This window comes from Phodopus roborovskii, unplaced genomic scaffold (genome assembly GCF_943737965.1).
Source record: "Phodopus roborovskii unplaced genomic scaffold, PHOROB, whole genome shotgun sequence".
NCBI lineage: Eukaryota > Metazoa > Chordata > Mammalia > Rodentia > Cricetidae > Phodopus > Phodopus roborovskii.
Genome location: NW_026126416.1, coordinates 497843 through 642021, shown reverse-complemented (window position 1 = coordinate 642021; position 144179 = coordinate 497843). Strand labels below are relative to the sequence as shown.

Here is a 144179-nt window from a genome sequence, read left to right as displayed (position 1 = left end):
CTGTGCTGAGTAAAATAATTCAGTCACAAAGGGACAAATACTACATTAATCCACTTACATTTGGTATCTGCTTACAGAAGGAGACAAAAGAGGCTGAATGCACATAAAGTTTAAGACATACAAGTTAAAAAAAAAAACCTGGATATGAATTAATTAATACTACTTAGCTGCTTAACCATGGACAAGGTTTTGCCACACTTTCACATGTTCAAAATTAAACATACTGCTTCTATTTCAAACTCTTCAGTAGCATTCTATCATTTCTCAGCCTAAACCCTTCCACAGTCAAAGAAAAGTCTCTCACAATCTAGGCAGTGCTTTTAATTTGCTCAGCTTCCATCACTTTGGTTATACAGCCCATACAAGGAAAGCCCTCCATTAACCCCTTCTCTCACGCTTTCTTGTCTTTACAAGCAAAGCACTCTGTTCCTGGATTGAGGAAGAAGCCACACACAAATCATCCAAATCAGTAGATTTATTGCCAATGTCTATAAATGGTGATGATATTCTTCAGAATGGGAAAATGCATATTCATTATATCTAGATCTCTATACACTGGCACAATACCTTGTGCACAAGAGCGAGTCATAAAGTACCTATTGAGTGAATAAGTCAATTCATAATCAAGCTAACTCAAGAGGAGGAATCATCTTTTTCCCCTTCTCAAGAATCTTAACAATTCATATTTGTGAACCCATCATAAAGTACTTTTAAATTAAACACTGAGTATTATTTTTGTAAAGGTTCCTGTAACTATTCTTCATAGATTAATTGTGGTTCTTTTTTTAAAGGGAGTAGCACACCCTCCATAAATAGAGTCTGGTGCAGATGACAAGGCAATAAAGTTTCATCTTCTTGCCAATGTATGAGCACATGACAAAGTTGAGCCAAATTATCTTTTTATTTAAAGCATTTGAGTTCTGAGAATAACGATAAGAGAACTGAAAATAGCTTTGCCTAAAATAGGTGTCCATCAACTCCTCCTATGTAATGTTTGCTTTTGTATCACATTTTTAATCAGCTGCTCTTGAAAGACCTAAAAAGTAATGTTAATGATGGACTAACCTGGAAACCAATATCTGTTCCTTGGTATTTGCTAGCTTCCTCTCACAAGGCCCTGAGAGAAGAATTCACACTGCCCCTCCTTTCCTGTGAGTCAACAGGTGGTAAATAGGGTCCTTAGGAAACAAAGAGATAGCTGTAACTCTGGTTTGCCCAGACAAGATTACTTAGCACATCCTGAGACACTAAGGTCTGCTGACCCTAATAGCAGACCATCCAGCCTCCAAGGGTCAGGTACTCAATGGACAGAGGGTCCCACCCCCTCCCTAAGCTTGTGGGTTTGCCTTTAAAAACACCTGGGCCCAGGGGAGGGGGCTTCTCTCTAGCCTGCGTGCTGGAGGAGCCTGTTTGCACAAACTTTTCCGGTTCATTAAAGCCTCTTGCGTTTTGCAGCAACTGGACTGGACATTGAGTTCTTGGGGTATCGACCGAACCTGGAAGACTCCTCATTCTGAGGGTCTTACACTCTAAAACTCAGAACCTCGAGAACACAAGTCTCATGTTGTGTGTTACACTGGGCTTCACAGAGAGGTTCTTCTGTTTTGGTGAGGTAGAACCGACCTGTCTGTTTATGGCAGTGGCAGGAAAGATGGGACAAGTGGGTGATTTAGTCACCAATGGGTGAGCCTGGCACTCCTTCATAGCAGAATAATAAAAGTAACTAAGTGCTATTGTGAAAACATTTTGAGCTTAGCTGTGTTACCTACTCATAACCATTGACTTCCCTGTGATTAAAAGTCCTGTGAGTCTAGAGTGCAGCAGGAAAACCAAGTAGAGATCAGACCACTGAACCTATGACCAGACCCCAGAAGTGGGCATGAGAAGGGATTCTGTGCCACAGTGCAAGCTGAATGACACACACAACCAAACCGAGCAGCTCTGCCCATCCTCACCTCCCATTCTAGCTTTTACTTGCTTTCTTTACTTTTTTTTGGGGGGGGGGATTATTTATTTATTTATTATTTATTTATTTGTTTGTTTGTTTGTTTGTTTATTATGTATACATTGTTGTGTCTTATATATGCGTGCAGGCCAGAAGAGGGCACCAGATCTCATTACAGATGGTTGTGAGTCACCACGTGGTTGCTGGGAATTGAATCCAGGACCTCTGGAAGAGCAGCCAGTGCTGTTAACCTGAGCCGTCTCTCCAGTCCCGATTGTTTTTTTTTTTTTTTAATTATAATTATTAAAAATATTCTTTCCTCATACAATACACCCTGACTATAGTTTCCAGTACCTCTAATTTTCTCAGTTTTGCCCCACTTCCCCTCACCTCCCTTTCTGCCTTTCATTAGAAAAAAGCCAGGCTCCTAACAACCAACCATGACAAAATAAAATATAATAAGGCGAAACAAAAAATTACCATTATCGGTGTTGGGCCTGGCACCCCAACAGACGGAAGAGTCCTCACAGCCAGGAGGCCCATGAAAACAATAAGCTAACAGCTACAATACACACGCAGAGGGCCTGCTGCAGACCCACGTAGGCGCTGAGGTGTTTGCTCTGAGGTGTTTGCTGCTTGCGTGGCTGAACTCATAGGCCCTCGCTCTGGTGCTCCGAGCAGTTTCCGCCGGCCTCGTCAGTCCCAAAATTACATGACGAGGCACTGTATTATGAAGCTGTTGGCCAATGGCTAGAGCTTCTTATTGCCTAGCTCTGTCTTAGCTATTAACTCATTTCTATCAATCTGTTTCCACGTGGTCTTACCAGAGAGAGAGAGAGAGACAGAGAGTCGGGACTCCTATCGCCTTATCTTGACTACGTTCTACTACAACTCCCAGAATCCTTCTGGTCTCCTAGTCCTGCCTATCTTGCTTTCCTATTGGCCAACAGGGCTTTATTCATTAACCAATAAGAGAAACGTATCTACAGAATGGCATCTCCCGTCTCTCCGGCTCTTTACAATCTTTCTGCCTCCTCTTCTGAGCTCGGGGAGTAGGAGTGGATTTAATTGAGAACCCCAGTTCAGACGCTCTTTGTACACGTGTGGCTGTGGATCTCTGCATCTGTTTCCAAATGCTGCCGGAGGAAGCATTTCTTATGATGACTGGATAAGGCACTGATCAATGAGGACAGCAGGATATCATTAACAGGCACTTTATTAATGTTTTTTTAGATCAGAAGTGTTGGTTTTCCACAGAGACTACTGACCTGAACAAGGCAGAGCTCATGGACCCCAGACTGATAACTGGGAAGCCAGTGTTATACGGACTCAGACGCCCTGAACGTGGGTCTCAGTTAGGAGGCCTGGACAGTCTAAGGGACCTCAGACAGTGGAACCAGGATGTATCCCTGCTGCACAAAAGGACTTTGGGAGCACATTCCCCATGGAGGGATACTCCCTTAGCCTAGAGGCAGGAGGGAGGGCCTAGACCCTACCCCAAATGACTTGACAGATTTTGATGATTCCTCCTGGAAGGCCTCACCCTCCCTGTGGAGTGGGGAGGGGATGGAATGGGAGGGGCAGTTGGCAAGCATGGGAAGGGGAGGGAACTGGGATCAATTTATTTCCAGCCAGGTGCTAATGGCATACGCCTTTAATCCCAGCACTTGGAAGGCAGAGGCAGGTGGATCTCTATGAGTTGGAGGCCAGCCTGATCTACAGAGAGAGTTCCAGGACAGGCTCCAAAACTACAGAGAAACCCTGTGTCAGAATAAAAAAAAAAAAAAAAAAAATAGTATTGATTTCCTGTGTTTTCGTGGGTGTAACCAACCACCTTAGGCTTAGGTTGGAGTTTTCCTTCTAGCACCTTCTTTATGGCTGAATTTGTAGATAGATGTTGTTTAAATTGGCTTTGTCATAGAATCTTGTTTTTTTTCCATATATGTTGATTGAGTATAGTAGTCTGGGCTGACATCTGTGGTCCATTACAGCACATATCTGTCCAGGCCCTTCTGGCTTTTAGTGTTTCCATTGAGAAACCAGGTGTATTCTAATAGGTCTGCCTTTGTGTGTTACTTGATCTTTTTTCCCTTGCAACTTTTATTATTCTTTGTTCTGTATGTTTTGTGTTTTATGGTATTCTGACTGAACTTTATTTTCTGGTCCAAGCTATTTGGTCCGTTTTTTGTACCTTTATAGGTATCCTCTTCTTTAGGCTAGGAAAATTTTCTTCTATGATTTTGTTGAAAATATCTTCAGGGACTTAGAGTTGGGATTCTTCTCCTTTACTCCTATTATTCTTAGTTTTGGTCTTTTTATATTGTCCCAGATTTTGAAGTCCATGATTTTATGAATCTGGATTTGGCTACAGGCTTTGTTTTATCACTGGACTACCAGCTTTCATGTTTCAGACGCTTCCAACCTGCAACCCATAGGTTGCTGCATACTTGGATAGCTATGGACATGGCCAAACACATTTTGAGATAACATCAGACTGCAATTTCGAAAGTTCTCTCTCTCTCTCCCTCTCCCTCTCTCCCTCTCCCTCTCTCTCTCTCTCTCTCTCTCTCCTCTCTCCTCTCTCTCTCTCTCTCTCTCTCTCTCTCTCTCTCTCTCTCTCTCTGTGTGTGTGTGTGTGTGTAATATATTCTTATCTTGTTTTTCTCCAAACCTATGCCCAGAATCCTAAGAAATCTAAGGCTGGTGACAACCTGCTCAAAGATGGAACACCATAATCAACAGAGACTAGTTGTCCCAACTGAGTCAAGTCCCATCACCCACAGACATACCCTCTGCCCAACACCAGTCAAAACATAGTATTCATATGAATGATGTCCTCACACTTTTCAGCCAAGGCCAAGCAAGCTCAGAAGGTACAGTCAAGCTAACACAGAATCATGAAAAAAAAATGTACATGCATATATGTGTGAAGTTCTGAGACTGATGTTGAATATTTTCCTCAATCACTCTCCATTTTTCTTTTTTATTTTATACATGAGCAGTGCAGTGCATCTTAGGCTCTTAGAAGCTTTCCATGCCCTCTTCTGTGATTTTTTTTCCTGAGCCATATGTGTAGGTGCTACATTGCAGGTCTATCAGTTGCCATCCCACAGTCACTTCCTACATTTTGACCTGTTAAGAGTCTCTATAATAGTCTGTTTCAAAATGAGGGTTCTTTGGTGAAGGGAAAAGCTGCAATTACCTACCTATAAATATTTAGGAGAGTTAGAAATTATATAGGACTAGGAACCTGGCAGTAGTAGGCTCTCCCCTCAGGTCTACCATGTCTTCAGCCACTGGCAAAATTTACAGTACCAGGCACTAATTCCTTCCTGGTTCTCCAGCCTTAAGTCCAGTGAAACAGCTGTTGGCTAATCCAAAGATAAAAGCATTGCTATTGCACCTTTGGGGATATCTTATCTTGCTGATCTGGTTATTGTTATTGTTGTAGTTCATAGGCTTTCCAGGTAGGTAGGACACTGATTGCTTCCTCCCTTGGCAACACACAGCACCTTCTGTTACTAGTAGAGCTACTTCCCAGGGAAAAGGATTCCAGATCAGTTCCAGTTTGATTCCTCCAGGTCCTGGGTCCAAAGTGTGTTGTGTCTTCAGTAACAGGGAGACAACAAAAGCAACAGAAAAAGCCTGGATTATTTGGGGAGAGTCTTTTGGATTCCCCTGACCAACAAGTCAAGCAGAAATTTCTCATGCCAAATACTGGGGGGTTTTGGTAGACAGTCTATGGTTCTTGGAGGGGGCATTATCACCCCAAGTGGTGAAACTTTTGCCTTGAGGCTTTTTTACCTTTCATTCTGGTGTGTCTGCTTTCTCCATGGCTGGCTGGCTGGCAGCTGCCTGCAGGCTGGACCCTGGTGTCTCCCTCTTTCTTTCTCTCTTGAGCTTAGTTTCCTCCTCCTTCTTATGCTATGTGCTACACAGCCCCGCCCATCCCTCTACTACCTAGCTATTGGCCATTCAGTTTTTTATTAGGCAAGATGAAACTAATGTAATACATCTTTGCATAGTTAAAATAGAATTCCACAACACTAGCCCCTATCTTGGTTTAAACCATTCAATTATGGTTATGATTTGTTGCATGATAGAAGCTACTATTGCTTAGCTAGTAGCTATGTATCACCAATAATCTTTTATGTTGGATTTAGAAATAACTAGAAAATTACAGCTGTACATTGGAGAAAATATGGCTAAATTTTAATTTTAAATTCTAAGGTTTCAATTTCTGTACGGCTAATCAAAATACATTTTTTAAAAACTTAAGCATATTTTAATGGAAAAATATGTTTGTACATAAAAGGCAAAAACTGCTAAACTCCACACTTCTAAACTTATCATTATTATCATATTGTTTAGAGGTTAAAAAAAACAACTTTGTTTCAAATAATAAAAATGCCTTTGTAAAAGTGGTATTAGGGCCAGCGAGATGGCTCAATATAAGGTGCTTGCAATGCAAGCCTGGCAAGCCTAGTTCAATACCCAGAGTCCAGGAAAGGGATGCTGTTATGAGCTAAAAGACAAAAAATTTCCACTACTGCTACAGGACAAATAATAAATTTCAAGTAACTTTTCAATCCTTTCACACAGGACATTAGCATGACTGTGGGAAAGGAAATAAAAAGGGGCTTCCTGGAATTTTCAGGAAAAAGAGCCTATTCTCTCACTTGTAACCCAAGAGATTGAATCAGATGCCTTTCTTTCTGTAGCCATACTATGGACAGAAGATGAAAGCCTATTGCCCACAGATACATATAGAAATTCTGCTGTCAAATCAGGAAGACTGATAATAAAGAGATGTACCAAGATGTTAAAACTTTGAGAAAGAATATATATGTATATGTATTTAAGATCAAATTACCATCTACACTGCATCTAGTAATAATAACAATAATAATAATAATTAATAATAATAATAATACTTTTTTTAAAAAAAACTGTAGAGAGGAGATATTTTTCAGATGACCAGCTTTGGAGATAGCAAGCTGCAATTCTGTGAGTGGAGCTCTGTAAGAACAGTGGGAAGAGTATGCTCACTTACTTCCTTTACTCGAACACAATGAGCATACTTCCAGGAATTATAGGGGAAACTAAAGAGCCTCTAACCAGACCACAGAGAGAGCAGCCAAAGCCACAGCTGTGTAGATGTTTGTGGGTTATTCAAAGCTTCCTTAAGAAGGAAGTGACCTTGGGAGATGGGCAGCTAGGGACGAAGTTTGCCTGGCAGTGGAGGAAGTTGATTCAGGAGGAGACCAGAAATAGAGATGAGTTCCCAGAGTGTATGAACTGCAAAAGAGAGGCACCCTTCAGGAAACCTCCCGTCAATCAAAGACGTCCACAAGAAACATCAACTGCCTTAAATCTTCAAGGAGTATTTAGTCAGCTCTCAAGGGTAACTTGTCCTCATAAGAGTTCCTACTTTATCATTTCTGCCTCTTAGCTCAAGCATGCAAAGGGAGGAGGAGGACAGAGAAGAAGCCAACCACTGCCAATGTGTGCTGCCACCCAGCAGGAAAAGGTTTGGGAATATGACACAAAATACAGCTTGGATATTTATTTAGCTGTACATTTTAATATCTGAATTAAGACTGCTTCGTAACTTAAATTTAGTATCGTTTAGAGAAAGCAAAAACAGGTCTGCTGAATTTTCATCTGGAGAAAAAGTACATATAAAAATTGTAACTTGGCAGGGCAGTGGTGGCACACACCTCTGATCTCAGCACTCAGGGAGATGTCTATGAGTTCAAGGCCAGCCTGATGTACAGAGCTAGCTAGATCCAGGACAGCTAGGGCTTTACACAAAGAAACTCTGCCTTGGGGGCCGGGGTAGGAGGATGAATTGGAACTTGCATCACAAACAGGGCTTCCATAACACATTGATAATGCTAATCACTTTCAGTTTATAGAGTGCTACTACGTAAATGCAATTTTTAGAAATTTACATCTGAAGAGTTCCTAAGGGACTCTACTAAGCAGTTTTCACTAGTCAGCACTTCTTAGGGACTTCCCCAAATTCAATATATTGAATTCTTTACATCTCAATGTATCAGAATATAACTGTGAAGAGAATGTTTTTTTAACTGTAATTAAAGTAAGGCCATAATGGTAGACTTCACTTCACTCTGACTAGTGTCCATATAAGAGGAGATGAGAAACAGAAGAAAAGCCCCGTGAAAATAGGGAGAAGATGAACATCTATAAGACAAAAGAGAAGGTCACTTTAAAAACCAATACTGTAGACACCCTGATCTCAGAATTCTAGTCTGCAGATAGAGAAAAAAAAAATGCATTTTCACTGCATAAACACAAGGAGGGCTATATCAAGTCAACACCATAAGATATACAAGGGAGAGGATATAAAGTGCATACAGAAAGTCTACATACATCTGAACAGCATTTTTGACACTTTGCTTTAATCAAAGGCAATCTCTCTTTCCCTCTTTTTATTTAGTATAAAGCATGGGCTTAGGCACAGTAATTCTGGTTAGCACTGCTGAGAAAATACTTAAAGGTATCCAGAGCTTTTGTCAGAAAAAAAAAAAAAAAGTTGCAATTTTTATACATACCTTTTCTCCAGATGAAAAGCTCACCAGACCCTTTTCTGCTTTCTCTTAACTATACTGAATTCTAGAGTCTCAGAAGAGAGCTATAACAATTGTAAATGTTGCTCTCCAGAGTCAATGAGGACCCCCTATAGATGCCATATTAGACACTGCATTCCTGCCAACTATGAGAGATTAAGGGAAACATTGTGCAGGATTGGGACTGCATTTTCATTAACCATCTTCCTACTTTGGTTTCAGATAACATTGTGTATTAGAAGCAAATCCAACTAGGATAGCAAAGCTTATATCATTATACTGACAACAGGGTTTATAAGCACTCTTAGATGCAAACAACTTTTGCTGGCTGTGAGAGGTATAACTTGAAACCGGTTTAACAGACTGTCTTCAGCTCCTTCAGCAGGCCAGTTAGCTCACTAAGTTGGGAGTACTTTTTTCATTTTTATTATTCAGGAATTTCTACAAAAAGTTTTAGTGAACTCATAGTCTACATGTTGAAACTTGTATAAGGGGGAAAATTAGCTGTAAGTGTTTCCCTTTGCTGGCTTAAGTAATTCTAATAAATTTCTTTCCAAGATGTGGATTAATCAAGAATTTACGACTTCTTTTTGAAGGAAATAGATAACTTGGTGGCACCTTTACAGACACCAAAAATGCAAGGTGATATGGAACAAATTACTTGTCAAGTTAAGCTCCCATGTTTTCCAAGATAGAATGGCAATCCCTTCAAGTACAATGGCATCTATTAACGAAATATAATTATTACCATTAAGGCAATAACACTCAGATATGATGCTGTGCACAATGCCTGGGAAACCAGCAGTTCTCGGAAATTTTGGTGCCATATTTTCTTATCTCTTTAGGCTAATTGGGTAAGTAAACATGCATAAATACATGCTACATGCAGAAGACATTTTGCCAAGCAGGGAAGAGATAAAAGCATAAGGCCTATCTCTGCAGGTCCACTTGGAGTTCCCCCCGCCACCCCCCCCCCCCCCCCCCCCCCCCCCCCCCCCCCCCCCACCCCCGCCCCCCCCCCCCCGCGCCCCCCCCCCCCCCCCCCCCCCCCCCCCCCCCCCCCCCCCCCCCCCCCCCCCCCCCCCCCCCCCCCCCCCCCCCCCTTGGCCCCGGGGGGGCCCCCCCGAGAGCTTGGACCCCACAGAGATACAGACATTGAATCTTTGATCCACATAAGCCCATCTGGGAAGGACCATAGAGAGAGGGAAGAGACACCACCAACACCTACAGGAAGAAACTATGGGAAGAAGGCAATACAAGAGAACACCTAACAACAGAAAGACAAACATGACACCACCAGAATCTAGGGAATCTACACCAACTAGAATGGAACACAACAACAAAGCAGAGGAAGCAGAAGGGTACGACTTAAAAATCACCATCATAAAAATGATAGAGGCCCTCAAAGAAGATATGAGAAAATCCCTTAAAGAAATAGAGGAAAAAACAAACAAAAAAGTGGAAGAAATGAACAAATTCCTTAAGGAAAGTACAGAAAGCCAAGAAAAAACAATTAACCAGGTGAAGGAAACGGTTCAAGATTTGAAAACCGAAATTGAGAAAATAAAGGCAACACAAATGGAAGGAAAGCTGGAAATTGAAAAGCTGGGCAAAAAATCGGAAACCCCACAGAAACAAAAAAAAAAAAAAAAATTCAAGGGGTGGGAGAGAGAATTTCAGGCGCAGAAGATAAACTAGAAGAAATAGATTCATCGACCAAAGAAAACCATAAATCCAACAAATCCTTAACACACAATATCCAGGAAATGTGGGACACCATGAAAAGGCCAAACCTAAGAATAATAGGCATAGAGGAAGGTGAGGAAGCCCAGCTCCAAGGTGCTGAAAACATATTCAACAAAATCATCGAGGAAAACTTTCCAAATCTGAAGAAGGACATGCCCATGAAAGTACAAGAAGCATACCGAACCCCAAATAGGCTGGACCAAAGAAAAAAGACCCCTCGACATATAATAATCAAAACACCTAGCATACAGAATAAAGAAAAAATATTAAGAGCAGCGAAGGAAAAAGGACAGGTAACATATAAAGGCAGACCTATCAAAATTACACCTGACTTCTCCATGGAAACCCTCAAGGCCAGAAGGTCCTGGATAGATGTTCTAAAAGTATTAAGAGAACACGGATGCCAGCCTAGGCTACTATATCCAGCAAAACTCTCAGTCAATATAGATGGAGAGAACAAGATATTCAATGACAAAACCAGATTTTCCCAATATGTATCTACAAATCCAGCCCTACAGAAAGTATTGGAAGGAAAATTCCAACCCAAGGAAGGTAACTACGCCCACAAAAAGGTAGGCAACAGATAATCCAACTACACCAGAAACCTAGGGTGAAGCAGAACAAATATATTCACAATACCACTGCCAACAACAAACCTAAATCAAACAACCATCAACAATCAATGGTCCTTACTCACCCTCAACATTAATGGTCTTAACTCACCTATAAAAAGACACAGATTAACAGAATGGATACGAAGACAGAATCCATCCTTCTGCTGCATACAAGAAACACATCTTAGCTCCAAAGATAGACATTACCTCAGGGTAAAGGGTTGGGAAAAGATTTTCCAATCAAATGGAACCAAGAAGCAAGCAGGCGTAGCTATCCTAATATCTAACAAGCTAGACTTCAAACCAAAACTAGTCAAAAGAGATGAAGACGGTCATTTCATATTCATCTCAGGAGAAATCCATCAACACAAAGTCTCAATTCTGAACATCTATGCCCCTAATACAAAGCCACCCACATTCGTAAAAGAAACACTACTAAAACTCAAAGCTCATATAAAACCTCACACACTTATAGTGGGAGACTTCAATACACCACTCTCAACACTAGACAGGACCACAAATCAGAAACTCAACAAAGAAACAAAAGAATTAACAGAAGTTATGTCTCAACTGGGGCTAACAGACATCTATAGAACATTCCATCCAAAGACAAAAGAATATACCTTCTTCTCTGCTCCACATGGAACCTTCTCTAAAATCGACCACATACTAGGAGACATAACAAACCTCAACAGATACAAGAGAATAGAAATAGTCCCCTGTATCTTATCGGACCACCATGCTTTAAAATTGGAATTCAACAACAATACAAATAGCAGAAAACCTGCAAACTCATGGAAACTGAACAATGTGCAATTGCACCACTCCTGGGTCAAAGAAGAAATAAAGAAAGAAATTAAAGACTTTCTAATATTCAACGAGAATGAGGATACAACATACCCGAACTTATGGGACACCTTGAAAGCAGTGCTACGAGGGAAGTTCATTGCACTAAGTGCCCATATGAAGAAAACAGAGGATAGTCACATAAATGAATTAACAGCGCAACTGAAAACCTTAGAACAGAGAGAAGCGAATTCACCCCGCAGGAGCAGACGCCAGGAAATAATCAACTTGAGGGCTGAAATCAACAAAATAGAAACCAGGAAAACAATACAAAAAATCAATGCAACAAAGAGTTGGTTTTTTGAGAAAATCAACAAGATTGATAAACCTTTATCCAAATTAACGAAAAAGCAGAGACAGAACATGCAAATTAACAAAATCAGAAACGAAATGGGGAACATAACAACAGACACAGAGGAAATCCAGACAATTTTCAGGTCATACTTCGAAAATCTGTATTCCACAAAAATTGAAAATTCAAAGGAAATGGACAAGTTTCTGGATAACTATCACTTACCAAAATTAAATCAAGAACAGACAAACAACTTAAATAGACCTATAACCCGAAATGAAATAGAAGTAGTCATCGAAAGCCTTCCAACGAAAAAAAGTCCAGGGCCAGATGGATTCAGTGCAGAATTCTACCAGACATTCAAGGAAGAACTAATACCACTACTCCTCAAACTGTTCCACAAGATAGAAACAGAAGGTTTATTGCCAATCTCTTTTTATGAGGCCACAATAACTTTGGTACCCAAACCTCACAAAGACACAACTAAGAAAGAAAACTACAGACCAATATCCCTGATGAACATCGATGCAAAAATACTCAATAAAATAATGGCAAACCGAATTCAAAAATACATCAGAGAAATCATCCACCATGATCAAGTAGGCTTCATACCTGGATTGCAGGGATGGTTTAACATACGAAAATCTATCAACGTGATCCACCATATAAACAAACTGAAAAAGAAAAACCATATGATTATCTCCCTAGATGCAGAAAAAGCCTTCGATAAAATTCAACACCCTTTCATGATAAAGGTATTAGAGAGGTCAGGGATAACAGGAACATACCTAAACATAATAAGATACAGCAAACCAACTGCCAACATCAAACTGAATGGAGAGAAACTTAAGCCAATTCCTCTAAAATCAGGAACAAGACAAGGCTGTCCTCTCTCTCCATATCTCTTCAATATCATACTAGAAGTTCTAGCTAATGCTATAAGACAACAAAAGGAGATCAAGGGCATCCAAATTGGAAAGGAAGAAGTCAAACTGTCTCTATTTGCAGATGATATGATAGTTTACATAAGCGACCCAATAAACTCTACCAGGGAACTCCTACAGCTGATAAACACCTTCAGCAAACAAGCAGGATACAAGATAAACTCAAAAAAATCAGTAGCCCTATTTTTTTCAGACGACAAAGAGGCAGAGAAAGAAATCAGAGAAACATCACCCTTTACAATAGCCACAAGCAACATAAAGTATCTTGGTGTAACGCTTACCAAACAAGTAAAAGATCTATATAATAAGAACTTTGTGACTCTAAAGAAAGAAATTAAAGAAGATACCAGAAAATGGAAAGACCTCCCATGCTCTTGGATAGGTAGGATAAACATAGTAAAAATGGCAATCTTACCAAAAGCAATCTACAGATTCAATGCAATCCCCATTAAAATCCCACCACAATTCTTCACCGACCTTGAAAGGATAATAATCAACTTTATATGGAAAAACAAAAGACCCAGGATAGCCAAAACAACCCTATACAATAAAAGAACATCAGGAGGCATCACCATTCCTGACTTTAAGCTCTACTACAGAGCTATAGTTCTGAAAACAGCCTGGTATTGGCATAAAAATAGACAGGTAGACCAATGGAATCGAATTGAAAATCCTGATATTAATCCACGCACCTATGAACACCTGATTTTCGACAAAACAGCTAAAATGATACAATGGGGCAAAGACAGCATCTTCAACAAATGGTGCTGGCACAATTGGATGAGGGTGTGTAGAAGACTGCAGATAGACCCATGTCTGTCGCCATGCACAAAACTCAAGTCCAAATGGATCAAAGACCTCAACATCAATCTAGCCACATTGAACCTCTTAGAAGAGAAAGTAGGAGGTACCCTTGAACAAATTGGTATAGGAGACCGCTTCTTGAACATAACTCCAGGGGCACAGACACTGAAAGAAACAATTAATAAATGGGACCTCTTCAAACTTAGAAGCTTCTGTAAGGCAAAGGACACAGTTGACAAGACCAAACGGCAGCCCACTGACTGGGAAAAGATTTTCACTAATCCTATATCCGACAAAGGGCTGATCTCCAAAATATACAAAGAACTCAAGAAACTAGTCAACAAAACACCAAATAACCCTATTAAAAAATGGGGTACAGAACTGAAGAAAGAATTCTCAATGGAGGAAATCAAAAAGGCTGAAAGACACTTAAGAAAATGCTCCACATCCTTAGCTATCAGGGGAAATGCAAATCAAAACAACTTTGAGATACCATCTTACCCCTGCCAGAATGGCTAAAATTAGAAACACCAGTGATGACTTATGTTGGAGAGGATGTGGAGAAAGTGGAACACTCCTCCACTGCTGGTGGGAGTGCAAACTCATACAGCCACTTTGGAGATCAGTATGGCGGTTCCTCAGGAAAATGGGAATTAGTTTACCACAGGACCCGGCAATCCCCCTCTTAGGCATATACCCAAAGGATTCACATCAATGCAACAAAGACATCTGTTCAACTATGTTCATAGCAGCACTATTTGTAATAGCAAGAACCTGGAAGCAACCTAGATGCCCTTCAATTGAAGAATGGTTAATGAAGATGTGGCACATCTACACAATGGAATACTACTCTGCAGAAAAAAATAATGGTATCTTGAAATTCGCAGGCAAGTGGATGGCACTTGAAGAAACCATCCTGAATGAGGTAACCCAGTCACAAAAAGAGGAACACAGTATGTACTCACTCATATATGGATTTTAGACCTAGATCAAATGATCACCAGCCTATAATTCACATCACCAGAGGAACTAGGATACAAGTTGTATTCTAAGAGATTCATATAAAGTCCCTCACAGAACTGGGAAGGGACAAGTCCCCCAGACCTCAGGTATAGTGGGGGAGGACAGCTAATGGAGAGAGAAGTAGGAGAAAATGAGAGGGAGGAGAGGAAGGCATGTGCGACCAGGAGGATTGAGCCTGGTTAGGAATGGAAAATAGGAAAGAGAGAGAGAGACAGAGACAGAGAGAGAGAACATAAAAGAGGGAGCCAATATTGGTTTGAAGATAAAGTTGAACACAAAGAAAGGTCGAGGGAACTACAAGACTGCTCCCAACTAACAATCTCAGCTTCCGTGGAAAGGCTATCATAAATACCCTTCCCGGAGAGTGAGATCAACAACTAACTTCTCCATGGAGTCCTCAAATAATGCCTGAGGAACCCCCCCCCCACCCCCCCCCCCCCCCCCCCCCCCCCCCCCCCCCCCCGCCGCGCCCCCCCCCCCCCCCCCCGCCCCCCCCCCCCCCCCCCCCCCCCACCCCCCCCCCCCCCCCCCCCCCCCCCCCCCCCCCCCCCCCCCCCCCCCCCCCCCCCCCCCCCCCCCCCCCCCCCCCCCCCCCCCCCCCCCCCCCCCCCCCCCCCCCCCCCCCCACCCCCCCCCCCCCGCCCCCCCCCCCCCCCCCCCCCCCCCCCCCCCCCCCCCCCCCCCGCCCCCCCCCCCCCCCCCCCCCCAAGGGGCGGGCCCCCCCCCCCCCCCCCCCCCCCCCCCCCCCCCCCCCCCCCCCCCCCCCCCCCCCCCCCCCCCCCCCCCCTTATATTGTGGTGGGGGGGGGGGGGGAGGGTGTTTAGAGTGCATGGGAGAGGGCAAAAGGGAGGGAAGGAGGGAGGGAAGGCTTGGGGGGAGGGAGGGAGGGAGGGAGAGGGAACTGGGATCGACATGTAAAATAATAATAATAAAAAAAAAAAAAAAAAAAAAAAACGCTTTGACTCCAAAATTTAAGTTGAAGAACAAGTTACTGGGGAAAAGTATTTCTATTTTTGTTTCCACAGAAAATGAAAAGATGTGGATTCCTTCCAGACTAATGTGGTTTGATCACACCAGACCGCCTGAAACAGAGTACAAGCTGATCCTACATTCCAAACAGCTGGACAAAACAGCCCTACAGACTACAGCTAGGATATCTGAATCTTCTTCGAATCCCCCATGACAGCGCCCCTTACCAGCAGGAAGTAGTTTGGAAAGAACGACGCCCAAATTCCCAAATATTGTGTATAAATGTTTGTTTTCATTTAATTGGACTTTGTTATATAAAATTAAATAAAAAATACTCTATATGCATAAAAAAAATTAAATTAAAAGCATAAGATGTCTAACCTTAAGGACCCTGTGCATTTACAGTAGAATTACACAAATGGCCCAAATAAGTGGGACATAAAGAACCTACATTAGTTTTCACAGTTTGTAGACATGGAAGTTTTCTTTTAATGCAACCCATTATAAAACTAGATATAAATGGATATGTTTAATCAATTCTGCTTTAAGACACATTTTGGTGGTACATGCATGCCTATAACCCTAGCAATTAGAAGGATAAGACAGAAAGGTCACAAGATCAAGCTGAAAGCCCACTTCCTACACAGAAGAGATCTTATTTCAAAACCAAAAATGCTTTTGGCTAACCGGTGGACAGTATTTTAAAATATTTTTATGTGGACATCTTTAGGATGTGCATACTTTAAGTATACTACATTACTTTGTTAACTTTAACTTTTTACTTATGTATACGTATGAGTGTGTGCATTTATATGTTACATGTGTGTGGGTTATCATTGGAGATCAGAGGAGGGGACCAGATACTCTGGAGCTGGAGTTATAGGTTACTGTGAAATAGCTGAGGTGGGTGCTAGAAATGAAACTTGGGTACTCTGAAATGGTAGTATGTGCTCATAACCACTGAGTTTTCTCTCCAGCCCTGTCAATTTTTATTATTTTAGCTGGTCCACTTTGGAGACATGTAACTTCTCTGAGCCTTTGAATCTTTTACTTACAATTCCTCGTACAGATATAGATTAAAAAGTGGTGAGTGAGGGTTATTGTTAATTCAACATAATAGAAACTTTAACCAGTAAGGCAAGAAAAAAAAAAGCAGATTAAAGGAAAAAAGAAAATAAAGCCTGGCATGACAGAAGAAGACAATGAGCTCACAAAAAATACTAAGAAATCAATACAGTGCCAGGCGTTGGTAGTGCACGCCTTTAATCCCTGCACTCAGAGGAGGCAGAGGCAGGCAGATCCCTGTGAATTCAAAAGAACTAGTTCCAGGACAGGCTCCAAAGCAATACAGAGTAATCCTGTCTCAAAAAAAAAAAAAAAAATAGAAAGAAAGAAATCAATACAGGAAAGCTTTCAGGATAAAAACATATATTTCTACATATGTAGGCAGTAAATATATAAATTGAAATAGTATAACTTACAATTGCACAAAAATAGTTATAAATCTATAAAGCATAAAATACTAAAGGAAAGAAATACAAATTAATAAGAGATAGAGATATGTATAGTCATGGATTAGAAGATTCAACACTGTCAAGATGCCAATTCTCAAATTCATTTATACATGTCTCACAATTTCTATAATAACTGCAGTATATATTTTCATAAGCATGAACACATTTAGGGGATTGGCAGATATGTATGCCCAAGTGTGTGTACAAGAGCTCCCAGGTATGCACGCAAAGGCTGGAGCAGTATGTGGGGTGCCCTGCCCTACTGCTTGCCACTTTATTCTCGAGACAGGGTCAATGTGAATCAAACCAACAGTGTGTGCTACCATAGAACTAATCAAGACAATGTGGGTGGAGGGATAAAGAGACAAACATAAATTGAAGAGTAGATCCACAAATAGATACATAGCTGATTTTTAATAAAACCACAAAGGAGGAATTATGCATACAGAAAGGCTTAGCCTTTTAACAAGTGCTATTAAAGCAATTAGACATTTAAAGGCCAGAGAGAGAGAGAGAGAGAGAGAGAGAGAGAGAGAGAGAGAGAAAACCTCACAAAAGTTACACAAAAAATAAATAAAAATAAATTGTAGATTTAAATATAGAACACAAGACTATTTAAAGAGAAAATCTTGAAGATCCAAAACTAGGTAAGACCAATCCTTAGAAGGACAATCTATAAAATAAGATTGTTTTTAAATAAAAAGAATAAAATAAAAAAGGACAATCTATATAAAAAATTTTTAAATTAGACTGCAATAAAAACTTTTTTTAAATGAAGAAAAATAAACGATACGTATTATCATGTTAAGGCAAACAAACAGGAATCTGAAAAGTATAGCATGGTTGATGACAAAAACAGAATTTAGGGGTGGATGTGTGTCCATGGAAGCTGGACTTAGTATAAAGAAGTGTTAGGACAGTGGTTCTCACACGGGGAGGGCCTAGGCCCTGCTCCAAATGATATGACATTCTTTAAAGATCCCCCATGGAAGGCCTCATCCTCCCTGGGGAGCAGAAAGAGAATGGGATGAGGGTTGGGGGCAGGGACAGGGGAAGAGAGGAGGGAGAGGGGACTGGGATTGACTGTAAAACAAGCTTGTTTCAAATTTAAATTACAAACAAACAAAAACAGAAACAAAAAACAGAAAAAGACAAAAAAAAACAAAAAACAAAAAACAGTGGTTCTCAACATATGTAAGGGTCATGACCCCTTTGGGATTGACTGATCCTTTCATAGGAGTTGCCTATGATCATTACATTATGATTACTAACAGTAGCAAAATTACAGTTATGAAGTAGCAACAAAAAGTTTTATGGTAGGGAGTCACTACATCATGAGGAATTGTATTAAAGAGTCACAGCATTAAGAAGGTTCAGAACCGCTGCCTTAAGGTAACAAAGTCATACATACATACAATCAATCAATATGCCTGCTTACCCATATATCTATCTACATACCCATCCATCCATCCATCCATCCATCCATCCATCCATCCATGCTCTATCTGACATGAAAACAGAAGCTACTATTTGGAAGAAGAGGACCAGAAGAGGAAAATGGAGAAAGTAATAGAAGAGTGAACATGAGCAAAGTACAATGACATCCATGTACAAATATGTCATAAATACACAAATAAACTCATTTTGTATGAAAACTTAGTAACTGAAAAAGAGCAACAATGCAAACAAAAAGACAAGCAAAAATATGTGTAAACTGAAAGTGTGACAAAAGATGGACATGTAGAAAACACAAGCAATCCTTGATCTACACAGTAGTAAGGGACCATAAAATAAACTTGTAAGCTGAAAATACACAAAACCTAATAAGCACCAAAAAGTTTTGTAATTGTTGACTTTTAAATCGTCAAAGTTTCCGATTTTATATGTGTGTGTAGTACATTTATACACATACACAAATTTTAAAAGTACTAAAACTTAGCACAGTATACTTTAAGACATTAGGAAGTTTGAGAATAGTGCCTTATCATGACATAACTTAAAATATAGAGGTCATGCCTTTCCTAAATGGTCACCCTGAGTAAAGTTCGTACTATTGTCGATGTCGAATCAGCTTCTAACATTTTATGTTGCACTTTAAAGTTGTAAGGTGTCTCTGGGTTCCTTTAGTGAAGACTTTTACCCCTGCTGTAGGATTTCACCTTTTCCCCAGTTACCACCACCAAATTCCACTAGCTGAGCAGCTACTGTCCTGAATGCACCAACGTTAGCATTCTTATCAGAACCCCATTTGTACCTCATTAGAATTTTATTTCATCTTATAAATTTTGTTTATGTGCTATACTTTCATCTTTGTTGGACAAGTCCATTTTTAAGTGATTTGTTTTTATAAAGTGTCATGGGGATTTATTTCCCAAGACTCAGAGGCCATACAAACATGCACTTTGATTTCTACCTTAATAGAAAATCTGTAATGTTTACCAAAGTTTTTTGTTTTTTTTTAAACATACAAACTCCAGTTTCCCCTCCCTCCCCTTCTTCCATCCCCCACCTCCCCCATTCCCAACCCCCATCCACTCCTCAGAGGGTTTAAGGCCTTCTTTGGGGAGTCAGCAACATTTTGCACACCAAGTTGAGGCAGGACCAAGTCCTTCCCCCTGTATCAAAGCTGAGCAAGGCTTCCCACAATAGGGAATGGGTTCCAAAAAGCCAGAGCATGTACCAGGGATAAGTCCTGGTCCCACTGCCAGGCCCCTCCCAACAGATCAAGCCACATAAACTGTGCCCCACATTCAGAGGGCCTAGTTAGGTCCCATGAAGGTTCCCCAGTCCATAATCTACGAGCTCCTACTAGTTCAGGTCAGCTGTCTGTGGTTTTCCTCATCATGCTCTTGACTCCTTGTTCATGTGATCCCTCTCTTCAGCTGAACTCCAGAAGCTCAGCCAGTGCTTGGCTTTGGAGTCACTGCATCTGTTTCCACTAGTTACTGGATGTAGGTTCTATGATGACAATTAGGGTAGTCACTAATCTTATTAAAGGAGAAGGAGAGCTAAACAGAGAATTCTCAATAGAAGAAACTCAAATGGCCAAAAGACATTTAAGGAGTTGCTCAACATCCTTAGCCATCAGGGAAATGCAAATTAAAACTACTCTGAGATACCATCTTAACACCTATCAGATCAAAAACACAGATGACTACTTATGCTAGAGAGCATGTGGAGTAAGGGGGGAGATCACTCCATTGTTGGTGGGAGTGCACACTTGTACAGGCAGTTTGGAAATCAGTACAGTGGTTTCTCAGAAAATGGGGACTCAATCTACCTCAAGACCCAGCAATACTACTCTTGGGCATATACCCAAAGGATGCACAATCATACCACAAGGACATCTTTTCAACTATGTTCATAGCAGCACCATTTGTAATAGCCAGAATCAGGAAACAACCTAGATGTCCCTCAACCAAAAGTTTTGAAAGAAGCAACTAGTAACTGATCATGACACCCACCTGTTGCTTACGTTGAACACTATGGACTGGAGAGCATTTGTACTTTATGCAACCACAACTAATAGGCCATGAAATTTGAGTTATGTGGTTTACATAGGGAAGGAAAGGGTATGCAAAGCCAGTGCTGTTTACACAAAGAAGTCTTAGAACTCTGTGGCTGAAATAAGTCAAAGTAAAAATGGAGCAGACATGATGACAAAAAGAATATACAGATAAAAAAATAGTTTCTAGAGATATGTTCAACAATAACAACTTGCATCTACTAAAACATCAAAAAAAGTATTCATGACAATATCAAAGGCTGGCAAGAAACTGGAAATATTCCACCCCTGAGGGAGAAATAGTGAGAATTTAGAGGTGCAGTCACTTTGCAAAATAGTTTCACAGCTAAAAAAAAAAAAAAAAAAAAAAAAAAAAAAAACCCACACACCACACTCAAGGGCCTGGCAGAGTAAACGTATGTCCACACATTCATATGCAGATGACTGCTCTATGAACTCTACTTGGCCCCAGACAGCAACAGCTCATGCTCTTTAATAGACGAATATCTGAACAGACTGTGCATTCCCACCATGAAATGCTACTTAAGGAAACCTGTTGGTATAGCAGTTGGTGAATCTCCAGATTATGGATTTATAAAGCTCATCACATAGGCAAACAGATTAGCTGACTGCAGGTATTGTGACAGGAGTATTAGTTAATAGTGAGGTAACACAAAGGACTGCTGTGCTGATGTAACATTTCTATGTCCTGACTATGATACTTACATCATAAATCTACTCATGATGAAAAGATAAAAAACTACACAGAACTACATACGCTCAAAATGAGGATACAGACTAAACAGGAGTGGTGGCGTACATTGTTTATCTCAGTACTCAAGGGGAGATGACATAGAAAACTAGCCAGATCAGAAACTATGTGGATCTTAACCTACATATGCATGTTTTTTTTTTTAATTTCCTTCCTTAAGACAGTGTTTTATATCATCTACCATAGCCCCAGCTAGCAACAGGTTCCTGGTGACATTCCCATTTCAGCCTCCTGAGTTCTGGGATTACAGGCTTTAACCACAACAGCTCTATTCTAAAGTAAAACATGTTTTTAAATGACCTCTGCTCTGATGCAATTTTGGGGCATTTATCCATGATATACTCATACATACAGCTACATCTATTTCATATACAGATATATGCATATTTGGGGATGTCACTGTAGCAGTGATTAACAGCAAACAACTGTACTACTCATCTGCACTGTTTGTATGGTGTTCACATAGCCATAGTGGAAAACAATATGTAGCCAATTAAAAGTTTAGGACAGGAGCTAAAGAATACGAATTTTAACAATTGCACAACCACACTATCACTACAAACTAATGTTTCTAACAAACACAACTCTATTTTTATTTAGTGGTTGTGACAGTTACTCTTCATTGCCAACTAAGAATTAGGATGAATTTAGAATTAAAGAGCAACCCCAGTGAGGACTATTGGAGAGGAAGACCCACCCTGAATGTGGGTGGCACCAGCCCACGGGCTGGAAGCATGGAATACAAAATCACACAAGAAATAGGGAATGCCAGTGCAGTGTTAACCTCCTCCTCTGTTGTGCCTCTCGTCCTTCAGACATGAAGAATGGGATCCATCCAGTGTTCCTTCAGCACATGCACAAGACAACCGCCACAGAATGATCCCTCTGAAATGGTGAACTCAAGTAATTCCTTTTTATTTCATATATTTTGTCACATTGACAAGAAAGTAATCAATACAGTGTTACAGGTCTCCAAATTTGAGCAACATACTTCAGGGAGCATGCAAGATGGCTTACTTAAGTACTGGTGTGGGAGGAGACAGCAAGATAACTATTTGTATTTAAATTAAGGTTTATTAATAGATGACAGACATACTGATTACTTGATCTGGATACTAGGTGAATTAAGAACGGCCCCAGACAGTGGTGCCCTGACTCTCTCATTCACCAACAATTTACAGACAGCTCACAAAACAGTAAAGTAGCACAAAAGGATCATGGGGGAATGACAGACGACCACAGCAATTCTCCTAAATTTGCTCTTCGCTAAATTACAAGGTTAAAAGTTAGGAAAACAAATAAGCAAAAAGTCCATGAATGTGTTTTAGGGTGGAAAAAAAAGTGCTACCTGAAGAATATTTCGAAAAAGCTTACTAAAATACTTTGGGTTTGTGCTTTTGTGGCTGAAAACCTAGCTTATTGCCTAGAAAAAATTCAAGCTTCACAATACAGTAAGTTGGAAGGAAATAACTTCTAGACCTACCTTAAAATCTCTAAAACATCAACACAAGTTATTTTTTAAAAACATTCCAAGGTGCTTCTATAAGCTTTAGAAAGCTTTTTCTAAAAACAAACAAAAAACAAAACAACAACAACAAAAAAAAAAACACAGTAACTTAGATTAGGTGCTAAAACCAATGTTAATATTCCAAGAAGCCAAGACTTTGTTCTCAGGGGCTGCAAAGGCTAGAATGTTTACTCTCTTCATTCCTGCTTAGGCCAAAACAGCTCAGTACTTACAGTGTGACGTGTTCCCATAGAGCAGAGCTTATTAACTTGAACATGTCACATTCATATTACAGATTCCCAGTTACTCTCTACTACAGGATACTTATTTTGATTAACTTGTTATTTTAAAACTTTTAGGCCCATGTTCCTCTGATAAAACTACTGGGGATCGCCTACGACCTCCAAGAGTAACCTTGTGACAAGATAACCCTTATCTGAAGTGAAGTCTAGAAACGTGCTTTTCTTTTTCCTCTGTACATTTCTCTTTAGCCTAAAACACAAAAGACCTAACTCTTTTTCCCATAGTTAACTGGCATTTCAAATATTTCAAAAGAAAACTGACCCTCTCAGCTGCTACCACTCCCAAACTTCATACATGTACAATCATGTCCACTCTAGTCAACAGGAATATTTTTTCAGTTCCTCTAGCAAAAAGAAAACAAAAAATATTGGACTGTTGCTGAGTCTACTGTCTTACACAATCTCTGTACGTTTCCGATTTAATTACCTGTCTAAATTACTGCCGTAACTAAAAATCTGGTCTTCCTGGGGTTTTTCCCCTTTTAACTAAACACGGTCCATTCTTTAACCACTCAGTGATTCTTAAATAACATAAATGTCATTCCTCTCAAAAACTCTACAACAGCTTCTGCATTAAACAAAGAAGAGCCACAGCCAAGGTCTCTTTTGGTCCCTAAGCACTACAGAATCTTGGCCTTGTCAATTCTCAAAATAGGAACTATGATCCTAGCTTATGGCTTTGGAACTCTACCTGGAGTGCTTTCTTCCCAAACATTCACAAGGCTAACTTCTTCAACTACTGCACAAATGTCATTTTATTTGCCTCTGGCCATCCATATAAAACGGTAAATTTGGGCCAAGGAATGTAGCTCAGTAGCAAAACACTTGCCTAGAGTGTAGGAGGTCCTGAGTTTGGTTCTTAGTACTGTAAAATGATAAACTCTTCCACCATTTATTCCAAAACTTTTGTTTCCTCGGTTTTGTATTTTTCTTGTATCATTATGTGACCACATAAAAGTTTATTATCTATTTCTTCAATCCCAGTAGGATGATGACTAGTGTTTTTGTTCATTAACACAGTGCTTGTCACTGGCACAAATTAAACAATAAATATCCAAATGAAATACCCACCTAGAACTGTATTTTCCTTCAGTGTTGCCTAGAACCAAAGTTCTTTCAACTGCTGGAATGTTCCTTTAGTATTTACTAAATGTACCCAATATAACTTTGTGCTTTTATTGGCTTTTCTTAGCCACACTCAATATTCTGTATTTGTCTCTCAGAAGTTCGGACCTTCATATCTTTAGAGTTTTGACTTCTAGAAAATTATTAATCTGGTACCAGTTTTGGTCACACCTTTCTTTGCTAATACTTTCAGGGGCTTTATAGGAAGTGTAGTCTATAAATTCTCAAATAACATTTGAAAATTCAAATTGTCCTCCATCTCAACCAACAAGGCCTGTTCATTACTCCTGAGTGTTCTCACTATAGAAGATATTTCTTATAGCTTGTATACTTTCCTTTATCTACTGGTCCCAACATCAGCACAAGTCATAATACGATGAAATATTCTAATCAGCAATGATCTCAGGCAAGCACCCAATTACCTCTATTTCTGTGGGCTGGTGACATGTTAATCAGCAAGTTTTCAATTCAAACATAAGGAAATCTCCACTTTCCCCACTGAAGACTTGCCTTTTCCAAGCTTAGTGAAACTGAGTTCACCATGAGACCCACTAAAAACACTTAAAGGTAGTCTCTTTGGCAGCACAAGTGTGGACAACACCACTTTACCTCTAACTCCACGATCTTGTTTAGAGTCAAGCCCATAATCTGGTAGACACAACAGGCTGTAATCATTACTTGTGGTGTCTTAGTGCTACAATCACTTATCTAGTGATTAAGAAAGATCACTGGTAAAGAGTAAAGTGGATTACAAGTAACCAAGCCTTCTTTTAGAACACCACTGGCATTTAAGACAAAAAAAAAAAAAAAATAACAAATATGTATCACAAGATGTAACTATAGGGTGACAAAATGAATACACAAGTAAAAGAAAAGGATGGCAAATCCTGCAACAGAGAAGTTATGGAGAAGTACAGGTCTCTAGTGAGCAACAGGACACTAATAGGAAGATATTCAAATTTATGTTCAAAGCTTAAGTCATACAGTATCATGAAGTCATGGCTTCTTTTTCCTCTATCAAGAAAAGTAAGGTCACTTCCAGGTGAAGACAATAGAATAATACTGGGTTGCAGCTGTATATAATCAAGGAATTGGTTGGAAAGTGGGGGAGGAAGGCTTGGAAGAAAAAAACTTAGTCAGCAAAAACATATAGCATACCATCTCATGCTAATAAGGAATGAGACACAGAAAGAAAAGAGTGAGAATCAGAATAGGATTTAACTAACCTAGTTGTAGGAAAAGCTGGTAATATCATAACAATTCTTACTCCAAGTCTACAACAAATTAAGGAAACAGGCAGTACAGAGAAGTCAAAGAAAACCTCTCCATAACAAAGTCCTTTCCTATGACCATCAGTATATTCAGGGATGCCTTTTTTCTAGCACCCAGCAGTCAGCTTACAGCTCTTGGTACTGGCACTTTATGAAAAGCATGAATTTACAAATCCCACTTAATTAATCTCCCTTCTCAACTGTCAAGCTCTATAGGAAGCTTCTCTTCTCCACCAGCTCTTCTCCATGACTTCTTTGTAGAACCTGGATTCCACCTTCTGTCAACACACAACATCACGTAGCAAAAGCCTCCAACTCCCTAGCTGGATTCTACTTCTACCCGAAAACACTAAAATAAGCAAATAAAATGAATCTAAGTCCTAATTCTCTACATTACACTTGCAGTTCAATGTTTCTGGGGAAAACTCACATCAGAGGTCTATCTAGCTCCCAAATTCATATTATACCGTATTTCCTTTTTATGTTAAGATTCCAAATAATTTCTTTCTCTTCAAAGTCCAACATCAACTTGCTTTATCCTTAAACTGCTTTAAAGCTCAATTATTTTATCCATAGCTCTACATTTGTTTCTGTAATGAGCTATTCATTACAAAATAGCAATACATTTCGCAATAATAACACAAAATATTTTCAAACTGTTTTATAGTCAAAACCACCATAAATACTAATGATGCTAAAATTGTGCTCAAATGACTTCATGAGCCATGATGAGATTCACTTTTACATCTTTGGTGATAACAGAGTCCTGATAAAAACTTTCAAACCACCCCATTTCAATGAACATTTATATTACCTGCCAATCTAAAAAATAAAAAACAGATGCCATCTTCACATTTAGTCTTAACACTGTTGAGTCTAGGAGGGCAGTTCTGTAAGAATACATAAACTTGTTTTACCACAGTGAATGACCTAGTGTGTTCTCTCCTAGGAATTTGTTAGCAAAGGAAGCAGAGTCCAATAAATTATCAAAATGTAGTAAGAGAATCTCTCAGATGTTTTCGGCTTCAGTATAACCTCAGCTCTATTTACATTATAGTTCAATATTCATGGATAAGGATGAAATATAAACTATACATTCTGTGACAAATTATAAAATATAGAGCTACTTGATTAGGCTTTTCTATGGTCATGATCATTTTAAAAATAGCTATAAACCTTCCAATTCAAACTAAATGTGATCATCATGCAACTAAATAAAAAAGGAACTTGTTTTGGAAAATGAGAAAGAAAAAGGCACACCTGGCAATGTGCTTTTAGCATGCACACCTCTGAGCCTTAAAAAAAAAAACCCAACAGCGCACTCATTGTTTTAGTTCACAGCCATGGATCTCAGAGCAAATGACTGAAGGGAATAAAATAAATTCATATTTATTGAGCACTTGTGAAAAGAATGAAAATTAAATTTGGATATGACCCATTAAATCTGTCGTTAAAAAACTGTCACACCAGATTCATGTATTATTACTAGCATTGCCAATATGATAATATTGTTCATGATTTGATTGTATTTGACTATATGGGAGTGTGGTTGATTTTGAAATTTGTAAAAAGTTAAAGTCAGGATATTTATATGGAAAATATTGGGATATACTTTTAATACTATTACAATAACAAGAAACTTGACATACTTCAATGTAATTTTAAGTTCAGTAGGTTATGAAGCCCGCTGACTTTACCAAGAACTCTAAGTCTAGAAGTTATTTAACTTATTAACAGAGAAAAGGTAAATGGATTTAACTCAGTAATTCCAAAAAGCAGCATCTTTATTTCCTGAACAGAAATCCTATGCCTGACAAAACTCATGAATCATTTTACATAAAGGCAACATCCCAAGGTCACAATATTTTCTGCGTTTATGGAAGGTATTCATTATGTACACACACACACACACACACACACACACACACACACACACACACCTTACTTACTTTTGTTGTATTTTGTTTGTTTGGGGCCTTTTCTGGTAATTAAGGGAAGGTAGATATATACCTAAGATTTTTATCAGGACATGTTTTGTGTAAAATAAAGCGCACAATTAAAAGCTGTCGGACTGGAATGAGAACATTTCATCTGGTAACAGAGGTTTCAAACGAAACTCTATTAGGAATTACTCTGCTTCACAAACACCACTAATTGATGATTAAACAACCAAGTGACAGTGGCCACTACAATGGTAAGGACTAAGTTTAGCTATTAAGAACTGTAACCAAAGTTGGAGGTTAAGTAGCTTTACTTATGTTTAAAATAGAAACAAAATCCAACAGCACACAAAATATTTAGAAAGATCATTTGCTTAATTTTGACATACTATAATCCCATCCTTTAAATTTTGGCACAAATCTGGTCGCAGTTCACAAACTTTATTCATATAAAAATGCTTACTGCATTTCAGTATATGGCAGCTTATAACTTCCAACATACTCTTATGAACAGTTCCTAAAATGATACACACAATCCCAAACACATCAATGACCCGAAAGCATTATTAACCTATTGTGTATTTACTAAAAAGAATTCTTTATACATTTATTATACATTTTCACTTTACCTTAGTTGTTCTGCCAACATGTTAGCACAGAAACTATGTTAGGGTCAAAACATACTTCTAAACATGGCCAAGAATGTGTCAAAAACTTTAGGATCTAATTTAAAGTCCCTAATCAAATTTTCTAAGTCAAAGTTAATCAATTCCCATTTTACTATAAATTAATGTAAACTACCACATGAAGATTAAACCCAAATAGATAATGAAAATTCAGTCCAGTAATTTCAAAGTGAATGCAATTAAATTTAAATTTCATTTATTGGAAAAACAGCAGCCACCAGCTTTTCAGTTAAAAACAAATTCCTATAGATTTTATCTTATAATTTTCTCAACATTCTACATGATTTTAAATTAGACAGAATAACAAATCTTTTGGCGTGTGTGTGTGTGTGAGTGTGTGTGTGTGTGCGCGCGCGCGCACATTCACACACATGCTTTAATAAATTTCCGGGAGCATGAAAATAAAACTTCTCAAGTTTAGCTATAATCTTGCATTTAAACAATTTCACAATTTATGGTTTGGAGTGTACCTCAGTGGTAGAAGCACTTGCCTGAAATGTGCATGGCTCTGGGTTTATTCTCAAGCTGACAAACAAACAACAATATAACAAACAAAAACCCACAAAATGTAAAGCCAGCTTCAGTAAGTACTGTATTTATAACATTGTAAGATACTGAAAAGTGTCAAACAATTTTGCATAGCTCATCAGTGCAATACATAATCCCTTCCCACCTTCCAAAAACAAAAAACAAAAAGAACACTGTCATCATTTTGAGTTAAGAAGTCACAGAAATTTTTATTTAAAAAATGTTTAAGTATTTATTAGATACTGAATTTTCATTTAGGTGAGAACTTTTCTACTTTTTGTGTAAACTAACTCAAACTATACCTTTCTTTCCATAATTAAATTGTATCATACTCTGCATAGCAAAGAAATTAATAGTTCTTTCAAATTAAAAGACTTGAGATTTTCGTCATGAATTAGTTCATCCTGTATAAACTGCTGTCCTGCTGCAGCTGAAGAATACTTAGTAAAGTAATATGCAAACAGGAAACAAACTATAAGCTATAATACTAATTAATAATGAAATATATTAAGAGATGTTTAAATATTAAACAGCAAAATACTCCTTGGATATTAAATAAATAAGATTTGAATTTGTCATTTGGGGGCATAGGCCAATATCACCAATGAGAGATGGTCTAGTGCAAAGAGTGGCCTCACCACGTACACACACACACACACCATACACACACACACACACACACCATACACAGACTTCGGGGGGGGGCGCACAACATGTAATACTGGTATTACTTCCAATAACACTTTAAAAGGGTGAATCTCACTCATCACACACATACACAAATTATCTGGGAAACTTTTTAAAATTAGTGACAAGTGGAATTATCCCAGAAAATAAAAATAAGGATTTCGATATATTTTTCAAATCTCTTCAAATGATGAGCTTCTGATTAAAAACTACATACTTTTTCTTACTGTTACTTAGAAGAATCCAAATGACAGAGAACTTTCCTTTACAAGTAAAGCTGGCAAGAGTACCCTCCAGTTTGCAACTTAATAGGTAAACTGAACTTACTAATGTGTATTCATTAAACTATCTACTCATTTCTTCTCATTGCTTAGAATTCTTTATCCTTAAATGCTAAGATAAAATAAGGTCAAAACTATTTTCATGGACTGAATCACCTATGCTGAAAATACACCATCTACTTACACATAAAAATAACTACTGAATGCCTACATGTGCAAGGCACTGTATTGGGTGCTGCTGTAGAGCTGAGTCACAGAGAATAATGAATGATTGATTGGCTGAGCATAGTGAATTTCCATAATTTGCTTTTTCCCTTTATTTTTATAATTAGTTACTAAAAAATTTCATAAACTTACCCAGGAGACCAAAATTTTGAGGTTAAAAAAAAAATCTAAAATGTATGTGCATGTTTATGTGTAGATAATGAAAGAAAGGAGACTATGACACAGAAGAAAGAAGAGTTCTTAGAGAAGCGTGAGGAAGAAAAAGAGAAGTAGAATGTATATAATAGGAAAGCAAAGGGGGAAAAGGGTCAAGAGGGCCAAGGAGGACAGTGGGAAAGGGAAAGAACAAGTAAAATGACATGTATATACCAAATGCCATCATGAAACTCATTACATTTTCACCTGGATTTTTTTTTTTTTTTTTAAATCTTAACAAGAAATCCCAGTGTACACAAAGGATCTGATTTCAAGATACATTAAAGCATAGTTCTAGGTTTACTAAGTTACAGAGTATACCCAGACATCTTTGACTACACACAAAGCAAATTTAAAATAGAAAAATAAACCATGTTCAAAGTCGGTATTAATTTTAACCATACTTTGTTATCAAGTAAATTTTAGATAGTAAGAATAAATACCAAACATCTTTATGGGAAGGCAGTAGTAGTTCATGTCCACTTTGTAGTAGTCCTAACAAGTAATTTTACATTAAAGTATTACAGGTTCAACTCAATGACTATTTCATTGTGGAGAAAGTTTATTCAAAACATAATTTAAGAAGAGATTTGTATGCTGAGAAATTCTGTGAACAAAGTGAGTTTTCTTTTACCATAAAGGGGATGCAGGGAGAATGGGAAATTGTGGGCAGAACCTACTAAACTTGTGCTAAAGCCATTTAAAACATTAGCTGCTTCTCTTCTGGAGAGCCCACTGAATTTCATCTGAATAAATTTCTTTTCCATTTTTACTGATAATGGACTTTTGTAGTAAATTAGTAAAATATATAATAGTTATTTTTCATCTTTATGATAGCATTAAATTCTAAAGAGGCTAAGAATCCTCACCAGAATAAAAGAAAAGTTAAATATTTTACTGCCCCCCCCAATTCCCCAATTTGATAACCTAAGAGATAGCCACTGGGGAAATCAATATACAAGGTGGGATGGTCAACAACAGCTCTAAAGGGAGGGGGGAAAAACCCAAAACCCCCACTGTTTCATGGAATAAACATTCCTTTTAAGTAGTAAAAGATAAAACCAGGACTCAAGGAGCATGGTCATTCAATGCAGCTTGGATGCAACACTCTGTTTAAAGTAGAGAAATAGTAAAATATTTTACTACGTTAAAATATAGGTTTTATATTTTATACCACACTGAACACACATAAAAATACCAGTGTTTTTATCTTGTTTCTGTTCAGACACGTAAGGAAATGTGTTCTTTGGTGCCTGGGAATTTATCAATATTTAGGAATAATTGAAGATATGAAGTTCCAAGGTGACATGTGTACAAATAGAAGACTCAAAATCCTATAGCATATAAGAATCAAAACCAAACTTAGAAGTTCAAGTTACACTGTAACTAGGCTTATAAGTACTCACATCCCCAAAATCATACTTTAGCTCCCCAAGTAAAAATCACCAACAGCCTATTACACTTTAATCTGCTTTTTGAGATTTCTTTTCAAGTGGAAACATATCCCAGATAGAAATATATCACTTTAAGTTTAAAATCATCAAAGTCAACAAAGAGAATGTACATTCATTAAATGTATTCATTTACAAAAGAAATCTTGAAAAGGCTGAATTCAACTGAAACTGAAGACTTCTTGATTTTTCATTATTCCTTTTTAAACATGACTTAGTATAGACATAGTATACACACAGGCCAACTTTCAACTGATTTAATAGTTACTTCCCTTTGATGGGGTTTTGAAGTTCTAGAGTCTAAAATTTCAAACCATTCATGACAGTATTTTCCAGTAAAAGGAATCATAGAGCAATGAAAAATCAGAAGCAAGATGGCTTAGAGAGCCTAATAACTTCTAAATATACACACATTTATAACCTGTATTTATTTCTAAAGAAACAAATTTTAAGTAATGCTAATTTAACCAATAGAGAAAAAGCTTCTATCAAAATATACAATTTCCATTACAGACTAGAAGGCTAATATTAAAAAAATAGTTGTAAGCCAAAAAAGTTTGCTTGTATGGATGGGAGGCAATGCCCCTTTGAAGCACACAGCATCAAACAAGGTCTTAAAAAAAGACTGCTCTGTGGCCTTCTTCATTTGCAAGTTCTTGATGAATTCATAAAGCTTGGGTCTCAGTCTGTAGATCAAGCTATATCCATGCTTCTTAAACCAAGTTTTCAGAAAAGTAGGAATCAAAAGATTCAGAATCTCAAGTGAGATTTATGCTTTACCATGTACCTGGGGGGGGAAGAAATAGAATAATGGGTTATGATTACAATACAAATTTTAAGAATATTACATGTAAAAAGAGGTGACTTCTTTTTTTATAACTTAAAATCATTAAAGGACAAAACACTGAAAAAAGAAAACATTTTTTTCTCATTAAATTCTATAACCTAAGAGCTTAGTTATAACCATAGAGTTACCTCATGACTTTCAGAAAGCAGATACAATGTGAGATATACCAAACAAGATAAAATTTTCAGGGAACACAACAAATGACAACAACTCAAAGTATTGATTATGATAATTTGCTCTTCTTATATTTATAAATTACAGCAGTTATTTTAAAGGATTTAACAACTCTATTTTAGTAATTCAAATAAATGTAAGAACTAAATTCTTTCACAAACTTTCAGGGGGAAGCTTAGGGGTTACCTGACTCCAGGCTCCCTGAACAGATATGGAAGTGAAGTTCAGACCAGTTCATTAGAGCTAGACCAGAAAATTTTTGTCTTCTCAGAGTTTAATGTGCCTTCTATCAGACTCTAGACGCTACATATTAAGTCAATAAATCAAACTATTTGTCAATCAATCAATCAATCAATCATGTTGGCATCAAATCAGACAATATTCAAAGCAAATATATCATAACTTTAAATATTTTAAATTCCGATAAAACTCACTAAAATAATTTATGTATATTTTAGAATCACAATTACCTATCCAATGTTTCCCAGAAACGTAAGAAAACTGGTCTGTCCAAATGACGCTTATGATAGCTGAGTTCTAATACTGTTACATCCCATTTTTGAACATTTGGATCTAGACGAACTTCATCATACTTGAGATGGAAGGCTTTAACTACATGGGAAACAGGGAAGAAAAAAAAATAACATTTTTATTAAAACTGAGGCCAAAATTGTGGAAACACTTTCTGGAAAGAAAGTATATATAAACACAAATACTAAAACAAACAAAATTCCTATCTTTCTACTATCAACTGAAGCCACATTAACATTATAACCAGTGATCTCCGAAACAACTGTTAAACATGTGGTACCATCAGAAACACTCAGGGTCAACAGTGAGGGTGTTAGCTACAAGTTAGCTACTGGAGATTGAAATACTAAATAAGGTAAAATAGAATTCATGACTCAAGTGAAGAATAGGAAGATAAAGACAGCTCAATAACAGTACAGTAAGGGCAGTACAATATCACAGAGACATAAAAGAATACCTTTTCATTAGACAAATTAAAAGGATTACATAGGCAATAAAAAAAAAAGCAAGTGATAAAGTGACACAGTGATCAAGAGAATGCCCAAAGAAAAAATGATTTTGTTTTAGAAATGAAAATGTAAAAGAAATGGAATATGTAAAGTAACAAAGAAAAAGGACAAGAGATTAAGATCATAAACGTCTAGAATTTGAGTGACATGGAAAATCATTACAAAAAGTTTACTATATCAAGGACAGTTCTTCAGCTGAGTAGGAGGAACACAGCCAGAACAACAAATGCGTGTGAAATTACTAGGGGAGTGAGAACTAAGAGGATTCAAATGCTGGCAGATTTTAATTTTAGGACAGAATGGTGTTAACAATAAAAATGGGTTGCTAAAATAATATCTGGACTGTATAATAGTATAATTTATATTCAAAATAAGTTGTCACTAATTAAGTCCCTGTTTCATGAGATAGTTTTTAGTTAATTTTACTAACATCAGTATTTTAATGAGTGTGCCAACTAAGTAATAGTTGGACCATCCCTTCCACCTAGTAGACTAGTCTACTGTATCAATTTATACGAATGTATGTTCAACAGGTGATTTAACATTCATTCATAGGGTGTTTATTGAAAGTCTTCATGTATCTGGCATTCTTTTGTTAAGAACACAAAGATAAACGAATGAATAAAGGAGAAAAGGGCTGCTCCTACTGTGGTATTTGCATTCTTGCCAGGGAAGACTTCTGGTAAAGATTAAAATTAAAAGTTGCCAAGAAGGACTCTCCAAAGAAAGAACACTTGAGCTGAGAGAACTGAATAAAGAAGGCCAATCATACAATAACCATTTGAGATGAGGTAGCTGATATATGTCCTAGACATTTATTATGCTGCTATACAGCAAAAGTCAACCTATATAAAACTTAGTTACTGTGAAAAGTCATTAATTTATACCATGTACATTATATAAAGGTAGTTACCACTCTTACTAAATAGTTACAGGCATATTGAAATACTAATAATATAAATAACCTAAATATTTAGCAAGATAACGTATAGGCAACACACATATTTTTTATATATGACCACAGAAAATATTAATGTATAAAAGACTTTAAAAGCACCTCATAGTTCGTTAAAGATCAGTATTGTATGTTACTTAATGGCAATCCTTTAATACACTCATATACAGGATGACTTCCATGTGGCTCTTCTTTTAAAAACTAATTCTATATTGAATAAGAAGTAAACATATAGAGAATCTTACTTTTAGCAAATATGTCAACTGGTGATCCATCAGGCAGAAGCCATGGCCATCCTTTGAATTGCCAAGCAGGACCTTGAACAAAAACAGCTACAACCCGATCCCTAAAAGCAGAAAAGAGGAAGTGGAAGAGAGCAGAATACCTCAAACTTGAGCTTTAAGTACTGCAAACCCTTAAAAGCACCCTCATAATTACTGAGGTGGCAGTCTTCCCAGCTGTCCTCTTGGTGAGGCAAACATAGCAGACTTGACATTTTAGTATGCTGGTAGAATATAAACCTCAATGGCCCCAATCCCTACCTAAGTCTTCTGGAGATGGTTGCAAACAATAGTTTCAGGTCATCTTTATAATCCTTTTTTTCTTCCCTTAAGTAGAGTCTACTCACAGACTGGAATACAGTAGCTGATTTATTAACTGAACAAAGTGGTTTTAAATGGAAGTTATTGGAAATGCAAATACATATTAAATATTTAAATTTAATTAAAATATTAAATTATAGGAATTTTCCAGGCACTTTATAAGACTCCAAGACTTCAAATGCTCTGGTTCCTTAGGAAGAAATAATCTGAGTATGAGAACACCTCAACTTTTCTAATTTACCAAGCTCCAGACAACTATTTTATTTACCCTAAAAGTTAGTCTGGTTTTAAAGCAACTCATCTTTTCAGCTGTACAAACTAGTTTTCCAAGAAAGAACAAATTTCTTTCGAGGTACTCATATTTCATTATTTTGCATGATATTTAGTTAAAAATTCTATCAAGTAATGCCATAAGCAGTTTAAGCATACATCTGTCAAGAACAAAATAACAATAGTTACTTACCATTAGTAACATTGACTAAGTATTTACTAAGTGACAGCGTTGTTTTAAGCACATTATAAATTAACCATGTTAATACATTTCATATCTTCAAAACACTCTGGTGAGGTGAATACTACTGTACCCCATTTTCAGATGAGACAAATACATGGCTATGTTAAAGAACAGTCCACTAAACAGAAGCAAAGAGAGAGGGGAAGGGAGGGAATGAAGGAAGGAGAATAATGATTAATCTTGGGAACTGAATAAAAAAGTTCCATTAAAGAACTGGTCTATCAAGAGAATAATCACCCGAGTATTACTATGGAATTAGGTTGTTCTTTAAAAGGTCTTCATAATGCCCAGAGATCTTCCTACCATACATTAATAATCACTGCTTTAGCTAAGAATTCTATACATCCATCAAAACAATTAACCAGTACTCTGTTCAAGACTACAGTAAGCCAGGTATGGAATTAATGCCAATAATCAGTTTTTAGGATGCTAAAGAAAAAGGACTACTGTGGCCGGGTGTTGGTGGCACACACCTTTAATCCTAGCACTCAGGAGGCAGAGACAGGAAGATCTCTGTGAGTTCAAGGCCAGCCTGATCTACAGAGCTAAGGACAGGGTCCAAACAGAAACCTTGTCTCAAAAAAAAAAAAGAAAGAAAGAAAGGAAGGAAGGAAGGAAGGAAGGAAGGAAGGAAGGAAGGAAGGAAGGAAGAAAAAGAAAAGAAAAAGGACTACTGTGAGTTCAAGCCCAAACTACAGTGAATGAGGCCTTGATTCAACAGACATATACACATACTCCCCACACACTATGACAACTAACTAGCAAAGTCACTGAGATCAACAGCAACCTTAAAATTCCTATTCATTTCAAAGGCTAAAATTAAATCATAAGCAAAAACATTTCCTTCTGTGCAATATATGCCCCAAACTTTCAAAAGCATCTTCAAAAGTATAGCACACTACTAGATAAATTAGATGTAATTTAGACCACATAACAGTTGTGACAATAAGATAGTACTAGGATGTCTGTATTATTGGCAGAGATCTTCATATATGCACTAATACATTTTCCAAGACAATTTCTATTTAGATTCCATTATACAGTATGATACTTATTCATATCATTTAAAATATGGGCAGGCAAGATAGCTCAGCAGGTAAACGTGCTACAACTACAGGACATGCATGGTAGAAAGAGAAAAACCAACTCCTACAAGTTGTCCTCTGACCCCTGCATTCATACCACAGCATACTCATATATACAAAATAAATATTTTAAAAAATACCTTTAGATGCAAACAAAACATTAATGCAGAGAGAACGGGGGGGGGGGGGGGAATCTTACCAGTCCTGAGGCATAAGTTTCAGGGGCTGGTCTACTACTCTATAAGGTACTGTGACACTAATTGCTGTGCCCCCTGGTTGCATCTGATCTTTTCTTCTCTGTATTAGCGTTTCATTTTCTCGTTGACAACCTTGTTTCTTCTTTTCATCTGATGGGACAAACCTTTGAAAAAGTAGGAAAAAAGTACACAATATGGTGAAACTAGGAAAATATATTTTCAAATATTTTTTGAAATGCTAGTATTGCAAACTAAAATGTTTGCCTTTATGTGTGAATCTTAAAGAGTCTTTCCTTTTTGTTTTGTTTTTTGAGACAGGGTTGCCCATCCTGGAACTAGCTATGTAGAGCAGGCTGGCCTCAAACTCAGAGAACTACTTATCTCCACATCCGTAGTGCTGGAATTAGAGGCATGTGCCACCACTGTTGGCTGGTCTTTACTTTGTACACTAAAAAGAAGCAGTATTTCACTTGTGTACTATGTCCACATATAAATAATGTGCATTCATTAATGAGTACTCAGTAGTTGTAACACTAATTTTATTTCTCAGATGCTATTAATTACAGGAAAGCATGACTACAAATCAAAAAGCCATTTAAAAGGAAGATGCTTCTGTGGTTGGACAGAATTATTCACTGGGAGATTCAACTTATGCAAATTTTACAAGATACTTTAAAAAAAACTTCTACACTTTTATATTTCAGAAAAGTTAGAAAAGTGACAAATTTTAGTGTTACTTTTAAAATTCTACAGTAGAAAAATCAGCATATATCAATAATCTGTTCTAATACACACACCTAACACTATCATACAGCAGTATGTGTATGATAAAACTCTATGTGGCTCAATTTTCTACTGTATCCTTCCCATAGAAGATATACTATAAAATAACCTAACATTGTGAAGAGATACTATAGTCTAGAACCGGGTAGTGTTTTCCAGGCTATAATGGCTAGCATGACAACTGTTGACTATATTTAGAATGGTAGGAAAACACACTTTTGGGTGTGTCTCTGAGAATCCAGAAAGGGTTAATTGAAGAAGGAAGATGAACCTTGACTATAGACACCACTATTGCAAATGATGGGGCCTGTGGCTGAATAAAAGGAAACTAATGTAACCTCAGCATTTATTTCTCTCTGCTTCATAAATCAGGTAACAGTGTGACAACCTGTCTTACTCTCCTGTTGCCAGGCCTTTTTACCACACCCTCAGATTGTGAGTCAAAAGGAACCCAAGTTGCTTTTGTCAAGTATTCAGTCAGCACTGAAAAAGTACCTGAAACTTAAGCATTTATAAACACTCTAATTTTTAAGATAAATAAATCCAAACACGTGGTCCATTAGTCATGGTTTAGCCCTTCCAATTAGATCAGGAAATACAATTACTGCACTTCCAAAGGGTAGAGAAAAAGAAGGCAAGCACTAAGGGATGGAATACTTGGGAGGGCTCCTTAAAATTTTTCATAAAGTAATGTTAATTTTGTCATCATGAAAGGTTTTAGTGCTTAATAATAACAGTACAGAACTGTCTGAGATAACCTGACTTCACATTTATTTTATAGCTGCTAATCATTTACTCTTGTATGAATTTTGCTTACTTTTAATTAATTAACCTTATATATAAAATTTAATAGCAACACATTGAATAAAGCATTTTAACGTAATGTTTATAATGTTGAAAACAATTCTAAATGAAAAAGGACAATGAACAAAGGTATTCAGTAAACTGGCACACACAACTGGAACACATTCAGGGTTAGAACATATAAACACAGTTGAGTTCTGTGCTCTTCAACTCATAATCAGATGTGCCAGAGTTCTTAACACCAAAACGAAAGTTGGTTTTCTTTGCCTCAGTTTATACCTAGCTGAGGTTAAATTGTTCAAATTTTTAAATACCACATATTTCTTTTTGAATTCTGAAATGTTATAAAGTACTTCGATAATGAATTATCGAATAAAAAATAGTATTACACAATTAGTAAAAATTACTACATACTAATTCAACCTATTTCCTAGTAAATAAGAGTTATGTAGCACCTGCATGTTTCCACACTGGTTGTTTCAATTTTATTAAAGTTCAGAACTCACATGGACTGGAGTTTTAAAAATAACTAATTTTTTTTAACATGTTCTAGTATCTTAATGTTTGCTTGTGTCAAGGTATTTCTTATTTTAAGAACAGCAGTCCCATGCTGGATTCCCAGCTATCAGCCTGGGAAGCCGTTAGCTCCTTCTTGTTCAGGTCAGCTGTCTCTGTGTGTTTCTGCAGCCTGGTCTTGTTCTCTCCCTCTGCATCTGGATTCTATTCGACTCAATGTTTAGTTATGGGTGTTTGCTTCTGTTTCCAACAGGTACTAGATGAGGGCTCTATGATGGTGGGTAAGTTAGTTGTTGATCTCACTATGGGGGGGGGGGCATTTATGGTAGCCTTTCCACGGTTGTTCAAATTGTTAGTTGGCAGCAGTCTTGTAGGTCTCTAGACCTTTCTTTAGGTTTAGTTTTCTCCTCAAATCAATAATGCCTCCCTCTTTTATGTTCTCTCTCTCTCTCTCCACCCCCCCCCCCGTCTTCTATTCCTACCCTGACTCAATCTTCCTAGTCACACGTGCTTTCCTCTCCTCCCCTTCTCTTTCTCCTAGTTCTCTCTCCATTCATTGCCCCCCCCCAACTTCCCATGTGCTCTGGGGGACTTGTCCCTTGCCCCTTCTGTGAGGGACCTTATATGAATCTCTTAGAATACACCTTGTACCCTAGTTCCTCTGGTGGTGTGAATTATAGGCTGACTCAGGCCCCCCTGAATATGGGTCTCAGCTAGAAGGACGGAGCAGTCTAAGGAACCTCAGACAGTGGAGCCAGGATGTATCCCTGGTGCACAAAAGGACCTTGCGGACTCATCCCCCATGGAGGGATAACTGCCTTAATCTAGAGACAGGAGAAGAAGTCCTAGTCTCTCCTTCAAATGACTTGACAAGATTTACATGACCCCACCTGGATGGCATTGCCCTACATGTGGAATTGGGGTGGGGGGATGGGAGGGTGGTCAGGGTGCAGGTGAGGGGGCAGAGAGGGTGAGAGGGAGGGAGAGGGAACTGGGATCAATATGTAAAATAAAAAATAAATAAAAAAAAAAAAAAGAACAGCAGAGCTCATCTGTTAACAATAAGAAGCAGCTCTATTTTAAACTACTTTGGGCCTTTGGTCAGTTGATAACATAATAAACTTTATGACCACGTCTGAAGTTCATTGAGATTAATATGCCACCTGTTCATCTTACTGAAGGTCATCAAGCCTAAGGGACACTAAGGGCTATGATACACACTCTAACATACCACAAAGGGAAGCAAAAATAGTAACTGCCAACTAAACCCCAGTACTTTAATGATACTGCACACAACTCAGAGCTACTATCCCTCTACTGGAAGTGACTACTTCTCCTAACAGACTATAATGTTTGAGGTTATGACAGAAAAATTTTCATTTACACCTCAAGAACAAAAAGCAGCAGAGCTTTATCTACACTACAGGTTCTCTTAGATACCATCTAAATGTTCTATATAGAGCCTTCAAGATAATTACAACAACATAAGTTAGCAATCATTCCTCTCACAAAGTGGAATTTACTTTAACCTATTTTTGCACATACAACAATGATATAAAATTAACACACAATTACATTTGAAAAGTTTTAATTTGTACCCAGAACATGCCCATAAAAAAATATGATAATCCATTAAGATGCCTTGTGTACTATGAATCAGTCAATTCCCATCACTCTTCTCTTAATCACTTTATATTCCCATCATCATATAATGGTTTTGCCATATTCGTATACATGAAGTCATATAGAACATAAATCTTTATAGCCGACTTCTTAAATCAAGTATTTCTAACAATCATCCATACTGTGAGAACACAATTAGTAGTTTGTTCTCTTTTACTACTGAGTGGTATCTATCATTACACAGTATTGAAAATGATTTGTTCTTGCTAATGGTATGTGAATGAGTGTCATAGTTCATTTGAGGTGGTATAATAAAAACATGACAGACTTATAAGACTTACAGTCACTTATAAGACAACTTTTATTTCTAGAAGATAAGATCAAACATCAAGAAAAACCAGGGAGATTCAGCCTGCCACCAGCACCCTATATTCTCACAGTAAAGAGAGCAAGAGGTTTGAACTATAATGGCATTAATCCTATCCCTGAGGGCAGAGTTGTCATCTTTTTTGTTTGTTTGTTTTTGTTTTTTTTGAGACAGGGTATCTCTGTGGCTTTGGAAGCTGGCCTCGAACTCACAGACATCTGCCTGTCTCTGCCTCCCAAATGCTGGGATTAAAGGTGTGCACCACCACTGCTAGGCCCAGAGTTCTCATCTTAATTAGCCCCAGTCTTACTTTTTCTAGTTGCTGTCACACACACACACACACACACACACACACACACACACACACACACACACACACAAACTTGACAATAAAATTTAAGGAAAGAAGAGCTTATTATATCTCCATAGTTCAAGGGTCCAGTCAGCCAGTCCCTCATGGCTGGGAAGTTTTGGCAGCAGAGCCTGAAGAAGCTGCTCACATTCCAACTACAGTCAGGAAGCAGAGAGCAATGAATGCCCTCACAGTTCACTTTCTTCATGTATTCACTCTAGGACCCCAGCCTGTAGAACAGTACTGTTCAAAGATTCACTGGTCGTCCCATCCCAACTAACCTATGTAGTCAATCCCTCACAGGCATGTCCAGAGGCCTATTTCCTAGGAGATTCTAGATGTTGTCATGCTGATAATTTCAACCAACACATCTCCTAAAGTTCCCTCTTTTTTTTTTATACCACTATATGAAATTCATACAGGGGGAACATACATTCAATTCTCACCAGAGAGGTTCTAAAACATGGGTTAGTACAAAAAAAACTAGCATAGGAGTCACATTAGTGATTTATGAACATATACTTCAGTCTTTTATATAAATACCTTGGAGTAGAATTTTTGAATCATGGAATACATTTAACTTTGTAAGAAATTGCAAATAAAAGTTTAATAGTTGCTATTTTTGTATTTTCACCAAAACTTCCTGAGAACTAGATTTTTAATTCTGTCCTTCTAATGGGAGTGAAATACTATCTACTCATGTGTTTACTAAATGTTGTATTCTTTACTATAGTCTTTTTTAAATATCAGTATGTAGGAGTTTCTTATATACTGCAAACATGTCTCTTGTTAGAAATGTTTAATAAGAAAGATAAAAAATGTGTCAGGGTTGCCACCAAGCCCTGACAACTGTAAGATGTCCATCATCAATTATAGGATATATTCCAACTGCTGCACCAACATAAAGTCATGACAAATAAGTTTACAACTGATCAATAAAGTATGCAATGATTTTCTTAATTAAACAAATATGACCAACGTGCTACAATACTAGTTTGGCTACTCTAGATCAATTATCAATTAACAACCTATCATATTCTATTACAATTCCCCTTATGCCTTAGAAGTATCAGTTAATGATAGCAATGGCTAGATAGAAGATAATTTAGGCTTTCAAAGAAAATGCAACTTGGTTATAACCAAGTCTTAACAGAACAAACAATCATGTTTTATTTCTAAGCCTCTCCTTGCCTAGTACTTTAGCTACATGGCGGCATCTGGAGGGACAGTACATCAGACAGCTAAATATGAGAAAAAAAAATTATTTTTTTGTCTAGCAAGCCTTAAATGTGTTCCCAGAAAGGAAGTATTTAATACTAAATCTAACTATGTTTACTTCACTATATTAATAATTTTACAACTGATTTTTTTTTAAGAAATAGCAATTTATCAACTCTCAACTGTCACTCAGACATGATGCTTATCTCAACTAGTGTGCTGCTCTGCAGCATATCTGTGAATATTGGATAAAGTGAAAAAACAATCTGAAAAATTATTTAGATAAAACCATGTTATTTGAGATTTGTCATGGTTAATGCTGACTGTTAAATGAACAGATCTAGAATGACCTAAAAGATATAGCCACCCAGCAAGTTGGCTAGATTGGTTTATCTTCTACTTAACTTCAGTTTTCAGCTGTTCACAACCCTGAGTTATCTGAGGGAGTCTCAACTGATTACTGCCTGATCAGACTGGCCTGTTTGCATACCTGACTTGCTAACTGATGTAATAGGGCAATACATTATCTAGACAGAAGATCCTGGGCTATATAAGAAAACTAGCTCAGCAGAAGCTGGGGAGGAAGTCACTAACAGCATTCTTCTATGATCTCTGCTGCCACAGTTCCTGCCCTGCCTGCGTTTCTACCCCCGAGTTCTCTCAAGGATGGACTATAACTTTTAAGATAAAATAAATCCTTCCTTCTTGAAGCTGGTTTTGGTCATGGTGTGTAACACTGCAACAGAAAGAAAACAAGGTCAAGTTAAATTAAGGTAGGAAGGTCCACACTAACTGTGGGATACCACCATCCCATGGGCTGAGACCCAAGTGAATGAAAAGGAAAGTATAAACTGTTAGCATCTCCATCTCCCCCTCTCTCTCCCCCTCCCTCTTTTTTTCTCTCTCTCCCCTTCTCCCCCCCCCCTTGTCTTCTCCACTCATGTTCCTGAGGCCAAGATTTCTCTGCTAGTTAAGTTTTTGTTTGCTTTGCTGTTCGTTTGTTTGTTCAATTTGACTAAGCTAGAGTCATCCAGAAAGAAACCTCAACTGTGAAAATCCCTCTATCATACAGTCTGTGGGCAAGCCTTTTCTTGGTTAATGATTGGTGTGGAAGGTCCAGCCTGATGGGGATGGTTCCTGTGCAGGTGGTCCTGGGCCACATAAAAAGCTAGAAGAGCTGCAGAGAACAAGCCTGAAGGCAGCACTCTCCCTGACTCTGCTTCAGGATCTGCCTCCATATCTGCCAGTTTGTGTTCCTACCCTCATTTCCCTTCCCAGTGGAATATGATTAGGACATGTAGAACAAATAAACCCTTTCTTTATGTAAGTCAGGTTTGGACAGTTTTATCATAGCAATAGAAAGCAAAGTAGAACAACCTTCCCCATCATGATAGACTAAATCCTCAAATTTGTGAGACAATATAAATATAAACCTTATTCTACTAGAGTATTTGTCACAGCCATAAGAAAAGTATAAAGTATAACATTCCTGTTGTGTTCTCATTTCCAGTCAAGAATTAAGACAATTATATTTTATACGCATTTTTACATTTAAGGAACAGTGATATGAGCTAAAAATTATTACTTTTAAAAACATTTTTTCCTGTTTCTAGTATAATATGTCAAAATCCTTGAGTAAGTGGAAGTGTTTCCAAACAAAGAAACGCTAAAAAGTATTAATAAAATTTACAAGGGGAAAAAAAAAAAATCTTTAAGTCAGCTCTGTCCTGGAGAGCAAAGGTAGAGAAATTTTAGGCAAAGACTAAGTAAAAAGGGAAACTCAAAAGTAGGACAAGCTCAAAGTAGTCTATTGTCAGGGAAAGAATCTTCAAACCAATTAAGTATAAGCTTTGCTTTCACATTTATTGAGCTTCTACAATAACAACCAAAGCCCAAATCCTGCTCAAAGTAGGGATTCTAATAAGCACATCTTTCCTCATACACTGGGACTCTCTACAGTTATACTCATTGGAAGAGTAAGTTAGAAGCAAACCCGTTCTCCTAAATTTCCCTGCCCCAAGCCTTTACCCCTATCCTGACAACCAAAATATCTCAAACCAGTACTGACATTTAGAACAACATCATGTGTATGTTAAAAACCTCAAATTGAGAATTTAAAGTCATATAGACTGGAAAGGCTCTAGGTGCTGACTTAGCTAATTTTTCCTGACATACTCCTTTGTTCACGAGAAGATCAAAGCTCGACAGGGAAAAAAATTCTTTGAGAAATAAAGAATAACCCATAGGCTTAATCTAAGTAGCATAGAGCAAACAAGATCTCCGCATACAATACAGCAGATAAATATCAACGACCTTTAAAATAATCACAGAAGATTTTCTTCAGACGACTATCTCACTAGTATCTGAGTGAGGTAAGGAACAGCGAGACTTCACCTTCAATGAAGGAAAAGAAATGTGCTTTGTTTTCCAATGCAAATGTACCACCACACTTTGCACTAACTGTGGTTGTTGAGAACAGGAACCATCATTAGTTTAGTGTATGTTTCAACGGTTTGCCCTGCCTGTTTTCATTTCCAGCAGTTACTGCCCTGGCCGGCCCAAGTAATTTCCTTAAGATATGTATGTGGGAGAATATACCATGACTGCAAGGGTGCCCTCTGCATATTTATCTTGTGAGTGTTACCTTGGGCAAGCTCTCCTCTTGGAACTAACTCTGCCTTCTGAGAATTCCATCATGGCCAGAACAACACTTTCCATAAAGAACACTCCACTCTTTATTAAATAATGGTGTCGTTCTACCAACCTTCTCTCAATTAGTTTACACAAGTAAGACTTTTTTGACACTTCTATAATATTAGCTTCATTTTGTTTGGAGAAATGTTAAAAGTTAGAATGTTAAATGCTGAGTTCTAGTTTCTGTTTCATTTATCAGTGATGGGCACAAGAAAGAAGAATTCTTAATTTTAAATAAAATGAAACAATCTATGCCAATTTGAACTATGGGCTTCAGGCAGTACCATAATTGTGTCAAGGATGTTTCAATTATTCATTAATTGCATGGTGAAGCCTCCAGCCGACTCAACCAGTAGGGGTGACATCAACTGCAATGAGTCATTAAACAATGAGGGAAATGTTTTGAATTGGAAGAAAAAAATAGGTCCCATCTATCCTTTAAAAAAAAAAAAAAAAAAAAAAAAGTGTGGGCCATTTAACAGGCTTCTGTTGTGAGGCTAGTAAGAAAAAGAAAAAAGTTTAAACTATAAATACTAGACTTAACAGCATATTAAGATAAATACCATGTAAAACAAGTTAGAAGGAACTTAAAATAAAATCACTACATTCAAAAATACAAAGAGTAATTAAGAAGTTCCAAGATCAAGTACAAGGCAGCCTCATAGGAAATACAATCTAAACATGTATCTTAAACAAGAGATTGAGAAACTGAGATAAATACACATTACTCTTGAACTCATAAAACACAGCACTCCCATGCGCACACACACAGCTGAATTTTAGGTCAAGTCTCTATTTTCGTATCCCCCATTCTTTTTCTTCATTTACAATACCAAATGTTTAGATTAAAACAGTATATCCACAGTAGTAGCTGCAAATTATAACAAATCCAAGTCTCTCAAGAGTATAAAACTAGAACTCTAGAAATACAAAAACTAAAAGAAAACAGCAACTCTGTGGTATTTCAGGCTATCAATGATGGAAAGACTATATTTACATAGTAATTAGAAGGTGGAAAGGAGATAGATTCCCCCCACAGGCTCCTTTTCTCATGATCTCCTGAGCCCTGGGAATGAGGCCGAGCATCTATGGACTAAACTTTCCTAAACAATAGACAAAGCAATCTCTCTTCCTTCAAGTTGTTTATTTTAGATTATTTTTTTTCACAGTGGTGCAATGGTGAAAAACTAACTAACATAGAAAACTAATCTGTATAAACCTTTTACAATTTTAATTATAATATCAACCCTACTCAAAGCTGGGTCAAAGTGGTGTTTATAGCACTGCCTTTGTACAGGAGTTAGTTTTTTTTCTTGATGGTCATTGTCCAACTACAAGGGCCAGACTGAAACTCAAAACCTTCCTTTTAAACCGAGGTTTTAAAACACTGTGTTTATTGTGTGTTGGTGTGTGGGTACATGAGTTCAAGTGTACCTGGAGATGAGAAGAGCAGCTGGATTCCCAGAGCTGTGAACCAACTTAGATACTCAGTAAGCACAGTACACTCTTTAGCCACAGAATCAGCTCCCAAAACCCAACTTCTAAACGTTAGGTGTCTAAACTGGTATGAAGACCTCATTTTATTTTGTATTCTCTAAAATTAGCACTTTTAGACTTTATAGATGTTATGTATCTCTGTAGTCTCACTCAGGAAAAAGAGTGGACCAAACTAGATATATCCTACATCCTTTCTAGGTAGCAAAATTGTAGAAAACAAATTTCAGCAATTTTTATTTAAAAAGCATTAAGAAAACCTACATTCTCACTTATACCACACAATATATGAGAAGTGATAGGCAAAGTACTTAGTGGTTGATAACAAATGGGTCTAATTGGATTCTGAATCTATCAAGACAACGTTCATGTTTGTAAAATATAAAAGGACTGTGTTTTCCACTATACTAAAAATACAGAATAACTAGGAAACTGAAACGGACTTTTTAAATTAATTGCTAGAAGAAATTTTATCAGTTGCAAATAATGACTTCTGATAAATTACTGTCACTATCATATGAGCTTCCAGAGAAGGTTGGACTTTTGACTTAGCTACATAAACACTAATGTGTTTTAGCTGACTCTTGAATTAACAAACTCAATAAACACAGCAACCTCTCCAAAAAGTTATCATTAAATTTTAACCTCTTAATTTAAGCTCCAAATAGTACTTACTGGTCAGATAATGATTGATATCTTCTATTGTTGATATATCCCAAAAAGAAGAATCTATTCATAAACTGGAAAATATTTAATGACATAGTATTCACTCCTTCCTCAAGCACAGTTCAAATATAGCTTCTTTTTAACTGATTAATGTACACCTAGAAGACTAATAACAATATGTATGTATGTGTACACACATATATAAATAATTTGAAATATAAAATTAATGCTATAAATGGTATTATATATACTACAGTATACAATCCTCCTCCTGTCAGAAGCTAGAAATGGTAGATAAAAATACAAACAAACAAAAAATGACAACCAATTAAGTATATGGATGTTGCCAAGAAAGAGTACATAATTTTGTGGTTGCATTTTATAATTTACATAATGGAGAACAATCAGAATCTCAGGAGAAATAAACAATGAGATGACGACTTAGGAAAAAAAGATGTTTTCATTCAAATGGCAAGGAAATTTATCCATCTTAATCTGACTCAATAGTCAGGGTGAAGAGAAGATTTAAAATTTATTAGCCATCACTATGAATTTAAAATTATATTACATTAATGAACCAGAAATCCTTAAGTGGAGAAATGAACTCAATAATTAACTTAAGGCTTTAGGTACTTTCAGAAATATATACTAAAAATGAAAAAGGAGAGAAAAGAGACACACACAATCACTTTGGAATGACATACATTCAATCTAAAATTTCTTAGAGCCATTTTGAGATCATGAGACTTTTGTCTGTTTTAAAGACTGGAACTTCTGGGTAAAAGAGTAAACTAGAACTTTAGAAAATTTGCCTGCACGTGATACATAAGACTCAGACTCAATAGGCCCCCCCCCCAGAGAAGGAGAGAGAGAGAGAGAGATGAGAGAGAGAGAGAGAGACAGAGACAGAGAGATGAGAGAGAGAGAGAGAGAGAGAGAGAGAGAGAGAGAGAGAGAGAGAATTCTGTAAGTAGTCCAGCCTAAAAGTGCCTTAAAAAGATGGGCAGCATGCTGAAAAGCTAAACCACATCACTCCAACAGAGAGAGGGAAAACAGAAACCCCATCTTCAAGAGAAGCTGAATGGAGGGAATGAAAATAACCTGGCAGTCCGAACAAGTTTCAAAGAAACAGTTGTGAAGACAGTGATTCCTCTTCATATAAATCAACAAGAAGAGGAATACCATTTTGCTATTCTACAAAATTCTGGGGAGTAGTTGGGCAGCAACTAAAGAGGAATCAAAACTGAGCCAATGCTGGGGATAAGCAGTACTGCGGACATGGAAAAATCAGGAATCAGGGAACCGAAATATAACACGCTACAACAGAGTGAGAACCAGCCCTAAGACTGAAAAGGGAAGGATAGAGTCTCACAAGCTAAAGGGCACAGAAAGAGAAGACTTGCCTCGGGCCTGACTCCTCCTTTGCAGGCTGGGAACCAAACTTATCAACTGAGAATCACACTGTAGACTGCATTCTATGCCTATCACCCTGATCCACCTTGAGAACAGCAATAGGTCAACCTCTAAGTCACCTACTTATTTATGAGTCACTGCTACAAAGCCCAGGATCATTGAAGTACACACCTTCATTGGGCTGATTAATACTCAGGAAATTGTAAAGTGTAGAATCAGATCCTCTGCCTGTACACACAGTCTCTTGGAGGAGAGGGTGCTTCCCACTATTCCAACCTATTGAGGCATCCTCCACTTAGAATATTAGCAAGCCCAGGGAGTATGATGTGGGGAGTCTCCTAGAGGGCGAAACAACTGACCCAGCCACAGATGCAAAGATAAGTATGGCTAACATATGGTCCTGGTACACAAAGAAGGTAAGCTACTCAAATAAAGGCAGACTTAGCAGATACTAGACACATGAGCAATACAGGTTTTATAGCATCATAAACCAAAGGAAAGTGTGGGGGTTTCTTTTTTCCATTTTTAACTTACTACTGTACTTTCAAAACTCATGGTTTTATTCAGTATTCCCCTTTCTACGTTTATCTGATATTGCATTTGAACATTCTCATGAGGAAATTTTTTGTGTTTTTTGTTTTCGTCTTTCCCTCTTTCTCTCTCCCTAAGAGTACCCTCCTCACCAGGGCTACAGCTAAAAGTTTCTGTAACTGTCTCTAAAGTAATGGTTCTCATCCATCCTAATGCTGCGAACCCTTTAATACAGTTCCTCATGTTGTCCTGAACCCAACCATAGAACTATTTTTGTTGCTACTTTTATAACTGTAACTTTGCTACTGTTATAAATAATAAATATAAATACCTATGGTTTTCTGATGGTTTTAGACGACCCCTGTGAAAAGGTCATTCGACCCCCCAAAGGGGTTGTAACCCTCAGGTTGAAAACCACTGTTCGGGAACCTGCATAGGAAAAACCAGGCCCTGTGGTTGTGCATGTGGGTGACAGTTTTGTAACCTGGTCTGTTTGTGGGACCTACTCTTTCTGTTGAGAAATATTATTTTAAGGTGTATTACATTTGTTTATGCTGTAGAACATTTGTTTCAATGATGCAAAGATGTGCTACATTTTCTTACAGAAAGGATATTAAAGCTGCATGGCAAAAAGACTGAGTACCACACAAACAGAGTGGCACCTGACTTCCCAAAGGAGGCTCTAAACATCCTGCATCTTATTTGACCATCATCAATTAAGGCTGAGTATCAACAACAACAAAAGATACACAAATTCATAGAAACTGAACTCACTATGGAAAGAAAAATGAGTTAAGACAGAAATCAAGAAGGAAATTAAAAACTTTTTAGAATTGGATGAATATTAAAACATCATAACAAAACTTATTGGACACAATGAAGGTCGTTCCAAGAGGCAAGTTCATGGCACTAAGTGCTTACATTACAAAGTAGAGAGATCTCATATTAATAACTTAATGTTACATCAGAAAGTTCTAGAACAAGAAGAAATAACACTCACCAAAAAAAAAAAAAAAAAAAAAAAAAAAAAACAGTGACAAGAAATAATCCAACTCAGGGCTGAACAGTCATATAAACAAAAAAACCAACGAGGAACTAATGAAAGCAAGCACTGTTCTTGGGGAAATCATTAACATTGATAAATTCTGGAATCTCACTGGGTATATTAACCACACATCAGGGAAGGCCCCATGCTTACAAGTAGAATGTATTTTTGTACACATTTTAGCTCCTTCTGCTTTATTTAGGCATTCTATCTTACTGGTCTTTTGCTTGTGTGTTCTAGTTCCCATCTTTAAATTTTCTTTTCTTTTTTTTTTTTTTTTTTTTTGGTCTGTTGGAGACAGACAGACAGACAGGCAGACCTACCTACCCACCCACCCATCCACCATGGAATTGGTGGATAAAGTGATGGGTAGAACCTGAGAAGAGTTTGGGGAGAGGAAAAGCATGATTAGAATACAGTGTATGAAGCAAATTTTTTACAATAAAGAAAATGTAGTATCATGGGAAGATCTAGAGGGAAGAATGATATAATTATATTATAATCTCAAAAAAAGTAAAACTACACAGTGACACCAGCAGTATCTTATAAAGAACAAGTTTAACAAATCATTTAAAAAGTCTAAACATTAGTGGTGGTGCCACACACCTATTAATCCCAGCACTCGAGAGGCATAGGCAGGTGGACCTCTTTGCTCAAGGGTAGCCTAGTCTATAGAGTTCCAGAACAGCTAGAACCACATAGAAAAACACTGTCTCAAAAAGCAAAACAAAACAACAAAATCAGCATTTAAAAAAAAGAAAGGGAAAAAGAAATCCAACAATAACAAAACCACTATAAATTACTTACTTCAGATCCTGTAGAAGGTCTTTTGCATTAAGCATAGTTATTAAAGAAGTGGTAGCTGCAGGGATAATAATAATGGGTGTTCGAGATCCTATAAAGACAAAAAAAATTAACGGTTTAAAAAAAAATCAAAATCATTACTATTGAAAGAATTACTTTCTGTATTAAAATAATTTTTAAACTTATAACTTTAATTCTTTCATGCTAAAATATTTTAAAATAAATTTAAAATATAAATTTGTAATAATGGCAAAAATATTTAATAATTCATGTGGCTTATTTCTCACCAAGTAAAAATACCAAGCAGATATACTCAATATTGGTACACAAGCATATTAGCCATGGTTTTGAAAACTAGTTCACCTACATTTAGCTCCTAGAGTAAATCAAAGATACAATCATACCTTTCTTCTGATTTGGAGGTGGTCTTGCTTGAGAAACTATAAACAGGAAAAAAATAAAATCACCACTGTTATAAAAAAAATATTTCCAACTAACAAAGGAAGCTTAAACATTATTGATATTCACATGACTGGTGGTAAAACATAAACATTCCACATTTTATGCCTCTGTTTTTTACAAATATTGAAATACTGTAGCATTACTGGACAATTAAGTATAAGAAATGAACAATAGAAGAGTAAGTACATTTATAAAAAAGAAACAAATATAACAGTTTGATTAGTTCATGGATGTCTAGAGCTCATAAACAAAGAAAATGGTTTTATAATTCACTGATTGTTATAAATGTAAAAGCAGAGTACTAGATTCAAGATAGGGAAACTGAGGAAAGAAAAAGAAGTTATTGGGGATTAAGGCCTGAAATAGTTTTAAATTCTTTTCTCTTTAAAAATCTTTAAATGATTTTTTTGTCAGAGAAAGACCATTAAAAGCAGTGAGTCAACTATCTCTGAAAAATCTACTAATCTATACTGTCTATAAATGACCTCATTAGTAGTAATTATGGCTGCATTATTATTCTATCTGTAGCAGCAAATAAGTATTTGTTAGCATATGGCATTAACCTAATTCATGATCTATACAAGAATGCTTAATGTTTAGTTTTACCATTTACCTATATAACATCTTCTGAAATATTTCTTGTGTGGCACCTAATTGGTTTAATTTTAAAATTTATTCTGCATGATACTACGATGAAGAATACAAGACAGTGACTAATTAACAAGACCATGAACCATGGAACTTCATAGGAAAAGAAAAAAGCAACATTTTAAACAGCAACATTTAAAAAATCATTTAGGAGAATAGGAAGACCTCAGGACAGACTAAGGAATGTGGTAACAGAACCTCAATACACTGCAATTACACGAGAACAACCAGAAAAGGGGAGAGAAAAGAGGTGCTAACACAAGTAATCTGAAAGTAAGTGGGGTCTCTAAGACTAAATGGAAAAGAAACTACCTGAAAAGTTTATCTAGCCAATAGTTAACCATTACTTATGTGTAACAGAATTAAACTAGTGAGGGGGCTAGAGAGATGGCTCAGAAGTTGGGAGTGCTGGCTGCTCTTCCAGAGGTCCTGAGATCAGTTCGCAGCACCCACAAGTTGGCTCAGCCATCTGTGGTGAGATCTGTTGCCCCCTTCTGGACTACCTGTATACATGCATGGAGAATACTGCATACATAATTAATAAATAAATAAATAAATCTTTAAAAAAAAAAAAAAGAATTAAACTAGTGAATGGTGGACGGTAAAGAAAAAAATTCAAATTCAATGCCATTTTTCAGAAACAGTTGCAACCTGTACGTGAATCACAAGACTATACACATTTTTTGGAATGCACTCCACGCTTCAGGGAGCAAGATGCTACATCCTAATGAATGCTTTATACTCTGAACAGTTATTTTGTTGTTACTATGAAGTACACTGAATGATCTTTCCATCATTACAGAGATTGGCTCACACATACACATTTGTAATCATTTCATTTTTCTTCTTCCTAAGGAAATATACAAGCTAGATCATATTATTTGGTATATAACACAGTCCTAGGAAATAGTATTTGGTAGAAGATAAGCTAATGATATTTTGAACAGAAACATGGGCACAAAAGAGAGAAAACATGCTATGAGAGGGAGATGAGAGAGGAAATCTGTATCAATGTTATTCAGATTTTTTTTTTTCTTTTCTGAGGAAATCTATACAGAGATCCAGAAAAATAAAGCAACATTTGCTAAAAAATAAAGGCTCAGAAGACCAACTACAAGGGAAAAAAAAATTTAAGAGCTCACACATGTAAAGTTCCAAAGTTTAGATAAAATGACTACAAAAAAATGTAGTAACAGGCTCCCTAGAAGTACCACAGCAGGGACATAGTGAGACTCATGTTGATAAACTTGATTAAACAAAAACTGGAGTGGGCACAATAAGAAGTCTGTGTGGTATGCTCATAGATTACAGAATTAATACTGTGAAAATGGCTACACAATCTAAAGGAACCTAGTTTCAACACAATTCTTACCAAAAATAACTAAATTTCACATGGAAACATTAAAACTCTTGACTAGCAAGAGAAATTAGGACCAAAAACAACAATTACCTGTAACAGCAACTGTATGGTACCCACACAAAAACAGACATGTAGAGAAAAGGAATGGAATGGAGGACTCAGAAATAAACCCACACAACTATATCCACCTAATTTGACAAAAGTATTAAAAAACATAACTTGGAGAAAACAAGTCTCTTCTAAAAAAGAAGAAACAATGGTGCTGGGAAATATCCCCATGCAAAATAATGAAACCAGTTTCCTTCCTTTCATCCTATACCAAAATCAGCTCAAAATGAACTGTAGACCTTAAAGGAAGATGTAAAACTCTCAAAGTGCTACATGAGAATAAGGAAAATGTTATGGGCTCAGGAACAAGGAGCATTTCTAAGGACCCCAGGCTCAGCAAATGATCCCAGCACAGGTAAATGAACTACATAAAATGAAAGGCTTCTGCATAGTAATGAGGACAGCAAAGAAAATGGCCTCTAAGATTGGGAAACCTTTGTCAGCTGCACAATGGACAAAGGATTACTATCTCAAACCTATAAAGAGACCAAGAAACTAAATACACACACACACACACACACAAAAAAAAAACATACATTAATCAATTAAGTGAATATAAGGAATGAAGCTATTTCTCAAAGGTCTTAGTACACATAACAAATTAATAAATAACAGAAAAAATATTCAATACCCTTAGTCATCAGGGGAATGTAAATAAAAACTATATTGTGATCTCTATCACCTGTGAGAAAACATTAATAAAAAACAGATTGAGGGAAATCAACTGAGGTAAAGGCATTTACTAACAAGTGTGACAATTGAGTTCAGTCCCAAGACACACATGGTAGGAAGAGATCATACATGTGCCATGGCACACAGGGCTCTCTCCTCCTCCCTGTCTCTGTCCCCCCTTCTCCTTAGTATAATTTTTTTTTTAAAGAAAAATATAAATATTAGCAAAGATTCGATGGGGAAAAGGGACACTGACACAGTAATGGCAAGAATTTAAGGAAGCCACTAAGGAATTCCACATGGTCGTTCCTCACAAACATACAAAAAGCAGAAACCCTGCTAGGTGAACCTATATTTGGATATCAACAACCTACATAAAAAGTCAGGCACAGTGATGTGTATCTAGAACAACCCTGTGGTCTTTAACTTACTTACTTGCCTACTTACTTGTTTGTTTGTTTGTTTATTTGTGGGGGCGAAGGAGACTATGTTGTCCAGACTACTTTTGAACTAAATGTCTAGATTCACCTCGCCTTACCAATTCTAAGCAGCAGGGACTACAGACATGTGCTACCAATCATTCTGACAACATGCTATTAGAACACTGGTGACACAGAATCTCAATTAAGTTTTCATTTGCAAAGGACGCTGAACGTCTGGTTTTTCTTCCCAAGTATTTAAGTGCCATCACAAAGTCCAATAACTTTTAAGCCAGAAAATAACATGATCTGATTTTCATCTAATATCTTTTACAAAAGGAAATTAGGAGATTTAGACAGGAATTAAAAGGAGGACTTTAAGATGTGGTGGTACACACCTTTAATCCAGAGTAGTGTGGGGGGGGGGGGGTGGCAGCCCTAACTCTGGTTTGGGGTTCTGCCTGACATACAGAGTGAGCTTCAGATCAGCAAGCGCTAAAAAAGCTCAATTAGGATTATTACAAAAGCCCCTCTCAAAATTTTTCCTCCCTTATTGCCTTACTCCAAATTAAGGCTGAGTAGAAAAGGGTAGTAACAATTATTATTAAATTGATTGAATTAATTGGATTTTCAAAAAGATGCCTGTTACAGTTTCTGCCATGTATCTTTTGGAGGACAAAACAGAAACAGAAAGTTAGCAGACTGATACACTGTGGTCTGCTGACTACAAAATACCATGTTAATTTAAGGAAATGGTGGATCTTACATTGTGGGTAGAGACAATGAAGTGAACAGTGAAGGTTAAGGAGGATTGCAGGAAAAGAAAATCTGACAACTCCCTCAAATCTATGAAAGGTTAAACGAGATATGAAGAATGCCTACAAAGGTTCTGTCTACTAATGGGCAGGGAATGTCTGAGATATTATATTTTGAGTAGACTTAATTCCTTCTATTATTTAAACCTTCAGTGTACTTGGGTAGGGTACATGAAAAAGAAGCATAGGATATTAAAAGTTGAAATTTTCAGCACCTCATATTTCACATATGATTGTCATGGTAAACAGAACACAATCCTCTTCTTTTCTTAATTAATCTGTTGCTCTGAAAACATACCTTGGACAAGGACAAACGGGATGGCTCAATAGAACAACCTAAGTTTGATTCCCCAGAACTCACATAGTACAAGGAGAAAACCAACTCCCCTAAATTGTTCTTTGACTTATGTGTGCTCCATGGAATGCACACAGTGTGCACACACACATACGCATAATCACTGGGGAGAAAAAAAGCTAACAAAGGGCATCTAAGGGAGAACTCGTCTATTTTGGCTTGCGGTTCCAAAGAGTGTGTCTTCCCATTATGGCAGGGAAGACAGGGTAGCAGACAAGGGAGACATGGTGAAGCAGGAGGTCAGCTGATCACGTAGCATCCACTCTCTGTAGGTACACAGTGAACACGAAATAGGGCCAGGACATTAAGCCTCAGTCAGGGCCCAGCCCCCCAAACCCCCAGTGCCTTTCCTCAACTTTCCCAGTATTCAGATACATGAGACTATCAGGACATTTCACATTCAAACACCAACACCCTTAACGCATTCTAGACACACCACATTTGGGTAAAGTGACATTACATCAGCAACTTCTTTCTACTTCATTGTTTAGTATACTCATTTTGAGAAACTGTGAGTTTATATTAATTCACAGACTAAAAAACTGGATGAGAATCCTCAAGGTGGTTGTTTTGCTATTGTTTTACCTCTTTTCTAATTTCTGACTCTTATGTGATCTTCATTAGACTGACAAACCACAACTTCATATCCTTCCCTTCCAAAGAAACTGCACATCTGCTTCTATGGACACTATTCTTTGGACCCAGAGTCATCTGTCACTCCTACTTACTTTACCTTTTTCTTCTTCCTACAATGTGTTCTTATCTTATTAGCTTATCCTAACTCTAGCAAAGATTACATAGAAATTATGTGTATACTATTGGAGTTTACATGGATCAGTAAAAATTGAAGAGATAGACTCTAAAACAACTTAAATAGTACCCTTGCTTACCAACTATTTTAAAAAGTGATTGTGGAAGTTCTAAGTGCTCACCAACACATGCTGAACTTCTGTAGGAAAAAATAATCCATATTTGCAGAAAATATCATGAACCCGGGCTGGAAAGATGGCTCAGCCATTAAAGACTAGGCTCACACCAAAAATGTCATGAATCTAAAACAAAGAATTTTTGAATAAAGGAATACATGTAACAAATCTTAACCAAAATAAAAATAATCATCTTAAAAATGTTCTTTAACTCTTCAACGAAAATTATAGGAACAAATGTCTTCATGGTATAAGTTTACATGTTACTTTTATGCATGTCCCATAACTTATTTTACTGATGTTTTCTGTGATGGTTGATCTCAAATCACCTAAAAGACAGACATCCAGTTATGTCTGAGACACTGTTTAGATCATGTTAACCTTTGTAAATGTCTGTAAGGGATTATCTAAATCACAGTAATTGAGGTGAGAAGATTCACTCTGAAAGTAGGTGGCACCATTGCAGGAATTAGGATCCCATACTGCATGAAAACGAGAAAGCTAACCCAGCACACTATTCACCTCCCTCTGCTTCCCGACCATGGATGATGCAATGTGACCATCTTCCTCAAGGTCCTGCCACAAAAATTTCTGATAATGAACTATACCTCCTTCCTTCCTTAAGTTACTTTTGCAAGATAGCTCATAGCAAAAATAAGTAATAAAATGTTAACTCAAATTGAAGAAAAATAGTACAGTAAGTAATATTAAAAATCTAGATGTCAAAGATTCTGCAACTATTCATTTTAACTTCTTTATGGCTTTCTGCTAAGAATATAAAGATTAATGATGCTGCAAAGTTTAATAAGCATTTTGTATAGATTACCACAGTTTAAAACCTACTTAAGGGATACTGATGATTAATTTGAAGAAAAATGGCCTTTCAGTGTATTTTAAGTGAAACAATGATTTCTTAAGATTATTACACATCAAAAACATTCATTGTTTTTATGACCACCTAGAAAAAAATCAAAATTTTATATTTTTACCTGGTCTAGGTACAGGTTGGGCTGCAGGAGTTTGAGTCTTACGGGCAGATGCACCTTCCTTTAAAAGATAAAAATTGATGCATGACATCAAAGTTCGTTTACATAACAATTAAACACTTTAAAGAGATCTGATGTTGCTCTCCCATTCAGTCAGTCATTTGGCCAAGGCCTAAAAGTTTAAAAGCAAAACATTTAAGAGGCTGAGACAGGAAGGCTGCTGTGTTTGAGTACAACCTGAACTACATAGTGAGTTCTAGGCTATTCTGAGCTACATGAGATTCTGTTTCAAAAAGACCCCTGACCCTAAAATTATCTACCACTACCACAGCCAGAGCCACTCTTAGAGCCATGCCTTGTTACCCATGATGAACTAGATCCTAAAACCATGAGGCAAAATAAACAAGTAAACAAAAGTCCTACATAGCTTTTACACTATTTTTAACAAGGTATACTAATGGAGGTATGTAATGGAAATATGCTTAATTGTAAAAAATGTTAATATTTTCAGAAATGGTGCTACATGACTACTTTTCGTAACTTTTGAAATTTATTTTTAAAGAAGTGCTAGAGATCGAGCTTAAAGCCATGTATACACCAGATTATCTGTCTATGACTGGATGCATTCCAGTCTACCTATTTTAAAGTTAACTCAAACCTTTTTCCTTTAAAAGGCAAAATTTGTGACACATAATCTCATGTTAAAAACATATAACACTTTTTGGTGCATCTTAAAAGCAGGTAACTATTTCAAATAATTAACTGCCTTTAAAAATATCCAGGAAAAATGGGTCACTATGTTGGCTTGGCAGGTAGGAGTGGCTTACTACTAAATCTGACAACCTGAGTTCATTCCCCTTAACCCACTCTGCAGGAGGAGCGATCCCTGGAGTGTTTTCAGTTCCACATGCATTGCCTACACACACAGATAATGAATGAAAAAAATTAATATTCAGGGAAAACATATTTACAAAAAATCTTTTAAAAAGAGTAAATACTAAATATATCTCAATTACTGAGATGTACTAGTAGTAAGAAAATATACTAAAAGTTGAAGTATACTAAGGAAGATACATATGAAATATTTTAGTTAATAAGAAAAAAGACAACAGCTACAGTATTAGCAAAATGCTCCTTGAGGTCCAAAGCACTGAGAGAAACCAAGCGATCTTTTAGAAATATACTCTCTTCTATGCAATCAGTGGACATACTATATCTAGTACTTATTCTAAGTGCTGATGTCACTCATGTATTCATTTTATGAAGACCTGTGAAGCTTATTTACTGTGAGATCATCTTTTAAATAAATTATATCCAAATTAAAACTTAAATGTAAAATAATATGAGCAATCACTAAAGTGAAATGTTTAATACCATAAGCTAGGAAATGTTCTGATTATATTTATCTCTAAGTTCATCTTCAAAGACTTGTTTCATTCTTGTTTGTAATTCCACTGCTTAGAACACAGTAGGCACCAATCATTGATTGACTCAATGTAATGGTGTTTTGCTTTTTTTTTTTTTTTTTTTTTTTTTTTTTTTTAAATCAAAATAGACCAGGCAAAAGACTAGAACTTGGAAGCAACACCAACAAAACAAATCAAAATTCCTTTTTTCCATTGAAAATAATATACAGGAATTTTTGTCTGCTTTCAATAAGCTCAAACCTTGACCCCTTTAAATACTAATAATGCTTTCTGTTTGTACAATGAACAATCCTTGCTTAATGAAGTAATCATTCCCTAGTCACAGGAAAAAAATCCCATTCCTTAATCAAGAAAAAGGCACACATTCTAAACTAGGACAACAAAAGTCCTCTCCTGGGATTACACTTACAAATAAGAGCTAGCTGGTAAGAATTCTAACCATAAGGTTGAACTACTAAGTATGCCTAGAATACTGATACCATATCCTTTGATACCATATCCTTTGACTCAAGAAGATAACTTACTGGCATAAAAGACAAAGTAAGTATAAAAAATACATATGAAAAGAATACAGTTCCTTTTGCTAACATTTACTACCTTGTCCTGCTGGCATTCAAATTCTACTTTTCCTCTAATAATTCTTCCTGACATAAATAAATTCCCTCATCTCACTGCACACTGCACACACATCTTTTAGCCTCAATTTGTTGTATCAAATTTCTTTGATTTACACAAGATTTATCTATGTTATCTTTTCAGTTTATGCAACTGAGTTGTCTGAATCACCACAGTATAGTTTTTGTTATTTCAAATCCATACACAGTTATAGAATGTGACACAATAGCACTTGGGGAACAAGACCAAAACTAGGACGATCCTTATGTCACATTAATTTATAGCAATTTTCAATTTATAGCAATTAAACAAATGTTTAAAGAGCACATTATACTCTTTTGCTCTGTTGCTCTGAAACTGCACAAGAGATCTAAGAAATGACATAACACAATTCTTCCACTCTCTACTGTAAAGATGAAAAGGTGAAGTATTATTTTCAAAGGTATATTAACTGGTATTTCTGGCATGAATTAACAAAAACAGTATAGTTTTGCAGCAATAATAGATTGTCAATACTGTTGTTTTTTGTTTGTTTTAAATATATTAAGACTGCTGGAAACAGTCATGAAAAGAAAGTTATCAACAGAAACAGCCAAAGGAGCTAACAAGCTGTGCTAACTGGAGAGGAAACCTGCTTTCTCTTGTGGGAAAAATTCTAACATTACAGCTGCATTAAGACATGAGATATTTTGGGAAAGATAAAATGACTCAATTATGTAGAAGGAAAAAACAGTAACAGAGTTACATTCCCAAGAAATAAGAAAGAAGACAAAGTAAGGTAAGTTGTTTACAAATGACCTTGCTTGTTTTGTTTCAGTGAATGAGATAATCAAAGATCTTCTCTGGCACTGTGAAATTAATTTTTGCTGCTTATACAAGTAGGCAAAGTATTTGCCCGGTGTAGTAACACACACCTGTCATGCTAGTAACTGGGAAGGAAAGGACAGGAAGACGCCAAGAGCTCATTGGCTAGCCAGAAATACTCTAAAAGTACAATAGTTACTGAAGTTGGTTTTAATGGCTTTAATTACATGAACCTGAAATACTGAAAATACTCTACAACCTGAATCTTCGTGAAACTTGCAGCCTGACGTCTTGTAATGAGTCAGTCAACGTACAGGTATACTAAAAACATTTAAAACTATAGTCAGCATATGTTGTATACATAAACCATGTCTTAAAATGAATAAGTTTCATGTTTAAGATTGATTGATAATGATTCCCAGGAAATCACATTACGCTCATGTAAATATTGCAAAACTGAAAACACTTCAGGTGTATTGTTATAAACAATTACAAATAAAAACATGAAAGACATTAGAAAATAGCAGTACTAGTTTAGTACATTAAATGGAGTCAGAAAACAATCCTTAATCTTATCTCAGATGTGTCAGTTAGTAGTTGCCCTTTTGAACCTGCCTACGGATGCGATTACCTCTAGCTGCAAAGTGGCCCATTATTTATTAACAAACCATGCATGGTGAGGCACACTTCTAATCTCAACCCTTGGGAGGCAAAGGCAGGCAGTTATCTATGAATTTAAAGCCAGACCATCTGCAGTAATTCTCAGAAAAGCAACAGCTACAAAGAAAGATCCTCCCACAAAAACAAACAAAAAATTATTAGCTACTCTGACTTTCCATACAGTGGATTTCTTCCCTTAAATTGCCAAGAGACTGAAATGTCACCCAATCCCTTTCTTGGAAGACAAACATTCCATATTAACATCAATCACAATTCATAAATAATCAGTGATATAGTCATCAAATACTTTGGTTTAAAGTATAAAATATATATGACATTTTATACAATCTGTCTTTAAATAAAAAAATTGGTATTGAGTATATAAACCAGGCCATCCTGATTGGACAATAAATATCTTACTCATTGAGCCATCTCCACAGTCCAACACCACAATTTTAATTGGAAAAAGGTATACCTAACTGAAACTGCTAACTCACTGAGATAACAGAGAATATGAAAGCAAAATCATGTGTCTACTAAATAACTAAAATTTTAAATTATATTCTCTTTTGGGTTAATAGTTTATGAATCATATTTATAGTTTAATTATATGAATTAAAATAAAAATGATAATTATTTCTGAGAGAGACATGTATATTTAACTTTGCTTTCAAGTCAAAAGAAGTTCTTAACTTAATGAAAACTGAAGGAAAAAATAAGTTAGGCAAATACTGACACTTGTGGGCACTTTGAGATTGCTAATTTATAATTAGGTTAACACATGCTTTCTAAGTTCAAGAAACAAAAAAGCATGACTAGTGGACTTCACAGAAAAAATTATTTTAATAAGTAATTTTTTAAAGGGTAAAGCTATTTCCTAAATAACCATACTATGTCATTTGTCTGTATCTTTCATGCAATGGAAAAGTCTGTATTTTTAAAAAGCCAAGAGGTATAAGCTCCAAGAAAATATTATGTACCTGAGGGAACATCAGTAAAACTAACCCCAGTACCTAGATACCTATGCCAAATAGTAAATTCCAAGTAAACGTGATGAAAATTACACCTGGTTCAAAAATCTAGCACTAAAAAGTATTCAGTGCTTGTCATGAACTGAATAAGTTTCAAATTTAGGAGCCACATAAGCATAAACAAAAGGGACTAATGTAGGCAATAGTGGACTTACATCTCCCTTCTTATTCAACAGCAATAACTCAGTGTGCTACCATTTCTTGTCAAAAATTTTTAAATCAAAGATAAATGATTGAACTTACACATAAGTTCTTACTGCCAGTTTATATCATGTAAATTACTCAGAACCATTAACTATATGAATAAAGGAATAATAACTGTATATTTATTAGGAAGCATTACAAACCCCTTCTTTAAGTTCCAGTTCCTTAAGGGTTATTATAGACATGTCTAAGAAAATTCTTGAAGGAAGGGAGGGAGGAGGGAGGGAGGGAGGGAGGGAGGGAGGGAGGGAGGGAGGGAGGGAAGGAAGGAAGGAAGGAAGGAAGGAAGGAAGGAAGGAAGGAAGGAAGGAAGGAAGGGCCACAATACCCAAAGTAATAGGTACCTTTTTCCCATAAGACCTGTGTTTAAAAATAAAAACAGATCTATGCAAGCAAAACTTCACTCACATGCCACTTATAACTATAAAACTTAACAAGGCTGCCAGGCAGCGGTGGTGCACGCCTTTAATCCCAGCTCTTGGGAGGCAGAGGCAGGCAGATCTCTGTGAGTTTGAGGCCAGCCTGGCCTACAGATTGAGTGCCAGAAGAGGCTCCAAAGCTACAAAGAGAAACGGGAGGGGGGGGGGGACACAACATAGCAAGGCAACTGTCAGTTTGTTAGTTTGACAAAGAAACTTGCCACAGTTCAGATTTAAAAGAAACTAAAGGAAGAAGTTGTATAAGATTTCCTGTCACAGATTCCTATTTCTCTTACCTGGGAACAAGAAGTTGTTACAAAACATCACTAAAGGAAATTTTACCTCATAGCTGCTATTTTTCTATCCTTTAAGCTGCTAATCAACTTAAATTTTAAGAAACAAAAGTATAAATAATAATTATAGTTTGAATTAAATTCTTGTTTAATGTGTACTACCACCTGATGTGCAGGAACCTCTGGTTACCAATCTTAGACATCTCCTTGTCATATAAACATTAGTTCCATAACAATCAATTAAAAAAAAAAATATCTCACTGGTAGGTGATTCAGGCTTCAACCCAACATACAAGGGAATCATTATTGAATTATCCATGAAGTCCTCAGTAATAGAGAGCCATAATAAATCCAGTTCAATATCAAAAGAGGCCAGCTTAGAAAGTGATGAGTGTTCCCGTTGTCTTGGGATGATCATTACACATTGTATAAAATGTCTCACTGTACCTCAAGAATGTGCTTAATTACTATGAATTTAAAATACACACATTGCTGTAAAGGCAGAAGTAGAAAACATATCTAGCATTGCCCAATTTTTCTGTATTACCAAAAGATAGATTTAAAATACATTAACAATAATTGGCAAAATAATTATTTTTCCTGCCGCAGAGAACAGAGGGTTGAGCAGTGGTGCTTGTCTTTAATCCCAACAGAAGAAGGTAGTAGATCTCTGTGAGTTTGAGGCTAACCTCATCTAAAGAGTGAGTCTCAGGACAGGCTTCAAAGCTACACAAAAAATAGATTATGTACCAACTCAGGTACTTACCACTCAATGTAATTTGTAAGGAACAATAACTATATTGTCCCCTAACCTCAGCCAAACCCCACAATTAGGAATCACTGATATTAAAGAGTCCATTTCTACTTGGGAGAAATCATTTAAGTAGATTAAATAAACATTACTCCCTTACCTATTAGTTTGACTAATTACCAAGGGAATAAAGGAAAAAAAAAAAAAAAAAAAAAAAAAAAAAAAAACAGTGAAGACTATGGTAAGCAGTTTAAAACCCAACGGCTAAGAAACATGAGTTTCAGTCCTCTTTTATATAACTAAGGAAGGCCAAAGTTCTAAACTTCAAGTTTCTCCTTTATAGTATTTTCTCTATCCTTCCCTTTTACTGTTCTAACATTTCCAGGGAATGTAAGACACAAACTAATAAAGTCATAGGGTACACCTAAACCAACAAAGCACACTGTAAGTAAAACATTAAGGCAAAAATTTAAAGCTATTAAAGGAAGAGTAATTTTTATTCACCTGAAATATTTCTCACTGTGTGAGAAATAAATGAAGTCTGCACCCCTAAAATACACAGCATAAGCCCTAAGACTATAAACTTCTAGTAGTTAGTCTCTAGACTATCACAAAAAAATGTTAATTGTGGCCATTAAAAACAAAAATACCTGCCCTAGTGATCTTGTAGAGAAAAAGATGCCCAAGTGCTCAGACACCTAGACAGCTTTTACCAGAGGATTTTAGAGTCTCTAATATTTATAAACCCTGTTTGATGGCATTTTACTGAACCACTTTTAAAAATATGAAGCATTATTAGAAGCACTGAACTCTAGCTCATCACTATACTTGTTTTACACACACACACACACACACACACACACACACACACACGAAATATGTATAAATATACATGATATTTATTACACAAAAACTAAAGTTCTAAGCTTATCTTTACCTCAGGCTTTTAGTCAAAATGCAATCAATCATGTAAGGCTCACCAATCAAGAAAATCTATACATTCACGTTATATCTACTTTTACCATTTTAATTCTATGACACGTGTAATTTTAAATGAAAAAATTTTAAGCTAAAAAAAAAGAAAACTACAGAGAGCAAAAAGGAAGACTGTATCACAACATCACTGATTTAGATAAGCTGTAGAAAATGGAGAGGGGGTATACAAATAAGAGATAATGTTGACTGACTAGAAAGTCAGCAATTTAGAAAAAAAACCAAAAAACCTTAAGAGTAGGAAAGGACTGAAAGAGTTAATTCACACCAACTTGCTACATGTAAAAGCTTTTGCTACTTCTGCTCTACAAAAGCTTCTTAAGAAACCTGAAAGCCACCATCGAACACAGAAAACATTTAGAAATCCTATGCATGTTTAAATAAAGATTTTAAAAATCATAACCTTCATTTCATAATCATTTTATATTATATTCACTCATCACTGTGTTTGTTAATAAATATAATGTATCATACAGAAGCAAGATTTCTAAGCTTTTCCCTACCTTAGGTTTCTAGTCAAAATGAATGCAAACAATCACGTGGGACTCAGCCAAGCAGTGACGTTAAATTCTGCTCTGTCAGAGAGAGCATCTGTCAAGCCCACATTTAAACTGCTGCCTGCCTGTGCAGCAGCTGAAGAACCGTGGATTTCATATTACAGACTAAAACCTCAGTAAAACCACTCCAAGAAAAAAAAAAAAATCCTTCCTGCAGCTGCCCGGCAACAATGACGGAAGAGAGGCAAAGCCTTTTTTTTTCTTTCCCAGCGCAACTGAAACACTAAACCCCAGCTCTGCTGCTTTACATTGCAGCTCAGCACTATTACTAGAAATATGGATACTGAGAAGAGAATACAGCACCGCATTGTCCAGCCGGGGAATACAGCAGATATAAAGAGCTTCAATGCATCAACTGTCGGAAAGAGTCAACAGTGTACCAAATAGAGCATACAACTACAGCTCTTTTGTTTAATGAAACAGAGAAAATGAAAGAAAGGGAAAATCTCTGAAGACTCAGATGCATATGAACAAGAAGGGTAACTTGAAGACACGCCGACAGATGGACACTTTGGATACTGTGAAAAGCAATCACAGGAGGCAGACTGTTGGGGGATGTGCGCATGTTCGATAGCATCGGCTTGCTTTCTTTCTTTTCTTTCTTTCTTTTTTTTTTTTTTTTTTTTTTTTTTGCTGAAGTGATGGCGTGCCAAAAGTATTTTCAGTGGGCATAATCCTCACCACCTAAATGGCCTGACCAAGAAGGAAAGGTATGTCGCTATCTTGTATACAATGTGCATTAAATGTGTTATGATTTTATAGCCCTGCAGGCACTAATACTTGATAAACAAGTTCATACAGTTCACTGCCCTTGAAACTATGAAAGGGTTTCTAAATTCATGATTTTAAAATTTGCTGTCTCTAGAAGACAAGCTTTCATTGCTTTATCCAACTAAATATATAGCTGGGAGTAATTCTGCAGGACTGAAAACATTAAAAGAAAAAAAACAAATAGTAACTAGATGTACTGAAAAGATTCTCTGAGAAATTAAACTAAGAAAAATCTGTAACCCTTAAAGCATTCTCTAGCAAATTAGGTCAAGTTGATTCCTTATCTAATAAATTAAAGCACATTTTTAAAAATGGCTATGAAACAATAATGCAGCAAAATTATATTAAGTAGTGTCAAATATGATTTTAATATCATGGGATCTTTTGGGAAAACCCACTCAAAACAAAATCTTAACAGTTCATAGCAGTATCTTTTCTCATATATATCCTCAAGAGATGACAAATATAATTCAAGAGTACAGCAGCAAACCTTAAGTATTATTGAGCTACAAGAAGATACAAGTTAAAATATTAGCATCAGATCACATACAGTAGTGAGTTTATGCAAAGCGTAACACCACCAAGGAAAAACTCATGTTACTATAGTATCAATGAATACAACTTTAAACAAAGAAATATCAAATAGTAGCTCTAAATACATTAGTGAAATAGGGAGCTTTTAAGTAACAGACTGATTCTAAATCATGAAGTGTAAGACTGTTCCTGGAGATAATTTTGAAAGTGAAATTAAAAATATAGCATAAAATAGCTTGATATGAAGATATCCATTAATAATAATACAAGGTCAAAGTAATATCAATAATGGATGGACTCCTGGGATTTATTTACATGTAATAGCAACCTACTTATTGGCGCCCACAAACTACCCTGGGAACAATCAATGTAAGAAGAACAACTAACTCAATTTTACAAACCTATCAAGTATTTTGATTTTTCCCCTTACTTTCATAAACCTTAATAACAATCACAAAAAGCAAATGATTTTACAATCTATAATAAGCACAGTATTGCAAAATTAAGATTGAATGATAGTGTTGTATATAAACATCAATTTTTAATAAGTATCTGTATTCTAACAGATTAAAATCAGGAACCATTAAGTGAAAAACACTTTTAAAATCCAGCCTCTCTTGGTATCTTTTTTAGAAATTAAGCTCTATAGACTAAATATTTCAAGGTAAAAGTTTTTCTATCAAAGCATCACTTAAATTTCATACTGTTTCAAAAAAGATATCAACTTTTAAAGTCAAAGAATAGGAACTCTATGGGGAGATACATTTAATAGTAATCCTTACAAATTCCAATTCATAAGATATAAAAACATACTGAAAATATTATAATCAAAACAGAAAAGGAGCTATTAAGAAAAACTATAAGACAAAATAAACATTCTTTACCCTTGTTCCCATTTTCAAGAACTAAAATACAACCTGAAAATAAGGAATAGTTAACAGCAATTTTACTTTCTTTTAAATAGCGCGCGCGCGCACACACACACACACACACACACACACACACACACACACACACACACACACACATATATATATCCATCCTGAGAAACTTTAGCAAAGAATGCAAGGCTAGATGCATGAGTTTCATCTATCAATGGGAGGTTATTAAATAGGTATATTTACACGGGATTCCAAACCCTCCTAGATTAATACTTACAAACACGCAATTCTCGTGAAATTTGAATTAAGATGTACCTTCATCTTATACAATCACATTAAAACCAATTATGATGAATGCATGATAAGCTATAATAAAAAATAACTAGCTGCTTTCTGTGACATTAAAACACTTTGGAATATCACTTCAGGCACACTGTTTTCTTGAAAACAATGTAACTTACTGCAATACATCATTCTCTTAAGTTTTTACTCATTCATTTAAATGTCTGACCTTGAATTTATTCCTTTTTGAATTATAAATTTGCACTTTTAAAGTATATGAATGACTGGATCTCAGCCATGTTCTAAGTATTGCTATATCAATAGAAGGCTGATATGTTTATATTTGTAATACTCGAAACAGATCAAATGAACTTTCCAAAGTAACTTTTTAAATTTATATACTTAACTCTTTAATATCCACTCATAAGGTGGGTGGGTGTCATTAGTAGCTACCAAATAATGTAATTTTCCAATATTCTGCTTTAGGTAAAATTTATAAATATAGGCAGGAAAATTTGTTTTTAAGTATGCCATTAAGCTCTGCAATTTTCAACTCATGTCATATAGGAACGATTCACAGGATGAGAATAGCTTTGATCTCTACATAGTACTGAAAGATTTAAATCCATGTAAATAAAACTAAGAGCAAACTAGATACTTAAAAATCAATGTGTGTGTGTGAGAGAGAGAGAGACAGAGACACAGAGAGGGAGAGATTAAATACTTTTTTAGCTTTGAGAAATACCCTGTTCACTAAAAGCACCATTCAATTTCAGAAACAAGATCAAACCTTAGTTCCTTGTTAAACATTAGAAATTTGTTCAAATTCCCACCTACTTGCTCCTCCTAGTGGCTGCTACTAGAATAGTACTTCATTCATAACCACCTAACATTTTTCAAGAGATAGCTGAAACGTATGTGTAATTTCTATGCTACAATTACTCAATTTTTGAGGAGTTACATGTGAAGTATATTACTTCTTAAAAAGCATTTCTTTTAGTGTTAGACCACTCTGCCATCAACCACAAGTTGATCACTATTATAAGCTAAATAAACACAAGCATTTACACATATAAATGCCTATGTTAAAACTTTATTTTCTTCGTTTAAAGAAACTATTTCAGTGAATTATTGAAATAAAATCACTTCTTGAATACAAAAATTTTAATATTGCCAGTCTCAAAATTAATAAATGGCTTCTACTTCTGTGTTTGGTTAAAATAACAGAAACAAAAATCTGGGGGTAGGATCAAAACTAGTTATTTGTCTCTATTCCTCAAAATACCTTTTATTGGAATTCAAACCATTTCTATGATCCCACTTCATCTAGTAACAGCTAAGAAGGAAAAAAGAAAAGACAAAATATAATTAACAAACCAAATAAGTTTGTGCTATACCGAAAAGCCTCTTGCAAAATAGCCAGTTTTTCATTATGTAGAATCATTAACTTCTCTTGACCAGACTGTAACTGTTTAAAGATCTAGGAATGGAAGGGCTATGCTACTATAAAATTTTAAATAGTACACGATTTGTCCTTGTTGCAGATTATGCAGCTAAGCATAATTCAAGAATATTTGAAAATATATTTTATGGGGAATGGGTTTTAAGCAGTTTAAGATAGTAATGGCCATTGTCTATATTTTGCAAAAATATAGCCCAAAGAAACCGGGCAAAATGTATGTCTTTGCCAAAACCATAATTAAATAAGACTGATCTCTTGGATTCTTCCTATTTGATGTACATGGTTAAAATTAGCAAAGTATTTAAAAATGTTAATCACTTATTACTGTCTAATCTCACACTGAAATTACTGGGCCCTGAAAATTAATTTTGACAGGTGTATCTTCTCACTGACTTTCTCAACACAGTGGGGGGTCAGTGGAAATGTGCCAAGCCGTGTACTGTGACTAACTGAACTCTACCACAATCAAACCTACACTGCCTGCCCCAAAACCATACATGACTATTTTCCAAAAAAGGCCACTGACTGTGCACCATATCATCATGGCATGTCAAATCAATTTTAATTAATGTCAATAAACTTTCCGTATGTTCTGATGGCTTTCTTACTGAGCCCTTGTCAGAAATCTAAAAAACATTTTTCCTTTCTACATGATACAACTTTAAAAATCTTTCCCTTAACAGATAACCAGATGACCAAAGCTACTGAGACCATGTGGGTCCAATAAAATTAATCTATCACTTACCTTTCAAGTAATCATTGTGCTACAAGAATATTTTGAAATAAATAAATCTTGTTTACTGTGTTTTGTCAAAGGGAAACAAAGTATATGCTTTCTTTCTTCACAGGTTAAAAATGCCCTCTTATTAGCCATCAGGGCCCTTTTAAGGTAGTTGGTAAGATTTTGCATTTTGTAAACCACTATGCTTCATCTTTACAGAATGACTTCGAGGGACTGAACCAGAAAATGACAACCAAAGAACAGTACTGATTCAGGAAAAACAACAGTAATTTTGGCCTCATCTTACTCTATTCCTGGATATTTACAACATGCTTCAGTGGAGGAGGAGACACTGCTGCTTTGCAAAGATGACCTGGAATGCTAAAAGGTCTCTGTTCCGGACCCACCTTGTGGGTGTGCTTTCTCTAGTGTTTCTTTTTGCTATGTTTTTGTTTTTCAATCATCATGACTGGTTACCAGGTAGACCTGGATTCAAAGAAAATCCTGTGACATACACTTTCCGAGGATTTCGTTCTACAAAAAGTGAAACAAATCACAGCTCCCTTCGGAACATTTGGAAAGAAGCAATTCCTCAGACCCTGAGGCCTCACACAGCATCTAACTCCAATAACACAGATGTATCACCACAAGGAGTTACAGGACTAGAGAATACACTCAGTGCCAATGGAAGTAATTATAATGAAAAGGGTACTGGATACCCAAACTCTTACCATTTCAAATATATTATCAATGAGCCTGAAAAATGCCAAGAGAAAAGTCCATTTCTAATACTATTAATAGCTGCAGAACCTGGACAAATAGAAGCAAGAAGAGCTATCCGGCAAACATGGGGCAATGAAAGTTTAGCACCTGGCATCCAAATCACACGGATTTTTTTATTGGGCATAAGTATTAAACTAACTGGCCATCTTCAACATGCAATTCTGGAAGAAAGCAGACAATACCACGACATAATTCAACAGGAATACTTAGATACATACTATAATCTGACCATTAAAACACTAATGGGTATGAACTGGGTTGCAACATACTGTCCACATATTCCATACGTCATGAAAACAGACAGTGACATGTTCGTCAATACTGAATATTTAATACACAAGTTACTAAAGCCAGACCTGCCTCCTAGACATAACTATTTTACTGGGTACCTAATGAGAGGCTATGCACCTAACAGAAACAAAGACAGCAAATGGTACATGCCACCAGACCTTTATCCAAGTGAGCGTTACCCTGTCTTCTGCTCAGGAACTGGTTATGTTTTTTCTGGGGATCTAGCAGAAAAAATATTTAAGGTTTCTTTAGGCATCCGTCGTTTGCACTTGGAAGATGTGTATGTAGGGATCTGTCTTGCCAAGTTGAGAATTGATCCTGTGCCCCCTCCCAATGAGTTCGTGTTCAATCACTGGCGAGTTTCTTACTCAAGTTGTAAATACAGCCACCTCATTACCTCTCATCAGTTCCAGCCTAGTGAACTGATAAAATACTGGAACCACTTACAACAGAATAAGCACAACGCCTGTGCCAACGCAGCAAAGGAAAAAGCAGGCAGGTATCGGCACCGCAAACTACACTAAAAGACTATTTTTGTTCAAGTGTGTAATCTGTAAATATTGCTTAAAGCATGTATAGTTTAAAACTTGATTATATACATAGGACAAGTTTTAGTTCAACTCATCACATAAAGGAACTCAAAACTATTTTTTTAATTTCAGAAGAAGCTAATTCATAAAATTACAAAAGTATGACAAAAAGGTATCCCAAAAGACTCTTTTTTAAAAAAACTGTATAAAGGGATTCTCTGTATTAACATGCAATAATAAGCATGCATCCATAAATGGTTCCTTCAAGTCTTACACTAGGGACCAATGCAATGTAACTGCATACATTTCCACATAAAAATTTAAGAAGTGAAGATCGTCAAAAGATTGCTAGATTTACTTTGAATTTCACCATAATTTAATGTAAATAAGACAGTACTATTGCTTTTAAGGGAACTTTGTACTGTGCAGAGAACACCTTTTCTGACCAGACTCTAGAGTTCTAAAACTTTATACTACATGCAATAAGACTTAGTTATTCCATAAACTCATTTATAGCATTCAAGTGTTTAAGCAATGCAATTCTCATTCAAGCATTTACTTTTAAAAACAATTGACAATTGTTTTAATTTCGTTTATTAATTGTCATATATGCTGGGGAAATTTATTTTGACATGTGACAAATGTGAAAAAATTAATGTGTCTCAGGCTCAAGTTTTTATAAAATGAATTATTAAAGGTTTCAAAATAGATATATTTTGTTTCCTCGTTGGTATTAAGGGCCAAGCCAGTATTTCAATGAATTTTGCATTTAGAAGAAATATTGTACTCTTGTAAAGTGTTATTATTTAACTACAACTATACTTGGCTTCACATGAGTGTAAAATACAACCTCTAACTGAAGCAAAAGTACTAATGTAAAAGCACAAAGATGATGTGTTGTTGAAAAAAGAAAAGGGTTGGAGGTAGCAATTTCATTTTCAGATGCCAAACAGCAACAGGTGGGACAAGTTTATTTCCTGAGAGCAGGTGTACATACGTCAACACTTAATCATTTTATGGAACTTATTTCTTTATCTCAATGTCAAGTTTACAAACCTAAATTTTTAATTTGGTAAATGACAAGTATCTGTATCCCCAATTAAAAACCATTAGGGAGTGATGAGGAGAAGCTACAAACATTTGATGACTATTTGCCTTTGGAATGGATAACATACTCAATGCACTTTCATCAAGATACTATTAGTTTTTAAAAGACAAGCAACAAAATCCTGAACTGAATGCTTGTTATTCAAAAGTTCTCATATTTTGTTTGGCCCCTTGATGAATTTAAAATCAATAAACACAAGCCCATTAACTTTAAAATAGTGTTTTTATTCCATGTAAATTTATCAATTTTAATTAAGTCAGAACGCCTGACCAGAATTCTAATAATCATTTTTATCACTGAACCTATTATGAAAGGATAATTTGCCAGAAGAACAAAGTGTTGCTAGTAATATACTGAATTTTAACTTATATTAAATTTATTTCCCCCCCCTTTAAATCAGAAGCACAAGTACTCTATTCCACATCAAATGATTCTGAATTATCAGCTATGAAACATCCACCAGCTCTTGCTTAATTATTTTTCACTTAATTACTCAATGTAATTGCAGAGGTACCAGTATTACTACAAAAAAGACATACAAAATCCCATTAGTGATGAAAGACAGAGGGACTGTCAGTGTAGACTAACTCCCTCTCCTTTATAACACAGAAGTTTTAGAAGAAAACGTGGTTATGTATGTTTGCGAGCAATAATGCATAAGTTTGAGACAGAAACAGAACCCCCAAGTGATATCTGAAACTAAAATAGGGTAAGATTATTGAGTTTAAATCATTGACTTCCAAAAAACAGAATTCTTGAAAATATTTAAGTACTTATTCTCAGGTACCAATTTAAAATCATTTCCATATTCCCCATGACTGACTTGAAAGATGATGATGATGTTCTGCATCCCCAGAGGAGACTAAAGCAGCCACATAAAGAAGTTTTTAATGTTAAAACTCTGTAACTTTGTCATTAGGGTAGTTATCACATGGAAAACGATGGAGGAATGAGAGTTCAAGGCAAAAGTACGTTAAATAATGAAATCCTGACTAACAAAACAACCAAACATTATTTTAAAATAAAAATTCTATTATTAATTTATTTTCATTTTATTTTCAACAAAATGTTAATTTTATAAGCCAAATAACCTGCTATTAAATGTCTTAGCAGCTGTTAATTGCGTCTTCTTTACCTCAGTACTATGAAATTTTATATATAAGAAAGAAATGTTTGAAAACTATGTGGATTTGATCACAGGAAAGATTACACAGTTAACTGGGTAACCCTACACTCAAAGTGTTAAAAGACATTTCAGAATGAAACTGAAAATTTCAGTATTTACATTAGTTTGTTTGGAATAAAATTAGAGATAATGAATTTCTTCAATGACTAAATTCACAGTTTCCTTAATCTCTTTTTCATGCATATAATATGCCTAAGTACATACATCATAATTGGAACTTTATTAATACCTAGTTCCACAAAAAAGTCTCCAATAATAACAACACTAACAATACCACACATCATTTACTGATTGTGGAAGCAGTGTACCTAGTACTGTTTTAAACTACTGTACATTACTTCATATAATACTTGTAACAATAGAAAATAGAAAAGAATAATGTGAAAGATTAAATATATAAAACAACATGGCTTATAAAAGGTTCCCATCTCAGAGATCATGCTCTTATTCATTTTATGCTGTTCTACTACATAGTTCCCTTAAGACTGAAGCTAACAGGTCTACAAAGCCAAGCAAACCTGGTTTATTCTACTATTTGGCATTCTCTGCTTATTCTCTTTGGCCACGCCCATAGATCTCACAGGCATTTTTCTCTCAATAGCATATGGTATCAGCTGTTAGGTATAAGTAAGAAAGGAGAAAGAAAAACATATTTGTTTCCTTGTTCTGTTTTTTTTGTTGTTGTTGTTTGTTTGCTTTCTTTTGTTTTTTGTTTCCCCTTTGTAGATATTTGTGAATGGTAAATTTAATTCTGAAAAACATGGGCACTGCTGTTTTGAGCCCTGGGTCACACCTGTAATAGTGAGCAAGTGACACTTAGAAATTTCACAACTGGTAATTTTCAGCAGACAAATAAGTCACTGTGCATATTTAACCACTAGACCATTTAACAGCTAATCTGTAATAAGGTCAAAGTCAACTCATCTGATTAAGTCTAGCCAGGCATAGTGGCACACACCTTTATTCCCAGACAGAGCAGATGGATCTCAGTGAGTTTGAAGTTAGCCTGATCTACATAGCAAGTTCCAGGACAGCTAGAGCTACATAATACAAAGATCATGTCTCAAAAATGAACAAACCAAAGAGAATAGTAACACAAGTTGCCCTCTAACCACTATAGTTATGCCCCATGGCATTTGTGACCCATGCACATACACACAAAAAGTTAAGTGAATGAAATGCAGAAATCTTAAAGAAATACAGTAATAATTACTCAAGCACCTACTCTGCTAAGCTTTTTTAATGTGGGTTGGCATGACTTCTTCAATTCATGACATTGTAAATTCAGAAAAGACAAACTACAATAAAGGTAAATAGTGTAGTTTGTTTATAACTAAACAAAGCTAATTTCTGTCAAAAATAAAACAGAAGACAAGTAGGACATGATGAACCCTGACTATAGCTACTCCAGAAGATGAAGCACAGGTCAATTACTTGAGCCTAGTAGTTCCAGGTCAGTCAAAGCAATACAACAGTATTTGTTTGATAAACAAAACAAAAATATAAAGGCAAGCTTTAGAAATATACAAAATATATTCTTATTTAGAAATATATAAAACATAGGTATTAATTGGTATACAGCTCATATTCTACAACCACACATAAGAATCATAATCTTAGGAAAATGAAAACTGGCTATTTTATCCATGTCTTTATTTACTTTAATAAATACCATTTAAGCTTTTCTTCTTCTAAGATTTATTTTATGTGTATGGTATTTTGTCTGCATGCACATATTTGTTTAACACACACATGGATCCCCTGGAACTAGAGTTACAGACAGTTGTGAGCTGCTATAGCTATATGGGTGCTGGGAATTGAACCCAGGTCCTCTGGAAGAACAGCCAGTGCTCTTAACTGCTGAGCCCACTCTCTTAAAAAGCAACCACTTAACTATACAGAAATGTAAGTTCCAGATCTGGAGTAGGAAATATAGAAGTAAATATAAAAGTATACCGGAAATGAAGGAATGAGAAATTAATGATGTACAATAAATATACATTAGGTCTGAACTTCAAGAGACTCCCTACTGACCTAAGAGGTATCTGGATGACGACATACACGTGCATGGATGTTCATACGTATTCAGTTCCTGCGAGCAAATCCTCATAGCTGTTATAGTTTCTGTCTTTTCAACCACTAGATTCTTTAATTATACCAGTAACAAAACCATTCCTAATGTTTATGGGGATTCCATGCCCATGGTATGCTTTCCCACATAAATGAATTGGAGTGAAAAAGAATCCAAGAGCAACTTACCTGTTAAAGAATAGAAGCTAAAAACAGGTGTAGGGGCTCATGACTTTAACCCTAACATTAGGAGGCGGAAGAGGCAAGAGAATTAAGAAATCAAAAGTAGTCTAAGTTGATAGTAAGATATTGGCTGAGAAGCAGATAGATGATGGATAGGTAGGTAGGTAGGTAGGTAGGTAGATTGATAGATAAATAAATAGATATAGATAGATGATAATTTAAAATAAAATACAAAGCTTAACACTGTCTAGCATTTTCATCTTCTGCCAAACCTCAGAAGAATAAACAAGTTGTGCTACTTTCTACTATTTAAGAGTTAAGACTATATGTTGCAGTAAGGACTTGAAGTCTGTGTTCCAAACATCATATCCTTTTGAGGTAGAACCAACAGAAGTATAATCTAACTACAAAATTTTCTGGCTAACCCTGATACAATGTAAAATATTGTCTGAGGTTAGAATGTAATGGAATAAATGGGAATGACCTAGCAATTTGCTCCTCTTTTCCTTAAAGTCTGGTTTTTAAATTCTGTTTAAAACACCTTCCCATCATCAAAGATCTTGCTCATCTCTAGCCAACATTAAGAAAAAGAAGAGGGTGGTGGTGGCTCACACCTTTAATCCCAGCACTAGGCAGGGGGATCTCTGTTGAGTTTGAGGCCAACCTGGTCTACAGAGAGTTCCAGGGCAGCCAGGGTAATTATACCGACAAGCCCTGTCTTGAAGAAAAAAAAAAAAAAAAAAAAAAATCCAGTAGTCTGAAAGTGTTCTAATTCACACTTTTCATCTTACCATCTAATACATATCTCACTAAAATCATAATGATAAATTTTCTGAATGAAATGATAAAATTTCAGCTTATACAATAAAGTTTAATAAAGAACCTTTGCCTACAGACAATTGTTTCTTGATAAAAATAAACTAAAGACACAGAGACATGGAACCTACATACAAAATTCATTGTGTAAAAGATGACTTGTATATTTCTTTTGAGGGGGGAGATTTTTGAGACAGGGTTTCTCTGTGTAGCTTTGGAGCCTATCCTGGCACTCGCTCTATAGACCAGTCTGGCCTCAAACTCACAGAGATCCACCTGCCTCTGCCTCCCAAGTGCTAGGATTAAAAGACATGCACCACCACCGCCCGGCAACTTACCTATTTCTGTGGACTGACAAGAACCAACATAAGATGAGCAAGAGGCCAATAGAAACAGAGTGACACAGGAACAAAAGGCCCAACTAAAGCAGCCACAATATGATGAACCCATCCGTCTGTTCCAATAAACTTAATGAGTACCGGGAATACTAACAGAGAAAGAGGTCCAACCCCATATTTTGGTCTCAGAGTGCTGATATAAGATTTATATTTAAATAAAGGAAGAATTAGGAAAGCACAAGAGATATACACTTAATTATGCAGTCATATCAAGGTATGGACCCACTAAGGGTTGTATCAATAGCTAACAAGAAGCTGTTAATATATTAGTAATCACTGTCATTCCCAAGAACATTAATCTGGTTCCTAGAAGACAATCTGTTCCAGGACACAGTCTTCTCATCAGATACCTGCTCTCATCCTGAGAATGGCCAGACTCACCTTTTCACCTTGTTGTTCAAGGTGACTGATGGTTTAGGAAATGACTCATCCTTGGGCCTGAGGTATCACTTGATTATAAATAGCTATTTCTTGAATGATTAATGTGCCTACTTGCCCAGTAAACAAATGACCCTAAGTAAAGGAGAGAAATGAAAAAGGGAGGCGGAGATTTCAGGCTTTCTTCTTGTTTCAGTTACCACATTGGACCAAGGAAGGAGTCAATGCTTTTTAGCCATGCCAGCTTCTCAGAGCCTGTTACAATATGTACTTCCTTTACACCAAGTACAAATGTTAGCTTATTTAGTTTAATACAATGCAACCTCTAGCACAGTTCTATCAATATTACACATATGTGAGGAGGAAGGGAGGGCAGACAGGAAGAGAAGACATGTCTATTCCTAAAAATAGTTCATTTAATAAATTTTATTTGTGAATTACCATCAACTGGTTAAATGTGAACAAAACTTTCGGCCTAATCTAGCTATTCTTAGGAGAAACCTTTTAAACAGTATCATATGCTATAGTATATCTTCATATCTTTCAAATAAATACTTCAAATTGAAATATTTTTAGTATTGCTATACTAAAGTTGTGTAGGTTCATAACAACACAGTGTAACTACATATGGCCTTACTTATAGTTTTCTACAAAGATATGTGTCATAGTATTCAATTTGCACTTTTGATGTGGTTTTTATATTCATTCTGGGTGCATTAAAAATCTTTTATACCACGATATTAAAAAAAAAAATTAACTGCTTTGTAACACTAAAATTGAATTAAGGAAGGCAGGATTTAAGCTAACTCATTAAGTAACCAAGCCAGGATGTTTGAAGAATAAAAACATGTGCCTTTCTTTGTCCTTAGAAATTAACATAATTTAATGTGATTAGTACAAAACCTAGAATTAATGCAAAAAATATTCTACAACTTCTATCCTGCCTTACAATAAATCAGACCTTTGGGATACCTAAATTATGAATATTAGTTACCTCAAGACCACTTCTTGAACAAATCAAACAATATGATCAGGTACTACTGCTTAAGTTAAATTATCTATGTATCTAAAGAAATGTATCTACCTGGAAAAAAATTAGGCAAAATAAATGCAGAGGAATTAGACAATGGTAAATGCAGAGGAAGCCCCTTCAAAAAGGGGTCAAAGTAAATGGCACCACAAAATACCAGTAAACTCAAAAACTGAGTAATTTTATGTATCATAGGTATCCCCAAACTTGACAAAAAATATTTAAGGGTCATCTTTTACAATGTAATGCAGCTAAAGAAAAAGTATTTCTAGTAAAGTTTTCTGTGGATTGTTGTATCTATATGGTTGCTGGGGTTTTAACCTAGAACCTCACCCACCCATGCTAGGCAAGCATTTTACTGATCCTTTGAGCCTCACTTGAAATTTATGCATTGCCATTTATATTTAAGAGATAAGGTCTCATTATGTGGCTCAAACTGGCCTCAAACTCATAACCCTCCTGCCTCATGTTCCTAAATGCTGAGATTGCAAGCAGGTACCACCATGAACTCAGCCCAAAGGTACATTTTATGAACTTTTACATTATATGAAAAACATATACCACAGTTTATAATATATTATAATGTACCCACATGTTTAGTGTCAGAGCAAAGGGGTTACTGTGCCCCTATAGACGCTACATAATACTATGAATAGCTTTATAGGATATACTGCTGAAATCATAAGATCATATCAAAAGCTGAATTGGGAAGATTCTGTCTAATAATAATAACAGAAGATAAAAATCAGTGATTTCTAAGAGATCAAAGAGGTGCTTAACTTTTTTCTAAAATTTGATTAACAAAATATAGCAAGAATTTAATTCCAGAATACTTACAACAAATAAAAGACCATATGTATATATAATAGAAACTTAAGCAAGAAAACAGAACTATGTTTTAAAAAATATCAAATCTGGGAAAATAAACTATAGGATCAATAATAGGATCTCCAGAATTTACTATTTGCCAATGACAACAAAAGGTATGAATAATTTGTTATAATTAGTAAGAAGTTAAAATGACCTATTTCCAACTGTCTTTACTTCACCTTATATATTACTGAAAAACAAAATAAATGTAAAGAACATTATCATCAGTGCCACTATAATACACTCTCAATTGTAAGAATAATCCAGTTTTTTATGACAACTTCTAACCAAAGCAAAGGTAGGACCTTAAAGTTTCCATTTCCAATCATTTCAAATAAACATCTTCAACTCATTCACAGAAAAAGCAGTACTCCACAATTCCAAGAACTTAGCGCCTAATTGTAAGAACTGTCCAGAACAGTGTAATAAGAATTTAAACCAGATACTTAAACATGAGAGCAGTCACTCACAGAGGAACATGAGAAGCAGGAAAGACAAGAAGAACAACACTAAAAGAAACATCCATCAAGAACAAGACCTGGAAAAAAAACCAAAACTTAGAATTAAAGATCAAATGAGGTTGAGAAGGATGGGAAAAGGGAGAGGGAAGAGATGAAATGAGCAGATAACCCAATGAAATAATGCAAAACATTAAGATAATCCAATGAGTAATACTACAAAATATTAATAGGAAAATAATTTGATTGCAAGAATTACATAAAAGACTCAAAATTCATTAGAGATTTAAATGATTTTACAAACAATAGGAATCTGATACAGTATACTAAGCTCAGCCAATAGTCTCAAAGTAACAAAAACTATTACACTTGTAAGTATATCATTAAATATATTAGATTTTGCCATACGAACAAACTGGTTCAGATCTTCAATTATAAAATGAAAACACTAAAAATTAGTATCTATTCTTCTAAGTAGTAAATGTGATCCACGTTGTTTAAGATAAAATAGTAGCCTAAATGTAAGCTGATGGGTTAGACTTTAGCAATGAGAAATATATTTACTATTGGTATAAAATTTATCCAAATTAAATGAACTACAGTTGTGCCAACGCCAGGAAATAGAAATCAGAATTAAAGTTTATTGTAATATGATAGAGATTAATGGACAACTAAAATCTAATTTCGTGCAGTTCTTAGAATTATATGAAACTATATATGTATGAATGTTTGCTTGCATGTGTACCACATGCATGCCTAGTGGTTTCAGAGGTGAAAGTAGGCATCAAATACCCTAAAACTAGAATTATAGATGGTTGCAAGCTATTATGTGGATGCTCAGAAATGAGCTCAGGTTCATTATAAGAGCACCAAGTATTATTTTTAATGGCCAAACCATCTCTTTAGGCCTTAATTGATTTTAAAGGATATGTAATACAAGTTATTGACATCTCTTAAATTAGTAAGTGGTTTTGAATGAATATCAACTACAGAATTTGATGATACAAGCTTATTACCAAAAGAACAAATGGGTTTTCAATACAACCTTCTAAGATAATAAAACTAAATGATATCTAACCTTAAATTCTCTATCATAAAAAAGTATTCATAAAATGATAATACCCATTCACCAAATGTGTTCAATCTAAATATCAGCCAAGCAGAAAAAGAACAAGCTAAACATTCAGAACAGAAAATTTACATGCATCATAAAAACAAATTCTATCAAAACTAAAATTAAATTCCATCCTACAATCTAACACTCTAAGGACAATACAATTCAAGATATTCATGCAAATGTTTAAACTTCACAACAAAAGCCTAAGGAAGTAACAACTCTTTTCATGAAGGGAAAAAAAAAAAAAAAAAACCAAGGCAAACAAAAAACTGTTGCCTAATTTGCTGCAACAAACAGGCTGGCAAATCATAATAGAAAGTTCTTATTAACATATGGTCCAAATCTAAGCCAGTGCCACAATATTTTAGAAAAATGGCAAAAAAGGGCAAAACAAACAAGTTTTTAAAAGAAAGAAGAAAAGGAAATCCACAAAGCAGCTACTGCTGCTAGAAAAACTAAGAAGAAACTGCTATGCAAAGGCTTGTTATGAATACAAAGAAAAGTATACTGTGCACTAGATTTAATGGCATTTCTCAAAACAATCTGTAAAAATTCAGATCTAATTTTAAAATTCATATATAAAATATTAGCGTGTTATAATGAGCTATTCATGTAACAGTCAGGAAATTTATATGATTAACTTTCAAAAGCATAAGAGATGTACTGGAGGTGGGAAGAATTCCTCAGCAGTGAAGACCCTGTACCGCTCTTATAGAAGACCTGGGTTCATTCCCAGTACCCACAGGGTGGTTCACAAGCATCTTCAACTATATAATCAAACTGTAAAAATTACTTCAAGTATGTGGTAGGAACATTCCTATAACATATTAAAATCCTACAATTCTTTTTCAAAAGAAAAAGAAATTAATATAAATAAATAACATCCCTTCTTATAAATCTGTGTCCTAGTAGCTGGATAACAAAAGGCACCCTAACAAAGTTATCTATTTAATTGAAAACTTCTCTGCAATTATCTTCTCTCAAAGACTAAAACTTTCTGCTACAGAATAAGCATTTACAACTATAACAAAAATACCTAAAGGATATAGATTCTCTTCAAATTTAAATGGACTGCTCTTGGTAACACTGAATAAAAATGTTATCACTGACCAAGTAATACTAACTATATCAACAAAGCTATAACAAACATTATAATGTATCAGCCCTAAGTAAATAAGGAAAGTTACCACTTAATTGACTCCTCTTTGTGCTCCACATTTGCACCTTAGCACACTGCTTAACAGAAGTATATTCTATTATCTTTACTACCAAATAAAAAACAGAATTTAGTGGCTCTAAGCTAGGACTGACTGCAAAGCTTTGTGGTTTTTTTTTTTTTTTTTAGTGCTCCCAAGTATTTCCAAGTATTTGGCTCCTCCTTAGCAACCTGGCACCCACTTTGTTTAGATCAGGGATTTAAAAACAATTAGGGCTATGGTGGTAACATATAATGAATGATGAGAAACAAACTGGCTATAGCTCAGACGATTGTGAAAATTACCTTATAAGATTGTATACTTAATACCATAAAACAAACTTAATGTATAGATTATAACACTTTTTAAATGAGAAGTAAAAGCAGATCCCTAATATATCTGAGGAAATTTAGACCAATGAAAAGAATTGTGCAGGCTGGAAGGATGGCTCAGCAGTTACAAGCACTAAATAATCTTCCAGAGGACCCAGCTTCAGTCCCCAGCAGCCACATGGTAGCTCACAACTGTCTGTAACTCCAAGATCCAACACCCTCACACAGACATACAAGCAAAACATCAATAAAAGAAAAATAGATCCTTTTTTAAAAAACAGATCTACCAGGAAACCAGATTTAAAAAAAAAAAAAAAAACAATGCTAGACATATGATCAACAAGATGTGGGACAATACACTGATGTTTGAGAATATCAGGCCACATCCAACTCTGAGAGGAAATTCTGCTATGAACATAAACACTACTCAATCTTTCAAATCTTTCTGTTTTCCTTTTATCACAGAGCTTAATTTTATTCTTTACTATTCCCAATTTGTGGTTTCTTTTCTTATACCTATCCAAATTTCATATTCATTTTCAAGTATTACCTCTTCAATGTACACACTTGATACAATTATAATTTCATACTCAAGTCAGTCACTAACTCTTTTCCAAAAGACCATAAATCAAGCCTATAGCAGTATGTCTGGTTTTGTTCATCTCTGTTGTCTCTGTATCCACCAGATTACACAAAATACAGGAAGAAGGAAGGAGGTAGGGGAGGAAGGAAAGAAAGTACGGAGGGAGGCAGGAAGGGAGGGAGGGAGGGAACAAATCAGCTTGCTTTCCTAGTTGAGACAGCCCAAAAAGAAAGAAATTTTTCAGTAACTACTCTACCTTGGCTGGCCTGAGATCTAGATAGACTCAAATCCAGAATATTACTGCTACTATAGTACTACCGGAACACTGTAAGCAGAAAAGAACAAATTAGTCAATGAAGAACAATGAGCTGGAAGGATTTATAAAAATGTAGGGAAGTTACATATGTACACCTGCTTTTACGAATTATAACCTAGACAACATAGAGATATTATATTATCCTAAAAAACAAAAGTAATGGTGATATTATTATACCTCTGTTTTATATTTACTATTGAAAATGGTTCACTATAATAAAAGATTTATTTTAAGAACTACTTACTAAAGCTATTGGAGTTAATCCAAATGAATATGTTAAAGAAAAGCTTTCAAATTTGTACAATTTCATGGTGCAAAATGCTTCCTCAAATATGAAGACAGTGCCTGCTGGGCATGGAGGTACATACCTTTAATTCTAGCAATAGGAAGGCAAAGCTACTGTCTCTGTGAGATTAAGGACAACCTCATCTACATTATCAAGTTTCAGGACAGCCAGAGATATATGTGTAGAGAGATTCTGTCTCAAAACAAACAAAAAAAGGAAGAAATAGTTGCTAGACTTTCTAAATGATCTTAAGTAGTATAAAGCAGAGAAAATTAAGTGATTCTTAATGAAATTATCAAATCCCTATGAATAATAAGAATCAACTCTTAAGTATATCTTATTCCCTCTCCAGAGGAACCGGTTCCTTGCAACTCAACAAAAAAAAAAAAAAAGAAAGAAAGAAAGAATAAAACAGACAAACAAAACTTTACCATATCTTATTTCCTATATAATAAAAAGCATTTTCTTTCTGTGTTTTGGATGGTACTGGTACTAGGGCAGAGTTTCATACTCTGGCTGGCCTGGAAATTGCGAGCTAGACCAGGCTGATCCCAAGTTTACAGCAATCCTCCTGTTGCTGCATCCCAAATATTCAGAATATAGATACATATGATGGTCCATTCACAAATATATATATTCACATATATATATATATATATATATATATATATATATATATCAAGTATATGAAACATAATGGCTAAAAAGGTGCCAAACTTGAATTTCATATATTTTCACTACAATAAAACCAAAACACTAGTATATGAACTATATGAAGAATTTTTCTTAATAGGTTTCTACTTCCAACCCTTAACTTTAATCTACCTTTATTTAAATAAATTTTTAATCTTCCTTTATGTAAATAATATTGGTCCTTTCTAAGAATTCCCCTCTAAAGTGAGTAAAGAAAAAACCACCAGTGAAGACAATTTTCTTCCAATAGCCACATGTTAAAAAACATTTACATTTCTCTGCCACAAAAACTATTTGATTTAATGTTTCTTAGAACATTAAAGAATGCTGGGGGTGGGCTGGAGAAATTGCTCCATGGTTATGAACACTGGCTCCTCTTCCAGAGGACCCAAGTTCGATTCCCAGCACCCACATGGCAGCTCACAACTGTCTTTAACTCTACTTCCAGGAGATACCAATCCAATAAACTCTTCTGACCAATAGATTGGGATAGATTAAGTAGACAGATTGTGGATGGATGGATGGATGGATGGATGGATGGATGGATGGATGGATGGATGGATGGAGACAGACAGGTAGGCAGGCAGGCAGACAGACAGACAGATATTTTTAAAGAAAAAAAAATACATCTTGGGAACTTACTTTGGGAAAAGTCCATCTAAGAAAAGTTCTGAAAACATTTATGTACCTTGGGACTCTGGAACCATTAATGTCAAACATATGCCTTGACCTATCTAAGTCAAAGGTTAAACAGAAGCTAGGTGAAGCAACTCCAGCTGTGTGGGAGGTAAAGACAGACTAATCTCACCTGAGCAAGAAATATAAGGCTATGTGATCAACAAAGTGAGACTCCTTTAGGGCAAGTTCATGTCTTTAATCCAGCACTCAGGAACCAGAGGAAAGTGAATAATTTGTGAGTTTGAGGCCATTCTGGTCTATATAACAAACTCTAAGCCAGCCAAGGCTGCATAGTGAAACCCTGTCTTTAAAAAGCAACACCAAAATACAATAAAAGGGGAGAGACAGAAAGACAGAGAAACAGAAGGGGGGGGAGGGGAGATTCCCCACCTCAGAAAAGGTAAGGTTAACCAGAATTTACCACTACACAGATTTGTGTATTAAAGGTGTAAGTGCAAATGCACCCAAGTGCAGGTGCCCAGAGTCCTTGCATCTACTGAAGCTGGAGGTGCAAGCTTTCTTCCAATTTGGTGCTAGGGACCAAACTAGGGTCCTTAGGAAGAGACACAAGTGCTCTTAGCCACTGAACCCTCTCTCTCTAGCTCCTCAATACTTTAGAATTTTATTATCAAAATACTTGCAGGACTTTTATTCACACAACAAGTTTTAGTAACTTACAGTTATAAAATGACCACTGAAACACAAGCCTTGTCTAACACATACAGAAAAAAATATACTGCATAAAAAATTATTAATGTACTTATATAGTCATGTATCAAGAGAACTCTGATACTGAAGTTAAAAGTTACAAAGATTAATCTTAATGTAGATAAATCTTAATTTCAGGAACTACATGAACTAGACACATTAAAAAACTTAAGAACATTAGCAAATAAGAATTATACATATAAAAGAAATCATTTGTGAGCAAAACAAAAACAAAAACAAAACCAAAAAAAAAAAAACAAACCCTTTTTTCTATCTCCAAGAAAGCATCAACTAACTGAATCACCTAAGAATTTAATTCAAGCCGGAGAGATGACTCAGTGGTTAAGGGCACTGGTTGCTCTTCCAGAAGAATTTAATTCAAGCTAGGCATGATGGGACATGCTTTTAGTAGTACAAGAGCTTGGGAGACAGAGCTTGGTGGATTTCTGTGAGTTCAAGGTCAGCCTTGTCTACACACTGAGTTCCAGAATAGCCAAAGCCACATAATGAGACCCTGTCTTTTAAAAATATAAACAATCAAAACAAAGAATTTAGGTTAAATCTTACCACCATTAATTACATTCTAAAATCAGAAATAACCAGGCAAATAGTAAGATAACTATATCTGATCTTTTACTACTTTGTTCTTGTTCACTAAACTGGAACACTGGCCTTATTACCACTGTCTACTTATTACCACTGTCTACTTACTATCACTGTCTACTGAGTCAGTTTTAAGCCCGCTGTTCCTTCAGGGAATGCTCTTCTAGAAGAAGCACTTGCTCAACTTTGACCTCAGAGAGAGGCCTCTTTGACTACTCTCTGAAGCAGTTACACCCCAAGTATTCAGCATCAAACACACAACGTGGGCGCTCAATAAATACTTATTGAATGAATGTGCAAGCCTACATACAATTTCAATAAAACAAAAACAAGTCTGCTAATTTAAAAGTATATTATCAAAATACTTGGTAGAGCCCCAATTTTAAATTAAAGAAAAAAAAAGCAAAACTTCAACAGATTTTTATGGCAAATTCTAAGTATAAAGATTAAATCTGAACTCAGAAATCACAGCAAATTTATTATTTCATGTCATGTGAGGTCTGTAAATCTCTGATGATTCACAAAGCAAAAGTAACATTATTAGGCCTTAAGAACAAATATTTAAAGTATAAGGGGTATGAATCAGAATATACAAATTCAAAATAAAGTTAATAGCATATCTTACCTATATCACAAATATTATCACAACAATGAGAAGTGTTAAACAAAAAGAAGGTGGCCACACTATCTCTAGCCAGGCTATTTTAGCTATGGAATAGCTTTAAAAAAAAATTCAAGAGGGACTACAGTCTCAGCTACTAAGGAAGTTGAGAAAGGAAGATTCCTGGAAACCAGGAGTTCTAAGTACAAGCTTAAAAAAAAAAAAAAAAAAAAAAAAAAAAAAAACATAGCAAGAGTGAGAAACACAGCTTGGGGAGCAAGAGAGGAGACAGAGAGGAAGAGAGGGAATGGAAAGAATGGGAGAATGGAAGGGAGGGGAGGGAGGGAGGAAGGAAGGGAGGGGAGAGGGAAAAGGTTGGGAGAGAGAAGAAGAAAAGAGAAAGAAATGAGCTAGCTAAAAAACTTTGAACCAAAAACTACATGACTATATAAATATTTGATTCAATCACTTGTTTTAAAAACACCCCATCAACTACAACACTCTGTTTACTCTTTTAGTTCATCTGGAGACTGGTCCCATGTCATTGAGCAGTCTAAGCAAGGGCTCTACTACCACTGAGCTCACTGAGCTACACGTCCAGTCCCATTCTTATTTTTCCAAAACCAATTACATTTGAATGAACATAGATTTCTTTCAAAAGACAATTACATTTGGAAGAACACAGACTAGGGGAAAAAAGGTCCCATATGACCTTCGACTCAATGGCTTTAAATGCCCCAATGATACATCATCATCCTAGTTTCACATTAGTCAACACTTTTAAATTCAAAATCTGATTTTTTTTTTTTTTTTTAAAAAAAAGGGGGGCAGAACACTCATGAATCAAATACTACCAGCACTACAATGGTCATTTTAAAAAAACAATGTTTTGACTAGAAAACTCTAGAGAATAAAAGTTTACCATCTGCTACTCACATAAAACACCTGGAACAAATAAGCTCTGTAGTCATAACAACTTACCGTTACAGATTTCAGTGTCATGCCATGGTACGTGCCCATGGTATCGATCTTAAAGCCTTCCGTTTCTGCAAAGAAAAGGAGTCTATTATGATTTATTTATTTCATGTCAGGTAAAAATTTCAATCATGCAATTCAACAGTGTAACAAGATATATAGAATACTATATAATCTTATCACATAGTTCTAAAACTTAAAAACTGTTAAGACACTATTTACAAAGCACTGATTTCATAGAATTTGGTTAAGATTATCTTTCAAATTTTGTTTAAAAATTATACTAGAGAGCTAGAGAGAAGGTTCCGCAGTTAAGAACACTAGCTACTCTTGCAAAGGACCCAGGTTCAATTCCCAGCATACACAATCTGCCCATAGCTGCCTTTATCTTCCATTTCAGGGGATCATATACACTCTTGTGGCTCCATGAACACCAGGAACATATGTAGTACATAGAAATTCACATAGCCAAAACATCCACACACATAAAAAATGATAAAAATTTAAGACATATTAAATTAAAAACTTATAATCCCTTTATTTTTGCTAGTAACTACTATATGATTGTACCACTAAAAGCATGTAAAATAAAAAGTTCAAAAATTACAAAAACTTGTGTTCCAAAGTTTAATGTAAGGGATGTAATATGCATTTATTAGAAAATTGTGCTGTAAACAATGATAAGAGTTTCAGGACATAAGTGCAACACACTCTTCTCTCTCTTTGAAAAATAAACATTTAATTCTATTCATACATGGCAGTTTATTTCTCATTCCTGTTTTGGCTCTTGTTATGGTCAAGCAACTAATGTCAGTCAATTTGAGAATTTAACAATATTTTACCAGTGGAAAAACGATATAAACATCAGCTAGACTGTCAGCTGTAACAAAATAAGCTCTACACTTGCTCCAAGTCTATCTATGCTTCCCTATCCCTAATAGACACATTTATAGTTTGGGCAACAGTTTAACATACAGCATTCCCCAGCCCAAAATTCTTTATAACCATAACTAGCATCAGTAATAGCAGACATTTGTGGGTAGCTTATTACATTATCAGACAGTATTCTAGGAATTTCATCTTGAGCACATCCCCAAAGTAACCCTATGAAATAAGTTATTATTGGAACCTACTCCAATTAGTTAGCTGGGTTATCTGAGTAGGGGCATGAGTATTAATAAAAGGCAGATAAAAGAAACAGACAGAAACACAGGATAGATTCGGGAGGACTGCCCAGTCCACACCTTTCAGCACACCAGACAACCCCAAGTTTAATTTAGACCCTGCTTATACATGGACTAGAGGCAAAGCAGAACAAAGAGCAGCACAGACCTTAATGGAAGAGAGGCCAGGTTCACTCTCTACCTCATGAGTCCTGCTAGCAGCAAGCAGCTTTGTTCCCTATTTCTATGTGCCTTTTGGCTGGCATCAGAAGCTTGTTAGTTAAGATATTGTGCCATTTTCCATGGGCTTAATCAGAACTTTCTCACGGCTCTCAAGCAAGCTTGAACTCTGTCTTCTGTAAGTCAGAATAGACTCCAGATGGATACTGAGTCACTTGTTATCAGTTAAATTAGAGATACAAGGTAACAGATCAAATACAGTTGAAATAAAAATAAAATCCACACAAGAATTAACTGAAACACAAGCATCTGGATCCAGAAACAAAGCTACCAACAAGAGGTTAACCAATTTTGTTCTGTAATGTACAAATACTATTTTTTGGTGTTGTAGGCTATATGACCTCTCTCAAAAGTACTCAACAAGAGCTGTCAAGAGTTAAACAGCTATAGATCACACATAAATGAGTAAATATGTCTATTTAAACAACAAAAACTTTTATAATAAAGTGGCTGAACTATATCTGGACTACAGAGATTACTTGACAACCCTTATTCTTAAGTATCAAACTATACTGCCATTTAGGCTCAGCATGACTATGATGAGAAGAAGATATGAAATAAGCAACTTACCTTCTTTGCCTTTGAATCTTTCCTGGTCATATCTGTTGTAGGCAGCTGGAATAGGCTGCTTCGTACGCAATGTAGGATCCTTTAAAAAAAAAAAAAGTTGCAAGTCAATATTTTTAAATATTACTTATTTTATGCTTATAAAACCTGATATGGACACTTATAAAAACTAAGTGTTATTCCCAATATGGGCCAGAAGAAAAAGAGTAAGGTAAGAAGACTACTTGGCATTTGATAACAAGGCTTCACTACTGAATATTATTTGCTACTAAAAAAAATGGCCATTTCTATACCAAGAATAAAGACAATTTCAAGTATCAAAACTGCAAAATATGTTAAGAAAATACATTCTAAACACTTAAATGACTTTGTGAAATACTCTCTCCAATGATAATCTGAACAATGTGAGCCCCAAGAGAGCAAAAGCCACACAGAGAAACCCTGTCTCAAAAAACCAAAATGAAAAAAAAAAAAGACTAAAGTAATAAATATTCAACAAACATTTATAAATGTATACTTAAGATTCAAGATGTTAGTTTTTAAAAACTGAAAAAAGCCACTTTCTAATTATGTAATCTAACTCAAATATTTCATGCTAAACTTATAGTTTATAACCTAAAACTAGGTATTTAAAAAACATCTTAAAGGTACTTGAGAAAATCCTATTTTTTCAATTTTTATTACAATAAGATTACACTTTAATATTACAAAAGAAAAATTATCAAGACTATAGTTATATATACCTGTATGATCAAATGCCAAACATAAATATTGCAACTGTTTCAATGATTGTAAAATATACAGAAGGAATACTCACATTCACAAAGACAATGGCTTAAATGTCTTAAGGTTTCACATTCTTCCCACCAATTACTAAAGTGTCAACAAATTTGTGATTATAAGCACCCTATGCTTTTACATCATAGCATTTACTAAACTTCCATTTCATAGAGATAGTAGGTTTAATTTCCTACACTATGAACTGAAAACAGGACAGGGACTATGACATTGTATTATTTTATTGCTAGATGCTCAAAACACTGCATAACAAATAGATAATAGTTAAATAGTTTTGGTAAGTCAACTACAAGAATCTGTCTAAATATTACCAATAGCTCAGTATCTGCAAAAATTAAATATCAATGATTTCATGCATAAATAAAATTACTAATGACTTCCAAGGCTATGTTTAGTACTCTACCAATATTCTTCCAAACTCTACATGAAATTCAATTAATTTGAATTATATTTTTTGCCTTACTTGAATTTTGAGAACAGGTAAAGGGATTTACAGCAATCTAAGAGGGTATTTCTGGATTTAAAAGGAGACTATATGGCATGCATGAATTTAGGGTTTGGAGGACCTAAGTAAAACCTTAAACAGTGAGATACTCAATGATCAGAGGCGCTAAAGCTGAGATACAATAAATGGGCCATATAGCTGATGACAAGGGAAAATATACCAATATGAAATGGCCACCAAAGATTTCAAATAACAAGTCCAAACTGGAAGAGAACAATGATTTACACTTTTAATAATAATTAACAATTTTGTGAAGTAATAAGTAGGCAGCTACAGCTAACCTAAAAGTTAATTTAAAAGGCTTTTCCTAATTAACCCCTTTACAGACTTTTACCCGGGTATATCTCAAGAATGAACCAAAATTACTGCTGAGATAACTTTTAAACTGGGGAGGGTCTTTATATATAGCCTTTGAGTATGCTGTAGTAGCAACACTTTATACCCTACTGATGTAGAATGTTTAAGACGTCAAAATTAAAACAATAAAATACAAAATAAATGTCACTTTCTTAAAACAGCATAAGCAAAAAAGATTCTTACCACAGGGGCTGTATTTGGAGCAGGCCGCTGTTCTGGGGCACGCCCTTCTTCTCTGGCTTTTACAGATTGAAGAATTGCAAAAATATTCTTGGAAAAATTCTAAAACAAATAGATTCTAATTAAAACCGGTGTGTATGTGCAAAAGCAACAGTTTATCCATTAAGCAATTTATAGTGAAACTTTCTTCCTACTAATTTTTCCTATTTCATGAGGTACTATTCATTGCTATAGTTTGGATGAGGTCTGTTTCCCAAAAGTTCCTATGTGGGACAGGGGCTCCTAAACGTGGGGTAGAGAAGAGGACCCTTTAAAAGGTGGGGCCCTGTGAGGAACAATTAGCTATCAGGGCACTGTTATTGGAAGGGGTTCGTGCTGGTCTTGTGCTATACATACACATACATACCAACAGGTAGAGCTGTCCAATCTTAGACTTTCAGTCTCCAAAACTTGAACTAAATAAATATGCTCCCTCCTCACCCTGAATGGCCCTCCCTCACACAGTCATGCAAGGGCTCTACACTAACCTATATCCCAAGCCCTAACCTATGCAGTTCCTACCTTGGGTATTTCATTGAGTTAATAGAAAACAAGGTAATACATTTACACATAGAAATAAAAGCCAACTAACTACCTTGAGTCTGGTTATTACAGATCATACTTAAATAGACCAATTATATACAATTTTTATTATTCTTCATCTACTTATACATAAAACCAAGAAAAAAATAAGCATTTAAATGTAATAAATTTCTATCAAATGAAACTACTAAACCTTAAAGTGCAATAAGCCCCTGTGCTAAATTCAGATTGCCACAGACTTCCTAAGATACCCAAAGGTTACAGATACTTGTAGGAGTCACTGTACATTTTTTTTAGTCTAAAAAGGTGGAAGTATCATAAATCAGCTTTCCCATGAATATCTAACCCTACTGACTAGGTGACTAGTCCTTCCTTCAAGAAATAGGCATCCTTGGCCCTGATACATTATTCTCCCCTCACTTTTTTGCCTAATGACTAACAGTGTCCCCCAGTGAGTAACAATATTTTGGGTCTCTCTCCCCAACTACTAATCAATCATTCAATGGTTTAAAGAATATATGCACATTTACTGTGACTAAATACCTTAACTGATACTAAAATCCAATGATGATCAACAATCACATGGTTCCTGTTCTCATCTACTTCAAATGTAATTAATACAAGTCTCTTCTCTAGAAATTGAAGCATTCTGGGCCCAACAAGGTAACTCAACAAACAGGTAAAACATCTATAACACAAGCTATCTCCCTGAGTTCAATCCTTGGAATCCATGTAAAGGTAGAAGTGAACCAACTCCACAATGTTACCCTTTAGCCTCCCCATTTGCAAACACACACACACACACTCTCTCTCTCCTTTCTCTCCTCTCTCTCTCTCTCTCTCTCTCTCTCTCTTAAAAAAGAAATTGAGGGGCTGAACGATGTCTCAGTTAAGAGTACTTGTTGCTCTCCCAGGTGACCTGGGTTCAATTCCCAGGACACACAGGCGATTTACAACCATCCATAACTCTAGTTGCATGAAATGTGACATCCTGTTCTGGTCACCATGGACTCCAGGCATGTATGCAGTGACTAACACACATGAAAGCAAAACACTCATACACATAAAAGTAAGTCTTTTAAAGAAAAAAAAGAAATGTAAGTATTCTGCTTCTTTGGGTTTGACTACTCACCCCACTTTATCATTCCATCTACTTTACTAGTTTTTACTTTGTAATCTCTCTCATCTTTCTTTCTATTTTGTTGCCTGGTGAGACTAGCATCAACTTCATGTCCTCTAAACACTGTACTACTATAAAATAGCTTTTTCCTCTTTACTTTTGAGTAACTTACATGCCTTTTATTGCATCGCACTGCTGCTTTTACTATACTATCACCTCAGTGGGGCTAAGGACTAAAGCATCTTCAATTGCTGCCTAGCTTGCACATGTTAAACATTATGCAAACATATTCAAAAATAATGTTTAACATTAACTGTATGCCACTAGTGATGGGAAATGTCATTCTGTAAATATGTTTCTCTTACTGGTTAATAAATAAAGCACTGTTGGTATAATTACCACTATACTATGATACTAATTCTGATTCTTTACAGAAACAAATACAAGTCTCAGAACTACTTTGCCATCTTAGAAACTACTGAGGACTCTGAAGGCCTTTAAGCTAAAGCTACAATTTATGAAACTAAAGGTAAAAACTGACAAACTTTTCAAGTAGGAATTCCTTAAATAAACAAGCAAACAAATAAATAAATAAATAAATGATTCCATGCAAACATTGTATATTTTACAAAAATTATTTTCCAAATATCTATCAAAAAAGTAGTAAGACTAAAACTTGAAATTTTATAAACGTGCTATCTGGCTTACTAAAAATGATACTGCATTCTAATATTTACTTTTACATTATCTTGTTTTGTCAAAGATATGAAGAAATCTAACCTCAACAATAAAAGCAGAAGCATTAAGATACCTTTTCAAAATTAAAAAAAAAAAAATAGCTTTTAATGTAGCTGAATATATTCTTCTTTGTTATACCAAAACAAATGTTTTCCTAAAAGATACTGCAGGTGGGAACCATATCCATAAATACTCTGCATTACTACTTTATAGTATAGAAAGTGTAAATATACTTTTTAAAGTATAATCTATTTTGTACTTTAAATTGACTTTTTTTCATTCATGCACTGGTTGTCTGGAAAATATCACTGAGTTATGCAGTTATGCATATTTCCCAAACATCAATACTTCTTATTATTCAACATTGTAAAATATGTATTTGCTGGTAACTTACACTCATTAAATCATATTTACAAAAGTTTCATCAAAACAGTCTAAGAATTAGAAATATGAAAAAACTCAAAGCAGAAACTCTCCAAAATTTTAATTTTCTCGGCAAAGTTCATATCAGTGGCAACTGTTTGTTGCTTTTCCTGACACACTCTTTCAAGAGACTGTCTATGAAAATACCTAAGTCTGAACAACATAGTCATTCAAATAAAATGTGATGGTTTTTTTTTTTAAGGTGCTTCAGTTAGTAAGCCAAACCATAACACAAAAAATGCTGTTCCTAACAGCAACCAAAGCTTTTCTAATATGCAGGGCTATTTTACACACTCAAATTTCATTAAAGGGTCACACTTTAATTAAGGTTAAAACTGGTAAGTGAAGAACACCAAGATTTGCTAGCAATGTTGGGTGACTTGTGCCAAACACCAGCAGTTTCAGCAACCACTGCAGACATCAGCCAGTTGCAAACAAGATCTCAGTCCTACTGTGGAAACATGAAAATCAGATCACTTCTAAAGTGATCAACTCAATGAAAGACAGAAATTAAAGAAGAATCAATCCAAACAACATCAGCAAGTTTTGTACGCAAGAATTATAGGTGATTATCTTTGTACAGATGTATATATACCAACGGTTCAAAAATAGACCACTTTAGTATGAAAATATACCCCAAAATCTCTGTGTTGGAAACTTTATTTTCAACAGTAGTATTAAAAGGTGGGATTTTTTAAAGTGACTTTTAAAATGGATTGAGTGGAGACTAAATGAATGGCTAAGTGGTTTTAAAAGTCATTTTCTGACAAGCTAATAATAATTTTCAGCCCTCTTTTTTATTCCCTCTCTCTCACCCAGGTGATACCTTCTGCCATTTTTGATGCAGTAAGAAAGCCCTCATCAGATGCAGTTCCTTGATCTTGGACTTTCCAGCCTCTAGAATGGTGAACCACAGAAATGTCTATTCATTATAAATTACTCAGTCTGTGATACTCTGTTACAGCAGCACAAAACAGACTAAGTCATAATAATTTAATGGAACAGAAATTTGTTTGTTACAAGTTAGTCTGTGATAGTCTGTTATAGCAGCACAAAACAGAGTAAGACATTCAATACAATTAATGATACTATAAAATCAGGTTGCTTAACTAGGGCATATAAACTATATAAGGAAGATGAGAACTTGAATTTTCCTGACACTTAAAAATCAGAAAATTAAGATTCTGATCACAGGTCAGTCTGACGTCTAGAGTAGGCAGTGTTGTCATGCCTGACAACCGGAGCTCAATCCCCGGAGCCCACAGTGAAAGGAACGCACTGACTCTCGCACCATGTCTTCTGACCTGACCTCCACATGCACACTGTGAGAAATGTGCCCGCGTGCACACACATGCAAAGCAAAAGTAAAATCTATACTGATCTAAGTGTCTTTAATTTAGCAGATGTAAAATATATAGATAGATAGAATGAGAGAAAGAGGGGGGTGTCAGCAGTCAAAATGTTTAATTTTGACCTTTAATAACAACATTCAAAAATAAAAATTTTAAAAGATAACATTCATAAGAGCAAACCTAGCTTCTAAACAGTTGTTAAATGATTTCTTTAAAAAAAAATAAAAAAAATACAGTGGTACCAACATTAAATTAGGACATTTTTAAACTGGTACAATTCTGCCACCTACAGTTGACAGAAAAGAGTTCATCTCAACGATTTAAAATATTAGTGTTTCAGACAGAAAAAAATTTTAAGCTAAAGACTGTCAAGTTAAAATGAACTAAAAACCAAGCAAACAAACAACAAACAGGCGTAGTGGCATGTGTCTTTAACCCTAACCCTCAGGAAGCAAAGGCAGGTAGATTCCTGTGCATTCAAAGATGGCCTCCTCTACGTGGTGAGTGCAAGGACAGCCAGGGCTACACAGTGAAACCTTGTCTCAAAACGAAAGAAGTAAGTAAGTAAATAAATAAATAAATAAATAAATAAATAAATAATAAAGGAACTAAAAACTCAGGGCTAGTCAAGCACTGGCCACATCAAGCAATGAAAATGGGAATGCTACCATTTAACTGTAAATAACAAAAGAAAAAAAAGTTTATTCATAACCTCACATTTCTTTATAATTCTAAGCTCTGGAAATGGTCCTTTTTGTTTTTTAAATACATGGGTCCACACCACAGTGCAAGTACAGAAGTAAGAGAAAAACACTGTGGAGTCAGTTTTCTCCATTCATCTTTCCAAATTTCTAGGGATCAAAGGCAGGTTTCCAGGCTTGCATGGGGAGCACCGTTACTCCAGAGCTATCCCCCTGGCTCTGGAAAAATGGTTCCTTTTTTTCTAAATTAAATTAACTTTACTTATTATTATTTTGTGTGCATATACACACGCATGATAAGAATGTGGGGACATGCATGCAACATCATGTGTGGAGGCCAGAAGACAATTCTGTGGAATTGTTTTTTTCCTTTCATCTTTACATGGCTTCTGGACAGTGAACTCGGGTTTCCAGGCTTGCATATCAAGAACCTTTACCAGCTGAGCCATCTGTGTGGCCCATGGAAAATGCACCTTTAAATGTAAGACAAGTCAAAGTACAAAATAAATAGCAATCAGTATTTTCCTAACACCTGTTTTCCCAGTTATTTAATTCTTACCAAAATGGAACAGTAAATTAAAAAGTTATAGTCCCAATGTTATTCTACAATCCAAACCAGTCAGGGACAGGAGACACATACCTGTATTCCCAGCACTTAGTAGGCAAATGCAGGCTTAAACCACTAAGGAAGACCCTACCTCATAGAAGCCCAGAGGTCTCTAAATATAAAGTTTATTTCAATGTTTAAGCTGTTTCACAATAATCTCACTTCTTCAAATGTTTCTACCAAACCACCGTTAGTGAATCAATGGAGAATCAATGACTAAGAAAACTTATTGGAAAGCCCACAACACAAAGGAAGATATGTACGCAAACAGAACTGATGCATCTTTTCTAAGAGATCAACTGACATACTAGAAGATCTAGTATCAAAATTTTTAATATTTTTACTAATGTGTATCTGTGTGTGTGTGCCTGTGCATACACATAAGCATGTGCATGGAGATTAGAGGGACAGTGGAGTCCATTCTCTCCTTCCACCTTTACATGGGTTTGGATGATTCTCAGACTGTCAAGACTCTCACTCAAATTCTTATCTTTAAAAATTTAGAGAGCATACATTTGCTCTAAATAGAAGTTTAAAAGAATCAGTCCTTGGCTGTACAGACATAAGCTTGAACCCTATTAATAAATTTTGAACAGTTTTAAGAATGAGTAAAATATTTTAATTACCTTTCCTGTGCTTTGTAAGATAGTTGTTCTTGTTCTCCACACTCTCTCCCTGCTGACAATATCTCTGGTCACATCTACCTCAGCATCCACAAAACTCCTCTGTTTAAGGGCAGTTATATCATCATCTAGATCAGTCTTGATAGTAGATCTTTTCTTAGCCATAATTTTGGCTTTGATTGCAGCAATTTTTTCCACTGACATGGCTTCAGACAAAGACCTAAAAGTAATTTATTTTTTTAAATTTCACAGCAAAGATTCCTTCAGTACAACATATATGTTGCACTTAAACTGATGATTTATTTAAAAAAAAATACCCACTGCAAGTGACAATAAGTTTTTCTCTAAAATTGCATACTTAATGTCTTATAGTCACACAACTCATAAAGATAATAATAGTCTAAAAGCAAGTTAGTAAATTATTTTAGTTTTATGAGTATGAGTGTTTTGTCTACATATAGGTCTATATGTCATTTGTATGCCTAGTACCCAAGAAAGCTAAAAGAGGTCTTCAAATTCCCTGAAAGTGAAGCTACTGGCAATTGTAGGCCACCATGTGGGTGCTGAGAATCAAATCAGGGTCCTCTGAAAAAATGGCCAGTGCTCTTAAACACTGAGCCATCCAGCCTTGAATTAGTGGTTTCTTTAAATTAAAATTAAAAATTAAATAATAATGAAATTCCTTTTTAAATCTCCCACAGAACTAATACAGTGCTTTTGCATATATTCTCTGAGGCTTTACCAGTGATCTATATTTACACCTCTCTACATATGAAAATTAAACACAAGCACAAAGGTCATTTTGTAATGGGGAGAAAAATTCATCGTGTTAAAAAAGCTCAAAGCTTGGGTTTTTTTCCATGAAATGTATTTCAAGGTGTTAAAGCTACAGGCTACATATACAGATAACTTCAGAATCCAGAGACTCTATGCCACAATAGTCCCTTTAATATCTGGAAGACAAAACCATACCTAATTAAAACTTCATTATAAAAAACTAGGAAGCCGGGCGGTGGTGGAATACACCTTTAATCCCACTTGGGAGGCAGAAGCAAGTAGATCTCTAAAGCTACACCCTGTCTCAAAAAACAAAAGCAAAATAGAAAAAAAAAAAAAAGAACAAGCAAATAAAAAATTATACAGAAATAAACTTATTTTGAAATACTTTTATGTCTTCAATTTACTTGATTCTCAAATAAGCAAAAACCAGTCTTTTATGATATAAATAAAAACTGTAGTATACAATGAAAAAAAGAAAAGTAAATTTCTCTGTGCTTTCAATTTTCTGGCATGTTTCCTTTTGAGATTCAGGGAAAATAAATCAATAGTCCAGAGTCTAGCAAAGTGGCTCAGAGGTTATGAGCACTAGCTGCTTTTGCAGAGGACCAGGGCTCAGTTCCCAGGACCCACATGGTAGCTCACAATCATCCATAACTCCAGTTCCAGGGAATCATGATGCCTTCTTCTGAACTCTGTGAGCACCAGACACATAGCATACCGACATAGAAAGAATAGTCAACATATAAAAAATAAAATAAACTAATTTAAAAGAAAAAATATACCATGAATTCTCAGTTTTCAAAACTATGTTCTATTAAATATTTCATAACAATCTTCCCAACAACTCTAATATAAACAGCAAAATTTCTTGTCTAAATAATAAAATACATTCAGTTTAGTAGTACTTACAAAGTACAAAAAAAAAGAGGAAGATTCAATAAAAAATATAATTTAAAATTTTGATCTCCTAGAAGAGAACATCCCCTTATGGAACCACATGTGGAAACTACCCATTAAAGGACTGCACGAAAATGTATTGTACGTTTTTTATAACATGAGAGAAATAATTCAACAGTGGTTGAGGACAGTGGTATACTCTTTACCTAGCATGCATGAAGCCATATACTTAACAGAGACCCAAAAAAAAAAACAAAAACAAAAACAAAAAACAGAACCTAGGCCAGCAATCCAGTGGCTCATGGAACTCCTCCACCACAGGCAAGCATCAAGGTCTTGCAGCAACAGCTAAAGATATAATAGAAGAATCACTAACAAAGGATGACAAGATGAGAAACTAGGAAAGAATTAAAGTAGTCTGCCATCTAAGACTATCAATATGATGTCCCAAAGAGGACAACACAAAACATTAAAGAAAAATGACATTCCAACTTACTAATTATGTACTGGCTCATCAATCTGGAGAGAATGTGGCTCTAGTATCACTGTAATGGGCACAAACATTAGCAAAAAAGTTCTAAACAAGGTCTCTCCTGCACCCTGCTGTCCTGCTCAAATCTTAATTAGTATAACGTGAAACCCATAGGCAGAGATAAAATATTGTGATTTAAAAAAACTGATAATGTGCTTGTTTGGGGAACTTTCTGCAGTCCACCTATAAAAGTCAGGTTAGATGAGCAAACATGAGGAGAAATCTTCCATTAGAGATGGATGTTTGGTCAACATACTCAAGAGAAAAGAGTGAGTTTGAGCTTCATTTTGGATCTTTGGAGGATGGTGGAGGAGATGCAACTCAAGTTCTAACTCATCTAAAGCACATGTTGTAAAACACATTAAATGAACCAAGCAAGACCAAGACCAAGTAGATATAACAGAGCATGAGATATAAGAGTTTAGAAATATTCCCACAATAAAGTATTAAAAAAAAGACAGGTTAGTACGATTCACAGAAGTCCTGTCTTTTCAGTTGATTTGTAACTTAACAGGGTACCATAAATGAATTTTTGAAGCTAATGTATTTTCTACCTTTTTCTTCTACTTTGCACTGATTTCTAGCTGTGAATTAAAACATATCAGCATGTTTTTAGATAAATTCAAATTGCTTTTTGTTTTATTACATTTGTTTTTGTGTATGCATACACAGACATGCAGCACAATGTGTGAAAATCAAAAGACAGGTTACAGGACTAGGTTCTCTTCTTACCATGTGGGTATGGGTATCACACTCAGGTCACTGACTGAGCTTGGCAGCATGGTCTTTACCAGTGAGCAATCTGGATGGCTCAAGCTGACACAGGACTTTCAATGATCAGACTTCTACTTCTAGCCAAGATAAGTGCCAGTGATTGGAAAAGCTCAACAACCAGAAAATAACTAGCTAAACTTCAAAACACTGAATGGCAGTGATTCCCTCACAAATGATAAATGAAGGAGGTAATTCCTACAACTTCTCTGCCTACTGCCTTGAAAATTTCCAAAATAGGTCCTAAGAACCACCCAGGGAGAGCTTAGTTAAGACCAAAGTGTTTACATGACACAGAATATTTCAGAAAAGAGCTGAACAGAGGTATTGCAGTAGAATGCTAACACATGAGCTTAACAAAGGAATTCTCTAAACCTAGAAACAATTACCACCCAACAAGTTTAGGTTGGCAATACAAGGCTGGTGTTCCCACCAGCCAAAATGAAAACTATCCACAAGACATTAGAAAGTCTACCTAAAACATGACTGCCTCTAAAGTAAGTGAGAATAATTACTGTAATCAATCTCTGTTCAGTGTAAAGTACCTAGAAAAAAAGAAAGTTGTGCCTATGGTGAAAATTCTACAAGGTTGGCTGGCTGGCTAATTAGAAAATCCTGAAGAGTTGGAATGTCACAAGTCCATAGGCAAATTGTAGATTAAGAAAGAAGTGACCCTAGAGGTTCAAAGACAAACAGGAAACAGCTGTGTGGGCTGGTGAGTTCCTCACCAGATGCTACAAACACAAAAGCCCACAAGCAACTGAATTAAGTGACCATCAACTAGACTCTCTGATACCATGAGACAAAATAGATCTTCCTCTTTTACATTTCTCAGGTAGTTATCACCAACAGTGTAACAGAGAAAACTGGTAGACGGGGAAGGTTACTGCTGTGATCACCTGACTATTCTATTCAGAAGCTTTAGGAACTGGTTTATGGAAAGAATTAGTAAATTTGGAGAGAAGACCAGATAAGTCCTAGAATTCTATATAGGCAGAGCTTACTTCTTGTGGGAACTCAGGAAACCAGAATGCTCAAAGACGGAGGTTGGCTAACTACGAGGTTTAATAAGAACAAAGACTCTATTAGGGCTTTCATAGAAACCATATGTTCCATACTGTTGCAAAGAATTTGTCACATTTTGCCCATGCTCCCAGACTTTGAGTGGGGCTAAATTTAAAAGGAATAAACAATAAGACAGAGGAAATGTCAAGGAATCTCAGCATAGATACTGCTAGGTGGTCAGACTTACTGTAATAAATGTAAACAAAAAACCAGGGAAGGACTGGAAAATGCAGTATGCCAGAAAATAAACTCATAAAGGGTAAGGCATAGCTGGTGAAGAGATTGGGGCCATTTTATTTAAAAGCCTAGTACTTTGCATCAGAACAGGATAGATACTTTTGAGATAGCACAGGAATTAGCCAGACCACACACACTGTAGGCTTAAGGAAATGGATGATTTTACTTAACTTGGTTGAAAGACTACTTTGAGATCACCATGTCCCTCTAACCTGGGACCTCATATGAAAATCCCCAGCTTCAGTTATTTAGGAGTTCAAAGAATACAACAGCCATGACTCTAAGCACACCAGCCACCTACAGCAGATATCATGCTAGTTTTGCAGGCATTCAGAATGCAAAAGTTACAAGGCCATGGAGGTTTCCACCAAGATTTCAAAGGAAGACCTGAGAGGCCAGACAAATAGTTAGCCATACCTGAGACAATGCATGAGGTTGTGTGAGTGAACCTAGGGACACAATACAGGCATGGAACATCTGCCTCAGTAACTTGGAGGCAAAGAATAGATAGAGCCAGCCTAAGAGAAGTCATGTGAACTCTAACAAATCAGGCCATAGGGATGGGGCTACCCAAGCCTACTGAAGCATAAACGTATTATCACAGTATATGCCACTGATGGTGGACATGAATATACAGGATTTAACATTACCCTTTAGATTGCAGACTTGCTTTGGCTTGGTCCCATTCCTCTCTATGCTGCAGCTCTCCATTTTGCAGTAAGGACATTTATTCCTCAGTGTTGCATACTAAAAGTATGGAACTTGTCACTAAAAAGTTTATTTATTTATTTGTTTGTTTACTCATTTATTTATTTTGTATATATGAGTTCTCTATCTGCATGTACAACTTTGCCAGAAGAGGGCATCACATTCCACTATAGATAGATGGTTGTGAGTCACCATGTTGTTACTAGGAATTGAACTCAGGACCTCTGAACAGGACCTCAGTGTTCTTTAACCACTGAGCCATCTCTCCAAACCCAAAGGAATGGTTTTTTGTTTTTGTTTGTTTTTCAAGACAGGGTTTCTCTTGTAGTCCTAGTTATCTGGGAACTCACTCTATAGACCCAGCTGGCCTTGAACTCAAAGAGAAATACCTGTTTCTGCCTCCAGAGTGCCAGGGTTAAAGGCCTGAGTCACCACTTCTGGCATTACTAAATTTATAGAGACTCAGGACTAAGAGACTGCCACTTTAGGAGACTTTAAGCTGAACTCTCTGAATAATGCTGGAACTTCTGAGATTCCAGGGACTATCAAAAATGGACTAAATGTATTTTGCATTATAAGACAAAGATGATTCTTTGGGAGCCACAGATATATTAGTGTTTTAACAGGTAATGTGTTAAAGGCCTGGTCCCCAACTGATGGTGCTATTTTCTGGGAGTTTCTAAAAATGTGAAGAGGTTGGACTTAGCAAAGAAGTGAGTGATTCACTGGGGTGAAATCCTTGGGACCATCATTTCCCTGGCCCTTCTAGTATCCATACACATACCCCACCCTCTGCCTCCCAACCCCCACTTTTCTCCTATGTTCCAATGCTTTCTATTACATACTCCATTCTATACAATGATGCAGTACCTTTCCACATGTGGGTCCAGGATTAGAACCATAGAACTCAAAACTGAAAGTGAGTTAGAAGAAATATTATCGTCTACAACGATATCATGCTACAGGTGCAAAGACTAACACAATAAGTAATCTGGAGTGGGTTCTTATATAATAGGTTATAAACAAATATCATGCCATTTTACTCAAGGGACTTGAGAACCTCTGGGTATTAATATCTGTGGAGAGATCCTAGACTAATCCCAACAGATTCCAAGGGACAACTGCATTCTTCTAAACTTAGGCAACAGGGACATACAATAAATAAAAATGCAAATGTAAATTTTAACATCTAAACACTCCATTTTCAACATACCTTTACATAAAATCCATACTATCTACTTAAGAAACCCTTACCTAATCTGTTCTGTCTGAACAATCCCTTCTTTATGGCCTTCCAATCGAGCTGCCAATCTCTCCTTATCAAGACGCACACACTCTTCATCCTAAAAAAAAAAAAAAAAATCACGTTAGTAAACACTTAAAACTTTTACATGGAAAAAAAAAAATCACTACACATTAACTCCTTACCAGATTACAACAGTACAGTTCCATGTAATATTGTACTTCAATCAATTTTAAGACAATTTACTTTTAAGACTTTTACTTTCAAAAAGACAATAGTATATTTTTGATCGTGTAAGTATGCAACTGATTTCTATGGGTCCTTGACTTAAAATAGTACGTTCTAATAAACCACATGTACTGGCTAGTTTTATGTCAACTTGACAAAGCCTTGAGTCGTCTTAGAGGAGGGAACCCCAATTCAGAAAATACTCCCATAAAATTCGGCTGTAGACAAGCCTGTATTTTCTTAATTAGTGACTGATGTGGGAAGGCCCAGCCCATTGTGAATGGGGCCATTCCTGGACTGGTAGTCCTGGGTTCCTATAAGTAAATAGGCTGAACTTTGGAATCAGTAAGGCAGTTTCTTAGAAAGTTGGGTACCAATCTACCTCAAGACCCAGCTATACCAATCCTGGGTATATACCCAAAGGATGCTCAATCATACCACAAGGACACTTGCTCAACTATGTTTACAGTAGTGTTACTCATAATTGCCAGACCCTGAAAACAACCTACATGCCCCTCAAACTAAGAACAAAAAAAGAAAATGTGGTACATTTACCCAATGAAGTATTACTCAGCGGTTAAAACACACACACACACACACACACACACACACACACACACACACACACACACACACACACAATGACATCATGAAATTTGCAAGCAAATGTATGGAACTAGAAAAAACAATCATCCTGAGTAAGGTAACCCAGACCCAGAAAGACAAACATGGTATGTACTCACACATAAGTGAATATCAGATGTAAAGCAAAGTATAAACAGGCTACAATCCACAGCCCCAGAGAAGCTAGGTAACAAGGAGGACTGTAAGAGGGATGCATGGATTGTTCTGAGAAGGGGAAATAGATGAGAGATCTACTGGGTAAACTGGGGTAGGAGAGGGGAATGGGAACATAAGGAATCAGGTTGATTGAGTTAGGGGTGGGGCAAGGGGAAGACTAATAAAAGAGATAACTTGATAGAGGGGGCCATTTTGGAGAAGGGAAATTCCCAGGAATCCATAAGGATCCCTAAGACTCACAGACAGCAATAGTGGAGAGGGTGCCTCAACTGGCCTCCTGTAATCAGATCCATGCCTACCCTAACTGTCAACACACAGTCTTCATCCAGGAATACATGATCACAATAGGCTGGGCCCTCCCACATCAATCACTAATTAAGAAAATGCCCTCAGGCTTGTATACAGCCCAATTTTATGGAAACATTTTCTCAACTGGGAATCCCTTCTGTCAGATAGAAGCAGATGTAGAGATCCACAGTCAAACACTGGGCCGAGCTCTGGGAGTCCAGTTGAAGAGAGGGAGAGATTGTACAAGCAAGTGGGATCAAGACCATGGAGGGGAACCCACAGAGAAAGCTGACCTGGGCTAATAGAAGCTCAAGGACTATAGACCAACAGCTAGGGAGCCTGTATGAGACCAAGGCAGGATTCCTCCATGTGGAAGACAGTTGTATAGCTTGGTCTGTTTGTGGGCCCCCCTAGCAGTGGGATCAGGACCTGTCCCCAGCATATGAGCTGGCTTTTTGGAAACTATTCCCCATGCAGGGATGCCTCACCCAGACTTGATGCAGGGGGAGGAGCTCAACTGATATAACATTCTTTGTTGACTTCCATGGGAGGCCTGCCCTTTCTGAAAGGAGGAGTGGATGGGAATAGATAGGAAGAGAGGAAGGAGGGGAAACTGTGATTGGCATGTAAAATAAATGAAAAAAAAAATAATTTTAAAAAATACCAGAAATAAAAAAGGAAGGAAGAGGAGAGAGGCAGGGAGAGGAGGGGAGGGGAGAGAGGAAAGGAGAAGACTGGAGGAAAGGAGACCCAGGCTGAGCAAGTCAGTAAACAATAACCCTCCAGGGCCTCTGTATCACCTCCTGCCTCCACATTACTGCCCTGTTTGAGTTCCTATCCTAATTTCCCTCAGTGATGGACTATGGATGTGGAAGCGAAAGCCGAATAACCCTGTTCCTCTCCAACTGCTTTTGATTACAGTGTTTCATCACAGCAATAGTAACCCAAATTAAGATACCATGATTAATTTACAACATAATAAGCCAAAAACGCGTTTTATGCATCTACCTACTAAATACCATAGTTTAGGGTTGTTTACTTGAACATATCCACTATCCTCCATTTTTTATAAATGCTGCATTGTAAGTGTTAGGCATCTCACATTTTATTGAAAATTGTAAAATAAATTCTTATAAACATATATGTATTGCTTTTGTTTCATCAAAAAGCTTAAAAAAAAAAAAAAAAAAAAAAAACCACTGGGGACTGGAAAAATGGCTCGCAGTTACGAGCACTGGCTGCTCTTCCAAAGGACCTGGTTTCAATTCCCAGCACCCACATGGCAGGTCACAATTATCTATACTATTCTAAGGGATCTGATACTTGATACCTTTACACAGGTAAAACACCAATAAAATACAAATAAATAATTTAAAAACAAAAACACTGAAAACCGTAAGAGTTTACTATATGGTGTCCAGACATCTATGTTCTCTCCCAACCATTACTATTTTCATATTATATATGAATTACTTTCATTTTATATATATATATGTATATATATATACACACACACACACACACATATATATATATATACACACACACACACACACTCATATATTCATTTTTAAATGTTTATGGATTATTTATGTGTACTGAGTACTTTGTCTGCATGTCTACATGTATGTATGCACACAACATCTTGCTTGGCACCTGCACAAAATATGGATTATGCATGACTGGGCATCAGTAGAGGATGCTGGGAACAGTCTTCTGAACTTGATCTTAACTGCTGAGCCATTTTTCCAGTCCCTATAGATCCATTCTTAATTGGGGGGGGGGGGATCTACTTTTTAAAGGAAGTCTTCTTCAAAGTTAAATTTTTAATTTTGGATACTGATTTTTTTTTTCCAAATCTGGTGCCACAGGTTCCAAAATCTACCAAATAAAAGTCAAAACACTACAAGAAAAACTTGAATAGCTTTTAAATGGCAAGTTCCTCAGCACATTAAAATATTACTACAAAGTTCCCAATAGACTATTTCAAAATCTTATCTGGCAAGGGTGTGTGTCTCGTTCCTATAATCCCAGTAGTCAGAAGGCTAAGGCAGAAGCATCAACAGTTTAAAGTCAATACTGGCTACAACAATGATGTCATCCTGGGCAATGTGATTTCTAACATATTAGAAAGCCATGTGAAATTTAGTTTTAAAGATATGTGGCTGGTTAAGAAAAATCCAATAAAATGACACCTATCTGGGTCAAAATTTATATTCAACAAATAAAAAAACAAGGAGTAGTTCAATGAATGAGACTGTATAAAACTATACACAAGATATTAGCAAACTTAAGACATGGAAAGAGAAAAAAATATTGGGCTCCAATTCATGCCTTATTAGTTTTCTACTGTGTAAAAATGTTAAACCAGACACATCAGCAAAGATATTTTAGCAAATGCATTTAATTTTTACCATTTGTAAGTAGGTAATAATCATGGTGGTCAAGATCCTCAAAAAAAAACTGTCATTTTAAAAATACAATCTAAATTTTAATCAAATTAGAATCCTGACTGAAGTTTTCTTTTTCCTCCCATTGTGTCTTAAAAGAATTCAATTTCTTGAACTAACTTCTAATAAAATGTTTACATTGTAATTTTATATATGACAGACAAAAAAGGTAATGCTACTTTTTACTGAAAATTTCAAGTTACTGGCATTTAACTTTCTTAAGTGTTGATTTTTTTTCTTCAAATAATTACATTGTGATATTTTCATATTTCCAAGTAAATGATGACCCTAAATGCACTAGCTGTTTTAGTAGTATCCAGAGTCTTCCTTCATACAGGAGAAAATGGGAAAGCTTCCCATTTTACTGCCACAAAATTCACACACATTACAGCAGCCTGGTGGTTCTAATTTTGGTTCTACAAACCTCGGTAAATTACTTTTCTGTGGAGTCTATTTAACCCACTGATGTTGAGTCTAGGGCTACAAATCCAAAGGGTGGTAGAAAGAATGCATGACTTACTAGACAAGGTATTTAAAGTATCATCTTGTATAGACCAGTAACAATGAATTAGTTATCATTACTTAAAAAATACCATGTTCCTGTGTCAAAATACACTTAACTAAAATTACACTGTTTTAAATTCACATTATTACTGACTCTACTGTATGTACTTGCCAACCAGTGTTACCCTAGTTACCTTCCTCATCCTTACTTATAGAAGCCTGGCCATTTACATAGCAGAAAAAAAATATACACAAGTCTAAAATTAAAGAGAATGTATGTATAGTCCAAAATAAAAAGATACATGGTTTCTACTATTGTTAACTCTTGTGAAGAAGACAAGTGCTATTTCTTTAAAGTAAAGGGATACATGATCATTTAAATATTTCCTGGATCTTAAGTTTCTGGTAAATTATTCTCTATGACCCAGAAGTTTTCTAGGCATACAAATAATACTCAGCTTGTTATAAATTTCCATTAAGTCATTAATATGTATTTCTATATATTATTAAAATTTCTAAGGATATCTTACTCAGAATACTAACTGTTCTACTAATGGTAATAGCAATTTTTTTTTAACTGTCCTAAAGTATACATTATGAATACTATCTTCTGAAATATACATAAACTATGGCATGGCTCCATCTAGTTAGTTAGCACTGTTATTATTTTACACTGCCACTTTTTGATGCTGAGAACCTCTTCCTTAGCTATTTTAAAAACACAATGTAGTTTATTAATTAGTTACCACCATTATACAATAGACTCAGGTATTAAGGAGATGGTCTTCTGAGAGGTAGCTGGACTCTAAGGGTTTTTACCTTACATCTCTCCACGGGCCCTTAGGAATGGGGCCTGACTGAAAGGTACAAGGCATGTGCTATGAAATGTTAATCTTGTTCCACGCCTTCCTTCTCATGGAATATGCCTCCTTGCAAAGGTCCAAAGACAGTGTGGCCAGGCAACTGTAGGCTGAAATCATGAGCCAGAGCAAACCTTTCTTTATACTGTTTTCCTCTGGTATTTTGTCCCAGCAACAAAAAGTTGCCAACACACTATTCTAATCCATTTGTTCTCACTAAAGTACTAGAAATCTAGAATCTGTGTCAATCAATATTTTACTGAAGTAACAGTAAGTACGTCACATTTACAGCTTTGAAAAGCAAAGCATATCCCCAGGCTACCTTATTCTAGAAGTCAATGAACCAATTCTGGTTCCCACCATCTTATAGTTTTATTAAAACAACTACATCTATCAATTTATGTGTGATTTATGAATGCTTCCCCACTACACTAACAGAGAATAAAGATAGAAGCACAGCAACCAAGACCGCAGGGCCCTGAAAACCTAAAATATTTAGCACATGACCTTTAACATGATCAGATAACAGTTTCTTACCCTAGATCTAGGACATTGCTTTCAACAAATAAGGCAAAGAATAGCAAAGAAAATAAAATGGCATATTCATCACAGAACTTGGTAGAGTAATGCAAGCCCCCTATTGATCTATTTTTCAGGAAAAAAAAATTACTATGAAGAATTACTATGAAGAATTTTTATTTTTCAAGACAAGGTCTCTCTGTGTAATCCACTATGGCTGTCCTGGAACTCTCTATAGACCAGACTGGCCTTGAACTCACAGAGACCTGCCTTCCTCTGCCTCCCAAGTGTTGGGATTAAAGGCCTAGGAAGAATTCCTATTTCTACACAATTCCAATTTCAGTATGAAACACATTACTTTAAAAATAAGAGTTCTATTACCTCAATTCTTGGTTTCTTAGCTTCTGCTAAAACTTCATCTGCAGCTCTTTTGACTATAAGAAAAAAGAAGCAAGTAAGTGTGCACTTTAGGAAAGGGGTTTTTAATGTTCACGATAAAGATGTGACATGGTGTACCTTGAGTAGACCGCTGAAGACCTATTTCCAGGGGGGCGCTCCTATCTATGCTCGCTGATGTTGCTGAAAATGGAAAGAAAAATCATATAAGCAGATCAATATTTGCACATATATTTTGGATGTTATCCCAGGAGAAATGCTCAAGCTTTGTTTTATTTCTTATATCCACAGACGGATTTCCCTATGTAAAATGGTTTCAAAAAACAACTCTATAGAAGTATTTTATTAACAGGATGTCTTTGTGTTCTGAAGTCTATGAAAGAACAAATGATTTTTAACAATTTAGCTTACAAATTAATGAGATGCTAGTTACTGAAGTTACTTGGTCAGTTCAGATTACACTCCCCTATAAAAAACACACATTTAGAGAGTATGCTTCCCCCCAAATACTTAAATATACACACTATCAAATTAATATAAAAATGTAAGTTATTCACAATCAGTAGGACACTTCCAACTATCCTACAAATTATTTTACTTTTAAATGGCTCAAATATAATATAGTGAGAGAGTACCTAGTCCCTTCCACCAAGTTCCTACTCCCTTATATGACTAGTTATTATTGTCTTGCATATCCTTCTACAAATACACGAAATACAAATTATACTTTATTTATACTTTTGTGCACAAAGAAAGCATAATACACAGGATATTCTAAAACTTGTTTCCCATTTACAAAAGAGTATAAGCTCAGATACCCCTTCCATACCAGTACATAGGTAGTTCCCTAACTTTTTCTTTTCACAGCTATGGGGTATCCTATTGCATGGAAAAATATAATTCACTTAACTAGTTCCCTATGGTTGGCAGTTCGATTCTAAGTCTTTTGTTATTACAAACAACAGCATGAAGAAAACTCACATGAATGTCACTTTTCACATTTTAAAGTATAGGACAGCTCCAAGGTAGGGTTTCTAGTTCATTGGTCATGAGCTGTCTACAGCTTCAGGAAGATTATAAAGTGACACAACCACAGTACCAAATGACCCTGCAGTCTCACCAGAGTTCACTGGCAAACAGCAAACGTAGTCCTACCTTTATACCCTTTAAATCACACCTATGAGTATTTACATTATAACTATTCAAGCTATTGGTCTTTTGTGTGCCTATTTCCAAGGTCACATGATTATTGGTAACTAGTATAACTGACTGTATAGTTGATGAAACATTTTCCCAGCATAATCTTTTTTGTTGGTAGTGGTTTTGGTTTTTTGTTTTGTTGTTGTTTTCAAGACAGGATTCTCTGTGTAGCTCTGGCTGCCCTTGAACTAGCTCTGTAGAGCAGGCTAGCCTAGAACTCCCGAGTGCTTGAATTAAAGTTTTCACCACCACTGCCTGGTTCAGAACTGTTTTATTTTTAATCAAAACATTAACTGATAATCCCACCTTCCTTCATTGCTCTCACATCTTTATTCAAATGTTAAACTGACATGTGTATTTCTGGAGTCAGATGCACTACCATCATACTATAAGGCCAGTCTCACATTTGTATTTCTTATCTAATGTATAAAAATTGTTTTATTAATGTATCTACTCATTCTCTGTTTTTATTTTTTATCTTTAAGTTCTACACTCCAGAATAATTAATGTCTGCTCATTGCTTTTCCTCAAATTGTTAAGACACTCAATTTTACTAAATAAAATTTAAAATTATTTAAATAGTTCTACTGCTCAAGAAATGTTGCCTAGGCTTCTGTTGAGATCACACTTTCAAACATGTAACTCATGTCAACAGAGAATATCTTTAAGCTATTGATTATAGTTATTATCTTAACTGCAGTTCAACTTTTTCATGAACTAGCAACATGTTTTATTTACTCAAAACAACACATTTGAGAACTAAATTTGTCCTATAGCTAACACACAACTCATTGAGACTCTCCCAAAGTGAATGGATTTACCAGGTGCATCTGAGACACTAAGTAAAACTGAAGAATCCTACACTAATTTCACTTCATTTTTAAGAGAATAAGAGTGAGACTAAGAAGAAGAAAAAAAAAAATACGAGTTTTTAACAGGTATGCCATGATTCTCATGGTCTAAATAATTAAATTTGCTTTGATTCAAAACAAAAATAAAAAGCCTTTTTTTATCCTTCCATCTCAATTGCCTTTGCAGGAATGGAATTCCTCCCCATTTCTTGTTTACACTGTATGAAAGTAATAAGACTTTGCATTCTGTACAATGCCCAGCATAAAACGACTTAAGAATTAAGTATGGAGGGCCAATGAGATGGCCCAACACATAAAGTACCTGCTATACAAACCCAGTAGTCTGAGTTTGATCCTTAGAAACTACACATAAAGGTAGAAGAAAACTAACTCCAAGTTATTCTCTGACCTCCATATACATACAAGCTGTGGCACCTACATACACACACAATTTGCAAAAAAAGAAAAGAAAAAATTTATAAACAGTAAGTTAGGAATTTGCAGAATGAAAATATCACAAGAAGGCAGTCCTGGACGTCTTCCTATTATGCACAATATTCTCTATACACCCCAACACTATACTTAAAAACATGGGGCAGAACGTATAACATAACTGCTATTAATGGCTTAATGGTAATAATAAATTCTATCCCAGGAAAGGTAAGATCTATTTCTATAACACTAATTTATGTATATCCAATAAAAAATTATTCAATTACTAAAAACAGCTGTTCTAAGCTTAAATGAGTAATAAAATAAGTCAACTAAAACAACTGTTTCCTTTAAGATTCACTCTCTAGTAGACAATATCTAAGTAAGCAATAAATATAACTTCAGGTAAAAATATGCCATTTATTTGGAAAATAAATAGAATTTGATTACATATAGACAGATATGAGGGTGGGTATTATTCTGTACTTTAGAATAGTCAGAGATGTCTTTTCTGACAGAACAATATCTGAAAGAATATTTGAGCATGGATGGATGGATGATGGGAGCCCAATAGCAATACAGACAATTGAAGACAGAAAGAATAGCAAACACAGAGTCTCTAAGATTAACTAAACCAACAGAAAGATCACTGATGGCTTCAATAAAGGAAGAAAGATGGAAGATGAACTCATAGAGAGTCAGGCAGAAACATGATCATGGAGTCTAAACGGTAAGAAATATGAGCTTTGGGCTAGAGGGATGCCTCAGAGGTTAAGAGCACTAGCTGCTCTTCCAGAAGTCATGTGTTCAATTCCCAGCAACCACATGGTGGCTCACAACCACCTATAATGAGATCTGCAGGCTTGCAGGAAGAACACTGTATATGTAATAAATAAATAAATCTTAAAAAAACAAACAAACAAAAAAAGAAACATGAGCTTTATCCTAAGTGTAATGGAACCCACAAATGGCCTTGAGCAGACAAATGGTTCAATTAAATTCACAGTTTTCCAAAAACAAATCTTATTAGATACAGAATAAACTGTAGCAAATAAAGAGTAGGAACATTGGAGGTTTTAAAAGAAGTCGTCAAGAGCTGGAGTGGAGAAAATGTCTTGTTTTTCAAGCCTGAGAAAAGTACTTAACAAATGGTGTAACTATGCCAAAAAATCGTTTCACTGGGGTTTATACCCTAAGTCACTACATGAAGTTATATAAGGTAGCATTGCTCCTCTCTAAGATGAGAACAAACTCACTGTTTTGTTTTGTGTGGGTGGAAATGGGAAGGAGAAAACTGAGCATTCTATTTTGAACATACTAAATTTCAGAAGCCTGTTAAGATTTAAAGGAAGATGACAACAGTAAATGTATAAATATGAAGCTGAGTCAGTGGGAGACATACGCAACTGACTCTTAAACATGGGAGTTGGAACACTGATTCTCTCAAGTTGAAGGCTCATATATAAATTTGACTTCTCAAAAAAACTGCTTAAAAAAAACTAATACATTGCTGTTTACCAGAAGCTACTTAACAATAAGATACTCAGTAACCCATAATTTAGTATGCTGCACATATGATACATAATAGAAACACTATCTAAGAACTGCAAGAAATCCCTTCTTGCAATAGCATACAATATTCAAACAGGTTATTACAAGATTATATTACAAGACATTTTAAGCAGATATTTGTGCTGACTGCGCTCACTACAACTGTCAGAGGTGACTATAAAATTACTACATACTACCCTTGATTTTACATAGTTATGACTTGTTTGTTTACATTTCTCTCAACAGTGAACAGTATCAATATGGTATAGAAATATCATGTGACAAAGACATTCTGAAAGGTAAACAATGAAAAGAAAGAATACCCAAAGTCTAGGTTTGAAACATCAAGTGAAGAACTTCAAAGAAGCACTCTCAGTATCAAATACTCCTAGGTGAAGAGGGGAAAAGGAAGCAAAGGATGAGGCAACTCCAAATCTCTGACTTTAATGGGATAGTAAGGATAAAAGCTAAGCAGGAGGAACTTCAAGCAGGTAAACAAGTAGTAGTGATGCCAATTCTTTCTTTTTATAGTAATAAGAACAGTGATAAATAGAAATATGGAATCAGCCAGGCAGTGGTGGCAAACACCTTTAATCCTAACACCCAGGAAGCAGAGACAGGTGAATCTCTGTGAGTTCAAAGCCAGCCTGGTCTATAAATAGTGAGCTTCCGAATAGCCCGGACTACATAGAAAAACCCTGTCTCAAAAATAAAAAAAGAGGAAGAGAAATATGGAATCAAAAATAATTTTTAAAGAGACATTTCTACATATATTCAAAAGAAAGGAGAAAACAGTAAAACAAAACAGAAATAATAATTTACAGAAACAAAGGTCATTGACAGTATAGAATCCCCATGCAAGGGTGGAGTGACAGCCTAAAAATAGACAAAGTTGTGCAACTACAGGGAGAAGCACACAGACATAGCTTCAGGTAAGGTATTTAGTAGAAATACAGACTTCTCCCTACATCTTATTGCATAGGGAAGATTGGAAAAAAACAATGTTTCAAAGTGGGTACAATTATAAAACTACTCACATGCTTCCCCATTGAGATATCCAAGTAGATCTTTTCGGTCAGGTCTTCTAACCACAGGAATATTTTCAGTCTGAAGCAAAAATTTTAAATTAGATATTGAGTGGAAGCGCTATGAAACTTAAAAAATAACATTTACCTCTGAATTTACCATACCTTAGTAATATGTATTTAAAGTCACATTTGTTTTTTAAAAACAGCTAAAAATTATCTAAAATTATTGAAAATTTCTCAAATGTTAATTTTCAGTAACTTTACTTTGGAAATTTCAATAAGATAAATTCAAGACACTAGTTTGAAAGTAAGTAATAACTTTATCTTTCTTCAGAGTATCAATCTCAGACTCTCTGGAATTAAAGACATGGTCCAGCACTACCTAGTTGCTACTTATTTTTTAACTGCACTCAGAATGTTATACACATACAGGGCCACTAACTTCTCAGTCCTAATATTGTCTTATTTTATTCTTTGTCTGTTGTGCTTTATTGCCACACAGACCCAACTATTATGTAGTTCTAAAGGAACTACATAAACCACTAAATATAAAATTTGATAATTTACAAATACATGAGAAAAAAATAAGCTAAAAGAAAATGTTAATTGTAGTAGTTTACCACATTAGAGCCATCTGAGAAGCTGCAATAAAAAGAAATTATATCTTTTTACTCTTGTGTATATAAATTCAGATAACACGGAGGGGTAAGATGTGAAAAATTTGTATCTGAAAATGTGATCAATTTAGAAAAATGAGTAATTTTCCTTTAATCTACCTGGTCACCATTTGTAAAAATGATTAAAACTAGGGTGGGGTAGATATCGCAGCAACTAGAGCACTTGAATTTGATTCCCAGTATTCCTGTCAAGTGGCTCACAACCTGTAATTCCAGTTTTTTGATTATTTTTTGTTTTTTGAGGTTTTTTTGGGGGGGCATAGATTACTCATATGTACTTAAGACACACACACACAGAGACATAATTAAAAATAGCACATCTTTTTAAAAGATGATTAAAACAAACAGAATTTATACTTCAGGTATCAAGTCATCTTTGGACCAATGAATTTTGCCATTACCACAATTTTCCTTATCATTTTTCTAATGTACAAAACAGAGTAAAAGAAAAACTTGTTGCTAAGGGATTACACAGACTGAAACCTTTCCCAACTATTACAAACAACAATGAAGCAATAGGAACCTTAGTTAGTATCACTAGTCAATTACCTCACAATGACTACTATATGTCACAACACCCAGTATTTGCACATACTTTTTTCTCTTAGCTGAACAAATAAATCACTTAATTTTTCTTACACAAGTCAGGCTAAATTTTAGCTTTTCCTTATGAGTATATATACAAGTTTAGAAACTTACAAATATTTCTGTCCTTGTCATTTTTTAATCACCCTACATGGAATACTACACATATCTGAATTGATGTTCTTTAAATCCCTATCTCAAAGCCTGATAAGGTATAGCCCACATTAGAACCACCCGAGAAGCTGCTGGTCTGCTGACCCTAAAAGGCACCAGGAGTCAGGAGCACCTTCTCCAGGAAGAATCAGTGCAACAAACAGCAAGTAATGTGGAAACTGAAAAAGCAACCTCTAATCTGTATAACTACAGAATTTCACATTTCTACCACTTTTAGTTGTAAAAATTCTTAAGAAAATATGTGTTACATCTTATATGACTTTAAAATCCTAGGGTCCACAGTAACAACTATAACTATTAGTTATTAACAAACAATTCTAATTATTGCTTGATTTAGTTTTGGTTTTTTTCTTTGTTGCAGTTTTTTTGTTTTGAGAAAGGGTTTCTCTGTAACAGTCCTGGTTGTCCTGGAAATCCTTTCATAGATCAGGCTGTCCTGGAATTCAGAGATCCACCTGCTTTTGCCTCCCAAGTGGTGGGATTAAAGGCATGCACCACCACTGCCCAGTGCTTCACTCATTTTTACGTAAAGCTCTAATAAAGAACAATATAATGGTCAATTGCTAATATGTTCTCTACTACTTACCAATTATAAGGATTTAAAAATGTGTTCAACACTGAATATGTTTCTTGCTCAGAATAGCAGTCCTACTGAATATGAATACTAAAGCCATTCAAAGTGAGTCCTTTCTCAGCTTGTCTAAATAACAAATTGCCATCTAAATACTTCAACTCTCAGCTTTGAAGGAAAGGTCATAAAGGTAAATTTCCTACAATATAATGCAATCCAGCAGTAGTGTGAAATAGCCAAAGAGTGGCTCTAGTGACGGGAGGCACAATGTTGGTGCTTATGAAGAGTCTGTTTTAAAACTTAAATTTACTACTTTAAATTAATACAATGCACTAACACATGTACTCATAAGCTAAACCAACATTTAGAGTGGACATTTGATTGTATCAGTATTTCCAAAATAATTCTATGTCCAACTCTACCAAGGGATCTGATAACGACCTCATTTGTAATAAAAGCTAAAAGGCTATGGATATGTCTAAAAGAATACTTGCCTAGTATGCATGAAGCCCTGTGTTCAATGTCCAGCACCATATGAACAAGACATGACTGCACACACATCACACATCTAATCCCAGCACTTGAGGTAGGGGCAAGAGAATCAAAAGTTCAACATCATCACCTACAAAGGTTCTGGAGGCCAGCCTCAGCTCCACGAAACCTCTGTGTTCCTCCAATACCCAAAGGAAGTATCTGGGGAACCATCTTATTTTGACATTTATGGCAATTTGCAACATCAAACTCAAATAACTCTGAATCCCATTTCCTATTTATTTATCAATTTTTAAAAGTCCCTTGCCCATCATAACAAGCTATGTGAAATGAAATATTTTTAATTATTTCTAATGATTTCTTTCCTCCTCTCAACAATGGATTTTCAAACACTGAAAAGTCAGATAAGACTTAAAAACAACAAATTTGTCAATAAAGTACAAAAATAAATGTACTGTTTAAAAATTCTAAAACTATCTGTTCACATTGGACTAATTTATTTTTTGAGATTTCATATTGCAGTACTGAATTTATAGCATTTTTTTTTGCCCCTCCATGCCCTGTGTTGTTTATACTAAATTTTCTTAAAATTAAGCTATAGTTCTGAATTATCAGAGTTCTTCCAACCAGCTTATATATTTTTGAGACCTCTATGAAAATGCTTTTAAAACATCTACTGTTGTGCAAGGCAGTGGTGGATTGAGCCTTTAATCCCAGCACTCAGGAGGCACAAACAGGCAGATCTCTCTGAGTTCCAGGAAAGCCAAGACTAAGAAGAGAAACCCTGTCTCCAAAAACAAACAAAAAAGTCTACTGTTATAAACATTACCTACATTTTTACATGAATAATGAATTGCCAATTAACACAATTGAGTAAATCACATAGCAGCTTAATTTTGACTCTCCAAAACAATTTCAGACATGTGAAACCCATAAGTGAAAGTTTTCTACACCAAACAATAATTGCCTAATCAATGAAATTTTAAAATGAGTTCTACTTACAGCTGCACGTCGGACATAAACTGGATGAGAAAGATGCACATTATTAAGTAGAAATAAGATAGAATCCAATGTGTAGTATTCTCTGGGTTGGCCTTCCTTTCCAGTCCTAAAATGATTAAAGCATGAGTTTTATTATGATGTTTACATCAATTATTTGACCTTAGTTAAATGTATTCATTCATCTATATCTAGCTGATTATCTAACAATATATTTAACACTGCAAACAGATATGTGCACTACAAATACTCACAAGTGAGTTGTTGTTGAGAAAACAAGACAAAATTAAAAAAAAATGAAAGAAACATGGAGAGCATATAAATTCATATTCTAAAATACTATATACACTTTTTTCTTTTCTATTTTTAAGGCAGGCAAGGTCTCATGTTTCCCAGCTGACCTCAAATCTGCTACATAGCTGAGGGAGGCATGTTGTATGTGGTGCTGAAGATCAAATGCAGGAACTCATTCATGCTAGGCAAGCACTCTACCTAACTGGGCCTCACTTTACACATAAATTGAGTTCTGGGCTCTGTCAACAGAGAAAGAAACCCAGCTAGTTGCACAATGGGAAGGATCATTCAAAGAAAACAAACTGCTTAGGGAAATGTATCACTAGGGTTGCACTTACAAAATGAACATCTTACTGTTCTTTCCAAACAAGATCCTCAACAATATACTGAAAAGTAAACAGGTTCAACTTCAAGGGTAAAATCCTTATGTCTCTCAAACTAGATCAGTGACACAAAACCAAAATACAATTCTGTCTTTGATTAAACAATGTAGTCTTGGAAGTACAAGCTCTCTACGCTAACACAGTTTTCCAATTCTCCCTTCTTCCTCAATGTATAGTTATGATGGTTAAACTATATTAAACCATTTGAATGCAGCTCATTGTTATTTATACTAAACTTACCTTACTAACCTCTATTATCACTTTTCCTCTATCAAATCAGCCATTACATGTTAATCGCTATAGAAAATACTTATAAAACTAGAAGTACTGAAAGTATACTGATTAGTCTTTTATATATGTACATATAAATATATACATATTTATATGTACACACATGCAGAAAACAACTATTGAAGGTTTGATGTTGAAAGTGCTGGGATTAAAGATGTGCACTGCCTGGTTTAGAACTAAATCGTAAACAACTGTAAAAACATTTCACATCAACTTAATCTGTTTCATCTTTTCTGCCCAAAATAGGTTAACCTAGTGTAAGGTAGGTAGGAATCAGAGTTTTCAACTTTTTTCTATTTCTCAAATTAAACTTCTTTATACCTTGAGGTGTTTTTTGTTTTTTTTGGGGGGGGGGTGTGGTTTGGTTTTTTTGAGACAGGGTTTCTCTATTTAACAGGCCTGGCTGTCCTGCAACTTGCTTTGTAAACCAGTCTGGCCTTGAACTCAGAGATCCACCTGCCTCTGACTCCTGAGTGCTGGAGTGTGTCTTTTGCTACCACACTCATCTATCCATACCTTGAGGTTTTAAAGAAAAATATCCATTAAAGTCCAATTTCTGGGTAATTTATTTGAAAGAGTTAAAACACTGTAAACTCGGAATGTCACTTAATCAACATTTCAAAATGGGAACCAATACGTCAAAAGAAATCTTAAAATTTTCTTGTTTTTCACTGACCATTCATAAAGTCATTCAATCAAACAAAACATAAGTACCAAAATTCTAATTACCAAAGCGAAACATCAAAGACAGTAACAACATTAAAGAGGCCCCAAAGGCCCCAAAGGATTATTAAACTAATTATTAAATTAATAATTTCTTGAATGACTTAAATTCATGGCACGCATGGATCAGTATTCCCAAACATTTTTTCTTTAGGGCGCTTTCCGAAAAGCACATAGGATCAATTTCTCAGACCCGTATGCATAACTAACTGACGGCATTTCTCCATTAACTTTCTCCCCAACCAAGTCCTGCTTTCATCTCGAACACTGATTTTGCAGACTTCCAAACTCAATCTCCTTCTTTCTTAAAGTTCTAGTACTAGTCTATTCCCTTTTCCTTTTTTTTTTTTCTTTTCCTTGAAGAACAGTATCATCCTCCCCAATTATGAAGGGGGGGGGAGATTGAAACAAAATTACCCTGGCGCTCCAAGAGCCAGAGGAGACAGTTGCAACACATGGCAGCCTCTGGGCGAAAAAAAAAAAAAAAAAAAACTAAGAACAAAAAAAGCGACTCGGTGGCCGCCAGACTCTATGCTTCGTGCTTCTGCACCTACGTCCAGGTAGCCGCGCAGCCAGCCGCCCTCCCCGGCGCCGACACCCTAGACACCTCGGTGGACAGCGGCTGGCAGAGTCTCAAACTCCCAGGGTCGCTTTCCCTGTGGCATCCCCAACGCAGAACACACTTGACCGCTGCAGAATGCGCTCCACCCGTCCGCCGTCCCCTGCTCACCCGCAAAGTGCAACTTCTGCTGCCGAGAACAACTTTTCCCCCGCCCCGAGCACCCGTTTTCCTCCATCCCCGAGGGACGGGGATGGGGGCGGGGGCCGAGGGACGAGGTCGCCCGGGGGCGCCCGGCGCTGCCCCGCCGCCAGCAGGCCACGGCCGCGCCGCACTCACCCCCAAACTACATAGTTGGTCTTCACATTCTTGGGCCACGAGAACTCCCCGAAGATCACTTCATCTCCCTTGACCACGATCTCCTTCTTCTGGATGTTGTACTGTCGCAGGACGCTGAGCACGTCCGCCATCTTCGCCCCCCTCGCCGCCGCCGCGGGCCCCGGCCACCGCCGCCAACGCCGCCGCCGCCGCGCCTGCCTCCTCCTTCCCCCGTCGCCTCGCCCTCTCCGCCCGCCCGCCCGCCCGCCCGCCCTCTCCGCCCGCCGCCGCCGCCGCGAACCAACAGCCGCCGCACTAACAGCCGCCCGCGTCTACGACAGCAGCACGGGCAGAAGCCACCCAGGCCGCCGAGGACCCCGCGCTATATAAGGCAAGGCCCCGCCGCGGGCTGCCCGCGGAGAACGCCTGACTGACCCACGCCCCGCCAGCGCCGCGGGCCGCCGCCGCCAGGGGGCGGAGCGACCGGACGAGCCTCCCACGCCCCCGCGGGGCACGCCGCAGACTCCGGGGAAACGGGGACAGGAGAGCGGCCGCGCCGATCCCGGGTGCCGAGCTTTAAGCGGAGCTGGGGGCCCTGCGCGGGCTCCGCGGCGCGCACTGGGGCGAGCGCAGAGCTTGCACCCGGCGAGCGAGCGACAGGTGCGCGCGCACCTGCCCTGCCGGGCGCTTCTGTACTTGGAATGCCGGATCGCGCGCGCCGAGTTCATCGACTTTCCTCCCGGGGCGGTTTTGCAGACAGACTATTTTGTAGGTCCCTGTGGTCAGGATGAGCTACTACCGAAAACCGGGGGTTTGCAATGTAGACGTTTTGTGGTTTGAGTTGAGTTTTGACTAGGGGTGGATCTGCAAAGAGGAAAAGACAGAGTCGGAAAACAACAGTTCGGGCACCATCTGTGGGTCGCTGCTGGTCTCCTAACCACGCTTGGTTGGTGGACAGAATAAAATTAATACGAGAATAAGCTGAAAGCATCCTAACGCGTCGATGAGATGCAATTAATTGTTTACTCTTAGGCTTCCTTTCTTTGGAAATAACTTTTTCCATCCCCACAACTTCTCCCGGGTAATCACCAAAAGTCTCAAATGGTTTCAGTTTGTGAACTGGGCGGGGTGGGCATCATTCGGAAGTCTCAAACTGTGAATTACACACTATGGGATTGTTTGGCTTGGTTTGGTTTGGTTTTCGAGACAGGGTTTCTCCAGGCTGGCCTTGAACTGACAGAAATCCATCTGCCTCTGTCTCCAGGGTGCTGGGATTAAAGGTGTGTACCACCACTACCTGGCCTCTGTGGCTGTGGCTGACTGCATTCTGATCTTCAGGCAAGCTTTATTAGATCATAAACAAAATATCACCACAGTAGTTAGTGCCCTCAATATTAAATGTTTTCCCTATAGAATCAGCAGCTGCTGCTGATTAAGCCTTTCACACAATATTTCTTGAAAGGAAGGAATGCTTCATAGCCAAATAATAACATATTTACACATGCGCATATGAACACACATCCACATTAAGTCTACCTAATACATCCATTGTTGCTATTATTATCATCAGATTGTGATATTATAATTAGTCATGATAATACAAAAAATAAAGATACCACTGTAACTTCATGTGTTCCTTCCTTATTCTCACTTCCTCTATGAAGTTTTGAATTTCTGAACTGTATTATTTATTTCCCTGTAAGGAAGATCTGTGTCCAATAAATCCTTTCCATTTGTCTGAGAAGGTCTTTATGTCTCCTTCAGTTTTACAGGATAACTTTTTAAAGTGTAAAATTGTAGTTTAGTAAAGTTTAAGGCTTTAATTTTGTTTTAGAGGGTTGTTTATTTGTTTGAAGAACAGTGTCTTGCCATGTGGCTGAGATTGGCATCAGACTCAGTTAGTAGCCCAGGCTAGCTCAAACTCTCTGTCCTCCTGCCTTTACTTCCCGAGTGTCTGGGTATAGATGTCACCAACCATATCCAGCTTGTCTCACTACTTTCAGTATCACCGTCTATTCCCTCCTGTTCTGCATGCTGTCTCAAAAGGTAAATGAAACTCTTTGCCTTGTTCCTCTGTTGCTCAGGTATTTTCTCACTTCTGGACTTACTCAGAATTTAGTGGTATTCTTTTTAACTGACACCTAATATACACATATATGTGACAATATGATAACTTGACACCTACATGTAATGAACAAACCAAAGTAATTGGTGTGTCTGTCTTCTCAAAAAAATTGTATCTGTGGATTATGAATATTCAGTATCACCTCTTCTAATTCTTTTTTACATGTAATAGATTGTGTGGACAATAGTTACTATGCTATAGAACCTAAGAACTAACACTTCCTAGCTATTGTATTTTGTATTAATGATAGGATTCTGTCTTTGTCTCATATTTTCTGTAGTTTGGAATCAACACTTTGGAAGTGAAGGGTTTGTTGTTTATTTTATTATAGGGAAGAAGTGTGTTACTCTCTGTGGTGTTCTCTGAACTTCTTGTATCTGTGGCTTGCTATCTCACAGAAACGTGGTTATTATTTTCTTATTTTCTGTTCCTTCCTCTGTCTTCTTCTAATAGTCCTTGGGTATTTAGTTCTGTATCTTCCAATCTTTGTTGTCTTTGCTTTTCAGTTTGAAGGATTCCATTTGAAATTATCTCAAACTCATAAATTATTTCCTCAGTCCTGTCTATTCAAGTAATCCCTTCGAAATCATTCTTTGTTTCTGTCACAGTATTTTCGTTTTACTTTCCTACTTCATTTTTACAAGTAGGCTGTTGTTGTTTAGCACTGAGTGGCCTGAAACTGGATATTCTTGCCTCTGTCTTCTGAGTCCTGTGATTACAGGAGTGCCCTGCCATGCCAAGCCCCGTTACTGTGTTTTGATGACTACTGTTTCTTTGATAAGATTTCCTTTCCCCTGCTGGCATGGCCCATCTGTCCTTGCCTGATGCCGTCTCTGTCTAGTAGAGCTCCCAACACATACATTATTGTTTTCAATCCTCCTCTTCTGATAATCCCAACTCTCCTGCCATGTCTTTCTGATACTTTGTACTTTCTCTTCAAATCCTGTCTTTATTCTGTTTGATAAACCTTACAATTCTGTCCTTGATAGCTGGACACAATGTAGCAGTTAAAGGGAACTGCCAAAAGGCCTTGAAATGTGGTGTTAAGTTACAAGGAAGGGGGCACACTGTATAGGCAGACAACTCATTCAGTCTGTAAAGAGGGAGTGTGGCACTGAGCTGATCACCAGTTCTCCTCCGACTCAGAGAGGAGGGACTGTGAGAGCGCTCTGATCATGTACACATCTCTCTTCTCCCACATAGAAGGGCACAGACGACTGCATTTTGATATTCTATCTCATAGGTCAGGTAGGATCTGACAAAATTCCAGCAGACTACACTCAAATTGACTGGCTAGGTTTTCTGTTTGCTTTTTTAGAAGAAACCTTGTTAAGAAAAGATTTCTGTTATATTTCAAAATTCTCTTTTCTCTGCCCCTTGCTGGACAAAACAGGTGATTTGATTCTCTCTGATGTTTACTGATAGAACACAGGTCCAAATCCTCAAGGTTATTATTATAATAGCACAATTAGGACTGGGTCCCCCTCAGAATTGCCCACTCTGCGCCTCCAGCAGCTCATCAGTGTGGTGATTTAGATGAGAATGAGATATGTTTGGTACTTGTCCTCAGGTTATGGAACTGTTTGGGAAGGTTTACGAGGTGTAGCCTTGATGGAGGAGGCTTGTCACTGGGGTCAGGCTTTGGGTTTCCAAAGCCCATCCTGTTCCCAGCTAACTCCTTTTGCCTGTAGGTTGTATCTCAAGATGTGAGCTCTCAGCTACTGCACCAGTGCCTCGACCACTGACCACCTGACCGCTCCCAGGCTCCCTGACATGACAGTCATGGATTCTAACCTGCTGCAACTGTGAGCCCAAATTAAATGCTTGCATAGTCATGGTGTTTTGTTACAGCAATAGAAACCAACCAAGACCATCAGCTATGCTGACATTTTCCAGCCCCAGATCTGGTCCTTATGTCTGTTTCTATGCAGAGACCTGTCCTCAGGTGAGCTATGTCTGTCCAGGTTTGGGGACAGTGGTTATCCCCAAATCCTCTTCTCTCTTACAGCTCCAAGAAAAGCTGTTAATTGTTTACATGTTTTTCTTCTTATTTGACATTAAAATCAATTGTCCTCTGTGTTCCCTGCATATATAACCAACATATCTGGGTTTTATATAAATAATAGTCAGGCATCAACACTTGTTTACTAATTAAATAATCACTTCCCTAATGTCTTAAAATAGAAAAGGATCTGAGATTTACAATTTTAATTTCTTAGTGCATTAAAATTTAATAAAATTAAAACTTTAAAAATTATTTCTATTAATACCTTTTCATTCACTAATTAATTATATAGTTTTTATTTATATATATATTAAAATGTTATGGACACATAATACAATATACATATTCATATCTGGGAACTTGTAGAAGGGAGTTTATTTTGTTGTTTTTCAAGACAGGGTTTCTCTGTGTAGCACTGGCTGTACTGGTATTCACAGTGTAGACTAGACTGGCATCAAACTCAGAGATCTATCTGCCTCTGCCTCCTCAGTGCTGGGATTAAAGGCATGTGATACTATGCTCAGCCTTGAACTTATAAATGATACAGAAATAAATGATAATGACCCAGAAAAATCAGCTGAGATTTAGTTAGTTCAAACTGAAATAAATTTAACCTTGGTCCTGTTTAAACACAACTTTGTGTTGACATTATTTTTACATGATATAAAATTTAAAGACTGGGAGCTGGGAGATCGTGGCACCTTTAATTCCAGCACCCAGGAGGCAGAGGCAGGTGGATCTCTGAGTTTGAGGCCAGCCTGGTCTACAGATCAAGTTGCAGGACGGTCAGGGCTTTAACACAGAGAAACCCTGTCTCAAAAAACCAAAAGAAAAAATTAAGGATTGAATTAAGCCAGAAGTTTATTTTTTACCTTGACATTAAGGCCTTGTTTTCATATATTGTAACTGTCATACCAAAGGCTATTCAATAAATACCCTCTTCAAGGTTTGAAAAACAAATGCAAAAAGTTTACCAACAATTTTATCACTTAGTCATTCTGTCTTATTGAACTGAATATTTCTAATATGAGGACACAACATCTGGATGTTTGTTTGCTCATCAATTAATCTTTATAATTTTACAAGACAGATAAAACAGAGAAAGGAAACAAAAGGAAAGTGCCTCGAGCAAATATAAAATGACTAATGTGTAAGGTTAATTATGCTTTCTCTGCAAAGGTAGAGGAAAGTCTGAAGGAAAACTACCCATTATAAAATGCACACATAGCCCAATCATCATCAGAGAGGCTTCTGCCCAAAGCTGGCAGGAGTTAATGCAGGGACCCACAGCCAAACATAAGGCAGAGAGAGAGAGTCCAAATTGGAGCTCTCCATCAGGTCATTTTCCTTGGAGCTTGGGAACCGCACAGCAGAGGGGGAGTAAGAATTGTAGGAGCCAGGGAGGTCAAGGGTACCAGGAGAACACAGTCCACAGAATCAATTAAGCAGGGCTCATGCTCACAGAGACTGAAGTGGCAACCGCAGTCTTCATGGGTCTCTGCATAGATTATCTGTGTATATGTTGTTTGTTATCATAGTGTTTTGTGGGAGTGAGGAGGTCTCTGACTCTTTTGCCTGCTCATGAAAACCTTTTCCTCCTATTGGGTTGCCTTGCTGAGCCCCGACATGAGGATTTGTATCTAGTTTTATTGTATCTTGTTATCGGGTGTTGGGTTGATGTTCCTGGGAAGCCTTTTCTTTTCTGAAAGTAAATGGTGGCAAAGATCTGGGGAAGAGGATATGGGTGGGTCCTGAGATGAGTTGAATAAAAAAAAATAGGCAGAAACAAATATAAAGTACACACATGAAAATGTAGGGGGTGGTTTTGTTTCTTTTTGTTATTGTTCTTTCAGTTTTTTGAGACAAGTTCTCACTGTGAAGCTCCAGCTGTTCTGGAACTTGCTATAATCCAGGCTGTCCTTGAACTTCTGCCTCCTGAGTATATAGGCTACAAGTGTACACCATCACCAGCTCAAGAGTTTTATTATAGCTAATTTAAAGAATAATTTGGGTTCTACTAATTTTGTCTAGCTATGCCATGGAGGAAAACCATCATTTTGTTAATCTTAAAAATAAGTATTTAAAGGGGATGTCATTGTTGTTGCTCTGAGACAGGGTTCTAAGGTAATTCAGGTGGACTATAAACTAGCTATGTGGATGAGAAGGACTTTGAGAATGACTTTGCACACCCAACCTTTCTGCCTTCCTGCGTGCTGAGTGGGATTACAGGCATGTGACATTATACCAAGTCACATTACTGCTGGGGACTGAACCCAAAATCTCATGCATGATAGGCCAGCACTTTACCACCTGAGCTATATCTCCTATACTAATGGTCTCTATTTTTTTAGACCAACAAGCACAATTTCCTCACAAAAGATTTTCCCTTTTTTGTTCCAAAGCATTTCTGGAAGGGACAATCTTGCTGAAAATAGAGAAATGACTACTCTTATAACCTTGGTAAGTTATATAAATATAAGCATATAAATTATCATTAAAACTTAAAAATTGGAGGAAAGTGAGTGCTGGACAAACAATAGGCAGTTTTCAATTGAAATGGACTTGAGAAGACATTTCCTAAAGATGGTCCTTGTGTAGCCCAGATAAGGTAAAAAAAAAAAAAAAAAAAAAAAAAAATACTTGTCACCAAAAACACAAGTTGGATAAACCTGATTCCAAGGAGAGGAATTAAACACGACACAAATAGAAGAAAGAACTAGTGAAGATGTCCTTGTCTAATTCTTAATAGAGACTCAAGACATAGTCGATCGATCTAAAGACATTGGTCTAAGGCCATCTGACCCTTTTGTTCCAGTTCAACAATAAACACCTCTGCCTGACCTCTCCCTGTAAAACTTCCTTCTAATAGGTAACCAGGCAAGCAAACAAACTGTTGGAAAAACTTATTTCGTCAAGGAACAGTGGAATTCTGATTAGCTAACGGCAAATCCTAACAGACCTTATTCCTAAGGAGAAAATAAATGAACCTTGCTATAACTGGAGTTTAATCTGTAGCTTAATTCACCGTAAACTTACCTCTCCATTTTGGACCAGGTGGCCTGACTCAGGAGGCTGCACAAGATTTCAGATGACTAAATTAGACAATTGACTCCTCATAGGGGGCAGCAAGGTCTTTCCTGAACCTCCTTAAAACTTCGTTTGTGTCAATGGCTTAAACAGGCAATCCAGCATAGGCCATGAACATAGTCACTGCAACAAGGGGCCCGGCTGTAATGCTACTCAGTTCCTAACCTGAAGAGTTGTTTTAACTAGTCACCTAGCTCTGTGGTTTAAATCTGTGTGGTAGGGAGGAAGCCCTGAGTGAATGTGTGCTGTTGACATGGGCACAGCCATGTCAAGGACTCCAGCGCCCCAGACACCTGGAAAAGTAACACCTCCCACACACACCACACTACCACCACCACCACCATTCTCTGCTGAGTCTCAGTGATGGCAAAGCCTTCCTTTGGTCTGGGAGCAGATGTTAATAATGTATGCAAAACTTGTTCACCAAAGCTGTCTTCCCACCCTTACCCTATGTTTATGACCTCAAAGCGGCTCCTCTCTGGAGTCCGCCTGCTTGATCAGCTGTATGTAATTACCTTGCCTACTTGTTTATCTTTTGTTGAGCTATATGCAATAACCAGGCTCCCTGTTCTACTGTATATAAAAAAACGGGCTGCGATTCTTGGGTGCTTTCTTTCTCTATCGGAAGGCCTATCCTAGCTGTGCTCTGTGTTGTGTTTGTCTTTTCTTCGTTGCCTTGCTACCCTAGTCAGATCCATCCCTGGACTCCTGCTGGACGTGACCAACATGCTTTGACCCTTTGAAACTGTGCTGAAAGTTGGCCCATGATGTAACACTGGTTAAGTAGTGCTAAGACCTTTACAAGGAGGTTTGTTGACGCAAAGGAATTAGTGCTGACATTCTGGAAAGTGATTTCAGTAGCAAAGCACTTTATCTCTTATCTGGGAATCCTGTTTTTGTTATCACCCAGGAAACCGCACAACTAACTTGTCAGCTTGCAAACACCATAAAAATCTCAGATCTTTCATAGTTCTGAACTAAGAGGTGCCATTTTTCTGTAAAAGGCTAATGAGCGTTTGAAGATCTATAGATGGTTTCTGTCTTTTTCTCTTTCTGCCTTGACTTTCTGTATTCCTTCCCCCCCCCCTTTTCTTCCTTTGTTTTGAAAAAAAAAAAAAAAACCCTTAAAAATGTGGAAAAGAAAAAAGTCATTTTTAGATTTCTGGCCACACAAAAACATGCCACAAATGGTATTGGCTAATACAGTTATTTGACTCGTTTTTTGATACACACTTATTAAACAAAATAGGTTGGGTCCACTGACTGCACTAAAGGAAGACCTATATATATATATATATATATATATACGTGTGTGTGTGTGTGTGTGTGTGTGTGTGTATCACCTTTGCACAGTCATACTTGCAGGCAAAACACCAATGCATGTAAAAATTAATCTAGCCAGGTGGTGTTGGCACACGTCTTTAATCCCAGCACTTGGGGAGACAGAGGCAGGTGAACCTCTATGAGTTCAAGACTAGCCTGATCTACAGAGTGAGTTCCAAGACAGCCGGAGCAGTTTCATACATAAACCTTGTCTTAAAAAAAAATACAAATAAAAATAAATAAATATAAAAAAATTAATCACAGGTTCAAGGACATCCCTGAGACCAGCTTGAGACCCTGTCTTTATCAATTCATCATCAATCTACCAATCAGTCAGTCAATACAATTTGGAGTCTGTGTTATATGATTTGGGGAAACATTTTATTTCAAATATTGTCTGAGTGTGTTCCCTAAAGACTTACCTGTTAGTGGTATGGTCCCAGTGGAGTGATGTTAAGAGATAGTAGAACATGTATGATTTGTGGACTGCATGGTCTCATTCACATCTTCTTGTTTTATTTATTTTTTAATTGTTTCTTGTTGTTTTGGGTTTTTTCAAGACAAGGTTTCTCTGTGTAGCCCCAGCTATCCTGGAACTCACTCTGTAGACCAGGCTGGCCTCAAACTCACAGAGCTGCACTTGCCTCTGCCTCCCGAGTCCTGGGATTAAGGGCATGTGCCACCACCACATTGCTTAAATTGTTTCAAAGTGTTCAATACATTCTTTCCTAAATATTGTACCAAAAAAAGATGAGTTGGCTGCTATACTTAAGTGCCAGAGCGAGCATATACACAATAATGATTCCATCATCAAGAAAAGAAAAAAAAATATGGGTAGATTTGGCCCACAGGGCTATGATTTTTTATATCTAAAAGGTATGAATGAAGAAATAAATGATGCAAAGTTGTAATTAGGAAAGAAGTAGGAGTTATTCATAGCGGCCATATTTAGATGTGTTCAGACATACTTATTGAACTGTCTTGTTTTATCATATTCTATAAAGTCAACCTGTATTTTGGTCTGACTGTTGATAGTGGGAAATTATTTCACAGAAGGGTATCACGGTTCAGCTGTTTTTTCCAATTCAGACACCGATAGAAGCTGGCTTTCCCCTGCCTGTGAGGAGACAGAGGACCAAAGTGATCTACTGCCAATGTCCTATTCAATTTACCATTTACAGGAAACAGCTGAACTGTATTTGACTCATGCATGACTGGTAAGTTGGAACATTGGAATTAGAGGGACTTATAATCAAATCTGTTTCACCGTTCTTTTTTTTTTTTTTTTTTAAACAGTTCTTAGTTTTTATTCACAATCATAAACTTAACTCTGCAAGCCAGCTAGACTCGGAGGGGAAAGAAGAAAATATGGAACCCAAAGAATTTCAGTGAGACCAGAGATTCCAGGGCATTGTGAGCAGATGGGGTGGGGGATGCTCTCCTGAGCTACAGAAAGAATGGTCTGGTGGGTAAGAAGCCCACACGTCAAAAGAATTAGAGTTGTCCACAGTCGGAAATGGTGATCTTGCTGGTCTTGCCGTTCTCGAATCCAAAACGCTCCATGGCTTCCACATTGTTCATCCCATCTTTCACCTTCCCAAAGACCACGTGCTTGCCGTACAGCCAATCAGCCTTGGTGGTGCAGATAAAAAAACTGGGAACCATCTGTGTTTGGTTCAGCATTTGCCATGGACGAGATGCCAGGACCTGTATGCTTCAGGATGAAGCTCTCATCCTCAAATTTCTCTTCTTAGATGGACCTGCCGCCAGTGCCATTATGGCATGTGAAGTCACCACCCTTGGAACATGAATCCGGGGATAATCCTGTGAAAGGAGGAACCCTTGCATCCAAATCCTTTCTCTCCAGTGCTCAGAGCGTGAAAGTTTCCTGCTGTCTTTGGAATTTTGTCTGCAAATAACTCGAAGGAGACTCGGCCCAAGGGCTCTCCATCGGCTGAGTTGACCATGGCTTCAGGAAGAAGTGACAGGGGACAGCGGCATCTGCAAAGCCACCGTCCATTGTTAAGATGATTTTTGTTTCATATTGTGTGTCTGAATGTATGTTTGTGCATGCGTGGGTGCCTGGTGTCCATACAGGTGAAAAGAGAGAGCTGAATTACCAGTTCCATTCCTTCTCAAAGTACACATTGTCCATCATTAATTAGAGATAGTTTACCTTTGGAGAACCAGAATAGTGTGGTGATTGCAATCATGGCATCTGGGATTATCAGATCACTTGAATTAAAGGCACAGTCCATCAAGTGAATAAGCTTAGCGTGTTACTTAGCCCTTTGGTATCTTCTATACTTTACATATAAAATGAGGGTAAGAACATACTTGCTTCATAGAGTTGCTAAGGAAGTTGAGTGAAAAGAAGTAGTTGAATGTGTTCTCCAAAGTCCATGTGTTGGAAGTTAATTCCCAATATCCCCATATCCTCATCCCCCCACACATGGGTTCTTGTTTTTTGCCTTCTGCTGTGGATGATGTAGCAAGAAGCCCCTCATCAAATCCCAGTGCCTCGATATTGAACTTAGCCTGCAAAACTGTGAGGAATGAGCCTATTTTCTTCATAACTGAACCCGATATGACCAGATTATAGTAACATAAAGAAGACTAAAACACTATTGCCTATTAAACAAATTTTTGTTTAATGTACTATCTACTACACCAATAAATATGAATAATCTCTTTAGGTGCCAGTGAGTGCCTTTCTCTTCAGAAAATTTTTTTTATTTCCATAGATTGTCCTACATTCTCCTATGAGGATTCCCAAGATAAAAGACACAATTTAAATAAAAAGAATTTTTAGGTAGTATTTATGACTAGTGTGTATATACATATGTGTGCATGATGTGTATGTGTATAGGGACATGTGTATGCCATGGCACTCATGGAGGTCAGAGGCTAACATTCAGGAGTTGATTCTCTCTTTCCATAGCAGAGTCTAGGGACCGAACTCAGGTTGTCAGGGTAACATAGCGAGTGCCTTTACCTGCTGAATCACCTCACTTGCCCAAGCAATGTTTTACTTTAAAAACTCCACTCACATCAATGTCGAAACTCAATGGGGATAAGGGATGAAAAGGGAGGGAAGAGGGGGCAAAGAGATTGTTCTCCAAATTAAAAAAATCTAAACAGGCATCCTCTCACTGTATATGATATTTATATGCTTGGTGTGTGTGTGTGTGTGTGTGTGTGTGTAGGCCAGAGGTAAATGTTGGGTGTCTTCCTCTTTACCCTTCATTTAGTTGTGTCTCAACTTGGATCTCACTGATTCAGCCATACCAGCAGACAGTGAGCTCTGGGTAGCTTCCTGTGTCTGCTCCCCCGGTGCTAGGATTCCACGCCTAGCTTTTTACATTGGTGCTGGGAATTCTAATGCAGTCCTTACTGCATGGCAAGAACTTTACCAAATGAGCTCTCTCTCCAACCCAGTGCCTAGACCTTTGTGGAAGGGGTTCCATTCGCCAGTCTCCTTTATTAGGATAACAGTATTAAGTCCCTTGCAGACTAGATTCTGACTCTGTTGTCTTCCTTAATTACTGGTTGGGAAATGTTAGAAAACAATTGTAGTGAAAAGTAACTATGGACTTAGTATAAAAAATACTTTGAACAAAGAAATGTGAAAAGTGCTATAGTTTCAGTATGTATTCCAAATTTCATATATGTTAAACTGAATCCTCAAATGTGTGTATCTGTGGTATTTGGAGGTAAAACATGCTCAGTGCCCTTGACACCAGAAACTATATAAGTACCACTATTCAGTTTTTTTCCTGCTTCCCGCTCTAGCAGAGGCAGCCACCATCCTGGATTCTTCTTCCCCAATACATCTCTTGAGTAAGGTTTATTGTGAGCAATGACTGACACTTTCACCAGAGTAGAGCCAGCTGAAACACTTTTACTAATGAAATGTTCCCCTGGTAGAACAGAGCTGTAATAACTTTGATGAGGAAACCCTCTCTTGCCGGAAAAACTATCCCCTAGAGCAGATCTGTGAGCTGCTACACTTAGAGTAACTTTGTGGTTTTCCTTGGCTCCCAGCTGCCAGGATACCTTGCTGTCAGAGCCACCCCTAGTAGAACTGGTAGCTTTGTAAGCAAAGGAACCAAGACTTGGCCTGGACCATGGATACTCAGTATGTTTGATATGCTGTGAACCAGTTAAGGTGGTCCTCTCCGGATGTTGGCCAGCACCATTCTTGTGAGACAAATTGTGTGTGTGTGTGTGTGTGTGTGTGTGTGTGTGTGTGTGTGTGTTTTAAGACAGGGTTTCTGTGTAACTGTCCTGGCTGTCCACTTTAATCCCAGCACTTGGGAGGCAGAGGTAGGCAGATCTCTGAGTTCCAGGCCAGCCTTGTCTACAGCGTGAGTTCTCTTCTCCCCTCTTCCCTCTCCCTTCTCTCCTCTCCCCTTTTTCCCTTCCCACTTTCCACACATGGCCCAGCTCAGCCTTGTCATGTCCACTCTGGACTCTCCCAGATGTCCCTGCCTCTGACTATGCTCTCCCACATATCTGCAATAAACTTTCTCCTCTACCATACCCAGGGGCAGCCATGTTTTTTTCCTTTCCTTTTAATTTTTATTTCCTTTTTTCAATTTAAAGTTTAGTTTACTACAATGAACTTTATTAGAAGCAAGAACACGCATGTCCTGGTTAGGCTTAATTGCCAACTTAATACAGACTAGAGTCATCTGAGAGGAGAAGTCACATCTGAGGAGGGCATAGATCAGGTTGGCTTTTGGCATTTCTGTGAGTGATTATCTGACATAATTATCAAATATAGAATTACATTTGATATGAAGGGCCAAGTCTATTGTGGGTAGCAACATCCCTTGGGTAGGTGGTCTTAGGCTGTGTAAAAATATGATAAAAGCACAAACCAATGAGCAAACCAGCAACAACAATTTTTCCACAATTTCTGCCTCTCAAGGGCTGTGATTTTGAAGTATAGCAGAATAAATCCTTTCCACCTCTACGATCCTTTTGGTCAGAATGTTTTGTTACTGCAAGAGAATCAAGTTAGAACAATATAAAAGGACAACAGTGACATATGTTCCTCAAGGGCTTTGGAGGGGCTGTGAGGAGGCAGGCAATCTTTGGTCAGTGGCCCAGAGTCCTGTCCTTCCTCTTATGTGTCTAGCTTTGTTATCTCATGCTCAACTATAAGTTCTTATTTATCTTTCTCCCTGTTCCAGACTTTGCTTTGTTAACTCTTTTTTTGTTTGAGACAATGTTTCTCTAGCAACTCTTGTTGTGCTGGAGCTTGATCTGTAGACCAAGCAGGCTGGCCTTAAACTCAGAGATCCCCCTACCTTGGCTCAGAAGTGCTGAGATTAAAGGTGTGGGCCACCACACCCCTACTTCTCTTAATCTCCTTTATAACCCCAGCCTCACTGCAACATGAGAGCAACTTTCGGGTTTCACCATGGGCCCATTCCCCTTACTGCTTACAGAGAACCAGTTCTTCCGTCAGTGGGAAATTATTTTCTGAGCACAGACTCTTCCTCTTATGTTTTTAGTGTGTTTTTAGAGACTATATATATTGCATTTTAAATACAAATACATTTTACTTATTCTTTGACAAACTTATACATGTGAACGATGTATCTTGATCATATCTTCTCCAGAGTCCTCCCTCACCTTCTCCAGGTACTCCCAACTTATCCCCCCCCCCACGTCTGTGTTCTCTCCTTATTTTCATAACCCCTTAGTCCAATTAGTGCTGCCTGTTAGAATGCTGACTAATCTTCTTGGCTTGATACTGTGCAAAGTAACCATAGCTGCAGTATAGGTGACTGTTGCCACAGAATGTGTTAGCAAATCAAGAAAAGTACCAAGAACTATTCTGGTTACAAGATGTTTGAGCCAACAGCTTCAGGCTTGCTCAAGATACATGGGGGTCCATGCAGGGCCATATACACTCACGCTTCTGTGAATGACCCCTCATCTATGCTTTCATAAGTAACTCCAATAAGCTGGCAAGTTAAGCCACACTTGGGTGGAATAATTTCTTTTGTCTGTCATCAGCACCACATTCTGTGTTGAATAGATTTATATCTCAAGAAATAAGAGAAATGACAATTTGTACCTGAATAGAGATTACAACTAACGGTGAGCTGGAGAGGATTGACTGCATAGCCCCTGTTGGGGTGATCAAACATACAACTAAGATGATTGATCTGGGGGTAAAGAGCCTCCAGACGAAAGCCGATACAGCTACCTTTTCCTATGTGATATGGGAGTAGGTGCCTCTCATGGCAGCTGCATGCTCCCTGAGATGGTCAATAAGATACGGAGCCAAGTCTGAGACATCTGAGAGTTGAGTGTCCTTAGTGAGAATCCCAGGGTAGCTATCTTCCTCCATCTGTTATGGGAAGTATGCCTTATTGATAAATGGGGCCTGCAGCTCCAGAAGTATAACAATACCAGCAAAGTGGTGCATAACCTAGACAATATATTGCAGTTTCTAAGAGAAAAATGTTTGGGAACAGGTCATAAGCAGGCAATGAAAGCTGTTGATTGACCTTTGTTGTGAACAATAAGGCATGCAATGGAAGCAGAGGTGTCTGCACAGGAAGAATTTGCCCATGTTAAGAGGGAGATGCAACTGAAAAAGACATGTAGATCCTATTCTGTGCTTTGGTCTTTGATTTAACTGTGAAAGTATAAAGAGAGGGTGAAATAGAGATGATGTTGGATTATCCTTTTGGTATAGTGTTGGTGTTCCCCATCCCCTCCGTGTGTGTGTGTGTGTGTGTGTGTGTGTGTGTGTGTGTGTGTGTGAGAGAGAGAGAGAGAGAGAGAGAGAGAGAGAGAGAGAGAGAGGATACTCATGGGGGTCAGAATAAGAAGACATCTGTGGTGCTTTGAAACAAAACTGCCCTCATAAGGAGTGGCACCATTAGGTGGTAGACTTGTTGGAGAAAATGTGTTGCTGTGGGGGTGGTCTTTGAGGTTCCTGTGCTCAAGCTACTTCCAGGATCAAGATATAGAACTCACAGCTCCTTCTTTAGCATCATGTCAACCTGCACTCTGGCATGCTTCCCACCATGATGACAATGGACTGAACCTCTGAAACCATAAGCCAGCCCCAATTAGATGTTTTCCTTTATGAGTTGCAGTGTTCATGGTGTCTCTTCACAGCAATAGAAATCCTAACTAAAACAGTATCAGATCTCATGGAGCTAGAGATATGGGTGACTTGTGAGATACCCTACATCTGTGCTGGGAACTGAACGCCTGTCATGGGAATTCTGACCATCAAAGAATCAAGCAGGCAATTATATGGGGACACACACACACACTCAGCTTTATTACTTGCAGACATGGACCAAAGCTTATGCTTGCTTGTCCAGTAGCCCCTCATAATCTTCCCCACAGGTGTTGAGGATAGGTAACAATGTAACCACCTGAGGATACTCTCCGTCCCATGCCCATTGAGGAGAATTTCCATCACAGTCAGACATGTTTACAGGAACATTCTCTACAGGAAAAATACTTTTCAGGTAGTAATAAAAAAAACATTCCTTTCTTAGAAAATAGGATGTGTAGTAGGGTGACCTTCAACCAAATAGTTGTACTAATTATTTTTCAAGGAAGCTTCTTACAAGTGTTTGTTTTCCCAAGATAAGAAGCAGGGACTTTAAACAAGCACTCAGCACACTAGAGTGAAATTTTAACCATCTACTTTTTACTTAATCCTGGAGTTTCTAGGCAAGGATTGCTATTAGGCTTTCACAGAGAGTTAATTTGATCTTGTTGGGTACATGTGTATAGGTGTGTGTGTGTGTGTGTGTGTGTGTGTGTGTGTGTGTGTGTGTTTCCTTCAGTATGAAGCAAGGGAAAACATTATAAGTTAGATTAACCGCTTCCTGAACATAACTCCAGTAGCACAGACACTGAGATCGACAATTAATAAATGGGACCTCCTCAAACTGAGAAGCTTCTGTAAGGCAAAGGACACAGTTGAGAAGACCAAACGGCAGCCAACATCCTGGGGAAAGATTTCACCAGTCCTACATCTGACAGATGACAGATGTAGATGACAAATATTTGTATATTTTGAAAAATATACAAAGAATTCAAGAAACTAGCCAACAAAACACCAAATAACCCTATTAAAAATGGGGTACAGAACTGAAGAGAGAATTTTCAATAGAGGAAATCAAAAAGGCTGAAAGACACTTAAGAAAGTACCCAACATCCTTAGCTATCAAGGAAATGCAAATCAAAACAACTCTGAGATAAAATAGAAACACCAATGACAACTTATGCTGGAGAGGATGTGGAGAAAGGGGAACACTCCTCCACTCCTGGTGGGAGTGCAAACTTGTACAGCCATTTTGGAGATCAGTATGGCAGTTCCTCAGGAAAATGGGAATCAGGCAATCCCCCTCTTAGTCATATACCCAAATGATCCACATCCATGCAGCAAAGACATCTGTTCAACTATGTTCGGAACAGCATTATTTCTAATAGCAAGAACCTGGAAACAACCTAGATGTCCCTTAACTGAAGAATGGATAAAGAAGATGTGGTACATTTACACAATGGAATGCTACTCTGGGTGGGGGAAACAATGGAATCTTGAAATTCTCAGGCAAATGGATGGAACTTGAAGAAACCATCCTGAATGAAGCAACCCAGTCACAAAAATAGGAACATGGTATGTACCCACTCATATATGGATTTTAGACATAGAGCAAAGGATCGCCAGCCTATAATTCACACCACCAGAGAAACTAGGATACAAGGAGGATTCTAAGAGATTCATACAAGGTCCCTCACAGAAGGGGAAAGGGACAAGATCTCCTGAGCATATTGGGAGTGGGGGGGCAGTGAGTGCAGAGGGAGCTAGGAGAAAGAGAAGGGGAGGAGAGGAAAGCACGTAGGACTAGGAAGATTGAGTCAGGGGAGGAACAGACAAGAGAAGAGAAGAGGAGGGAGGGAGAGAGAGAGAGAGAATAAAAGAGGGGGCCATTATAGGTTTGAAGAGAAAACTCACTCTAGAGAAATGTACCCAAGTAACAATTTGAGCAACAGTGGAAAGGCTCCCTTAAATGCCCTTCCCTGATAATGAGATTGATGACTAACTTATCCACCATCATAGAGCCCTCATCCAGTAGCTGATGGAAACAGAAGCAGACACCTATACATAAACACTGAGCTGAATTGGAATCCAGATGCAGAGAGTGAGGACAAGACCAAGCTACAGAAACCCACAGAGACAGCTCACCTGAACAAGGGGGAGCTAATGGGCCCCCCAGACACATTCCCCATGGAGAGACACTCCCTTAACCTAGAGACAGGAGGGAGGGCCTAGTTCCTACTCCAAATGACTTGACAGATTTAGATGACCCCTCCAGGAAGGCATCACCCTACTCGTGGAGTGTGGGAGGGAATGGAAGTGGAGGGTGGTTGGGGGAATGGGAGGGTGGTAGAGAAGGAGGGAGGGAGAGGGAACTGGGATCGATATGTAAAATAAGAAATATATATATATATATATATATATATATATATATATATATATATATATATAGTGAGACCTTCTTGGGTCCAAAACTTCACCAAGGGAGGAATCAGACAGTGAAGAAGAAAAGAGTGAGACAAATGTGACAGGAAATAGTCCCCAGATCTGACCTTTAATGTAGAGGCAAGGAAAATCCATGACTCAACATGAAGATAGGAACCTTAATGGCTAGTGCTGGAAGCTATGATAAGCAGGAAGTACTCAGCATCTGAACTGCTTGAACTGGGGAAGAGTTTTTGGCTTTTGTTTATTAATGATTATTTTTACATTTATTTATTTTACTGTGTGTACCACACATGAGGAAATCAGAGGACAACTTGTGCCAGTTAGCTTCGTCCCCTGTTTGGATCTTGGGGATGGAATTCGGGTCATCAGACTTGGCCATAGTACCTTTACCTATTGAGTCATCTTGCTGGCCCTGGGTGTGTGTAACTTTGTAACAATGACTAAAAGAGTCTCCCAGGAGGCTGTGAAACAAGGATGTCAAAAGCACTGTAAAACAGAAACAAAGTTGTTCTCTTTATAGGCAGGCTCTGGCTAAGAGTTTAATTGGTTATCTTATTATTGTACTGCTCTCTTCCCTTCCCTTCCATATTTGTATGGCAGACATCACTAAAATGTTTCTGCCTAAAAGCCATCAGCCATTGCTTATGTATGTATGTATGTTTGTATGTATATATGTATGTATGTACGTTTTTTTGTTTTTTGTTTTTGTTGAGACAGGGTTTCTCTGTGGCTTTGGAGCCTGTCCTGGAACTAGCTCTTGTAGACCAGGCTGGCTTTGAACTCACAGAGATCCACCACCCCTGCCTCCCGAGTGCTGGGATCAAAGGTGTGCGCCACCAACACCTGGCCTGATTTCAATATTTTTTTTTTTAAATTTGAGAATAAACCGATGTATACTACAGTTATAACTGTTAATTTTCAAGTGTACAAATCTGTTTGCCTGTACTTCAGCTGTAATTACTTTTAAGTTTATATTTAAATTTCAGACTGTACTGTAAAAGTTATTTAAAATAGCAGTTAAAAATTATACCTGATCTACAGAGCAAGTCCAAAAAAAAGTACTACACAGAGAAATCCTATCTTCCTATCTCAATAAAACAACAACAACAAAACCAAGATCTATATTTTCCAATCTGACTATAGCCCACATTGGCTTCAAATTTATGGGTGTATCAATATATTCTTTATTTTGACTGTGCATCCCCTATTACACGCACACTATTTATGTAATTAAAAAACCTAGCACATCTATCTATCATCTACCTATCTATCTATATCTATATACTTCTTTTCAGTTTTATTTAGGTAAAAATGACAAAGAGTATTTTTTTTTTTTTTCTGACAGGATTTATCTGTGCAGTCCTGGAACTTGATCTGTAGGCCAGGATGGCCTCCAATTCACAGAGATCCTCCTGTCCCTGTCCCCTGAGTGCAGGGATTAAAGGCATGCAGCACCACCCCCTGGCTGACAAAAAGTTCTTTTTTTTTTTCCTTTAAAGCATTTATTCATTTATTTTGTGTGTGTATGTGTGAGTGTATACTGAATATAAGCAAGGAAAAGGGAACATGATTGCTCCTAGGTGTGATAGAGGAGGTTTATTGCAGATAAAAAGGAGAGCCAGTCAGGGATAGGGGTATCTGAGAGATTCCAGAGTGGACTTGTCTAGACTAAGCTGGGTCACATAGGAAGGGAACCAGATGCAGCAGACAAGAGGCATAAAGGTAGAAAGAGACAAAGAGAGTGAGTAACCAAAATGGTTGAATTATATGGGGAAGAGTCTAGCCCTCTGGACTGGAGAATCCAGGGTTGGGGGTGGGGTATGCCAGCCAGGGGGGCCCTGTAACAATTAACGGCTGAGGGATGCAGGGAGAACATGGTAGCTAGGTCTGTTTTGCTATGTTAAATATTCATCTCAGTTATTTGTCCTAGGATGGAAACCCAACATATCCATGTGTGAAGGTTAGAGTACATCTTGAAGGGGTTGGCTGCTGAGCCATCTCTCTGGCCCACAAATTAATTTTTTTGTTTGTTTTTTTGAGACAGGGTTTCTCTATGTAACCTCGGCTGTCCTGGAACTCACTCTGTAGACCAAGCTAGCCTTCAAATCATAGAAATCTGACTGCCTCTGCCTCCAGAGTTTTGGGTTTTAAGGCATGTGCCGCCACAGCTTGATGTTTTAATGTGTACAGACATTATACAGCAACCATAGCAGCCAAGCTAAAGAATATACCCATCATTTCCAAGAACAAATGCAGTTTTCTGTTGGTGAGAAAACTTGAGAATGAGATCTTTAGCATATTTCAAAACTACAATACAGTATTGTTAACTATACTTATAGTGCTGTATGTTAGTTATCTAGAATTTATTTGCATTGTATAAGTAATACTGTACCCTTTCAGTAAAATCTCCATATTCCCCTTCCTCCAGCTGGCAGTAACTACCCAGTCTCTTCTCTGCCCAAATCCTCCTCCTTCTATTTTATTTTATTTTATTTTTTATTTATTATTTTTTTTTTTAGACAAGATTTCTCTTTGTAGCCTGTAGCCCTGGTACACCATTTTTAGACCAGGTTGGCTTCAAACCCAGATATCTGCCTGTCTCCCAAGTGTCAGGATTAAAGGCATGTGCCACCATTTCATGGTCCCAACCTCCTTCTTATGTTACTGAAGTCATTCCTGTTGGTTCAAATTGATGATCCAAAATGGCAGTGATGGTGACAGGGTCCTAACAGAAGGATTTGGACCAAGTCGGTAAACAAAAGCCTAAATTCAGCTTTTTGTTTACCAGAAAGCTTATCTTAATCTGCCTGCAAATGTCAACTAACTTTAGGCAAGGTAATCTAGTTCCCTGTCAATCCGAACAGCCTGTGTCAGCTCAAAGGCTCCTACCTGGCAACTGTCATAAAATTTGCCTGCCTTAGCTGTTTGATTCTAGCTATGGAGTGGTCCAGTTGGTGGTATCACTATGGCCATCCTTACAGCCACAAGTTGTAGACAAAAAGTATCATTTTTATAGCTATTTTCTGAAACCAGAGAAGCTGAAAAGTAGCAGTCTAACTCAATGTATTAGGCTTAAATTGGGCATAAGGTTGTTAGTACTTGCATTCTGAAATTTGATTTTGGAGATGGTTTCTTTTTGAAGCCCTGGCTGTCCTGAAATGCTCTCTGTAGACCAGGCTGGCTTTGGATCACAGAGATCTGCCTGCCTCTGCCTCCTGAGTGCTGGTATTAAAGGTGTGAGCCACCACCGCCTGGTTCATTCTGAGTTTTTGTTTGTTTTTGTTTTGTTTTTTGTTTTTTTTAAAGAGCACTTGCCCACTAAAATTCCCATCTACAGTATATTAAACTGTGCAAGAGGCATGGTGGTACATATTATAGAAGGCGACAAGAGGAGGATGAGAAATTTGGGGGTAGCCTGGGGATAAACAATGTATCTGTGGAGAAAAAGGGGGAGGGTAATGTTGTAATACATTGTTTCAATTAATTGAGACAAGAGGTAAAATTGTACTTCAAAAGTTTTACTTTAAAACAAACAAACAAACAAAAAATAAAGCAACTTTCCTAAGCAGCTATTTCTTGGTAAAATAAAAAGTCTAAAACTATAGATAGCAAACTTTAATTTTAAAGGTAAATTTGAACTTAAGAAAAAAAAAACATTTTATGCCCTTGGGAGGTATTTGGTTTTGCAACTAACTTTCATTCTTTTATGACTTAATGAACTACAGACCGAGAGAAGTAAAAAAAAAAAAATCATAAACAGAAGTTCTGATTTTGTACTTTGGCAACATGAATCTTAACTTTGGGTTCAGCATGAAGGTTCAATAAACGTATGGATAGTTCCAACAATTGTTTTAATTTTACACCTACCATTTGACCTTTGGCTTTCACAGCTTCAGTGTCCTTA

At 36.8% G+C, this 144179-nt stretch overlaps 2 protein-coding genes and 1 pseudogene across 2 annotated transcripts; 1 reads left to right on the top strand and 2 right to left on the bottom strand.

Annotated features, from left to right (window-relative positions):
* Positions 1-30858: 30858 nt before the first annotated feature.
* Positions 30859-122402, bottom strand: Cdc73 (cell division cycle 73). The gene is made up of 17 exons (XM_051183171.1): positions 122219-122402; positions 119633-119738; positions 116141-116210; positions 111190-111252; positions 111055-111107; positions 105035-105123; positions 98794-99010; positions 92648-92746; positions 90808-90886; positions 88841-88905; positions 58244-58301; positions 51894-51929; positions 51493-51580; positions 37182-37343; positions 35027-35127; positions 33257-33398; positions 30859-32552 (listed from the first exon to the last, which is right to left on the bottom strand). The coding sequence occupies exons 1-17, from the start codon at positions 122347-122349 to the stop codon at positions 32516-32518; spliced, it is 1596 nt and encodes a 531-aa protein (XP_051039128.1). The 5' UTR covers positions 122350-122402; the 3' UTR covers positions 30859-32515.
* Positions 70950-72959, top strand: B3galt2 (beta-1,3-galactosyltransferase 2). The gene has a single exon (XM_051183172.1). It carries the CDS (start codon positions 70975-70977, stop codon positions 72241-72243), a length of 1269 nt encoding a protein of 422 aa, XP_051039129.1. The 5' UTR covers positions 70950-70974; the 3' UTR covers positions 72244-72959.
* Positions 122403-132183: 9781 nt separating the features above from the next.
* Positions 132184-132704, bottom strand: LOC127221236 (peptidyl-prolyl cis-trans isomerase A-like; annotated as a pseudogene).
* Between the last annotated feature and the right edge of the window lie 11475 nt (positions 132705-144179).

What these genes read in the sequence shown, in the direction of transcription:
- B3galt2 (XM_051183172.1), top strand. Translation starts at nt 70,975, where the DNA reads ATGCTTCAGTGGAGGAGGAGACACTGCTGCTTTGCAAAGATGACCTGG.
- Cdc73 (XM_051183171.1), bottom strand. Translation starts at nt 122,349, where the DNA reads ATGGCGGACGTGCTCAGCGTCCTGCGACAGTACAACATCCAGAAGAAG. An exon ending in CTAAGAAACCAAGAATTGAG is followed by an intron (nt 105,124 to 111,054) that starts GTAATAGAACTC and finishes TTTTTTTTTTAG; the next exon opens with GATGAAGAGTGTGTGCGTCT. An exon ending in AAACTTATGCCTCAGGACTG is followed by an intron (nt 35,128 to 37,181) that starts GTAAGATTCCCC and finishes TTCTGCTTTTAG; the next exon opens with GGATCGGGTTGTAGCTGTTT.